The sequence below is a fragment of the Arvicola amphibius genome, chromosome 2 (genome assembly GCF_903992535.2).
Source record: "Arvicola amphibius chromosome 2, mArvAmp1.2, whole genome shotgun sequence".
In the NCBI taxonomy this organism is placed as follows: domain Eukaryota; kingdom Metazoa; phylum Chordata; class Mammalia; order Rodentia; family Cricetidae; genus Arvicola; species Arvicola amphibius.
The window spans coordinates 75,745,165-75,870,155 of record NC_052048.2 but is presented as its reverse complement, the minus strand read 5'-3'; the positions used below and the strand labels follow the sequence as shown (position 1 = coordinate 75,870,155).

General features: G+C 44.3%; 2 protein-coding genes and 1 non-coding gene across 3 annotated transcripts; 1 reads left to right on the top strand and 2 right to left on the bottom strand.

Annotated features, from left to right (window-relative positions):
- Positions 1 to 3,740: 3,740 nt before the first annotated feature.
- Ptcd3 (pentatricopeptide repeat domain 3) lies at positions 3,741 to 37,932 on the bottom strand. Its single transcript, XM_038319606.1, has 24 exons — positions 37,806 to 37,932; positions 34,291 to 34,343; positions 34,151 to 34,187; positions 30,597 to 30,642; positions 28,577 to 28,645; positions 27,961 to 28,065; positions 25,185 to 25,308; positions 22,436 to 22,551; positions 19,625 to 19,680; positions 18,292 to 18,379; positions 16,968 to 17,028; positions 16,475 to 16,560; positions 15,597 to 15,741; positions 14,643 to 14,693; positions 10,391 to 10,480; positions 10,141 to 10,169; positions 9,276 to 9,382; positions 8,022 to 8,100; positions 7,841 to 7,931; positions 7,075 to 7,160; positions 5,967 to 6,115; positions 5,052 to 5,093; positions 4,487 to 4,645; positions 3,741 to 4,297 (listed from the first exon to the last, which is right to left on the bottom strand). The coding sequence occupies exons 1-24, from the start codon at positions 37,907 to 37,909 to the stop codon at positions 4,210 to 4,212; spliced, it is 2,061 nt and encodes a 686-aa protein (XP_038175534.1). The 5' UTR covers positions 37,910 to 37,932; the 3' UTR covers positions 3,741 to 4,209.
- On the bottom strand, positions 5,405 to 5,541 carry LOC119808589. The gene has a single exon (XR_005284511.1). It is a non-coding gene; the product is annotated as a small nucleolar RNA SNORD94 (small nucleolar RNA).
- Positions 37,933 to 38,239: 307 nt separating the features above from the next.
- Positions 38,240 to 102,434, top strand: Polr1a (RNA polymerase I subunit A). Its single transcript, XM_038319962.1, has 34 exons — positions 38,240 to 38,408; positions 41,887 to 42,091; positions 43,204 to 43,353; positions 45,836 to 45,943; positions 46,783 to 46,868; positions 46,988 to 47,091; positions 50,918 to 51,025; positions 52,936 to 53,041; positions 53,273 to 53,435; positions 55,783 to 55,953; positions 56,266 to 56,388; positions 58,178 to 58,408; positions 62,904 to 63,158; positions 69,302 to 69,493; positions 76,413 to 76,562; positions 77,413 to 77,596; positions 78,754 to 78,836; positions 78,946 to 79,104; positions 80,905 to 81,003; positions 82,679 to 82,831; positions 84,491 to 84,573; positions 86,852 to 87,017; positions 87,864 to 88,085; positions 88,735 to 88,949; positions 89,488 to 89,655; positions 90,402 to 90,537; positions 90,933 to 91,090; positions 95,651 to 95,777; positions 97,332 to 97,442; positions 97,930 to 98,205; positions 99,081 to 99,281; positions 100,504 to 100,621; positions 101,100 to 101,264; positions 101,529 to 102,434. Exons 1-34 carry the CDS (start codon positions 38,332 to 38,334, stop codon positions 101,627 to 101,629), a joined length of 5,154 nt encoding a protein of 1,717 aa, XP_038175890.1. The 5' UTR covers positions 38,240 to 38,331; the 3' UTR covers positions 101,630 to 102,434.
- The last annotated feature ends 22,557 nt before the right edge of the window (positions 102,435 to 124,991 follow it).

Below are 124,991 nucleotides of genomic sequence, written 5' to 3'. Positions count from 1 at the left end.
ATACCTCATCCTGATTGCTGTAAGAGTGTTCAAACTGAGTGTGCTGGATGCCTGGGATCCCAGCAAGATGGAGGTGGCAGCAGGAAAATCAGAAATTCTCAAGGCCAGACCTGATCTTTTTTTAAAAAAGAAAAAGGCCAGTGGATGAAAACTAATGAGCTATGTTCATACAGTAGAATCTTAAGCAGTCTTTAAACACAGAACATTGGGTTAACGTTCATCCTCTGTTCTTTCAACAGGTTCTGGATAAAAGCAGTCTGCAAATCCCAAATGAGTAATCCCACCAGTTTCAAAGTAACTTGCTTGAACTCAGTGCAGAAGAACAGGCCATCTCCATTAACACAAAAGGCAAATAAAAAGGCTTGATTGGTAGGAAGCTTACATTTATCGGGTTCAGTGGTGTAGGCTTCTTTCACTTTCAGGCATGTAAGAGGCAGGGAGGTGATATGGTTTCTCTAAACTTGAGTTTTATGAGTTTTGAATGGTTATAAAGCACTATCTAGTAAAGGGGCCATTGCTGTGAGACTACATCCTACTGGTATACAAGGTTGAGGCTGTCTGTCCTTAAGAATAAGTGACCTTGCTGGGCGGTGGTGGCGCACACCTTTAATCCCAGCAGGTAGAGGCAGGCCGATCTCTGTGAGTTCGAGACCAGCCTGGTCTACAGAGCTAGTTCCAGGACAGGCTCTAAAGCTACAGAGAGAAACCCTATCACGAGCCTCTCCCCACCAAAAAAAAAAAAAAGAGTGACCTTTAGTCTTGACTACCATGGGTTGTCAAGAGTATTAATATTAAATCATGTTGAGTTCTGAATCCTTGGAAAAGTCCACAGCTGGACAGGTCAGGTGTGCTTTACTGAGACTTGTGGAAACAAGGTCTGTGTAGTCCTGGGTCCTAGGACTCACTGTAGACCAGTCCGGCCTCAAACTCAGATCCACCTCCTCTGCCTCCCAAGGAGTCAGCCTCCTGGTCAAGTCTGGCAGGTTTTAACTATGTCCTACACATGACTATACCAAATCATATACCCTTTTCTGTCGTAAAACTACACTTCAGGGCTGGAGAGATGGCTCAGGGGTTAAGAGCATTGCCTGCTCTTCCAAAGGTTCTGAGTTCAATTCCCGGCAACAACATGGTGGCTCACAACCATCTGTAATGAGGTCTGGTGCCCTCTTCTGGCTTGCAGACATACACCATACACACAGATAGAAAACTGTCTACATAATAAATATTAAGAAAAAACAAAAACTACACTTTATCCAAGTCAGCCATTGCAAAGTCAGTGCTGTATCTACAGATGATCAGCATTATCCTGTCCAGGGGCTCTAGTGGCAAGACGTACACACAGACATCCATGCATGTGATCAGACTTATAGGGGATAGGTTTGGATCTTAATCCATTAAGAAATTCTGGCCTTTGGCCCCCCAAAAAGATTTCTATCCCTGGGGCTTTAAGAGAAATACTTTCCAAAAGAAGTAACATGGAGGGAAGGAAGGTAACCGTTATAGAAGAGCACATACAGTGTTTCCTCTGAACCCGATGCCGACTATGTTTCTTACAGCGGCTATGGTTACCAGAAAAGTTTGTTTTCCCAAACAAAGGTTTTAGACCAGTGGGTCTTGGTCGATGAGGAGGCACTTAACCATTAAAGTCCATATTAAGGGACTAGAGAGGGCAAATTTCCAAAATAGGTCCCAACTGTGGTACCAGGTCCAGGGGATCAGGTGTCCTCTGGGTACCTGCATGTTTGCATACAGGTAAATCAATCTTTATCCTAAGGTCCCCCCTCCCCGCGAATCCTTCCTCCCATTTGTTTTATTGGAGCCCTAGTTTCTCTAGTTCCTGTTACAAGTCACTCAGATACATCCTGTCCTCACAGGCTTTGCACCACTGGGGAACTCAACATGTCTCAAGCATACACATATCATACCAACTAGCTCCATTTCTAGAGCCCTTAGTCTCAGAAAGTCTGCTGCTTTTCTTATGGCGGCTTGTGTCAGGGCTGGCATCTGTTTTAAGCAGCACACCCACTCTTGATGTTCCAAGTAGTTTGTGCCTCTAATCCCAAGCATGTGGCCTATTAGTTCAAGACCAACCCAGGGTGCATAAGGAAAAAAGAAAAACATACCCTTTGATTCTGTTGCTAATTGGATGTGAGTTGTAACTCCAAAATTTCTATCCCATATCATCTGTTTTAAAACTGCAAAATTGAATTACAAGGAAGTCTTGCCCATATAAACATATGAAAGCTAGGCATGGTGTCACAGCTACAATTCTGGCACTCAAGATGGCTTGCCCATCAAAGTCAGCACGGTGTACATAGTGGGAAAACGGGTTCCATAGCACCAAAAACCCATTTAATTAAGAGTCATTTAGGAACATGGTACTAGAGTAGTGTGGGCATGTAGACATGGCAAACAGACCACTCAGAGAGTCAAACACTCAGAAATGGCCAGCGGTAGAGTTCTGTAAGAATTTGTACAATCTCATTACCAAGGAATGAGAACCAGTGACCTAACCCCAACCCTAAGACTGAGACAGATGAAATTCAAGGCATGGCTAGGTCAGAAAGTAAAAACGGAGTGGTGGTCAACTTTGGCACAGAAAACTTAACCTTTTATTAGTAATGGAGATGAAGCCAGGCAGTGGTGGTGCACGCCTTTAATTCTAGTACTTGGGAGGCAGAGGCAGGCAAATCTCTAAATCCAAGGCCAACTGGTCTACAGAAGACAGGCTCCAAAGCTACACAGAGAAACCCTGTCTCAAAAACCATCACATGCTCATGTCAAGGGTTTTCTATGGCTGGCTTCAAACCAGAGCTCAAGGACTGGGTGGGAAGGGGCATACCACAAATGCCAGGGAGAGAACCACCACCCCCAGGAAGAGGAGTTGGAGCCAATGGGCAGAGTTAACATCCTTCCTGGCAGCCAGCTTCTCTGTTCTTTACCCAAATTGCTTTGTAGGTAAATCAAGTACCATCCCATCCCCCAAACCCACATGACTTAAGACTTTGTTTTCTAGGTAAGAGAACACCAAGATGTATGAAGACAAGACTGGGCCCTAGCTTGGGAATAGACGGTAAATGTAGATGGGAACACAGACAAGATAAAGCTGTTCCTCATCAGTGCAGAACTTGGTGTCTTAGTTATTATCTGAGGACTGTATGGTGGCGGACGCACTCGTGAACGTAGCCCTGAAAACCTCAAATTTCTATCTATTACTATCATTTAAAAGCAACATGATTAATATAAAGTTGATCAAGGTGATCAGTAGCAATACAGTGTCATGACATTTCATATCCTTTTGTCATCACTAGCCCCCTAGATCACTTTAAACATCTACTTATAAAGTGCCCATATGGGCCAAAATGTTTTGTGGGGGGAGGGGGGAGAAAAAAATGGAGGAACCCATGTGCTTAGGCAAGAGCTGTACCACTCCTACAACTCAGACTTTCTTGGGTATTGTAATTAGAAGACAAGGCTGGGGCTGGAAAGGAAACTCCCTTTGTAAAGTGCTTGTCATGTGCGTATGAGGGCCTCAGTTCAGATCCCCAAGTGTTTATGTAGAAAAGCCAGGCGGATCTCCAGGGCTGGCCAACTAACCGGTCTAATGACCAGCAATCTCTAGGCTCAGGAAGAGGTCCTGCCTGAAGAAATAAACCTAGATAAACAACTGGAGAAGACACTATTGACCTCTGGCCTCCATATGACCATATACATGCATACAAAAAATAAAGACTATATTCAGTTTTTAAATAAAAGCACACACTGGATCAGTTTATTTAATCATTTTGCCAGTTGTGTAACCTAAAACCAGTAACTTGCTTCTGATTTAATTGGTTCTAAGACAGTTATTCACATTAAGTACTCCCCAAACTGGGATATGATCAATACAACAGCAATTATGTACCTGCATGAGAACCAGTTCAAACTGGTATTTTTAGGCCAAAGGGCCAGCACACCACAGAGCAGGTGGGCAGCAAAGGTCAGTGAGCTCTAACATGATGATTAATGGGAATGAGTCTGCAGACACTGCATTGTATGGAATTTATTCTTCTGTAAGAGCTACAGACCTCATAGTGCTGGTCACTGTTTAGGCAAAAGCTGCCCAGATCTGCATCTCAGTGGTGGGGGAGAAGACTCCTTTGTGTCTGGCTAGTGCGGCACCACTGAGTTTACATCTCCACGTTCCAGCAGCTGTGGGGAGCCACCTCACTTTCTTTTGTCTTCACTGTCACTGTCACTGCTGCTGTCTCCATCGCTACTGCTCTCTGACGCAGTGAAGTTACCCAGGGCTTCCCTGTAAGGAAAAGAAATGGTGTTTGGTATCTCTGACATATACAACCCAGCAGCTTTAAGAACAAAGGAAAGCTCCAACAGTTCACACGACAGAAGAAACAACTATTACATCACCACCCCGGCTTTGTAAGGGAACAATATCGTACCTGAGAAAGTGAGACGCACCCAAAGAGGAGATACACAGACTTACTTTTGTTTTTCGTTGACTGTGAACTCTGTCATTACTCGTTGGGCAAGGCTCTCACAAACAGGCAAGCTGAAGGCACTTGCCAGCTTCACCAGCTCAATGGCCAAATCAGAGCTCGCAGATGCTTTTGCAGTGTCCATAAACTCCTCCAGCAATTCAGTTCTGTAAGAGAAAGAAACTGAATGCCCCCAACTCACTTTTTTTTCCCTATCAAAGACATAGGTAAAAGCAAGCAAAGTGCTCTTAATAAATTCTCCAGTGCCCCCAACTTAGACCCTTAACTTTTAGTCAAATATTCACAGGAAAAGTTGAGAATATGTTTATTAGTCAAATCCTCATTAACTCTGGAAGGAAGTTACAAAATGACCTTCTGTATATCCCCAAGATATTATCCCTGAATGGGGAACAAGCTTCCTCAGGATGCCCTGAATGGTAGGATATGAAATGCTTGCCTGTCTAGCCAAAAAGCCCTCCCTCAAATGCAGTGGCTTAGGTACGTGAAGAAATTTCAAAGCCCATGTGACTAATTCAAGCCTCTACCAGGTGAGGCCTCTTGATGTCAACTTACCTGGGAATCTTATTATGCTTTTTGAAAAGCGCCAACATTTTCCTGTCAAAGAAGAAAGAGATGACTGCCGACAGGAAAACAAGTGGCGGCCACACAAAGCTGGTCTGTCTCTTCGCAGGCTCAGAAACTAAGTGACCTAAAGAGTTACACAGACTCCCTCAATTCCTGTGGTCTCAACTAGTTCTGGCTGCACAGCTGAGATGTGGCCAGGGATGAGGACTGCTTGTAGTGTTGTCCTCCAGGGCAGGAGGGATCCAGCAACAATGTGCAGCTGAGAAGAGGCAGTGGGGTGCGCTTAACCTATTTCCCTCTTAAAGCCTGAGTCAGTCTGCCCTAAAACCCAGTATGAAGAACAGGCTCAGATTAAGGCAACAGTCTCATATATGTGAATGCCATCAGCCTGCCACATGCAAGACAAAGGCAAAACACATACATTCAGCTCCCATGACTCAGCTGAGGTCCGTACCCCTGCGCCAATCATCACAGCCTGCTTCAGTGTGTCAATCTACCTGACCATGCAAATGCTTTGTCTGTCTTTACTGACAACACAATGCTAAACAGGTCACATTTAAGTGAGCTACAACCCAAAAACAAGATTCTTCTTCAGAAAAAGATGTTTTAAACAATAGACTAGCAATAGATATCCAATACATTCATGAGATACACACAGAAAACCAAAAGATATAAAATGAAACATCAATTCTCAGCTTGCCTGAACAATACCCCCTTCTCAAATAAACCATACACACTGGCCTTACCAAAAGTTTGCTTTTTAACTGGTATTCACAAATGTCCACCAAAACCCCACTGTACATTCAGGTTTGTTCCTGTCACTAAGCTGAATTAGAGAACACTCATCTATCAACCTGAGTCCATGTTTTGGCTTTAAGAATAAATGTTGGTATTTACACTCACCATGCTTCCTGGGTTTTGCCACCTCTTAAAAAAAGGACAGCTATACACTGTAGAGAGTTGGCTGGCCAATCAAGAGCAGTCTGCTGGGCATCTTGGCTTTCATATGTGGATTTGATATCAGCAGCACAGTCAGCAAATGCCACCTGAAGCTAGAGGCTCTAAGAGTCAGCAGAACTGCCTAGCTGGTCTGACAAGAATTTAAAATCCAAGAAACTATCACATGCATGACTAACAAGAAATACAGTAAAAAGAAGCCCGAACCTGTTTTGCAATAATAGTTAACTACATGTTTGAAATAGATCATGAATTTCCTTTAAAAGGTTTTGTATTAATTTATTGACTGACTGTGTATAGATGTGCACAAAAGGGCGCCAGAGCCCATGTGCAGAGGTCAGAGGACAACCTGTGATGGCAGGTTCTCTCCTCCTTCCACGTAGGTCCCAGGGAAAGAACTTTGATCATCAGACTTGGTAGAAAGCTCCTTTATCCACTGAGCCACCTCACTTCTCTTCAGGTAGCAATTACAGAGAAAAACACAACCAACCTACTCTAATAATAAAAAAGTCATTTTTATTTTATGTGTATGGCTGTTCTAACTGCATGTGTCCCAGACAGTTGTGAGCCTCCAATTGGGTTCTGGGAATCGAACCAGGGCACGCTGAAAGAAGAGCACATTGCCCTTAATCACTGAGCCACCTCTCCAACTCTTTATTTTTTAATTATTGGGGTGAGGAGGGGAGGCAATGCACTTGAGTGCAGTTATTTGTGAACTGCCTGATGTGGGGACTGGGAACTGAGCCCTGGTCCTCTAGTGCTTTTCCACTGAGTCAGCTCTCTAGCCCCTGGAATACCTACAAAATAATCTGGCATTCATTGTCATAACTATTTTCCTGCTGCCTGCTTTAGACTAGAGAAATGAGGCTAACACTAAGATTGGTATTTTGCTACTGGTAATGCATATTTAACCTAAATCTAGATTTGCATATCTGAACCCAACAAAAGATGAGTAAATTCAGGGAAACAACCATGGAAAGGACATAATTTTAGCAAATGCACAGGTCAGCAGTATACATCTAATGATAGAACTTGAGCCTCAAGACAGTCTTACCTCTGGTGGGTGTTTATCCCTGGCCATGAGCATCAAGATTTCTTGTCTTAAGGCATCTCGGAAAGTATGGCCATGCTCTTTACTATCTTAAAGCATAAACAAACAAACAAACAAATAAATAAATAACAGTGATCATCAAAATGCAGAACATCTTTTTGGTGAACCTTTATCCACTACAGACTTTTAACTTTTGGTGGGTGAGGAAGTTGGCACTCTGGGATGCAGAGGATCTCTGAGAGCTCAAGGCCAGCCTAGTCTACAAAGTGAATACCAGGCCAGCCAGAGCTATACAATGAGATCTTTTGCCTTGAACTGTTTGCAGTCAATGTAAAACACAGCATGTGCACAATACTTAAGTAAGACAGAGCAGGACTTCAGTACCCATTCTCAAAGCACTGATATTTGAAGCACATGAAACTGACTGAGACACAACTCCGTTCATAACTATTAATTTAGCAACACCATCAGCACTGCCTCTGATCCTTACTGCACCAGATCAATCAGGCTTTATGGCAGGCTACGTTACATGATTAGCAATCCTTCCCAGATCCCATTATTTAAGAAATGCAAAAAAAAAAAAAAAAAAAAAAAAAAAAACCCGAGCATATTTTCCATGTATAATCATCCAATATAACAGGAGCAATAGTCCACAAGTTTGGCCTTAACAAATGTGTTAATTTAGTTAAGAATGAAAGTTTTCAGTCCTAAAAACACAAATGTGTTACTTAACAGAAGTTAAGATGGTGTTGCAAAAACTGACACTAACCTTTCCAAATCTGAGGAACCATTTCTAGCCTATTGGCCACATCCAATGCTTGGAGAAGCCCTATCAAAGTTTGGGAGTGGGGAAAGAAGACCTGAGAGAGAAGAACAAACATGACTTAAAAGTATCCATCAGGAAAGATACCCAGCCCTCTATAAACACAAAAGACAAGTAATCCTCTTACTGAAGGTATTAGGTCCTTATACCACTTCAAGGTGACGTCAATCTGTTCCATTGAACAAATCAAACTGAAAAACTTCGAACTGTGGAGAGAAAACACATGTTTAGATTAAAGCCTGTGTGCTTAACAATGAGGTAAAAAATGAGTCAAATCTCAGTATAGTTATTCATGTATTAAACATAGACTTTTAATGTTTCTAATTTCAGGTTACTGAGATGGTCCAGGGGGTAAAGGTATTTTTGACACATAAGCCTGGCAACCTGAGTCCCATCCCTGGAACACATGTAAAGGTAGGAGAGAACGGAAAGTTGTCCTTGAACCCCCACCCCGGACGCCCATGCTGTGGCACATACATGCAATAATAAAAACTATTTACAATTTCCAGTTACAAGGGTCAACGTTTCACCAAGGAAGTGCTAGCTATAATTAATTACCCAATTGAGATCTTTTGTTCCTCAGCTGGACTATTTGGGCTGTCTGCTCAGATCCTACAACTATTATTTGAAGTAAATATTACTTGTATTGAAAGTACTCAGAGGACACAACCATGACACATAAAGTTATAAAATGTTAACAAAGAAGATAAAATCTCTAAATACACACTAGACGGGTCATTTTATCACTGCTTTTCATATCTTTGTTAGTATGTATTATGCAGACGCGCTTGCCTGTCCCGTGAATACAGGACAGCTAGTAGGCTGTTTCAGGTGTCCTCAACTGCTGTCCGTCTCACTGGACGACAGCTCCGCTGCTCTGACCACCCTGAGGTCATCTAGCCTGGATCTGCGTATTTCTACTTCTTCCTTCATGCTGGGGTTACGGACACAATACCACCAGTGAGTGCTGGGGCCTGAACTCAGGACCTCATTCTTACCTACCTCAGCCCACTGCTTTAATCTCCCAGTGTTCAATAACTATGACTTAATGGGCAGACAACCTAAAACTAGAGCTGAGATAAACAGTCATTAACTTTCTCCCACTGCAGAATCCAGTGATTAAAGTCAAAGGAGAGATGGCTCAAGAGTTAAGAGCCCTTGGTCCAGAGTTTAGATCCCAGAAACCAAGCAACAAACCAAGCATTCCTAGCAAATGCATGTTACCAACTCCAAGGTAGAGCAGATAGGAGGCCTACCAGGTGTGTGCATACACTCACAGACAATCTCTCTCTCTCTCTCTCTCTCTCTCTCTCTCTCTCTCTCTCTCTCTCTCTCTCTCTCTCTCTCTCTCTCTCTCAAAAATACAAAGTAACATACTTACTAATAGAAATTGAGTTGAAGATCATTTCCAATCAATTTCCGGTTATTCCCCGTATTTAAAAGACGATGTACTTGGTAAGCAAGTTCTAAATCTCTGAGAGATGAACACTGAAAATTTGCAACTAATATTACCCAGACATTCTTGTAAGCCAAACAGACTCAACATATAATGAAAAAGTATGCATTTCTGGTAGAGGCTGGTGGACCTCTGTGAGTTTGAGATCAGCCTGGTCTACAGAGTTCCAGGACAGCCAGGGCTACACAGAAAAACCTTGTCTTAAAGCACATTTCTTTGCATAAATATTTAACTAACAATATTCAATTTATTAACTGACAGCAAAAAAAGTCACAAAAAATAAACCCTAGTTTTATGAAATTTAAAACAAAATTATTGAGTTAGCAATTCCAGTGCACCATTAAAATCACCATGAAACAGCTTGAAGAAGCAGCCTTGAAATACTTACTAGTTCTCCCCTCCTCTGACATATACTACCATAGGGCTGCATCTGAGTACCTATGAGCCCTAAACAGGATGTTTTCAACTCATCCAGAAAACATAGGAGAAAAATTTCTCCTATGGTGACGATAAAATGAAAACCAACATCATAATCTATTTCCATCAATCTACAAAGCTAATGGGCAAAAACCATTCTGAAAGCTATCAAAGCAGGCATAAAGGACAACACAATAAAGAATAGAGCTGGGGTATGATTTTTTTTAAAGTTTTGAAAGTATAGACTGTACAGAAAGAAGGAAAGTAGAAGCAAAGACATGACCAGAGAATTAAAACTGAAAGGACATGCAGAAGCACTCAGTTACAGGTAAAAATGAAGAAATAAGAGGGAAAATTAGGAAATGGCACTTACTACATTCATGGCCGACTGAAAAAATTTATCTGAAAAGTAAAGTTCACAAGTTTGGTTGCTATGGATGTAAGTTTATTTTCATATTAATTACATTACTATGCCACAGACATCTTGACTTTTTCAGAATATTCAATCCATATATTATTATTCAGATAAATAAACATTGCCGTCAACACAAGGCCTCTAATGGCACTCAGGCAAATCACCCATCATGAGCTAGAGGAATAGCACAAGTAATTTCTGCACATACCATCATCCAGGTCCCGTGGGGAAAATGTCCTTCCCTCTAACTCCTGCATGATATCATAGATGATGAGGGACGGTGTTTTTATAGTGTTAGCTGCAGAAAAGTAAGGCAAATGATTTTTTTTTTTAAAATCAGGAGTTCACTTCCATAAGTAGTACCAACTTCACAGCCCCCAGTTATAAAAGCCTATTTGATGCCTCCATCTTTAGCCTAAGACCTGGCAGGGCCGAAACCTGCTTAAAGAGACCAGTATAGCCCAGAGCCCAAGTACTGGTAAAATCTCTAAGAATCACTATGCTCTGTTCTTATGTTCTACTTAGATTTCTTCACTTTTATTCATTTTTTTCCTAAAAAGCTCAAATTTCTTGAGTGGGTGGTGTGGGAGGTCCTTCTGTCTATGTGTAGCTTTTATTGGTTAATAAATAAAGAACTAACTGACTTGGCCTAGAGCATGGGAGAAGGAAGGCAGAGTCAGAGAGACACCATGGAGCCGCCACTGGCAATAGATGTGCTGAAACTTTGCTGGTAGGCCACGACCTCGTGGTGATGTACAGATTAATAGAAATGGGTTAAATTCATAGGTAAGAGCTAGCCAATAAGACACTAGAGCTAATGGGCCACACAGTGATTTAATTAATACAGTTTCTGTGTGGTAATTTCGGGGCTGAGGAGCCAGGAACAACCAAGCAGCCCCTCTCCCTCCAACAAGTGGGACAAATACCAACAGCTCCCAATCTCAAATTAACACACTTAACCAAATTATTTGGTGGTATCTGTGTTCTTTTAAAGTAAAACCAGATAAGGTAGCCAAGAAAAAAATATCCAACTACAGAATGGATTAGTGGATGGGGCAATTGGTAAAGCCATATGAGCCAGTCATGGCCACACAGACTTTTAATTCCAACAGTGAAGTAGAAAGACCGTGAGTCAGGTTCACCTGAGCTACACATCAAGTTCAAGACATTCTATGCTACACAGCAAAATAACTGGGTTTTGGAAAAGGTAACAGAATAGGGTCAAAACTACACCTATTGGGATGGGTAGGGGGTGCCTTTGCAAAAACCATGGTCAGGAGAATGTCAATTCACAAGAAGCAAGAAGTCAGTCCAGTTCAACATAACTCAATAGTGGGTGCTAGTTCAAACTCTGAGGGTTTAATGAACCAGGTAGTTTATTTTAGGCATATTTAAGCACAGCCAAACGTGGACAAAGTTTCCTGTTGATGACGAACTCAATCCGATGTGTACAGTAAAGCATGGCTACATCAAAACTATGGAATATAAGTGATATTGGGCTCTTCCATAATGACAGGCTCAAGGTAAACAAAACACACAAGAAGGGACTGGAGGAGCAAGTGTGGTGAGGCTATACCAGTTACCAGGCTATTCCCGTCTTTCGGAAGGAAAACACGTTATCTCTCCACTTGAAGAGACAACCCGGTGTGTTTAACACCACTGTTTCCCCTAGTGCTTCTTCGTGAGCACTAAAACTTACATCCCTATCACTATCACAAACACACACGTAGCCAGAACTGGAGAGAGAGGACTCAGCAATTAATTCATATAGCAAAGACCAAGAAAAACACTGTAGAAACACACCCTTTTTGACAAAAGGTTTTTATTTTATTCATATATATCAGTGGTTTTCAACCTTTCTAATGCTGAGACCTTTTAATAGAGTTACTTATTTTGTGGTGATCCCCTAACCATAAAATTATTTTAGTTGTTTCTTCCCAACTGTGCAGGATCTCTGATATGTGACCCCAGAACTACTGACATACGTGAATGAGTACCATATGTGTATTGGTGTTCTAGGAATCCAAAAGAAAATGCCAGCTGCCCAGAAGGTGGAGTGACAGGTGGAAGTGAGTCTGTGGTGCTAGGAGTGGAGCATGAGTCCTCCGTAAGGTCAACCAGTTCTCATAACCAGTCAAGCCAGTAGTTCTCAACCTGTGGGTGTCAGATTATCCTTTCAACAGGGGTCACATATCAGAGATCCTGTATATCAGATATTTATAATCATTACAGTAGCAAAAGCACAGTTATGAAGTAGCAATGAAAATAATTTTATGGCTCAGGGTCATAACATGAGGAACTGTTATAAAGGGTCACAGCATCAGGAAGGTTGAGAACCACTGGCTTAAGCCATCTCTGTGGCCCTCAAAATTCTATATATAGAAAAAAATAATCATACTGTGTACAAAAATAATCAAAAATGGGTCAAAGACTAATGAAGGACATAATACTCAGAAATACTAAATAAAAACCAAAGAGACATCACTTTAAAACTATGGCATAGGCAAGAACTTTCTGAAAAGGAAATATGCTTACTAATCTCAACATTAAGGTACAGAGATTAGGACTCACAGGTTCACCCGTGAGGTGCTTCTAGGAATTCTATGGTCTTTTCATCTCGTCTCACCATGGATGGTGGGATTAGACACTTATTACATGGTTTGGCTTCAAACTGGTTCTGGAATCTAATTTAAATTCCCAAGGCTTGCAAAGACCTAACCCACTGAAGCATCTGCCTCTTTGTCACAGGGTCTGTCGTGGTGCTATGATAAAATGGAATGACAAGAGCAAGGTAAGGGTAAAATGGCTAGGCTGGATGGCCCTAAGGCAAAGAGTCTGCCCATACCTTCCGGGACTACGAGTGTGCTACCACACTTCTGGGATCAAACTCCATAGTTTTTCAATTGTGTAACAAACATTTTACTAAGTGACCTATCTTCCTAGGGCCTCTCACTCCCTTTTTCTGACACTCATATATCATAGGCTGGCCCAACATCAATCTGATCTCCCTGCTTTGATTTTTCAAATTATTACAGACAAGTGAGAGGAGGTTTGGAATATATGATGGAATTCCATTTAGGAGAAACAGATTCAATTTGCAGGAGAACAGAACTGGAGCTGACTCTATTAAACAAAATAAGCCAGACAACTCTTACATTCCCTTTTCACATAAAACCCAGATTATGCAGATGCTTCTGTTTATATGTGACATGTAAAAGTAGAAGGGAGCCACTGTGAGGAAGAATGACAGGAGTGTGGGTGGCAGAATAAGAGCGGGTAATTTGTGGGGGGTAAGATGGCTCGGTGTTACATAAGGATAATTGCTGCCAAGCCTGATGATGGAGTTTAATTCTTGGAACCCACAAAGAAAAAGAATGTAGTCACATTTTCTTTAATATACTGAAACTACCCATACATGACTTCTAAGTTATTATATTGAGCATAAGTGAAGCTGTGTTACTGTGCTTATCTAAAACACCGGAATAAGCCTCCATGTGTGATTCATCTGGGAGCTGGGTGCTGGACCCCACAACAGACAGAAGATCAAAGACCAAGGAACAAAGGAGAAAAAATACCAACTACAAGTACACTGTACAACCAACCAACTACAAGTACGCTGTACAGACAATCAACTACAAGTACACTGTACAAACAACCAACTACAAGTACACTGTACAGACAACCAACTACAAGTACACTGAACAGACAACCAACTACAAGTACACTGTACAAACAACCAACTACAAGTACACTGTACAAACAACCAACTACAAGTACACTGTACAGACAACCAACTACAAGTACACTGTATAGCCCCTCCAGTTTGCATTCATGTCACAATCAGGGTTCTACTCTGAAGAGCAACCTTTTGCTCAAACTAAATGCTAATTTGTGAATTTTCTTTTCTTTTTGGGAAATAATTGTCTTGAAGGCCTCCAACTTTGATTCTTCTGCTTCGGCCTTCTAAGTGCTGGCACTAGGACTGCAGGTATCCAACACCACTCAGGGCTAAATTCTCTATCTTTAATTTTTTTAAAAAAATTTATGTGTACGTTAGTTGTTTGTTTTTCAAGACAGGGTTTCTCCATGTAGACCAGGCTGGCATTGAACTCACAGAGATCCACCTGCCACTGACTCATAAGTGTTAGATTAAAGGCATGCGCCACCATGCCCAGCTGTGTATGGAGTTTTGTTTGTATGTATGCTTATGCTTCTGCCCTTGGAGGTAAAAAGCATCATCGATCCCCGAGGACTGGAATTAGAGATGATTGTGAGGCACCATGTGGATGGATGCTAGGAAGTGAACTGTTCTCTCAAAGAACAGTGTTCTCAGCCACTGAGCCATCTTTCCTTTCCAGCCTCTATTCTTAATTCATATAAGGAGCAAGTACTACAATAATTACATAAACTCAAAAGAAATGACTTTCATATAAATCAAAATAATGTAAAGTTATACATACCTCGCTGATAAAAGAGACGAATAATATGATGGTATGTTGCAAGTGAGGGTTCTCAAATTACCAAGTAGATAGAGAAAAAGAGAAATAAATAACAGTTATCTAAAATAAAGTTGAAGCATTGTGGTAACATTTAAGCAAAAGATATTTCTATTCCTTTGAAGACATTCTTAGCTCGTCCCACAAAAAGGTGAAGTCACGAAGACAACACTTTGTTACTATGCATACGAGCGATTTACTACTGACAACAGCAAAGCACCACGAAGTCAATCAATGCCCAACTGATCTCAAATTAATTACTGAAGCACCTACAATACAGTAGCACATAATTTGAGTTAGAATACCTAATTATGCTAGAAAAACATCCTGGAATTTAAAACTGGCTAACAAAGTTATCAATTCCCTTTAAAATCAAGAGAACTACAAAAAAAAGTCTTTCAAATGTTAAAGTAAAATTGTATTTACTGTAAAAAATATGAAATAGAAGGCATTGCCTACCAGACAGTTATCACTTGGTATGCATGGGACCCCTTGGTATCCAGGACCCCTGATGCCCGGCTATTCAGATGCTCATATAAAATGGTGACGTATTTGCGTATGACTCATATACAACCTGATGTGCATGTCAGAGCATTTCTAGATTCCCAGTAACATATGCTATGCCACAAATGTAATGCAAACAATTCTTATATTGTTTAGGAATGTTCAAAAACCAGTATATATGTATACACACACACACACACACACACACACACACACACACAATGATTTTATCAGACATTTTTATCTGAGTTGAATGCCAAGACAAAAAGGAGCAACTGCACATGAAATTACACCTGCCACAAGGAAATCCTAACAGGAAAGTAATGGTAAAGGTAAAGACACTTCCTGCTTTTGTGGTTGAGACCAGAGGCCAGCTCACCTCATCTTCAGTGAGGACCCAGGATGTACCCTTACCTATTCCAATGTATTTCATTTCACGTAATATCTGTAAGGCTGGCAGCCTTCCAAGCAAGTAAAACTTCCGGAGACCCTTCAGCATGGCATTGAAAGTCTGCAGGTTCGGTTTCACCTTCTGTGCAACCATATGTTTCAGCAGATCCTGGGCGAAGCCAAAACAGGAAAAATTTTTTACTCCAGCATAATCTGACAAAGCACTAAGAATTTAATTCTGTGGCCACATATGAAACAAATTATTAACTATACCCCTAACTTAATAATTATTTGCTTTAAAAAACAGACAGCCTGGTTTGATAGTCCAGCACTTGAGATTCAAAGGCAAAGGATCTCTGAGTTCAAAGCCACCCTGGCTTACACATCAAACTCCAGGCTAGTAAAGGCTAGATAGTGAGACCCTTTCTGAAAGAAAACCAGCCAAACCAAAAACTGACAAAGAACTGCCTGCCAGGGATCTCATCTTCTAGAAAGCCTCTGAACACTATCATACGTCAATATGTCTGTCTCTCAAAATCCCATCATGCACCACGGGGGATCTGCAGTCTTCCACCAAACTGAGACTAAAATGAAAAGCAACCATGGTATATTTCTATGTTTTGACAAAATCTCTCCAGTGATTCCAATTTAACTTCCCTGGTTAGAATTTTACAACAGGTAGGTATGTACCTTTGCACCTTACAATTAAATCAATTAGACATTAAGTGCCCCAACTCTTCCTGTATCCTATCTATGTAGTCAGAGAGGCCTATGGAGTCAGAGATCAATCAGTATCCTCGGAACCCACAAGAGAGGCTTCTTAAGCAAGGGAACGCCACAAAAATGCTAAATTAGTATTTCTCAGTCAAAGGTACAGGAAGACAATGAAGGCGTTTCCTTACCAGTATGTAATTCCATTTGTCCTCAAATTTCTCATCAGGAATAAACATCTTAGCTTCAATCAATGCATTGAAGGTGTATACATCAGCTGTAAAAGAAAGTACCTTAAGGTTGGAAATTTCAAAACAGCTGAAGTGAAGAGAAAATGGTCATAGAACCAGATCTCTAATCCCATCTTAATCACTAGTGTGGCAGCAAAAGTCAAACAACTCCCCAAACAACAATCATGGGTCAATGACCGAGACAAAACTCAAAGATTCCACCAATTCTTGTTCGAGTATTGTTTCTCAACCTGCAGGTGCATATCAGACATCCAATATTTACATTAGGACTCACACCAGTAGCAAAATTATAGTTATGAAGTAGCAAGAAAATAATTCCATGGTTGGGGGGTCACAACAACATAAGGAACTGTATTAAGGGGTCACAGCACTAGGAAGGTTGAGAACCACAGTCTTAGAGGAAGACACACCTAGGGGGAAGTCCCAAACTCACCACGAAGTCTGTTATTTAATAACTCAGTATACAAGTTCAATGCCTGTGCATAAGCTCGGTGCTGGAGAGAGAAAAACAACATCATCAAAATCTTCCCAGCAGGGAACGTAAATACACTAAACAGGAGCCTCGCTTGCATCCGAGTGCAGTAGGGATCTTCTGGGCACACTAGCAATGCTTTAGAGACATTTTCGGCTGTCACAAGAGTGACACTGAGGGGGAGGCAAGAGCATGTTAGACAACTCACAGCATAACACTAAGACATCTCAGAACACACGGAAACTTCCAACCATCTGATCTTCAAGAGGATGAGCTAACTCAGCCTTAGGGGGCTGGAGAGATGGCTCAGCGGTTAAGAGCACTGCCTGCTCTTCCAGAGGTCCTGAGTTCAATTCCCAGCAACCACATGGTGGCTCACAACCATCTGTAATGAGGTCTGGTGCCCTCTTCTGGCCTGCAGGCAGACACGCAGACAGAATATTGTATACATAATAAATAAATAAATAATTTAAAAAAAAGTGCTCATCACAAGAACCAGAGTTCTAAATCCCACACCCATGCCTGTAGTTAACTGGTTCCAAGGTATCCGCACTGTCTACTATCAACTGCAGGAATACAATGAAAGTGTGTGTACATGCATGTGTACAAGCATATACACCCCCACACACTCCTATATAACACTTAAGACATAGACAGAAGCATACACACATGAATAAAGAGAAAACAAACTCAAAAACGCTTGTTCAACACTAATCCAAACTCTGAAATGCTGAGAAGCTCAAAAATTTTGAGTCATAAATAGAACCTCATTTAACGAGCAACAAACAAACAGAGCATAGGCTCCCAAAGATATTACATAAAATGATTTTGCTAAGTCCTGTAGTATATGCCCATGATCCCAATTACTCTGGAGATAGGATGGAAAGAATTGTTGAGTCTGAGGCCAGCCTGGGCAATTTCAGAAAGCCTATCTGTCAAAAAAAAAAAAGAGAGAGAGAGAGAAGGAGGGTGGGAAAAGAAAAGAGCTCTTGTTTGGTACTGAAGCACCTTTTCTGACAAGGCAGAGACAGACATGTTGCTGTGAAGTTACGCCTTGTCTGCATAACAACCCAGCCAGTCAGGGTTATACACTGAGACCCTGTCTAAGCAAAACTGTTTTCAAGTTATGTGTGTAAAAGTTGTATGAAGCAAACAGATACCCTGTTTAGAACCGACTCCACCCCCATATACCCAGGATCCCAGGCATTTCTCATCCATGTTAGTTTAAGGGTGGAAAAGAATCACCAACTCAATAGACCTTCAAGATGAAAATAATGGAAGGTACCTTTACCATCCCTCGGATCACTGTGCAGTAGGAGTGTGCATTCTTCTCTGGCATTAGAGCAAAGACTCTCTCAGCATTGTTTTGTGTTCTAGAAACAACAGAATGAACATGAACCAGAGCATTGGGAAAACTAGTAGTAACTGCCACCATTTTCTTCATAACCATTCTACCACCCAGAAGAGTGTGACAGGATTATTTCAAAAATGTAGGGTCAAAGGTCTGCATTTGTCCCATAGCTCATGGTCCCCAGGTAAAGAAAAATTCTGCAGACAAGATACACAGTGCAGGATCTCCTCTGTTCCCCACCCCACTTCTTGTCTCCTGATAATAGAATTCCCAAGGCAAGCATGACTCGAATGTGAATGATTTTGGACCTCTACTAGAGGAAAAGAAAATGATACACTTTATATACATTTTCCTGTATACTCAACTTTATATTTCCTAATCTAAAGAAACCGGACAGAACTATAATATGAGCCAAGATCTTTCTACAAAGTCCATGTGCGTGTCATCTGTTTCAATGTGTGTCACGTGTGCTAGTGCCCACAGAAGTCAGACCGCCCAGAGCTGGAACTACAGGTGCTGGGAAGGGAACTCAAGCCATCTTAGAGAACAGGAAATGCTTTACGGAGCCATCTCTCCGGATATCAATTTCTGGTATTAACAGTAGCCGTTCTTCTCTGTACATCCACACAGAGTACTTATTTTTATTTTACGCACTCTCTAATTAAACATTCAACCATGAGTATTATTTACTTTTTTAAAAAACTATTTCTCATACACAAACTCTTTCAGAATTAGGGATCTACATCTCAAGGCTGCACTATTAATGAAACTAAAACAGAGGAAAAACAAAAAGGACAATCAGGTCAAACCCTAAATGGGTTTTGTATGGTGGCAGGAGTTAACACTCTTACAAGTCTAAGCCAGAAGTGATGCTGTATACTTGTTATACCAGGCCTTGGGAGTAGAAGCAGGGATGGTCTGTGTTTGAGGCTAACCTGGGCTATGTAGGTAGAATCCTGAATATAACAATAACTAATAAGCCAGGTGAGGCGGCACACATTTTTAATCCTAGCATTCAAGAGGCATAAGGCTCTCTGAGTTAAGGTTAGCCTGCTCTACACAGTGAGCTCCAGGACAGCCAAAAACTGCAGAGAAACCCTGACACACACAGATACACACAGAAAAGACAAAAGGTCTAAAATATAAAGACAGATTGTAGATACATCTGTAAAATGAAGAGGGAAAAATCTGTTTAGAACATTTCAGGATTGCAACTCTAGAGGACTGTAAAATCCCCAAAATATAAGATTCTCAAAGAGTAACATACTTCCAAGGAATAGTCTTCATCTTGGATGTCAGATTACTTTCCTCTGTAGCCTCTTCCTAGAATGGATGAAATAAAAGGTAAGACAATATTTGCTAGCGGACTATTTAAAAAAAAATCAGAAAAGCAAAGAAAATTCAGAACACTAAGGGAAATAAATCAGCAAAAGGCAACAAGAAATGCAAGAAAATGCTACCACCCACAGTGAATTCCTTCGTGAAAATCAGTGAACACTGAAGAAAGCAAAGTCAGCTCTTAAACAAGAGATCATCTAGAGATAGGAAAAAGAATGCCCTCTGTGGCCTGCCTACGGTTAAAAAGCAGAAAAGAAAACAAAGTGCAATCTGCTTCTACAGAGCCAAACACTGGTTTGACTCAGAAAAATACTGCACACATGGGGTGAAAACAAGAGATACTGACATTAGTGTCTAATACTAGACCTTTTACACCAGAAATTCTGCCCTTACTTATAAGGGATGAGGCAAACACAGAGGCCTGACTGGCATTTGCAGAAGCCAGGGTTAGTTCTGTAGGCAGCCAGCTATTTCAGGAGCAAGGATGGTAACAGGGGGCCAGTCTGGCAGGGCTCAGAAGACGCTTTTCAAGGTCACAGGTATGACTTACTCACTGCCTGAGCACTTTACAACACTAGTTACTATGTAGGGAAGTTACCCACAATTAGTGGACAAAGAACAGAAACAGTCCATAATATCATTACTGAGAAATGCTTTTAAAAAATTTTTATCGTCTGTAAATGAAAAAATGATTTTTTAGAAAAATAACAAAGATTGAACCCCTTATCCAAAAGAGTGTATAGACTAAACATGAAATTTATCCTTCAAATACATACAACATGAAGTTTTTTTTTTCTTTATGAAGAAGTTTTGAAAGAATGAAATCATATAAGGCCAGGCGTAGAAGTTTCCATTTAGTAGATAGTCAAAAAGTTCCTATTTTGGAGCGTTTCAGTTATAAAATCTGGTTTGGGGATTTTTAATTATGGATGCTCAGTAACCTCTTTCTTCCAGGATGAATCATTCCATACCATCAGGGCTATCCTGACCTCAACAGCTTCCCCATCATCACCTGCTATTGTTTTCAGGATCTTTGCACATACAGGCATAAATCCATACCAGTTTAGAAAAACATTTCATACACACCTCTATATACCAGATACAAAGGATCCCTTGAAATCTATTTCTAGAAATAAACCCTCAAGCTTTGACAGTTACTATTCCATCCACAGGCAACACTTGGCCTAAGCCCAGCATGCTCCCTCCTCTGCCCACATCTGTATAAATTTTAAAAATTCACTGCGTTCATCAGTATGGACCTGCAAATGCTATAGCACACACATGGAGATCACAGGACAACTCTGAGGAGTTGCTTCTTTCGTAGCATCTTTACATTGGCTCCAGATACCAAACTCGGGGTCTCAGGCTTGTGTACCTCACTGGCCCTATATGTACAACTTTTGAGCAAAGGGTAACCAGTGACAAAATACAGACTCTTTCCTTGATCATTACCCAACACAATGTCACCATAGTGACAGAGGACTGGATCAAATGTTTCTGACCAAAACTTTGCCTGAGTATATAGTACCTGAAGACAAACTATTGCTAAGTAGAATAAAATTAACGTAATTGTTTCATTAAGAAAACACAAATCAAAACTACACTGAGATTCTACCTCACCTTAGTCACAAATGTTGGTGAGGCTGCAGGATAAAAGGAATCCTTAAATACTCAAGGCTGGTGGGGACACAAAACTAGTGGAGCTGCTACAGAAATCAACATGAAGTTTCCTCAAAACAGCATCCAATCCAGCTATGCCATTCCACAATGCATGTATATGCCCGAAAAACTACATATTATAAAGATACCTGCACACTTATACTTACTATGACCCCATTTACAATGGCTGAACTGTAGCACTGGTTATTCTGGGCCTCATTCACCATGCAGAGATCTACCAGCCTGTGCCTCTGTGCTGGGATTAAAGGTGTGTGCACCACACCCAGCTATGTGTAGCTAGAGCTTACGGTGGTGCCTGCAACCCAGGTACTTAGGAGGCTGATGCATGCAGAGTATGAATTTAAGGGGCAGTCCAGTCGAGCAGTGGTGGTGCACACCTTTAATCCCAGCTCTCAGGAGGCAGAGACAGGTGAATCTCTGTGAGTTCGGGTCTATGGAGTGAGTTCCAGACAGGTTCCAAAAACCTACAGAGAAACCGTCTCAAAAAACAAACAAAAAAGAGAGCAGTCCAAGCACATTAGTAAGATCCTTATCTCAAAAACAAACAAACAAAAGGGGGAGGAGGTGCTGGAGAAAAAGTTCCACGATTCAGTACTCATCTGGTGAACCGTAGGTTCACCTCCCCCAAAAATGTGTGGCACATATTCAGCCATAAAGATCAAAATTCTGTCATTTATAGAAAAATGGGTAGAACCAGAGATTATATATAGTCAGAAAAGCAGATGTTGCTTGTTTTTTCTCATACGAACCAAGTAGAAGGGAAGCTATTTGGGAAAATGAAAGAGACCACTGGGAAAGGTAAGAGGGTAAGGGGGAGGGAGTATTATTAAAATACAGTGTATACATTGATGAAATGTCATAATAAAACACATCATTTTGTATAATATACACTGATTAAAAATAAAAACCAATGTTCATATGTGCCTTCCTTCATCAATCACTGCTTATTGAAGGCTATTTTGCCCTCTCAGTATAGACCCTTTACTACATGGCATAAAACCCTGGCCCATTTTAATAAAACATTATTTTAGAAACAAACAAAAAGCCATTTTTTTTTTACCAAGTTTTCTGTATGCTCAGTTTGTTGAAATGGATAGTCAGCTGGGGGCTCTTGGTCACCATAGTAGCACAATAAATCCAAGAGACTATTAGTTGTTTCAAGAGAGACGGTGGTTCCTGTTAGGAGAAAAAAAGAGAAAGAAACCTTCAAATATCCAAGAGCCAAAGAAAGCCTGTTAGATAAAATTCTTTATTTTTTCTATTAATGGTGGCTTATTTGGCTACATACTTAATCCCTACTACCACATTACCAATTAACCAATATAACCCATGATGGCTTTCTGGTGACTCTGTCCCATTGTCCCCCTGCAAACTGTATGTAAGATGCTGTTTCTTAATAAACGTGTTTGCCATAAGACACAGCTTCTGTGAGACCTTTTGACCCCAGTTTTGGTATCTTCTGCTTTCTGATGACCCCTTGGCCTTTTCTCTCTGGAACCTGTCACTGCAGGTCCAGGTCAATTTCCACTTAATATACACAAACAATTATCCCAACTGGATTCAGGCCCTCAGTAAAACTGTACTAAGAACAACTAGCATAAATGGACAATCACAATCATCTTAAAAACAAACAATTCATTTGATTCCTAGCACCTCAGAAATCCACAACAAAACCCACCAAAAATCTACTGCTCAAAATGACTCCCATGTCAGCACTCATTTTACAGAGAAAGTACAAAGCAAAGAAAAAAGGGGTCTGGAGAGATGGATCAGCAGCCTGGAGCATTTTTGCTCTTGCAGAGGACCTGAACTTTAACCCCCACATGATGGACCACAAGCATCCATGACTTCAGTTCCAAGGGAGTCAACAGTCTCTTCTGACCTTCACAAATAACAGGCAAGCACATGACAGCCATACTTACATATATGTAGGAAAAACACCCTTACACACAAAAAATATAATCTTTTTTAAAAGGTTAAAGGTCCAATTTATTAAGCTTGGTATAATTGCCCAGACCTACAACCCAGCATTTTAGACAGAGGCGGAAGGAATTCAAGGTCATCCTTGACTACAAAGTGTTTAAGGCCAGTTTAAGCCACATGACACCCTGCCTCAAAAACCCCAAAAGAATTTACTGAGGGGCTGTACACACCTATACCACTATCCCAGAGGAGTGCAATCCAGATTCCTACCAAGCACTGCTCACACTCAGAAAGCAGAAAAACCTCACCAACATACTATCTGCTGTCGTCCTTCAGGTGTGTGTGAGACACTATAGAAAGCCACCTAAATTCCTGAAGAAGGGTATGAGAAAATGCTTTGGGTTCAAATCATATTTTCAATGATTTCCAACGTTTTCATTTCTTCTATTCTAATTCATTAAACAGCATTCTAGACTCCTAAAATTTAATGATAATGGTTGCCTCTGAGGTGACCACATGTACAATCACTGTAGCTTACCAGCCACAATATCTAGAATTGTATTTCCTAAAAAGTTCTTCAGATCTAGCCAGGCAATAGTGGTGCATGCCCAACACTCATGGAAGCAGATGCAGGTAGATCTCTGTGAGTTTGAGGCCAGTCTGGTCTACAGAATGAGTTCCAGGACAGTCAGAGACACACAATGAAACCTTATCTCAAAAAACCAAGAGTTCTCCATATCTAACTCAAAGCACAACATGATGTTAGAAACTTGGAAACATTGCACGGCCTTTATCTAGGTTACTAAGTGAGGCAGAATCACATCAATGTCCAAGTCTCTGATCCCAGTTAACAGTCCTTCTTATTTTAAAAGAAAGACTACTCTGGGGCTGAAGACATGGCTCAGCAGTTAAGAGCACTCGCTGCTCTTCCACAGGACTTAGCTTGATTCCCAGGACCCAAAATGGTGGCAAAATAACCATTTGTAACTCCAGTTACTGAGGATCTGATGCCCTCTTCTGGTCTCCTCGGGCACCAGGCCCACATATGATGCACAGCTATACATATAAACATAACTCACAGAAAAATTAAAATATTTCTGGTTTTTGTTTTGTTTTTTCAAGACAGCGTTTCTCTGTGTAGCCCTGGCTGTCCTGACTCTGCCTCCCAAGTGCTGGGATTAATGACGTGCGCTACCAACACCCAGCATATTTCTGATTTATTTGGCCATGCCTTCTCACACCTAATTGATGGAGGAGGGTCATCTATCTCTTGTTTCATTGGTTAATTAATAAATAAACTGCTTGGCCTGATAGGCCAGAACATAGGTGGGTGGAGTAGACAGAACAGAATGCTGGGAAGAAGGGAAGTGAGGCAGTCGCCATGATCCTTCTACCTGAGACAGATGTAGGCTAGAATCTTTCCCAGTAAGCCACCACTTCGTGGTGCTACACAGATTATTAGAAATGGGTTAATCAACATGTGAGAGTTAGCCAATAAGAGGCTGAAACTAATGGGCCAGTTACAGTTACCGTGTAATTATTCTGGGGCAAAGCTAGCCATGCGGGAGCCGAGCAGGACGAAAAGCAGGCCTGCTAGCCTCATCACTACACCTAATGTTAAAAAAAAAGGAGGCCAAGGAATAATCATCAACATGTACTTTCTTTACCAGTGCATAGGACAAAAACAAAAGCATGAGACTTCAGTTCTGCTTCACTTACAGCTTCAGTATGAAGCTGGAGCAGAAAATGAATTATGTATATTACACCACTTAAAACAGAAACAACACCATCAAGCAAAGTAAACACTATTGGTCATTTTTACTTAATACTACTTGGATCCTATCAAATGGCCCTATGTTCCAAGAGGGGCTCTGACTGAGAGTCACCTGCTTGTAAGAGTTGATCAAAGAGGTCCACAGAAGCCTTGACTTTCCTGAGTCTGATCCGTTCCCTCAGGGCAGCTTCACTCACATCTTCAATCTGAGGCTCAAAGGATTCTGGCATTAAGCACTAGAAAATAAGAATAAATGATGACAAACAGGCAAACGAGATAGGTTGACAGCAGGATGGGGCTATTAGCACCAATACACCAAAAAAATTCATGGCTCCAGTTCCTGTTTTCCTTACTACATACCATTTATATCCGAACATTAAAATAAAATATACAGAGAAGAACAAGAAGCTGAATGGGTGGCGATGCATGCCTTTAATCTAACCCCAGTACTGCAAGGGCAGAAGCAGGCAGACCTTGATGCTCTGTGAATTTGAGGCCAGCCTGATCTATAGAGCAAGTTCCAGGACAGTCAAGGCTACACAGAGAAATCCTGTCTTGAAAAACCAAAATCAAAACAAATAAATAACAAGAAAGGCCAATAAATCTCAACCTGAATAGAGAAGACTACTTATTCATCTCCTGACTTTATGAAAAATTTAAAATATTCAATCATAAACATCCAATCCATACTTTGAAGACCCCATTTCCAACCAAGGTCTCAACCCCAGGTTGAAGCTGAATACTTTGGTTCCAGTAAAAAAAAAAAAATTGTTTCCAAAACAAAACAATGAAACATAAAGCCAGGCATGGTGGAACACATCTTTAAACCAAGCACCCTGCAAGGAGAGGCAGGTGGATTTCTTCTGAGTTCCAGGCCAACCAGGGTACTTGGTGAGCACCTGTCTTGAAAATAGAAAAATGACAAAGAACAACAATACCCCCCGCCCCGTCTAAGCTGGGGCTCCTATTGCTGTGACAAACACCATGAACATAAAGAGTTAGGGAAAGGATCCATTTGGGTTACACTTTTATGTTGCTGCTTACCACTGAAGGAAGTCAGGACAAGAACTCAAACAGGATAGGATCCTGGATGCAGGAGTTAATGCAGAGGCCATGGAGGAGTGCTGCTTACTGGCTTGCCTTACACGACTTGCTCACCCTGCTTTTTTTAAAGAACTCAGGACCACAGTCCAGGGATGACACCACCCACCCTGGGCTGAGCCCTACCCCACTGATTACTAATTGAGAAGCTACACATCTCATGGAGGCATTTCCTCAACTGAGGTTCCTTCCTCTCTCATCACTCTACCTTGTGTCAAGTTGACACACAAAGCCAGCTAGTACACCCCCAAACCCAAAACTTTTTGTTTCTCCTTCACTGCCCATCTTGGTTAAAGTCACCAGAGTATATGAGTTTCTAAAAGACAAAACTGTTGCCTGGAGTTTGGTTTTCCTCTGAACACTCAACACCACCAAGGTATCTTGATTGTAGCTAATTCACTAATTTTTCAAATATATTTGGTGTAGGTACCAGTTTACTCCAGATACTAGGCTAGGCATTAGGGATTCTGACATTTTATCAAAGTGTGGGGGATTCTCTTCCATCAAAGTACTTAAGACATCAGAGTCAGTAGTGGCAGTTAATGCTGTCAACTTGACAGAATCAATAATCTCTAAAAAGTCAAGTTTCTGGGGGAGGGATTTTTTAGGTCAGGTTCTTGAGGAGGGAAAACCCATCCTAAATGTGGGCAGCATCATTCCATGCAAGATCTGGATTGCATATAAAGAGAAAATGAGCTAACCACTGGAATACGAGGCTTCTGCTCCCTGCTTACAGTTCCAGTGTGACCACCTGCCTGCTGCTCCTGCTTCAACACTGACCCTACACAATGGGTTGTAATTTCCTTAAACGCTAAGCTAAACCAACCCTTTCCTTCATTAAGTTGCTTCTTGTCATGTATTTTGTCACAACAGGAAAAGCAACCTATACTGGGGTCTAAGTAGTGACAGGAAGCCTACACAAGGCCATGCATTCCGTCATTAACACCCACACCCACCAACAGCAAAATAAAACAAACTAAAAACCAGAGATAGAGACAATTCTTTCTAGTACAATGTGCTGTGGCACTATCTCCAAGGCAGAGAGAGACCCCTGCAAGGCTTCCAGGGAAGTGACCCCAAAGCCAAGCACAGGAACACTATCAGCTAAGAACTTAAAGGGAGAGAGGTGAGCCAACAGATGACCAGTCCACAACTGCCATCGATCTAATCAGGGTTTTGATCTTTACCACAGAACCATGTTGGCATGCTGGCCAGTCACCAGAAGTGACTGGAGGAGGGCCAGGTCTGGGTGTGAGTTTGGGGAACAAAAGGGAAAGTGAGTGGCTATAAGCAAGAAGCGAGGCTGGCGTTTTCACGACTCTGGGAAGAAAGGATGCACCTATTTTGCTCACTGTTGTACAGAAGGAACGGACTGCAGTGGCAGACACTGTAACACTGAACACTACAGAACAAGGGAGAGTCACAAGCAAAGCCTCAAGCCCCAAGAAGAGAAACCTGGTCAAGATACATGGCAATATTTACGGAGTGCAAGCAAGGATGACCAAAACAGCAAGTGCAGACTGTAAAAACAGAAAAAGGAACAGAGACATCATAAAGATAAACATTTCTAAGGAAATGTAGGAAGCCACTAGAGGACCCTGAAAAGGAACGGTCACAGAGGAGAAGATTCAGGAGTAGCATTAGGAATCACACAAGAAGAATTTTAAAAGGTTAGCAAATGTTCTCACTCCAGCATCCAGGGCACTAAAATGGCTAAATCAGCTATGGAAGCGTGATTTAATCTGCATTCATATAAGTATGTAAAACACACAATCACTTCTCCTTACCGGTATATGAGGCTCAGCTACATCCTTTTGGAAATATTTGGGATGTGAATTAATAATAAACTTTGCTGCATTCTCCCCAGACTTCTTTGCCAATAAAAATGAACGCTATATGGGGGGGGGGAGGGGGAGATTTAAATACAAATTAGCACTTACATAAAATTTAGACTTAAGCAAAGCTTCACCCTCAGCAAAAATTACTCCCTTTCTCCCTGGGGGGGAGGGGGGAGAAAGAATGCAATAATACAAGAAGTTCCAATTACAAGCCAAGTTATAGTACACCACATAGTTCCCTTCTGAGTATGAGAATTTCAGCTCACATTTTATATACAGCGCAACCTACACCACCCACCCACCTCCCACACACATACATACAAAGCACACAAATGGTTTGCTTATGTGTTAGTTAAGACCTAAATAAAAGAAAAATTACAACCAAAACTTTCTTCAGAGACAATACTTAAATACTTTTTTGATAAAAGATTCAGAGCCTAACATTTGTCAGCATGTATAAGCTTTTCAAGGTTTATTTTATTTTAATAATTCAACTATTTACATACTGTTACACAAATTAGTAAGGGTCTTAAAAGTATTTGAAAAGTTTCACAGCAGCACTCACCGACTCCACAGTAGAGGTTGGGATGAGGTAAGGGTCATCTTGATATACATAAGGTACAGCTGTGGGGTCCTGTGGAAATGCACAGTTTTTTAGATTTTCATTCAAACTCTCTAAGCTTTATTGGTGATCACAAATTCTGTAATATATGAAACATATATGCAGGAATATGTATGGTCATATGTCTGCATATACAGAAAGAAAACACACACCAAAAGATTTTCCCCAAATTATGTACAACTTAAAACAAGTAAGTACAAATCCCCATGGCTCCATCCTACGAGATTTTCTCTTCTCTTGGTACTAGGGACTGAACCCAGAGCTTCACAGAATTAATTAGTATTTAGGCACTGTGCTAATCCCTCCACGTTATTTCTTAGGAGTTCAGTCTGTTGTCAGTTAGGACTATCACAGTCTTAAATGCTAGTTAAGGACTCCCTGAATTAACTAGTCCCTTGACAGTTTCCTGTAATAAGATTTCCTTCACTGCACAACCACTATGCATCCATATGCATATTCCCTGAAGAGTTCCTTCTTACCAAGTAGTGGGGTACACTTTTAATCGCAGTACTGGTGGGAGACAGGAGACGGGGGAGGGGGGAGGAGAGTGCATCTTTTGAGTTTGAGGCTAGCCTGGTCTAAAGAGCAAGTTCCAGGACAGCCAAGGCTACAAAGAAACTGTCTTGAAAAAAACAAAACTAATAGAGAGTTCCTCTTCCAGGAGCTGGAAAATGGTCAAGTAGATACAACACCTGCCAAGCAAGTGTGAACCACAGAACTTTTAAGTACTGGATGGTTGAGCTAGTCCTCCTGTAATTCTAGTGTTCAGAACACAGAGACAAGGGATTCCCAGAATACTGGCTAGCTAAACCAACCTTTATAGGCAAGCTCTTGGTTCAGTTGAGACCCTGCCCCAATTAATCAGGTGGACAGTGATTGAACAGTTCATTTGTCTGTAAATAAGCATCTGAAATGCTATTTAGAACTGTGTGTGTGCCTTTTGAAGGCCTAAGGAGCTACGGAACTCCAGCCCCCTACCCAGCCTTTGTCTCCCAAGTTCTGGGATCAAAGGCATGTACTACCACACCTGATATAAGATCTGTATTTTGACCAGTGTATTATCACCAGCAGGAAGGACCCAAGTCCCAGAGTCAGAACTAAGACAACATCTCTGCTTGGTTACCAAATCCCTCAGAAATAAACATCTGTTTTTTAATTAATTAATTAAATTTTTATCTCATTCCTTTTTAGAAACAAACATGTCAAATAGCTTTTCCAGTAACTTAAAAATTACTCATAGCAATTTTGATAGGCATGACAGTACAAGCCCTTAAAAATCCCAACACTCTGGGGCTGAAGAGACGGCTCAGCGGTTAAGAGCAGACTGCTCCTGCAGAGGACCCAGGTTCAATATCCAACACCCACATGGTGGGTGGCTCACAAACAGCTCTAACTCCAGTTCCAGAGCAGTTGACACCCTCATACAGACATACATGCAGGCAAAAGACCAATGCTCATAAAATAAAAATAAATTAAATTTGGGGGCTAGAGAGATGGCTCAAAGGTTAAGAGCACTGACCAGAGTTCAATTCCCAGCAACCACATGGCGGCTCACAACTATCTATAATGAGAGCTGATGTCCTCTTCTGGCGTGCAGGCACATACGCAGACAGAACACTGTATACATAATAAGTAAAACACTTGGGAAGCAGAGGCAGGAGGAGGATCTCTGTGATCTTGAGTCCAGCCTGCTCTACATACCAAGTTCCAGTACAGCAAGGACTACAGAAAGACTGTCTCTGGAAACAAGACAAAACAAACAATTATCATATGCTGTAAAAACACTCCATGAGCATTACATCCTAGCCAGACCTAGGCTGGTCACTTCACAAACCTGCATTCCCATTTTCAAAAAGGAGGGATTGGGTTAGATTGTAAAAAAATTTTCTAGATACACTATAGTTTAATTCTGAATAAAGAGCTATAATGCTTAATGTGTTATTAATCAAAAAATCCTACTCACCCTGTTCACTGTGGTTGCAAGTGCCTGAAGAACAGCCACTTTATCCCTAGAATAAGAACCACAAGTCAGTCTTTACCAAGACTCACACTTACAAAGCGAGCAAGTCATTCTACTCTTAGAGGACTTGGCCACAAGACAAGGCCTCACCCAGAGCCAGGCTTACTTCTCAAAACTACCAGAAGAGAAACAGGTATGCAAATCCTTAATCTCAGGGACAGGGAGGCAGAGGCTGGAGGGTTGGAGACTCCTGGCTCCAGAGCTGAACTCAATAGTCAGTGCTAGAGGATGGGGCTTAGAGCCCTGTGAGGTCAGACCCTCAACACTGGTTCTTTTGATTGGCACACATGCTTCCTTCCCTTTGCTTCATATGCATTCTGACCTGTCCCTAATACCATTACCCTCTCCTGCCTCATAAATCTATTGTGACTTCCTCATGTATTCCTAGAGAAACTCTCTAGATTTTTGCCTTTAACTAGCCAAAGTACTGGCTCTGAATTGACCTGAAACTAAAGCAAAGCCTCTGCAATGACTCTCTTGTATCCTTACTGAATCCCACAGGATTGAGGCGCTTCTTTATCTAAATCTAATGGTAAGAGTGATAGGCAAGGCAAAAATGAGGATACCACACACCTCTGTCCTTCCCTGAGTACCCCAGAGAACTTCATGTTGGGAGAAGAAAAATGCTGAAGTCTGGGGCTAGCCAAAGAAGGAATTTTCTCTCATAAATACATCTCATGCAGTTCTAACTTGTCAGACTGAAGCCTAGGCAATGGTGGGCCAATGATGTGAGACCACGCCATAGCCTGGACCAGCTATTTATAACTCCAGCCCTTTCCTTACTGGTGACTGGGGTGGGAGGGGGAGGTTCCCACTCTCTTCCTAATTGGCCATACTGAATAACGTCTTACCTACTATTTATTCAGGGATGGCAGAAGACCCTTAGGCCAGCAGTACACTTTACCTCTGTTGTTCAACTACTGGAAAAGCGCCACCAGCATAAATGACAGATGACATCATCTAGTTTACTCTTAATTATGTATCTATGTGTCTGTGTGGTTATATGCTCATGAATGCAGGAGCCTGTGGAAGCCTGAGGCACTGGATCCTCCTGGAGCTAAAGTTACAAGAGGTTATGGGCCATCTGACTTTAGAAACTAAACTGTCAAGGCAGGGGCAGGCTGATCTCTGTGAGTTCGAAGCCAGTCTGGTATACAGAGAGAGTTCCAGGACAGGTTCCAAAGCTACAGAGAAATCGTCTCTCAAGAAAACAAAACAAAGAAACTGAACTGTCTTATCCTCTGAACCATCTCTCCAGCCCCTTAGGTTTACTCTATTGTTAGAGTTCAGGTGCTTCATTTCCAAAAGAATCACTGTGATTTAAAAAAAACTAAGGGTTATTCTAAATAAAGTTTAAAAGAACATTTTTAAGATTGTAAGTCATCTGATAAAGAGAAACATTAAGTTTTATGACATGAGAAGTTGAATAATTCTACTGTACAAAACAGCCACAGGATAGTTTGCTTTGGTTGTGTTGAGTCAGGGTCACTTTATGAAGTCCTTCAATGCAAGCTCCTCCCTTCCTCAGCTTCACTGGGTCACTAATTACGGGTGTGGGGCCTACTCAATACATCCTTTTCAAGACAAGTAAGTACACAGCTACTGAGCTTATTCTTCTTCTTTCTTTCTTTCTTTCTTTCTTTCTTTCTTTCTTTCTTTCTTTTTTTTTTTTAAAGTTCTTCTAGACAGGGTTTCTCTGTGTATCAGTCCTGGCTATACTGGAACTCGCTTTGTAGACCAGGCAGGCCTTGAACTCACTAAGATTCACCTGCCTCTGCCTTCCAAGAGCCTGAAAATTATACTTCTTAGGCTTCTTATAATCCATACTATCCTGCTGAACACTGCCTCCATAATGTCATATTCACATAAGAACATTCACAACAACTGTAATTTATTCAAGTTCTCTGTGGCATGGTGAGATCTGAAAATACATTGCCTTAAAGGACAAAAAAAATGTGTAGTCTGAAAATACTGATTCAACTTAGAAATCAGGGTTCAAAATACACCCCACACCATTTTTCTTTCCTTCCTTTTTTTTTCTTTTTCAGGGTGGGGGTAAGGGGATAGAGTAAATATTTTGGTTGTGAATCTAACCATTAATGGCCGAGTCATCTCTGCAGCCCCAGAAATATTTTAATATGGTAGGACTAAAAGTTTACTGTCCAAACTGTCAGCACGCAACAAAAGGAAATGTGAACAAACTAAGCTGTGTTCCAACACAAAATTTGACACAATTTTTCATATAATTTTCATGTTACTTTTTTTCTCCTTTTTGGGTTTTCAAGAAAGGGTTTCATTCTGTAGTCTTGGCTGTCTTGGAACTCACAGAGATCCACCCACCTCTGCCTCTAAAGTGCTGGGATTTAAAGGTGTGTGCCACCACTGCCCGGCTTTCTTTTTCTTTCTTTTTGCATGTTATTTTCTTTAGCCCCCCTCCCCTATATAAGAAACAAAAATTATTCTCATCTTATAAACTAAATTTTTAAAAAGGGGCCTTGATTTCCTGACTGCACTTTGTATCAACCAACTCCTATCCCGTTTCCTAACCTTTTCCACGGGCCTTCCTGGACTCCTACCACCACAGCTAACACCAATCAGGCTACTACATTCTGCCTTCCTGTACCCTTACCTGTCCATCTCACAAGAACTACCAATAGGAAGGTGCATCTGTAATAAAACCCTGGAGTGATCAGACCTAGTTTCAGTATAGCTAAACTATAAATATTCAATGAAAAGCAACTTGACTGGTATAAATAATACTTTTAATCTGTTTTTTTGAGTCAAGACCTTGTTAAATAGCCCTGGAACCTTTGATAATCCTTTAACTTCTGCCTCCAGAGTGTTGGGATTACAGGTGTATGCCACCACAAAACGACACTCAATTTACCTGGATTCCTGCCATGTATGTAAATTTACATACATAGAGGACTATAAGATACAATACAAGCAGGTAGCCATTACATTGTAGCACACTCCAAATATTCCTCCTGTTGTACTTCCTGTAGTTTTTTGGGTACAGATGTTGGCAAAGTGCTTTACACTGGCTGCTCTATTCACAGACAAGTTCCTACTTTTAGCTCTGATAGTCCTTTTTTCTAAAGACAGGGCCTCACTGTATGAACTCACCAGGTAGACCAGGTTGTCCTTGAACTCACAGAAATCCCCCTGCCTCTGCCTCCTGGGTGCTGGGATTAAAGGCAGGTGGCACCATGGCCAGCCACTGTTCGTGCTCTTGACCACTAAAACAAGAGTCTAGTCATATTTAGATAACGAAGTATTTTACAGCCACTAAAATTTAAAAGCAGTATACAAAAGTATATCTAATAGTTCAATTCTAAACTAACTGTGTAGTTTTACACAAAAAAGTGACATCACAAAACTTCAAAATAATAGCTAACATAAATATTTGCCTATGTGATAGGTACTGCTTAAAACTTATGTTTTATTTACAGTAAACACCCAACCACTGGTTAAATGGATAGCAAATTAATACTCACCATGTTTTCTTTTTTGGAATGACTATTTCTTCAATTCCTTACAAGATAAAAATAAAAATAATCAGCTTCCTAACTACAAAGAAATATTCTGTATTTTTTGTTTTTAAATAAAAAACTATTTCCATAATTTTAAAAAATACCTGTTACATTTGTTCCTTCAACCTTAGGGAGGGATGCACTTCCAGAATAAAATCTGCATTAAAATAAAAACAAAAAAAACGCTCTAATGTTAATTCTGCTCATTAAAGACGTTCTCAGTTCATTTCCACCTGCATGTATACATTTTGAGCTACATTTTCTAACTATCATGGATCAAACAGACTAGACTGTATACCACACATCATGACCAAAACAAGTTCAATGCAAGAAACAGGAGATCAAGACTGATGGACTCATTCGTGATGTTAGGTATCAAAGCTGAGCCTCATCCATGGTAAACCAAGTTCTGGAACACCACTAAGCTACAATTTCAGCCAAAATGTTTTGGGCATTTAATCTCATCACAAAATAAACAAGGTCAGAACTGAAAAATTGAATGGCACTGGAACAATCTGAACAACTGGTTTGAAATTAACCTGGAAAACATAGGACAGGGACCAATTCAGTGAGCTGTTCTTTTAACAGACAGAACCCAGACAGTAAATGCCTACTTCATTCAGAGCAATCAGAATGAAGCTACAATCACCCATGGCCTTACAGTCTATCACTTTTAACAACCAACCAAAACTGTATCAACAACACAAGGCTTTTAACTGCTACATTCTTGGAGGCCGCCAGTTTTTTTTTTTTTTTTTTTTTTTTTTGGCCTGGTATAGAAATATTAGCCTATTGCCAGCCTGGTCTACGGAACGAGTTCCAGGATAGTCAGTGCTTATTTTATTTACAGATAACAATACACTTATTGGTATCCTAAAATAAAATCAACAAAATAATGACGTTAATAATATCTTGTCTCTTCCATTCCTAAAGGGCATCAGAATTCCTCAGAAATTTTATATGTGATCACAGAGGAAACTATGTCATCCACTGATACCTGATCTAAGGTATCATTTTACTTAAGCATTCATTATTTTTGTGTGGTTGTATGTACCATGGCACACACGGCAGAGTACAACTCTGTGGAGTTGGTTCTCTCCTTCCAACTTAACATGGAACTATAATGGAGCTTGGAGATATATATGCATCTCTACCCACTGGGCCATCTCCCTGTACTTCAGGCAACACGTGAAAGCGACACTTCTCTGTGACAGGGGCGTTTTAGAAGTGGATCAACTCTTTCAAGTCATTTGTTAGCCAATGACAACATGAAGAGAGCATCATCTTATGTTGAACAAGTAGCCACCAGGCAAAGAGAACAAGCAGAAGGGGGAGGGGGTGTTGGGACCAGTCTGCAAAATGGTAAAGCTGGTGTTCTCAAATTGAGATGAAGTATGCACAAAATGTATACTGTAAGTTACATCTCATCTATTCCCTAGAGTTCTTTCAGACAATTAATACTAGTTAGAATTCACTTAGGGGAAAATTGCTTATTATCATCCAACCGAAGAAAAGGCAAACACTGAATATTGGCATAAGAACAGGCAGGAGGACCAATGGAACCAAATAGAAGACCCGGATATCAATCCACACATCTTTGAACACCTGATCTTTGATAAAGAAGCAAAAAAAAAAAAAAAAAAAAAAAAAATCAAATGGAAAAAAAGCATATTTAACAAGTGGTGCTGGCATAACTGGATACCAACATGTACAAAAATGAAAATAGACCCAAATCTATCACCATGCACAAAACTCAAGTCCAAATAGAACAAAGACCTCAACATAAAGCTAGCCACATTGAAATTTATAGCAGAGAAAGTGGGAAGTCCACTTGAACGCATTGGCACAGGGAACCACTTCCTAAATATAACCCCAGCAGCACAGACACTGAGAGAAACAATTAGTAAATGGGACCTCCTGAAACTGAAAAGCTTCTGTAAAGCAAAGGACACGGTCAACAAGACAAAACGACAGCCTACAGAATGGGAAAAGATCTTCACTAACCCCACATCAGACAGAGGTCTGATCTCCAAAATATACAAAGAACTCAAGAAATTGGACACCAAAAGATCATATGATCCAATTTAAAAAAATGGAGTACAGACCTAAACAGAGAGATCTCAACAGAGGAATCTAAAATGGCTGAAAGACACTTAAGGAAATGTTCAGCATCCTTAGTCATCAGAGAAATGCAAATCAAAACAACTCTGAGATTCCATCTTACACCTGTAAGAAGGGCCAAGATCAAAAACACTGATGACAACTTATGCTGGAGAGGTTGTGGGGAAAAGGGAACACTTCTGCATTGCTGGTGGGAATGCAAGCTGGTACAACCCCTTTGGATGTCAGTGTGGTGATTTCTCAGAAAATTAGAAAACAACCTTCCTCAAGACCCAGCAATACCACTTTTGGGTACATATCCAAAGGATTCTCGATTGTGCCCCAAGGACATGTGCTCAACTATGTTCATAGTAGCTTTGTTTTCCATAGCCAGAACCTGGAAACAACCTAAATGCCCCTCGACTGAAGAATGAATAGGAAAAATGTGGTACATTTACACAATGGAGTACTACACAGCAGAAAAAAAAATAACGACAGCTTGAATTTTGCAGGAAAATGGATGGAGCTAGAAAACATTATTTTGAGTGGGGTAACCTAGACACAGAAAGACAATTATCACATGTACTCACTCATAGGTGGGTTTTAAATATAAAGCAAAGAAAGCCAGCCTACAAACCACAATCCCAGAGAACTTAAACAATAATGTGGACACTAAGAGAGACTTACATAGATATAATCTATGTGGGAAGTAGAAAGTAGAAAAAGACAAGATCTCCTGAGTAAATTGGAAGCATGGGGACCTTGGGGGAGAATTGAAGGGGTGTGTGTGGAAAGACAGGGAGGGGAGCAGAGAAAAATGTAGAGCTCAATAAATACCAATAAAATTTTTAAAAGTTTTTCTTGGGTTGGTTGGTAGTTTGAATTCAGCAGTAGAGTGGGGTAATTAGCATGCATGAGGCCTTGGAATCCATATCCAGAAATAAATTAAATTGGGTTTCAAGTTTTTACTACACCTAAATGCCTCACACTTTCACCAGGCCACTGTTCGAAGGGTGTAAAATTAAATTACAGAGATGTAGCTAACACGAGATCAAAAGAGTGGGGTCTGGCGTTTTAAGACGTTTTTTTGCTTTTATTAAAGCCTAATTGTCTTGGCTCATAACATTCTCTAACATTCGATCCGCAGTGGCGATAATAGCCTGCCCTTTATTTGGGGAAAATCTATTACTTCGCCCTTTCTTTTTGGCACAGTTAAAATGAATATGGGAGGCGGTTTAAAGAAACTTGTGAAGGGGCTTGTAGAAGCACTCACAAAAACGGAAACTTCACGAAAACATGGCCCTGTTTTAAAGGGCAATTTCAACTTTATAGAGTATTACAACCCAACCACAGAAACCTCCCGGAAGAATACAAGCTGTTCGAAACTTATCTCAAACCACTGCTACCTCGTGCTACCCTTGGGGGCGCGCGGCCTCCAGCATACAAACACCGTTGCGAACCACCTAGTTCTACAACTCTCAGGGAAATGCAAGATGAAATTAACCCAGGGTCTTCTCACCTGCAGCCGAGCTTCGCTTCACACACACCTGGGCCCCGAGCGGTCTGCAGCAAGACAGGACCGCTGCGGAAACGGAGGCAGCGAGCGGACAGGGCCGCCGCCATCTTCGGACGGTGCGCAGAGCACGTTGGGAACGCCCTCCGCCTACAAGGTCGAGAGGGGCGGGGCGGCCGTGGAACGCCTCAACTCGGAATGGGTGATTACAAGGTCCTGTTTGGCAAGGATACCAAAGGAAGGCTCAATGCACATAGTTCACCTCAAATGTATTTACTTGAAACATTGCTTCTGAAGTCTCCGTTGTAATTTTGTTTTTAAACGGAAAGAGTGTCTTAGACTATTTTCTTCCACTCCTACCCACCCCGACAGCAAAAATGAGCTCGTCCAAGTCAAAACGCTAAGCAACGCTTCCCGCACGCAAGCGCAGTGGAGAACACATGGTGGCTCCGCGCAAGTGAACGTGAGAGGGTTTCGCCGGAGCTTGCGGGAAGTTCTCTCTGGCAGACGGATCTCAAAACTGGTTGGGAAGATGCTGTCCTCCAAGCACACGCCATGGAGGCGGCTTCAGGGCATTTCCTTCGGGATGTATTCGGCCGAGGAGCTCAAGTAAGGAGTTGGTAGGATGCTCGTAGCGCATGGTTGTGGCCGTCGGCGCCGGGAACTACGGTTCCCAGAAGGCCTCGCGCCGAGCCTGTCTCTGGGTCTGGCTGGCTGGCGCCTGTTTGCGGGTACTCGGAAGCAATGAGCTGGGACTGGGGTTGTCCTGCCTTGCTGCATTTTCATTCGTTCATCTTCCTCGTTAACGAACCAGTGTTACGTCATGTATGCTCTCACGTTCACCACGCGCTTATTAATTACCTAATTAGTCTCTTGTCCAAGCGATGATGAACCTTTACATCTCAGATTAAGGCCTTGTTCCACTTTATGAAGTTGTGAAACTGCAAGAACTCTTCTTTAATCCTCATTTTGATCACGATAACATACTCGCATCTGAAACCTGCACTAGAAACGCAGCGTGCACCCTCTCTTCCACAAACTGGAAGGACCTGCCTTTTCATAGTGGCGTGCCAGGTTTAATACAAAATTATATAATTCTAGACCCCACTCTGACATCTCATTTACTAGTCTTTCGCTGTCTGTTACCTACATGTCTAACTTGACTTTACCCTCCTTTTATCTCTATCGCCACTGCCTTAGGTCAGTTCTTGTGTCATGCTCTGCTTGTCTTTTTCTTCCATTTCCACCCTCAGTCTTCCACACAGCTGTCAGCATTATTCTAAAGTGCAAAATTGTCGGCATCCTATTACCCTAGGAGTTTACCCTCGGGGAAAGGATGCTTAGTGTAACCTACAACAGTGGTTCTCAACCTTCCTAATGCTGCAACCATTTACTACTGTTCCTCATGTTGTAGTGACCTCCAACCATTTTTACTCTGCTACTGTTATAAATGGTAATGTAATTATCTGATATGCAGGATATCTCAATGTGACACCCCCTCCAGGGGTTGAGTTGAGTCTCATGGGTCTATAAGGACTTCCTTGATGCTGACATTTTGGCTCTGGCATTAAATAATTAATGCTCCATTTTGTTATTAGGAGCTGGTAGCTTTTCATCTTCTTCAAAGTAATTGCCATGCCCTTAATAACATGGAAGGGTCGTCTGGTCTCCAAACTTAACTTTTACTGGTTACCTTGGCCTCCTTTTTTTTTTTTTATATTTATTTATTTGTTGTGTATACAATATTTATTCTGCCTACATGTATGCCTGCAGGCCAGAAGAGGGCACCAGACCTCATTACAGATGGTTGTGAGCTACCATGTGGTTGCTGGGATTGAACTCAGGACCTTTGGAAGAGCAGACAATGCTCTTAACCGCTGAGCCATCTCTCCAGCCCTACCTTGGCTTTCTTGCTGTTCCTGAACACCACAGGCAGTAAATTTCTTGAATATACATAGTGCTACAGAATATTCACAGATGGACAAAAAGAAGAAGAAAAACCACATGAGAAGATGCTCAGCATCCTAAAATTAGTACGGATCAGAAGCACAGTGAGGTGCCACCTCAGCACATCATTGTGTCCTCAAAAAAGCAAACACACACACACCTGGAAAATACAGGTGTTGATGAAGATGGTGCCGACATTGTGAAAATCAAATACTTGTGCCTCAAGTTAAAATGGGATTGTTGTCAGATCTAGGAATTCTCTTGGCTTTGTGCACACACCTTCAGAGCAGCTGTATTTGCTGTTGCCAGAAAGTAGAACTAGTCCATCCGTGAATGAGTTGATGAAATGAGATGCAGCATGCACTATTGACTCGTCCCCCAAAAGGAAAGAAGTTCTGATATATTTTTATCTATAACTGTGGAATGCTTAACAAAATAATCCAGTCATGAAAAGATAGGTACTGACTGGTTCCATTTATTTGAAAGGTGCTGGAACAGTCAGATTGATTGAGACAGAAAGTACAGAGATGGTTGCCAGGAGTTAGGACAGGGAAATAAGGCTCTAGAGGTGGGTAGTGCTGATGATGGCACAGCGTGGTGTGTCAATACCACTTAACTGCACCCTAAAGTTGGTTAACATGGTATGTTTTATTTATATTTTATTGCAGTTTCAAAAATTAGGATTGTAAAACAGAACAACTAAGTAATTTTTTCACTGTTACTGAGTTCAAGGTTGCCAGCTGCCTCCATGCTGGAGGAAGAGACCACCTATACAGCAGTGAGTTAGATAAAGTGCTAACACTGGTTTACCAGTAGAAAAGTAACCACAGAGAAGAGAGCCAAGCGGGAGAGCTGTCTCCATCTGTTTTTGGTTCTTACAGTGGCATGGACCATGAGAGTCTTTCCGGTCTGTGCAGCTTCATTCCTATAAACCACCATCAGTTTTCCTGACCATACAGCTCACTGACTTTTTTGTTGCTGTTGTTGTTCCCTCTAGAGTGCAAGATAGGGGTGGTATCATTCTTACATTTGTTGTCTGACCTGGACCGGCAGGTCGTTCTTCAGTGACAGGGTCCTGATAGGGAGATGCCAAGGGATGGAAACAGAGAAGAGAAAAGCTGATGTCAGGAGGTCTTGTACAAGCTATGTCTTATGCCAACCAAACCTATTAGGAAGTACAGCATCTCATATACTATTTATAGCATCTTATATACTATTTATAGGGAGGAAGTCCACCAAAGTCTGCAGAGAGCTAAGTCAGACAGTGTTGGCAAAAAGAACACAGGAAACTTCAGACACCACTGCCTTAGGACTGATAGCCACAGCCGAGGAGGAAGAGTTGGTTCCTCAGAAGCTGCAACCCTGACTCCTTTAGAGGCACTGGCTCCTCCTCTAGACTGGCCTTACCAAGTCCCCTTCTGGACAAGGACACAGAACTGAAGTTTTCTTTATCCTTTCATCAGGGCCTCTGAGAAAACTTTGGGTCAGTCTGGCTCCCCACAATTGTCTAAATTAGATAAAATTTAAAAGGCAAGGTAGGCCTTGTAAAGTACATTTACATGACATTTAAGAAGGATACTTTCCGGGGCTGGAGAGATGGCTCAGTGGTTAAGAGCACCGCCTGCTCTTCCAAAGGTCCTGAGTTCAATTCCCAGCAACCGCATGGTGGCTCACAACCATCTGTAATGAGATCTGGCGCCCTCTTCTGGCATGGAGGCAGAATGTTGTATACATAATAAATAAATAAATAAATCTTTTAAAAAAAAAAAAAAAAAGGATACTTTCCAACTGTGTCATTGTTGTGTGAACACCCAAAAACAATTGAGTAGAGCACACACAGGCTGTACACTTGCTGTCATATGTGGCACAGTAACATGCTGTTAGTGGGTACAAGACTAGTTATTTGACAGTTACAAGATTCCATTTAGCAAAGGGATGAAATTTTGCATAAAGGAAATTGTTTCTTATGATTTTATTTGTGTTGAATTTTCTTGAATTTGTTATTCTGTTATATGGCAATCCCTTCATTGAAGAATTTGAGCTTTCCAGTCAGGTCTGGTTTATAAGCTGCTTCTCTCACTTCAACATCAGAGAAGCTAATAACCTGAGCTTTCCTTGGTTATTTTTTTCATCTCCTCAGGAAATTAAGTGTTAAATCCATTACAAATCCTCGCTATGTGGACAGCCTGGGAAACCCTTCAGCAAATGGCCTGTATGATTTGGCTTTGGGTCCCGCAGATTCCAAAGAAGTGTGTTCCACCTGCGTGCAGGACTTCAACAACTGCTCAGGACACCTGGGCCACATTGAGCTCCCGCTCACGGTGTATAACCCTCTCCTCTTCGATGTACGTGCAGGGCTTGTTGGTCTTGGGGGTGCTGGGGTTGTGAGGACCGTCCTTTATTCCTCTTTCTTTAGAAAGAAAAAAACTTGAGGGACCAAGTACAAGTCACCTTGAGTATCTATTGTCCAAAATGCTTGAGACCAAAAATGGTTTGAATTTCAGGTTTTAGAATATTTGCAGTCTACATTATGGTGCTATTATAGGATGGAACCAAATATAAACATGAATTCACTCATAATTATATATCCCTCATATACACAGCCTGAAGGAGATTGTATTCCTGATATTCCTATATTTTTACTAAACCCTTAATCCATGAAGTCATATGTTGAATTTGTTTACTTGTATGTCAGGGCTCAAGAAGTTCAGGATTTTAGATTCTCAGATTAGGGATGCTTGCCCTGTAACTTCAGCTTACGCTACAGACTTACGTGAAGAACTTCAGTTTGATTCCAGTTGAGGAAAGCCATAGCAAGTTTCTGTTCATGCAAGAGGGAAATGTTTAGGGAGCCACACATCCACCTATCCAAGACTCAGGGTCTAATCTTGACTTAATGCACTGATGTATGCCCTTTCGTTTCAAGGGCTCTGTGTCCTTCAGAAAGCTGGGTGGCAGACACCTCCCTAGTAATAAAGGGATTTCTGGTGCTCCCAAGACCATTGGCTTTTCAGCTAGGTCTGCCAAGTGTGGTTTCTTGGCAGGAGAAGCAAAGCCCCCAAAGGAAGACGAGTAACATCACAATGAATCTCCTGTCTAGACTGTCACTTGTATCTGTTTAGGTTTTACTTCAAGGAACCTAGCCTCCGGGAGTTAAGCAGATTAAAGAAAGGCTATTGTCTTAGTTAAGTAGTTGGTATAAATCTAAAAGGATTCCTTTTCTCAGACCATGAATTCATTCTATGTGAATTTCAAATTTGAATGGTTTAAAATGAAATCAAAAGATATTTGGGAATGTTTGTCTAGTTTATTTATAGGTCTAAAAGACTATAGCAGAGGCAGAAGTAGAATTCTTCAGGAGACAGACTATGTGAAGAAAATCGCTTGTACAATGGAAATCACCATGAGTTCTCTGTCTCCTTATAATGTTTTGCTTCTTTTTGTCCCCACTCTTTAGAAACTCTACCTCCTGCTCCGAGGCTCCTGTTTAAATTGCCACATGCTGACTTGTCCTCGGGCTGCCATTCACCTGTTGGTCTGCCAGCTTCGAGTCCTAGAAGTTGGAGCTCTACAAGCGGTCTATGAGCTTGAACAAATTCTGAGCAGGGTAGGTTGGTATGGAAACCAGGGCATCAAGGGATGCTTGTATGTTGTCCTTAATTGCCACCCCAATAGTCTTCAGAATGTTTGAACCTTGCATTTTTTTTAATCATTTGAGACAGGGTTTCTCTGTATGTAGCCCCATCTGTCCTAGAACTTGCTATGTAGACCAGACTGGTCTCAAACTCACAGAGATCTCCTTCCTCTGCCTCCTGGGTACTGGACTTAAAGACCTATGTCACCATGCCCCATGATATAAATTGTTTTGTAATATGTTATAGATTTGGCTTCCTAATATTTAGCTTAGGGTTTTTACATCTAATCTTGAGTTGGATTGACCTCTAAATTTCCTTTCTCATGTTGTCCTATAGAGTTTGGGTACCTGCGTTGTTTCAATCTTTAAAAAAAAATGAGTTAAGGAACTTCTCTCTTTAAATTTTTTTGGATATTTTTATTTTATATGTATGAATGTTTTGTTTGCATGTATGTGTGTTCTACATAACATGCCTGATGCCTTGGAGGAAACTGCTGGATCTTCTGAAGCTGCAGCTAGAGAGGCTAACTATCTACATGGTGTTAGCCGCCATGTACATTCTGGGAACCTAACTCAGGTCCTCTGGGAGAGAAGCTAATGCTCTTAATTGCTAATCCATCTTTTCAGTCTCAAGAAGTTCTCTATAAAATGCCTTGAAAGAAAGCGTTTGTAGAGGATGAGAGATGCCAAGGCATCAAGACAGTGCCTGACATCTCGTGTTTTGTAGTAGCCTCGAGGACCTTCTTTGGTAAAGCAGAGAGCTGAGGTTTGCACTAGGTACTCACAACCCTCAGTACAGACGTAGTCTCAAAGCCTGGGCCTGTTTCTGCCAACAGCAGGAATTCTCATCCTATTTGCCTCCAAGAAAACAAAGCTAAACCATTAACCCACAGTCAGATTTGCCTACAAGAGAGTGAAGGGAGATAAAAGATTTTCCTAAGCCTTTAATTAAAGAAGTTATGTGTTTCTAGGGATTTCTCTTATCCAAATTTAGTTTTATCTTCATAAAAGTACTCATGGCTCCTATGTATTTTCTTTGTTTTGTTATGAAATATGCAAACAGAAATATAATCCTGTATACATTTGGCACTCTTTGATGTCAAAATTTAGAAACTCTCCTCTTCCCTAGTCATTATATACTTACTTTAGATTGCTAGGGTGCTGTCACCTTCTTCAGAGAGGAGTCAGGCTGTTTCTGCCACTTGGGTGGTATTTCCAGTCTGAAACCCTCATAGTCCACGCTTAAGGCCCTGGTCTACCTGTGCAGTTGTACTTGGCTTGTTTCCTGAGAGTGGGACCCTTCAGGTCCTTACCTTATTAGGCCTGTGTGTTGGGTTTGGGAAGTGGCCAATGTCCCATTCGATACTACCTTTGTACTCATTCTTGGTGTTGATTTCTGTTTCTTCATGATTTTATGTTTCAGTCTTCAAAATGAAAACATAAAATCTGTTGGGGTCCAGTGCTAGCCCGGACCCTCAATAATTTCTCTACCAGACCCCAACATAAACTCTCTCTGGACCGGTGTGGAAGAGACGGGAATAAAGACATGACTCACATGGTTTCATTGGAAGGGAGATTCTCTGAGATCCCTCATGATATTCTGAGTTCCCATCCTGAAGAAATTTTCTGTTTATTCCCCAGTCTTTATACCAAAACTTAACTTAGGGGAAATATATTAGCATTCTGTCTCCTAGGTAACCAAGTGAATGGCTTTTTGTCACCTCCACAACTACCTGTCTGCTCTCTATGCTAGCTGTCATGTAGGCTTGAATCAGCATGTCTATCAGGCATCCTCCAAATTACAAAAAAAGGAGCAACAACATCCTGACCCTTTGTTAGGGCAGTGACAGCCTGTCTGCAGCGCTACGTGACCACCTCAGGTGGGGCTTATGGCTTGAGAGCCTGGCTGCCACACCATATAGAAATATGGGCCTACAAAAATTGATGAGTTAGAAAATGAATTTGAGGCCAGGGCTATCTCTACACAGACCTCCAGGGCCTCTCAGAGACATCTATGCCAGTATCTTCCACAGAGATGTGTGAGTTTCTGGTTGATTCCCAGCTCATACATCCTGACCTCTTCTCACATCAGTTTGGCCTGCTGCTTCCCCACTGACCTGTCAGCTCTTCAGAGAATTGAGATGTTAGAAACACTTTCGTCTCACGTCTTTGCAGTCTTTAATTTGACCCAAATAGTCCAGGCCACAGTCACTAGAAAAGGATTTGTTGTTGTGTTTCGGGCTAAAACCTGGGACCTTGTTTGTGCTAGGCAAGCAAAAGCTCCGCCCACCACTGACCACATCCTAGCCCACTTCACTGTGTGTAACCGTAGCTCGGTAACTCAGGCTTCCCTTCCTCCCTTAGACTGATCTTAGTCCTTGAAGAGGCTGGCCCCAGCCCTACTGTTCATCAGACTGTTACTGTAAGGTATTACAATAGTCTTCCTCTGTTTCAGTTTCTGGAAGAAACTGCTGATCCTTCTGCCTTTGAAATTCAAGAAGAGTTAGAAGAATACACAAGCAAAATTCTACAGAACAACCTCTTGGGGTCCCAAGGTGCACATGTGAGTTACCACCATCTCCCTTTCTGTAACATTCTGCTTTTAGCCTGGTAACCACAGTTTCTCTGTGCCATCATCTGCATAAGTTTCTGGCTTCCCAGGGTAGACTTAGGTTTCAGTCCCATGGTGGCTCACAACCATCCATAGGATCTGATGCTCTCTTCTGGCATGTAGGAATACATAAAAAATATAAATAAATTGAACTCAGGACCTCTGGAAGAGCTGTCAGTGTTCTTAACTGCTGAGCCATCTCTTCAGCCCCCAGATAGCTGTGTTAAAGAGTGTTTCATGGGACATGTTTAAGTAAGGGTGTACTTTAGTAACTTTTCATTGCTGTGATAAAACACCATGACAAAGACAGCTTAGGGATGAAGAGTTTATGTGCTCTTATGCTTCCAGAAGCGGAGTTGTGATGGCGGGAGGCCCCAGACTAAGAAATCAGTTTTCAGCTGCAAATACGAAGCAGAGAGCAAAGTGGAAGTGGAGCAAGTCTATGAACTCTTAGACAGTGCCCACTGATATACTTCCTCTAGCCAGACCAAATCCCCAAAGGTTCCATAACCTACCCAAACAGTGCCTCCAACTAGGGACCAAGTATTCAATGCCTGAACTTTACATGGGGTTTTTCTCATTCAAGCTACCAGGATGATTTCCTCCAGTTACAATAAAAGTGGAGAACTGCTAAATACATAGAGATTGTAATCTCCTCAAATGACACTGCAGTGCAGGCATGGAGTACACATCTGTACTACAGTAAAGATCTCACACATTTTAGGCTAATCTGGGCTACAAAGTGAGACTACCTAAAATAAGGCACCATAACATTCTCTGACTTTAAACAGGTGAAAAATGTCTGCGAAAGCAGGAGCAAACTCGTTGCTAACTTCTGGAGGACGCATATGACCGCTAAGCGATGTCCCCACTGCAAGTGAGTATTGTCCACCAGCCTTTCCCATTCCTGGTTGAGCTGCTTTGCTCAGTTGCCCAGCACCATTGCTAAATGTCTCATTGGGGTTTGTTTCTCCCCACACATATTCTCATGTGTAGGACTGGACGGTCAGTGGTTCGAAAGGAACACAACAGTAAGCTAACAATTACATACCCAGCCACGGTGCACAAAAAAACTGGCCAGAAGGATGCAGAGCCCCCAGGTAAGCAGGCTGGGTCTCTAGGGAGCTCTAGCCATGTTTCTCATGTGTCGCCTCAGGTGAGTCCTGGCTTCTTGGGTCTGGAGAATGAGTGTTCTTTTGTTCTTTTTTGGTTTTTTGATACAGGGTTTCTCTGTAGCTTTGGAGCCTGTCCTAGAACTAGTTCTTGTAGACCAGGCTGGCCTTGAACTCAAAGAGATCTGCCTGCCTCTGCCTCCCAAGTGCTGGGATTAAAGGCGTAAACCACTACTGCCTGGCTTTATCTTTTTTTTATTTTGAGACTCTGACAATGGTTGCTGCTTTGTTTTTGTTTTCTTCTTTTTTTTGGTTTTTTTTTTTCTTTTTTTTTGAGACAGGGTTTCTCTGTGTAGACCTGGAATTCACTCTGTAGAACAGGCTAGAAACTCAGAGATTCACCTACCTCTTTCTCCCAAGTGCTGGGATTAAAGGTGTGTGCCAACACTGCCTGGCTCTGTGTACTCATTCTTAATAACCTTTGCAGATTCACCTTAGACTTACAGGGTGCACAGTGAGATCCTGTAAAACCTCTGTTCCGCCTGTCCAGCTGCAACACTTTAGAGTTCCCTGAGCACTCACCAGCACTAGCGTAGGTGTGGCTCTATTAACTAACTTACATACTCATTTGAAGCGTGCCAGGTTTTCTGGTCATGGCCTTTCTGTTTTCTAGTACCCAGAGTGAGATCCCACACCCTGAAAGACTGCTAAGTGCTGTTTGATGGTGAACAGCTAACAGCACAAGAGTGGATTTTCCTTCTCTTAGCTGCAAATGGCTATGGAAATGTTTCCTCATACTGACGCTTGACAGTTGCTTCCGCGACCCCCAGTCTATTGTAGAAAACGCTGAGACATTGAAAACAGATGTTCCGAATTGTAGAGACTAACCTCAGTTAGGGGGCAGTGCCAGGGAACGTAGCCTGTTTTAGTCAAGCCTGTAGGACCCTCTTCCCTTATTTTTAAAGGGATGGAAAGGAACTTTTTTAGCAGAATCTTTTAAAAATAGAAACCCAGACTTGCTTGTTTTTAGGAAGATAGTGGCCTTTTTTCTCCCACCCTAGAAATTATGTGTGGCCACCTGGTACAGGCTGATAAAGATGGCCTTGTTCTCAGAACAAGGAGAAAGCTTACTTAGCAGGATGGGAGGGAGCAAAAGTCCTTACACCCGTCCAAAGCAGCTTCAAAAAGCCTACGCCCTTTAAAAGCTTACCCCACAGAGGAGATACAACTCCTCTCTCTACCTCGCTGTAACGGGGTCATTTAGAGACAGGGGTTCCAAACATTTTTGTATTATGCTGATTAAACCTTGCTTATTACAGTCTGGACCTCTCTGGGGGTCATAATCTGGGCACAACGAAGCCCATTCATGTGAGTCAATCTTTTGCTGTAACTGCAAGAATAAGGTGCAACCAAAAGGCTGGGCATTAGAAACCTGTAGAAAATAGCAGTCTTTGTTTTGGCTTTAGGATTGATTTTTTTGTTGTTTTTGTTTTTGTTTTTTATTTAATAACTCTTTGGTTAGAAGGAGTTTGAGACAGAGTCTCTCTACATGGTCCTGGCTGTCCTGGAACTCTCGGGGTAGACCAGGCTGTCCTTGAACTCACAGAGGTCATCCTGCCTCTATCTTCCAGGTACTGGCTTAAAGGTGTGTGCCATCACACCCGGCATAAATAACATTTAAATATTTTTTACTCACATTGGGCTGGCGAGATGGTTCGGCTAAGCCAGACAACCTGAGTTCAATCTCCAGGTCCTACATGGTGGGAAGACAGCACTGACTCCTGAAAGTGGCCCTCTGCCCTTCACCATGCCATGCACTGTTACATCCACCCACTCCACGATAGAGTAATCAGTTTTATTTTTTATTAGTTAAGGGAAAGATTAGCTAAAAGTACAAAACGGTAAAACAGCGATGTTGTTTATGAATAGTTTAGAATATGCAGAATGTTTGTTCCCTGCTGGCAGCTATCACCTGTGTACTAGCCACTCCCTGGTGCTGGGAGCACAAGCACAGCATAGCTCCTGCCTGATAGATCCAGAAAAGGGGAAATTGAGCAGTGCTTCATTTTAGTATAGCATCCAGGAAATGCTGACAATTTTGAGCCTACAGGATACTTAAATTGCTTTTGTTCTTCATCTGAGTGTTAGAAGTTGGCCTCTTAAATGGCAACCCTAAATAAAATTTTCTACTTAATCTGTGCATAGCTAGTAATCAGCCTCTCAAAGATCTTGCCTAGTCCGAGAAGCCAACTCCACCTACTAAGGTGATATTTCTAAAGTCGGTATATTTGAATCTGTAGAAATCTTCACACAGGGACTAGCAAGAATACTCAGTGAATGAAAGTGCTTAGGGTCCAAATCTATGTTCTGTCCCCAGAACCCATACTGGAAGAAAGAACCAGCTCCCCAAAGTTTCATAATGTGACTTCCATGTATGCATGGTGGTACGTGTTCTCACATTCACACAGTAAAGAAAAAAATCTCCACAAGTATTACTTCTGCTTCTGTAACCCTTTCTGATGAATACCATATGTATAAAGATAATGTTGCTTGTTTTCATACAGTACTGAACATTGAACCCAGGGCCTCATTTGTGTGAGGTATAGTCTACCAGTAATTAGTACCCCAGCCCATTATTTTATTTAGAAAAGCAAAACACTAGAATCGAGCTGGATGTCCAAATAGAAGAGTATGGTTAAAGCCTGGTGATGGTGGCGCATGTCTTTAATCCCAGCACTTGGGAAGCAGAAGCAGGCAGATCGCTGTGAGTTCGAGACCATTCTGGTCTACAAGAGCTATAGAGAAACCCTGCCTCGAAAAACAAAACAAAACAAACAAACAAAAAAAGCATGGTTAAGTACATTAGGAAACTTCATGCAACCAGAAATGTGATTGGAGCCAGGCATGGTGACGTACTCAGAAGGCAGAGGCAGGCAGATCTCTGAGTTTGAGACTAGCCTGGTCTACAGAGCAAGTTCTAGGACAGCCAGGGTTATACAGAGAAACCCTGTCTCAAAAAAACAGGGGAAAAGAATTGGTGATTGAAACTGGGCTTGGTAGTATAGACTATCTAAACCCAGCTCTCAGGAGGTGGAGGAAGGAGGCTCAGGATTCTAAGGCTAGCCTGGGCTGTATAAGGTAGTCTCAGTAACAAATAGAATAGTGGTCAGTTAGATGAAAACTTGGTAGCAATTGTTCATGTGTTCCTCTGATATCACCAAATGAACAGAGTTCTGGTGAAAATAAATCCATGCAGAAAATAAATCCCAGCACTTGGGAGGCACAGGTAAACAAATCTCTGTGAGTTCAAGGCCAGCCTGGTCTACAGAGTTTCAGTACAGCCAGGGCTACACACAGAGAACCCTGTCTCAAAAAACAAAAGCAAACAATAACAACAACCAAAAAGAAAGAAAAAGAGAGAAGAGAAATCCATAGAAGATTTTTGTAGTCTTGGGATAATACTTCATTGTGTAGCCCACACTGTCCTGCAGCTCATGATCCTTCTGCATCATCCTCCTGATGATAGGCCTGCACCGTTGTTCCTGGCAAAGTTCCAGTGTCGTGTAAAGTACTTACGTGAACCAAAGTACTGGAGAAGAGTATTTAAAACGGAAAATAGTTCCATTAATACTATGAGCTAGTGGCGATCATCCTTGCTCTGCCTCTATGGTTTTATATGATGTGTTGTTTTGCTTTCACTATTCTGGAAATTAGAGTACAGGTGGAAATCTGGGTTGAAAAGTTTGACGTTTGTGGACAAGTTTCAAATTTTTTGGGATGGGGACAAAAAAAAAATGGATCTATCTCATTACAGAAGGAGTACCTGCAGCTCCGGGAATTGAGGAAGCTCTGTTGGGGAAGCGAGGGTACCTGACGCCTAGCAGCGCCCAAGAGCATCTCTTTGCCATTTGGAAGAATGAAGGTGCTAGAGAAACAGCCTCTGTCTGTGGCCTTTGATTTCCTGATTCATTTCATTAGCCCACCCTCTTACTTCCTTAACCAAAGTTCTAATTAATGTAACTCTCACCTGAATCCATCCGTACGTCTGGGGCAGGCTTCAGGGCACATTGACTTAGAGCCGTAAAGGAGCAGGGCAGTCACACCCAGCACCAAGAAACTGATATACCCGAGTCCAGTCACTCCTACGCTGATACATTTCTGGAAGTTTCATTGTCATCTATTTTTAAATGCCAGTTTAAAAAAATGTTTTGAGGGGCTGGAGAGATGGCTTAGTGGTTAAGAGCACTGGTTGCTCTTCCAGAGGACCCGAGTTCAGTTCCCAGCACCTACATGGCACCTACAACTGTCTATAACTCTTAAGATCTGATACCCTCACACAGACATACATGCAGGCAAAACACCAATGCACATAAATAAAACTAAATAATGTTTTTTTTTAAAAAAAAGATGTTTTAGTTAGGCATGGTGATGCATACCTTTAGTCCTAGCCCTCAGGAGGCAGAGGCGGGTGGATCTCTGAGTTCCAGGCCAGCCTGGTCTACAGAGTGAGTTCTAAGACAGCTGAGGCTTCATACTGAGACCCTGTCTTGAACTCCATCTCAGCCCCAGAAAAAAATCTTTTAAATGTTCTATGGTAATTCATTTTGTGAATCAAGGAATGAACTCTTGTACATTTCAGTTCCCTGCAGAAAGGGAAATCTCTGTTCTCTTTTAAATCTGTATCAGTCTATGCAGGATACTCAAGCCCTTGCGTCCCTCTTCCGAGAGGGTGTTCTAGGACACTGCCTCTGGTCTGCTGAGTGCTCACAGACAAGCGTGGCGTTAACAGGTTATCAGAAATGAAAGAGTAGGCAAGTTAGCAAGATGCTGTCTGTGGCAGGTTTTATTTATTTTCTCCAAGCTGTTGGAGGTCCCCTGAAACTTAAAAATATGTCTTTGATCCAGTTTGCAGAAGACCCGCCTTGGCATACCCATGGAAAGGATGTTACATTTTTTTCCCTTGAGATTTTGAGACAGGGTTTCTCTATATGGCCCTGGTTGTCCTTGAACTTACTATGTAGACCAGGCTGGCCTCGAACTCAGGATTAAAGGCTACACTGCCCAGTTTATCTTTTGTTCTTAAAAGGCTAAACTTTATTTTGACCTGATTTGTTTTTTTTAATTTTGACTAATTTTGTCTAGAGTCCAAAGTAGCAAATATTTAATTATGTGTTACACATTCAAGAGAGTTATAACAATTTCATGTTCCTGCACAGCTCATTTCTTACTTACTTGTTGTCCCTGAGTGTCTTTTTGTCATCTAACTTGCACACAAGCTGTCATATACCCAGGTTGGGTTTGGTTAGTTTTTATGAAAAACTATTTTCTAACTACATATGATCCCTTACTATAGGTAGAGGCTGCTTGTTTGTTCCCAGTTGCCCATACCTGAAATAATCACTCAGAAACCAAATTATTTGCAACACTGTTTGGCCAATAGCTTAAGCGTATTTCTGGTTAATTCTTATATCTTACGTTAACCCATTTTTATTAATTTGTATATTACCACATGGCTGTGGCTTACTGGCAAGGTTCTGGCACATCTATCTCCAGCTATGGCTACATGGCTTCACTCTGACTCCACCTACTCTTTCTCTATATATATCTTTCAGCCTGGTTATATTCTGTTAAGCCATTGGCCAAAAGCAATTTCTTTATTCATTAACCAATAAAAGCAACACATATACAGAAGGACCTCCCACATCGCCATACCTTGAGGGGTTTTTTTTTTGTTAGTTTTGTTTTATTTATTTTATTTTATTTTCTCAGTGATATTTTTATATCTTTATACGTAGGCTTAAATAGTCTTGTTGGTTTCTATCTCAAATGCAGGATTCTTCCTGAATTACCTTTTTTCGGGATTGGATGATATTGGCATGGAGTCCAGTTTCAACCCTAGTATGTTCTTTCTAGATTTCATAGTTGTGCCGCCTTCCAGGTAATATGTTTGAACTTAACTTTGCATGAGAAGGGTGGGCAGAGGTATTGAGCAAGGACTGGAAAGGTTAGAGCACTGAGAAATCAAACTGTCAGCCCAAGGCTGCAGGTAGTGGCCTGAGCATTCTTTGTTATTTGGTTGTCCTAGACACGGATGGTTGGTTGAATTGGTTGTGTTGTGTTAATTCAGTAAATAGGTTAAGAGGCTGAAGAGTCTTATGTCACTCTGCAGGTATCGCCCCGTCAACCGCCTGGGGGACCAGATGTTTACTAACGGCCAGACGGTGAACTTGCAAGCTGTCATGAAGGATGCAGTTTTGATTCGGAAACTTCTGGCATTGATGGCCCAAGAACAGAAGCTGCCCTGTGAGGTGACAGAGCTCACCACAGACAAGGTCAGGGCTGCCTCAGTGCTGATATGATAGGCTTGGTTACTGATTGGTGTGATAAGAACTACACACTTGGTTCTAACCCTTTGCAGGCACAGAACCTATGGCTGTGCAAGATGTTAATTCAGTGGACAGCACCCATGGTGGGCAGTATGATTGTTGGGACAAACACAGGCCTGATTCTAGATAAATCTAGGTGTAGTTTAGGTTCTGTATCCAATGACAGTGCCATGATTTCGTCCGTCGCTTTGATTTCTTGGGACTCATCTCCACTATAAAGTGTATGTAGTTTATGGTGAGGTTTCACACCTAGGATGCTCTAAGGCAAGCAGTCTTCCCTTGGGCTTTAAGAATATGTGTTTTAGGCTCAATAAGGACTTCAGCAATGCAACCAGGACAATATAGAATGGGTTTTCTAGAATAAGACTGTTCCTATTGACATTTCCTTACCCCTTTCATTATTCTGGATCTTATACTAACTCTATAGTGAACATAAAGCTGAATTGGGTACTTAGAATACTTACTAAAGTCACTCTCAGCCCCGAAATGCAGTCAGGATGCAAATAGAAATGGCCTTCTCCAGCTTTGGAGAGACAGCCTCTCAGACTCCCTGCCAGCTACTCAGACAGTTCTGCTATTAGACAGTGACATCACAAATTGACACCACTGCCCCATGGGCACTTAGCTTTGCATGGCTCCTTGAAACTTTCTCTGGTTCTGCTGAAGTTTACTTCAGTCAGTATAGGCGTGCTTTTAACAGGTTTTAGTGTAAGAGAGTTTCCATCTACAGACCCTGGTCCAGTACGGGAAACAAAAGACCATAACATAACCAAATCCAGTGACTAGAACTAGGAATTTTATTTTAATGTCCCTTCAGAGTAGAGATAAACTTTTTTGTAATAACAGGGCTTGATCTCTGTAGAAGAACCAGTGCCATCTTGATTCTTAAACCAATTTCCCTTTGATTAATTAGACATATTCTTGTCCTTTTCCCAGTTTGTATTCCCATAGCAGTGCTCTCCCGGGAGCAGTTCCTAGGGACTAGAAGCCAGTGGACAAGATCTTGTTCATTTCAACAGTAATCATGTGGCTTCGAATCAGCAAATGCTATATAGGCCATGGGTTCAGCTCTACATGCCTCTGCCATCATGCACATGATGAAAGAGACCATAATGTTGCCTGCAGAACTACATGTACCCTCCTAGATGATTCCTTTATTCCTTGGTTGTGGGGGCAAACCCAAATTATCACCATGACATTATAATCATGGATCATCACCTGCCCTTAACCTTGATACACTGATAGGTTTTTTTCTCTCATTTAAAGTACAGTGGAGGACATGTAACACCTAGGCCAGTTGTAGCCAAATTTGACCAGTAGGTGGTGCTCTAAGACACCCTAGGATCTCTATACTTTTCTTTCCTGAGCAGATAACAGAAGCAGAAGAGACAGGACTAGGGATAGAAATATTTTTAAGTGATTAGATAAGTATGTAAGCTTGAGGATCAGCCCACAACTTAATCTAACCCACTTTAGGACTTATAGACATACAGTACTATATGGGAAGCCTTTTTTTCTTTTTAAGAAATTATTTGACCTACATTAAAATAATAGTAATGCTATTATTGTTATTATTTATTATTATTTGGAGATAGCATCTCATGTACCCCATGCTACCTTTAAGTCACTGTATAGCCAAGACTGACCTTAGACTTCACTCCTCCTGCTGCCACGTGCTGGAATTACAAGTGTGTCCCATCACACAGTTTCTGTGGTGCTGGGCTGGAGCTCCTGCATGTCAGCATCCCACCTGCATTTGTATAAATTCACCGAATCACGCTTTCCTAAACCTTTAACTAAAGAGGCAACTCCACATGAAACTCGCTTGTCTGGTAGATGCCTCAGAAGTGGAGTGCCCAAGGGAAGGGCTGCTAAGGCTCTCTTTATTTTGGTGCACAGGGCATTAGGAAGCTTAAGATAGGAGCCTACACACACATTTTTTTAAAAAAATCTTAGTTTAGTTTTGGTTTTTGAGACAGGATTTCCTATGTAGTCCAGGAGGGTCTCAATACACTCCTGCCTCAGCTTCTCGGGTGCGTAGCGCAGTGTTGCTCTGCTTATGAATTCTGAGTTCACTTTACTACTAAAAGAGACAGGCTGATAGGTATATAATGGGGCTGATGTGTACTGATACATATGACAAGTTTAGTTCATCATCTGTCAGCTTCAAAGGCTAAACTCCAGTTTTAGCATTGCCGAAAATGCTAAAAAGGCCAATCTCTTTTTTTTTTTAATCAGAACTAGGTTGAGTAAAAACAAGTTTTTCTCTAATTCCTTGGATTTGTCTTCCCAGGAAAATGACTCTTCAGTTGCTATCGACCGATCCTTTTTAAGTACGCTTCCAGGCCAGTCTCTCACAGATAAGCTTTACAACATTTGGATTCGCCTTCAGAGCCACGTCAATATTGTATTTGACAGTGAGATGGACAAATTAATGCTGGAGAAGTACCCTGGCATAAGACAGGTGAGCAGGGAACTGGAAAAGTACCCTGGCATAAGACAGGTGAGCAGGGAACTGGAGAAATACCCTGGCATAAGACAGGTGAGCAGGGAACTGGAAAAGTACCCTGGCATAAGACAGGTGAGTAGGGAATTAGATTCGCATCACAAGTTGGTGAGGGTCCATAATACATAGCTTACAACTGGTCTACGTCCCTAGCTCCCATCCACACGTTTATAAATGCACATTATACACACTGCCACAGAAGCAAGAAAATAGTAAACATAGTGGAATTATCTAGTGTTCTGTCACTGTCACTTCTTTTGCTCCTAACAGATCCTTGAGAAGAAGGAAGGCCTGTTCCGGAAGCACATGATGGGAAAGCGAGTCGACTATGCTGCCCGTTCGGTCATTTGCCCAGATATGTACATCAACACCAATGAGATTGGGATTCCCTTGGTGTGTTGTTGGGGAGAGGCTCATATTGCTGGTGGTAGCTGGGAGGTAGTTGGTGTGCCATAGAGGTCTGGGGGCAGAGTTTGCTGGTCGATCATAGCTGCAGTGGGGAGAGCGTCTAGTGCTTCACATGTGGGGAGGAACCTGTAGGGAAGGAACTTGAGGTGCATAACAGTGTTGCTATCCTTTTAGAAGACTTTTACCCGAGGTTATTCCACATCTGTATCTGTATCTTATTCTTGTCAGTCTTAACCTAGTTTCTAAACCTTCCATGTCCAGCTGAGTCCATGGTGGGAAAAGGAGAGGGCAATGGGCTTTCAATCCCATGTGGGTGTCTGACCGTGGACAGTAGACAAGCCCTCAGAAGGGCAACATGTGTGTGTCACCTGTCCCTCCCAGTTCCGGGGTGAGTGGCTCGCCTGTCCACCCATTTGCTCCCTTGGCCAGCTTCCTTTTCTCACTTCCCCACCAGTTAAAGCCTTGGTGCTCATTAGCAGCAACTCTCCGGCAGACTTCCTCCGTAATGGGCCTCGAGGTCAATAATTTGAAGATGGTTTAATTCCCTCTGTGCAGAGTTTCATTTCCTTACACGCCACCCTGCATCTCTTGGGGAAGTTGCTAATGAGCAGAGCTAAAGTGTTGTGATTCTCCAGCACATTTTGGCTTCCTGGGCAAGAGCCTGCTGTGTCAAGAAGAGGTAGAGAAGGCTCTACCCTGTTCATTGGCTCCCAGGAACTACAGGTCCTTGCAGCAGAAAGCTGGACTCTATACCAAAGAAAGGCATTGTGAAAGCTAACTGTATTCTTAGGTGTGAAGCCCTAGGAGGAAAGGCCTAGGCATGTTCGTTTTCTTCTCAGACAGAATGTAGAGGCCACCCTAGCTTTGACCTCAGTGCCTAATGTGTCTGGTTTATTTGCTAATGGCTTGTATCCTGAGGAAAGATTCTAATGCTGTTCACCCTACTAGCCCCTTCTCTTCCGGTTCTCAGAGTAGTGGAGGCCAGGGGTTGTTACAGGATAACTAGGAAGAACAGAGTGGGTAAAACTGCAGCTCTCCTCCCCTCCCCCACAGGGAGATAAGGAGCTAAAGCCTGGCAGGAAACCACACACCAGATTAGTGTCTCCTAAAGCTCTGGGCCAAGTGGTGACCAAACAGTAGACAAGTCCATTAGCACAAAGTTAAAGAGGTGGGAGCATGGCAGGGCTCCTACACTGCTCTTGCACAAGACCTGGGGTGTTAACTTCCTGAACTCCAAAGTCTTTGATGCACTTGTGTATATGTTGAAGTATCAGATAAATAAAAAATCAGTGGTTCAGAAACTCACTTAACTGTAGAGAACTCACCTGTTTTAGAGCAGGATTCAGTCTAGTGTTGACAGAAGAACTCTTTAATGTTCTCGGGTCTCAGAATTGCAAATCCATTTCTCTCAAATGCCACTGACTGATGCTACGCCTGGGCTCAGCACAAGTACCCTTAGCAGTTAGTGATGCCTGCTGAGATGTGGAGGGGTACGGTGGCTCTCAAGCAAGTGCCCCATACCACTCCTTTGTTGACCCTGATTTTATTGGCAAATCAGGAAGTTTCAGCGTGCGTTTAAGAAACTAATGCATCATTTACTCAGTCTGTTCCCTTAAGGGAACAAGCAAAGCACAATGGTTCCACAAAGGAGACAGGCGCCATTCTGCCTACCAAAAGCCTTGGCTAAGCGGATGGTCCCTACAGTTCGTTAGTTCTGTATTCCTGGAACCTTTGTCTGCCCATCTTGAATTTTAACATGCAATCCTGTTTCTAGGTATTTGCCACAAAACTGACCTACCCTCAGCCAGTTACCCCCTGGAACGTGCAGGAACTGAGACAAGCAGTCATTAATGGACCCAACGTGCACCCAGGAGCCTCCATGGTCATCAATGAGGATGGCAGTCGCACAGCCCTGAGCGCAGTGGATGCTACACAGCGAGAAGCTGTGGCCAAACAGCTCTTGACACCAGCCACAGGGGCTCCTAAGCCCCACGGGACAAAAATTGTGAGTGAATGAAGGTTTAGTCAGGACTGATTAGTTCCTTCTGGTTCCTGCATGCTACCTTTGCAAAGGGCTACTTGAAAGGTGGTACTCATCAGGAGCAGCTTCACTGGAGCTAGGGAGAAATACAATTTGAACTCAGACCTCATACAGAATTAGCATTTCTGAGATTGGCTGTTTGTAATAATGGGTACAAACTTGACAAAGTTCTCACCTGCCTAGAAGGAACTTTGGAAGAGCAGAAACACTCTGGGCTTGGCATGGTGACCATTGGTCCCTATTGCTGTTCGGTGCTGGCAGCAGCACTATAGGCCGGTCCTCTTGCTTTCCTTGTTTTTGTAGTTCCACTCCATCAGAAAAGCAACACTGCTTGAATTAAATTCTACTCTATGCCATTTTGCTTTGGTGATAGGGACACCATTCAGACCGATAGATAGGTCAAGATACCAATTTTGTTCTTTGTTACGTTGGTACATTGTCAGGTTTTTTGCTCGGAACTATGTGAGGGATTTGAGAAGCAGCGAGGTTTGTTTCACTTAACTTTGATGAATCCAGGCAAATGTAGAATAATCTCCCTGTTCTCTTAAACAGTTGCAGTGAGGAGAAAGGTTTCAAGAGTGCATGATGAGGGGTCATTAGAACTGAGGTCCCACTGTGCGCTCAGGTTTTGCAGGGATTGCCAATAAATATCTGCTGTAAGCCAGAAGTGAGCCCTCGGGGCTGCCAGGGAATCAAGGCCTAGTACCACGACAATGCCCTGGGGGCTGCTGAGAGGAGAGGAATGTGAAGCTATAGTTTCCATCAGGAGAGAAGAGGGTGGGCCTCAAGGAAAGAGACCATTTTTAGCCCTTCTAGATTTGAGATGACTGTGGAGAAAATAAGGGTCCATCTGTCAACAGTAGAAGTGTGAGGCTTAGATGGGAGAGACCATGGAATTAAGAAAAAGCTGTCAGAACATTAAACCCATTGAGCAGAGTACATTGACGAGAGAAGAGGAGGTCCCCTGGGAATGTGAGCTGGGGAGCAGCAGGGAAGTTAGGGAGCGATGAGACTGGACTTGATGGGTTTGTGTCTGCTCTTGTTTCTTGTATGTAGTTATGAAGTTCTTTAGGGTGAAGCCAAAGTCACCTGTAAGCATAGAGGGAGACAGATTTCAGAGCCCTCGGGCTGAGGAAATAGGCAGTAAGTAGCTAGGGACATTGGAAAAGCCAGTCAGAAACAGTCTGACAATATGGGGGTGTAAGGGTAATGCGGAGGCACTAGGGTGCTTTCTTCAGGTGACCTGGTTACTTCTGTGGGCTCAGGTGGGGCTGGGCAAACAGTAGGACAGGAGCTCCACTGAGGGAGGATGCTCAGCTGCAGTGTGCTAGGGATCGCATGGTGCCAGTGAGAGATTCCTTGAATAGCAGTGACGGTGAATTAGGGTGGCTCAGTTGATTATCTTCCTACTTGGGCTCAAACCCTTACCAAGGTCATGAGGCCTCCTGTGGTCTTTGCTTTCTCCACTGGTCCCACCTTTCAACCCAAACTGTTTGATGCTCTCTGCAGCTGGCTCCATCTCCTTTCAGGCTTTGCATATGCTTGGGGCTCTGCCCTCCGTATGACTCCATGGCTGATTTCTGCTGTTCCTTCAAGTCTCAGCCCAACCAAGATCATAGTAAATATCTCAACTTTAATTGGTCTTACAGACTATTGTGACTACTCAGCTCTAACTACGTAGTGTAAAAAGCAAGTGTAGACAAATGAATGTGTTTGCGAAAATATTTATTTATAAACCAGGAAGCCATGCTGCAGATGGTATTCTTTAGGTACCTACCTGATGTGTTCCCCAGCACACAGTCTGTACCCTTATCCCTTTCCCTGCTTCTTGCTCTCACCACGTTTTATTATCCCTGTGTGTGTGTGCCCATCTCTCTTGTGTTTTGAGTTCCCCATTCCTGTGCAAAGACAGGAAAAGACTTTGAAAGAAAAGTGGTCCTCCCATCAGGTCCTGCAACTTGGGATGGCAAGTTTCATGTCAAAATGTCAATAATGCTATGTAAATATAGGATACTTCGACTTCTGTATTCATGCACTTCTAATTTGTCATTTGAAAGAGTTTGGGCATTTACTACACAGAGCTCAGGACAGAAGGCCTGGGAGAGGTGACGAGAGGCGACTCAGAAGGAGACTAAGGATTAATTTACAGGTTAGATGAGGGGGGAAGGGTTGCGGAAAGGTCATTTTCCATGTGACAGAGGTAACCCTGTCCTTTCCCCTGGGCCTCATCAAGAAGGAAGTGGTCAGGATAACGTAGGCTTGTTTTTCTGCCTGGCAGCTACCCTAAGCAGCCTCTGGCCCCATGCCTGCTTTTGCAAACTCTGACCCAAGCTCTAGGGCACACTAATTTTCACCATCGTGTTTATTTAGTGACAAGAGAAAGGAAAGGCCTTGGTTTGGGTTGGCAAGGGGAGTGCCCTGTGCTCCAGGTTTTTGTTTGGCTTGGCCACTGTCTGCAGACTGGCCTACATCTCTTCCCAGCTGCAGTGAAGTTGCTTGTGCTGGATTCGCTAGACTCAGATCCTAGGCGCAGCCTGTGTTTTTGAGAGTGAACCACAGATCTGGCCAACTTTTCCCTTGAGACGCTAAGGAAAGAAAACCTCAGGCTGTGACGCACTGAGCCAGCCAGTGCCTTGAGCAGAGATGCTCATGGGAATCCCCAGAGGTCAGGTCTCCTTGGAAACACAGGCAGGACACAGTGGTGTGGGCACAGAAAGGTTGGATTCCTTGGGAAGTGAAAACACGGGCCCTGTGCTCCTCTGACGGAACTTGAGCAGAACTGACAAGGTCTATGGGAAGGAGGGAAGAAGTAAATCTCTTCACAGCCCGAAGACCAGCTTACAGGCCAGCTTCTCAGTGTGCCCTCAGACACACGGCAACAGCAGGATACTAGAGCTGTTTCCTCCCACCTCCCAACTGCTGTGGCCCAGAGGGGACCTGAGGAAGAGAGACGGTTACCAAGGGTCCATGTCCTCTGGGGCACTTGATGTAGTTGTTTTCAAAAGTGTCATTTGGGTTTTAAATCAGCTTTGAGAGAACGGTGTTCTGTCAAAGGAGCACAGCGGAGTGGGTTTGAAGGGGGAAGTCTGATCAGTGTTTGTCTAGATGGGGAAAATTACTTGTGCTTTTTATTCTTTAAAGTTTGTATCTTCTATTTTTTCCCTTCAGTGAGCATATCACTTGTGCAGTTTTTCCTGCTTTCTTATTAAATTTATTTACTGGAGAGGAAGTAAGGGGACACGCATGCCATGGTTTGTGTGTAGAATCAGAAGACAGCTCTCAGGAGCTGGTGCTCTCTCCACCATGTGAATCCCAGGGATTGAAGTCAGGCCACCAGGCTCGGTGGGAAGTGTCTTTATCTAACACTGAGTCATCTCTGGCAGGCAGAGCAGGAGGACCATAATTTTGAAGCCAACTTTGGCAGCACAGCAAGTCCCTATTTACAAAAAAAAATCCATTTGCAGAAGTAGTATGTATTCTGATATGAACAATACTACGACCTGTCACTGTGATGGTTCAGACATTACTGTGTGCCTTACTCCCCTTCCTTTTGAGTCCATGCCCCAGGGGCCTAGCAGTGAGGCACTGATCACCTTTTCCCATATGCAGCTGCCCTAGACACAGTCGGGCTGATTTCCTGTCTCCTTACATGCTGCAGTTTATTTTATTTTTTTTTTCTTTGCGTTAATGCGTCTTTCATCATCACACTCAGACTAGTATTGATTTAACTTAGCATCTGTTATCACTGTGTAGCATTCTGTGATGAGCATACCCTGGGATTTACTGCTGCTTCTGTGGGACGGTTGGGGTATTTCTACTTCTTTCCTACTGTACACAGGGTGGCACAAACATACCTTCTTTTTGCTTACCTTGATGCTTTCTCCCTCCTGAAAGGCTAAAAGGAAATGGTTTGAATGTTGTAAGGGGTATTTTCAGATCGTTTTCCCCAAAGATTATGACAGTTTTTAGTTTTTATATTTGTTTTGAATTTTTGAAGTACAAAATGTTTTTGGGGTCACTGAACTCACCAAGCCATGTCTTCCGAGTCTTGGATATTCTGTGAGAAGCTGGACTAATGACTGCTAAACTATGGGATTCTTGTGTGACCTTGAGAGGATTTGGGAAACCTGTCGAGCTCTTTGAAATCCATGGAGGCATGCAGTCTTGGGGACTTTTTATCTGTTTCTCTGTTAACTCTGAGAAAGGAGCTTAGGGCTCTGCTCAGCTGTGCATTTTGGATAAGGTGATGTCTGATCCTTACACCTCTGAGCAGAGGGGCCCACTGAGAATTTCTCAGAGTTTCTAGAGCTTTTCTGCAGATCAAAAACTCCCCTTTCATCTAGTTGACTAGAGCACGAGGCCTACAGAGCTGACCCAAGTGAGTGTGGTAAGCCGTTGGAGGGACGGTGATACTGCAGACGTTCCCTCTGTCACTCGTCTACTCGTCCTGTGTACCCAGGTGTGCCGGCACGTGAAGAATGGGGACATTCTCCTACTGAACCGACAGCCTACCTTGCACAGACCCTCCATCCAGGCCCACCGTGCCCACATTCTGCCCGAAGAAAAGGTCCTACGCCTTCACTATGCCAACTGCAAAGCCTACAATGCTGACTTTGATGGAGACGAGATGAACGCCCACTTCCCACAGAGTGAGTTAGGCCGAGCTGAAGCCTATGTCCTGGCCTGCACTGATCAGCAGTATCTTGTTCCCAAGGTAAGTCTGACCTTGAGACCACGTCATGGTCGTCACCAGCATGACTTGGCGTGCTGAGTCTGGATCTTGGCTGGTGGATAGCTCCAGGACAGGAGTGTGTGGTACAGGAGGTTCTAGGTTCTTCACAGTGTGTTTTTCAGCTCTTAGTGCCTAACATCAGTGAAACATTTTTGTTTTGTTGTGACTTAAAATGTTAGGATAAAACCTGGGACAGTCTCACAGCAGACTTCTGGTCCTCTGACTCTCAGCCGTCCCAGGGAGCCAGATTCAGTAGCTGAATTAATAGCATTTAGTTCCAGACTTGTCTGCATTCTCTGACTTACTAGTTTAGCAAGCATTTAGCATGCAAAATATGAAGACCCACAGAAGATTGATCCTGTAGTTATGAGGAGCCTAAGGTTGCATATTTTTCTTGTTTGGTTAGTCTTGTTTATTTTTATAATTTTTTTTTGTTGAAATATAATTACATCACTTCCTCCCTCCAGCCTCTTCCATACTCCTTTCTCAAATTTATGGCTTCTTTCTATTTAGTTATTATTGTGTGTGTGTATTTAAGTGCATAAATATTAACTGTATGCAAAACAAAATGAACTGAACAGGTTATATTCAATATGATTTCAGGGTGTTGCACTTGGTATTGGATAACTAATTAAGGGACTTATTCCTAGGCAAGACTATTTCTCCCACTCTCAGCATTCTTTAGTTCACTGTCTTTGTCTTGGGTTTGGGCCCTACAAGATTTTCCCCTTCCGTGATCGTATGTGTGGTGGTTATTATTGTTCGGGTCTTGTTTAGGCAGCCGTATTGTTGAGGTATCCTGGGTAAAGCGTATCATTTTTAGGAGACACAGTCTCACAGCAGGCTTTTGGTGCTCTGGCTTTCACAGTCTCTCGATCCTCTCTTTTTTTTTTGGTTTTTCGAGACAGGGTTTCTCTGTGGCTTTGGAGCCTGTCCTGGAGCTAGCTCTTGTAGACCAGGCTGGTCTCGAACTCACAGAGATCCGCCTGCCTCTGCCTTCCGAGTGCTGGGATTAAAGGCGCCACCACCACCCGGCTCGATCCTCTCTTTTGTCATGTTTCCTGTGTCTTAGATGCAATAATTGTGTTATAGGTTATACACCCACCACACATAGACACACACACACACACACACAGAGAGAGTTATATCTCAGTTGGGCGAGGTACTAGGTTAGCTGTTCTCTTCATTTTGAGCAGTTGTAGTTTTCTGTGATGAGGGGTGAGAGGGTGTATGTATAAGTATTTGGAATACAGTTAGAAATTAGCTAATTTAGTAAAATGTCAATGATACTCGCTTCTATAACCTTCCTAGGCTCAGGTAGTTATCTTGGTTTCTAGTACCAGGCATGATTTTCTTTCTCTTAAGCAGGCTGTAAGTCCAGTGAGACAGCTGTGAGTTACTGCTAAGACTTGAGTGCTGTTATTGCACAGATACCTACTGTGCTGGTCCTTGTTGTGGTTCATGGGCATCAAAGCTGAGGAGGGCTAGAGGTTGCTTCCTTCCCTTGGCAGCTCGCATAGTACCTTCTATGAAAACTAGTCCTCAGGAAGGAGGCTTTTGGGTCAAATCTAGTTTGGATCCTCTAAATTCTGTGGCTGAAGGACATGATGTCTCAGCAATAGGGACTTGACTTCTGGGAGGTAGTCAGGGGCATTAACAGTAGCTTGTATTTGAGAGCACATCTCTTGGATTCCCCTGACCAACAGCTCAAAAGGGAGTTATTCATTCATTACTGGTTTTTGCTTAATAGTCCATGGCTCAAGGGGAACATTATGTGTGTGTATACATACACATTTACTTAAATGTATCATATGTAATTTTAGATAAATAAAAATAGTATGATTCCCAATGGCTTTTTCATATATCTTTAGTGTTTTCTTTCCTCCTTCCTCCCTCTCTTTCCTGCTATATTGACCTCATTTTCCCATCTCTGAGCCTGTTTTAAGAGGCAGCTTAATCCCAGGAGTCCAGATGAGATTCCCCAACAATTCATGAAGGCATCTCTTTGAATTCCTTCTGTTTCCTGCCATGGTTATTCCTCCTGGGCAGCATGATGTGGTCAGAGTTGTCCAAGTGAACGTATGGGAAGGATATAATGTTCTCCTATTGCTCCTTATCCCCGATGTGTTCACTTCATGCCAGGGGTCTGAAGTTAGTGAGTGCTTAAGGGAGGAGCAGAGCAAAGAAAGCCAGACTGAGGAGAAAGGCTGAGTATTTTCCAGGCTCGATTTTGTCTTTTCCACCTATTCAAAGGACTGAGGCCTTTTCAGAATGTACAGTTTCTTGGCACTGATATATAGCATTCATTTGGAGTGTGGTGGGATCTGAAGAGACTAGAAATAGCAAAGGAAACCACAGGTACCATTTACAAGTGTGCATTCCATGCCAGACACTGCAGAGTGCTGTGCACGCTTCTTTCCCACTGTTGACAGTCCTCAGAGGTAAGTACTACTAACGTCTACACTTTACATGTGAGGAAGGTCACTGACGTCAGAGGAGGACAAGGAGCTCCCAGGTCCCTGTGTTGGCTCTGCTACAGAGAGGGAAACATGAACGCAGGGAATGCTAGAAGCTGCCCAGCATTGTCTGCCCCTTATCTCTTCTCCCCCATCAGCATTCTGTTACCCTAATATATCACTGTAGCTTACCTGGTACCAGTTGGTGCTTACCTTTGCTTTTTCTGCCCACATTTATAGGCCATTGATTAGCAGAAAGCCTAAATACAGGAACGAGTTCTGAGCCCACTAGACCACTCAGAAATTAGAAAAGATAATTTGCTAATGTGAAAATTGGCTCTTTACTTTTTCATGTAATAACAGTAGTGAAAGAATAAATACAGCAGTAGTAGCTGTCAGAGTGTAGTAGCATGACGCGATCATGTACCAGGCCCTGGACACTGGTCAGTACATGATGTCTCTCTCAGCAATTTACAAACATTTTCCTATGCAGGCTTCACAGCAGTCTTAGAAATAGGTGCCATTTTCAGGTGAAGAAACAGGAGAAATAGTTGCCATCAGTGTCGAGGTCAAGACTCAGATCTCTAAGTCCTTAGCCTCACTTGATGGCTGGGGCTGGGCTTGGGCCTAGGTATGGACACCAGGGACTGTTTGAGCCCATTCACCAAAGGTGGACACTATCAGCAAGTGGCAAGTGAGGTGGTGACCGTGACCTGAGTTTTGTGTCCATGGGGAGTTGGGGCACCCTGAGGTCTTGAGACTAGTGAGCTTGCATGGGCTAGTCCACAGAGCAGTCGGAGGCTTCCTTTTTGTGATGTGCCCTGCAAAGGACCGGCTTGTTTGCCTGCATATGAACCTCTGCGTGTGCCCCGTGTCTTGGGTTTTAGGTTCAGCTTATGCTTAAGGGCGATAAGCAGAATCCAAATACATTTTTTTAAAAAAATTGTTTTTAACACCAAAAACCAAACCTAGGACCCTGCTTATGCTACTCATGCATTCTTCTGCTGAGCTGTGTCCCCAGCCCCACTGAGCTGTGTCCCCAGCTCTTGAATTAAAGGAACCTTGGGGGTGGCCTACAAGTGCTCTTCACTTTCAAACAGCTTGTTTTGTCAGTATAGTTAAGATTTTGATCAATTTTATTTAGTCTTTAGTATAAATATCGAGAGGGAAATCCTTATTTTACTTACGGTTGTAAAAGTACAGCATCATTAATGGTAAAGTAATAATAATCAGGGTTGCTTTAGCTAAACAGAAAGCCCACTGCTTTAGGACTCTTTCTTTTTTAGGACTTTTCTTTTTTTCTTTGATCATTTTCCTTCCTTTCATTTACATTTCACAGTGTGCATTGCTTCATTTTTTCCTGTGTCTTCTTTGCCTAACTGTGGGACCAAGTTAAAGTCCCTTCACTGTTGGCTGTTCTCTGTACTAAGTAGAGTTTGTGTTGTCCTCTTAATTAAAAGTTCAGATGAATAGAACTTTAATTTTAAAAAAAAAGAAAGAAAAGAACCTAATTTTTCATTTATCTGTTTGAATAATATTCCCCTTCTGTTTCCTTTGTTTTCCAAGGGCCAAAGCTTTGTGGAAATTTCTTGACAAAACTTAAGATGCAGTTTCCTGACTTCTACTTAACTATAAAATTCAAGATATAAAACACACTATTTTCTTAGCATACTGACCAAAGATATTAATATTAGTGTCATCTTGCTGGAATGTTAGATAGTAGCAGCACTGACAGTTTTCTGGGGCTTTAATTCAGAATTGTGTTTTCCAACCCTAAAAAGTTTTTTAGGAAATTCAAAATTATAAGTAGGTCCTTAATAATCAAATTAATTAGCATTTTTCCCTAGAGTCCATGATTAATGCATTGAAAACAATTTAGCTCTTTAAGGAATTTTCTAGTCCTGGAAAAATCTAGATAGAAAAAAAGGCACCAGGTATGTCATATAAGTAATTATTGCTTTTCCTAAAGAGTGAAAATTCTATAATATCTTCTCCAAGAGACTGGGATAGATCAATACATAATCCTGGCTTGGATTTTTCCTCTAAGAAAAACAAGATCATTTTTGGATTAAGATGTTCTTTAAAAAAACAGGAACAAAAATTAAAACTAAAAAAAATCAATAATACAAAATATAACAAAACAAAAGCACACACAAAAATTCATGCAGTCTGTTTTGTATTGGCCAACTACTTCTGGACAAGGGTTGGCCCTGGAGTGCAGTGGATTTACCCAGTGTCACTAGGGAAGATTGTTTTTATTTATGTCAGTAACTCAAAGCCTTCATTAGAAGGGCTGCACGGTCCATCTGTCCTGCCGTGTGTTTATGGCACCTCTTGTTAGCCCATCTCTAATGACTGAGTTTTCATAGACCCGTCGTTACAGTGTTTAGACCATTTGACAGGAATCCTCGTAGTCTTTGAATTAGTACGTGTGTTCGCATTCCAGCTCTTCCAACAACTGTGTTGTGAGGTCCCAAGCCAAGCCCTTGGTTATGAAACATGGCCATAATATGACAGTCAGCTGATAATGTTCTTTGAGCTCTAGTATCAGTTTTTCCTCAGATTCCTGTAAACATTGAAAAGTTTTCAGAAACTACTTACAGAATATCAGTCAGTGTGCTATTTTTACTTCCGTTTGCCTATGTTGCCATGAACACAGACCTGGCAGATAAGGTCCAGGAGACTGGGGATTGCAACAACAGAAAATGTCAAATGAATTTAATGTGCCCTCTGAACCTGGGGTTTTAATAAAATCCCGTGTTTTGGCCTTAGGTAGGTAGTACCTTCGTGAGAACTTACCTAAAGCACATGCTGTATTCTGAAGACACACTAGTCAAGGACATTCTTTCTCAGTGTAGTCGAATACATCAAGACCCTCTCAGGAATCCTGAGCCCAGGCTGTGGTGGCACGCACCTTTAGTCACAGCACCCAGGAGACAGAGTCAGGCAGATCTCTGCATTCAAGACCAGCCTTGTCTACTTAATGAGTTCCAGACAGCCAGAGGCACATATGAGACCCTGTCTCAAAAAGACCAAATCATTCCTAGGACTTCAGCTGCAGCGCTTCTCCAGAGAGATGGGGTCTGGCCACCCCTCCCCAGTCTTTAAATGGCCCATTCTGTGCTGCTCTTCTGTGACATTTAAAACACTTTGTGGTCATGCACTCGTCTCAGCATTTGTTTACTCTCTGGCTTTTCCTGAAATAGTCTGATGATCTGCCTAATGCCTAGGCATACAGTAGGCTCTCAATATTTGTTAAATGGATGACTGATTTACAGAAGAACAAGGCCAGAAATGTGTGAAAATGCAAAAGCATAAAACCAAACTACAAAAAACAAGAACACGACTGAGAGCAGCCAGACCAAACTTCTGCATAAAGGCCAGAAATCTACTGAGTAACCAGAACCAGATGGTCATAGGAAAAGGACGGCTTGTGGAACTAAATGAGCTTGAAATACTTTTGCCATAAGACAGTAGGCGGCTGGCAAAAGTTGAGGCGAGTGTAACTCCTGGCCATGTGATTGTGAGGCCTGTTTCTAAGGGAGAGCATGGGGTGGATAGTCTAACCTTTATACGAAAGCTCTTGATCAAAGTGGCTTCCAAGAACATGGTTACAAATTGAAGACTTTGACTTGAAGTTTGGCTTTGTTTTTTCTCTTTGATTTGCAGGATGGCCAGCCATTGGCAGGACTGATTCAAGATCACATGGTTTCAGGTGCAAACATGACCATTCGGGGATGCTTTTTCACCCGGGAGCAGTACATGGAGCTGGTGTACCGGGGACTCACAGACAAAGTGGGACGTGTGAAGCTCTTTCCTCCTGCCATCATGAAGCCCTACCCACTGTGGACAGGGAAGCAGGTAATTGGGAGAAAGCAGCCAGTGTATATTTTAAAAGGAAATAAGCCACTCATATAACAGTTTCAGTTCGAAGAGATCCTAGAGCAGAGACAACAAAGTCTCTAATCGTTGAACAGTCTGACCTTCCCTTTGCGTGGGGCTCCACGGTTTAGGAAAACTCAAAGGTGATTCTACTAAGAACAGGTTGCATGGTTCCTGTATTGGTTTTAACATGAAGTTGGTGTCCCCTAATTCAGATGCAATGCAAATGCCAATGGTGTTACAGTTCTAGTATTAAGGTTCATTGAGAAATAACCAAAGGCTTTGCTGAGTTCATTGACACCTGATTTTTTTAGTGTTTAAATCCATCTTTCTCTCTTTAACAGATGATAATGCTGAGACTAATGTTAAATTACATGTTCAGGGTTATTAGAGGAAGAATTGGAATTCAAACTCGGGATTTTTAATGCCCAAAACAAACATATAATAGTATACATGGAAATCAAATGATGAAATACACTACGGTATATTCTTCTACTGTTGCCTGGGCCTCCAAGTTCAGCTTCAAGGATCAACTTCTAGAGTCTTAACTCTTTACCCATAAAAAGTGGATTTAAAAAAAAAATCTCTGTGGCCTCTTCCAGGTCTATAATTCTTTAAGTCTGTGAACGTGTCTTGGTTTTTGTTTTTTTGTTTTTCTTTTCAAGACAGGGTTTCTCTGTGTAACCCTGGCTGTCCTAGAACTCACTTTGTAGACCAGGCTAGCCTCAAGCTTAGAGATCCACCTACCTCAGCCTCCCCAGTGCTGGGATTTAAGATGTGCGCCACCACTGCCAGCTTAGTCTATAAAAGTCTTAAACACCATGATTATTTTATGAATGATTATGTATCCATTTTGTTGCTGTAACAAAGCCCTTTATATGAGGAACAGTTTATTGTAGCTCAGTTTCAGAGCTTTCAGTTTTGGTCACTTGACTCTGTTGCTTCCAGACCTTTGTTTGGTGAATCAGAATGTTAAGGTAGGAAACACGTGGTATAGCAGAGGGGCAAGAGACAGAAAAAGAACCAAGATTCAGAAGCATGGAAGAGAAGGCCCTTTGGGGCCGTGCTCCATGCCTTCTACTCTATACCTTCTACTTTAGCCCAGATTCAGTAAACTCCTCAGTGGATTAGCCCATTTGATGGAGTTAGCTCTTTCAAGGTGCAGCCATCTCTCAGTAGTCCCTCCAGCTGGGGTCAGAGCCTTCACCACAAGGGGAGTTTTGAAAGAATAGTTCATATCTAAATCATTGCAGCTGTTGAATTTGGCTTGCCAATATTTTGTTTAGAATGGCTATTACTTTTCTCATTGCTGTAACTGAATACCTGACATGGCAGGAAAGGTTGGTGCCTGGGACTTGAGTCAACTGTCACATTGCTTGCACAGTCAAGAAGCATGGAGACATGAACACTGGTGCTCAGCTCACCCATGGGTGGTGCCTCCCACATTCAGGAGTGGGTCTCTTCAATTAAACTTTCCTAGAAATACACAGACACACCCAGAGTTGTGTTCCTATGGTGATTCTAAATCCTGCCAAGTTGAGAATTAAGATTCACCATTGCAAATCACAAATTTGTTTTACTCTATTGTTTGTGTGTGTGTGTCACTCATGTGGAAGTTGGAGGACAACTTTTTTTTCTTTTTTTAATTGATTTTGTTAAGCTATACATTTTTCTCTGCTCCCGTTCCTTCCTCTCCCCTCCCCTTACACCCTCTCCCATGGTCTCCATGCTCCCAATTTACTCAGGATATCTTGTCTTAGAAAAAGACACGGAAAGTAGAAAACTTTCCATGTATATTAGATCCATGTATGTCTCTCTTAGGGTCCTCTTTGTTGTCTAGGTTCTCTGGGATTGTGATTTGTAGGCTGGTTTTTCTTTGCTTTATGTCTAAAAGCCACTTATGAGGGAATACATATGATGCTTGTCTTTCTGGGTCTGAGTTACCTCACTCAGTATGATGTTTTCTAGACCCATCCATTTGCCTGCAAATCTCAAGATGTCATTGTTTTCTTTTTCTGCTGTGTAGTACTCCATTGTGTAAATGTACCACATTTTCCTTATCCAGTCTTTGGTCGAAGAGCATTTAGGTTATTTCCAGGTTCTGGCTATGATAAACAATGCTGCTATTAACATAGTTGAGCACATGTCCTTGTGGTAATATTAAGCATCTTTTGGGTATATACCCAAAAGTGGTATTGTTGGGTCTTGAGGAAGGTTGTTTTCTAGTTTTCTGAGAAATCACCATACTGATATCCAAAGGGGCTGTACCAGTTTGCACCCCCACCAGCAATGCAGAAGTGTTCCCTTTACCCCACATCCTCTCCAGCATAAGTTGTCATTAGTGTTTTTGATCTTGGCCATTCTTACCAGTGTAAGATGGAATCTCCGACTTGTTTTGATTTGCATTTCTTTTATGGCTAAGGATGTTGAACATTTCCTTAAGTGCAGAGGACAACTTTTAAGAATTAATTCTAGAATATTGCTCTCACCCTACAAAGAAATTCTGTTATCTATTAGTGAACATTAGTGATCAGCCCCACTTCCTCCCCCAACTCCTAGTCTCTATGACTTTGCCTAATTTGTGCATTTCATCTAAATCTACAGTAAGGCTTTGTGACATGCTTCTTTGATTTAATATAATGTTCTGAAGGCTAACATGTATTACTCTCTGTTTTCGTGGCTGAAGAACATTCTGTCCTGTAGACATACTACATTTTGTTTATTCATTTTCAGTTGAGAATGGATATTTAGGGTTGTTTCCACTTGGATATTACAAGTAAAGCTGCCATGAACTCTTCTACCTGCCCCCCTTGTAAGCATGTGTTTTCAGTTTTTTGCAGAACTAGAATTTGAATCATACTATAATTCTGTATGTATGCTATAGTAATAGAGTTATATTGTAATTCTGTAATTTTTTGAGAAACATAGTTTATATTTGTCCCAGCAATGTCGATAGATTAGACAAATGTCTTTTAGACAAATGTCTGTTCAAGTTATTTGCCCATTTACTATGGTATTTGTCTTTTTATTGAGTCATAAGAATTTTTATATTTTCTGGCCATTAGCGTTACATCATATATGTAGTTTATAAAAATTTTTTCTAATTGTATGAAATATTTTTCTATTTTCTTGTCATTCGACTGACAAAAGTTTTAAATTTAGATATAGTCCAATTACCAACTGTGTTGTCACTTGTGCTCTTATTGTCACAGCTAATCGTTTTATTGGTTTAGCTATACATTTAGGTCTTGGGTCCATTTTGTGTTAACTTTTGTGGTATAAGATGGGGTTCAAAATTTGTTCTTGGATATATGTGTATTTGTGTGTGTGCATTTTTCTCAGAACAGTTGCTGATAGTATTGATCTTTTCCATTGAATGTCCTCAACACTAGATCTAAAAGCAATTACTTGCAGATATTTCTTTCTGACTCATTTATATTCTTTTTGTTAGTGTGTGCATCATAATGCCAGTGCCATTCTGCCTTGGTTTCTATAGCTTCTTAGTGAGGTTTAAAATCAGAATGAAAGTCTTCCAGCTCTGTTCATCTGTTTTGAGATTGCTTTGACCGAGAGATTCTTTGCGTTCCCATGAATTTTAGGGTCAGCTGGCACTTTCCACTTCTCTCAGCTGTGCTGTCATTTTTATTGTGGAAGTGTTTTGTTTTGTGCTTGTTTGTCTGTCTGTTTTGTCTGTCTGTGCAGCACATACATTCATTCACCCGTGGAGACAAGACGAAGATATCAGATCCCCTGGAACTAGACTCATAGGCAGTCGAGAGCTACCTGATTGGGGTGCTAGGAACTAACTAACTTGGGGCCCCTGCAAGAACAGCCAGTGCTCTTATCTCCTAAGCCATTTGCCCTTGTGTGGTTTAAAGTTTTCTTTTATTCTTTCTTTTTGTTTCTTCCTTTTTTCTTTTTTTTTGTTTTGTTTTTACTGTTTTTAGGGTTTTTGTGTGTATGTGTGTCATGGTCAAAGGACAGCTTGCAAGAGTCCGTTCTCTTCTACCATGTGAGTCCTTGAGATCAAGCTCAGATCTTCAAGTTTAGCACAAGCATCCTTAGCTGCTGAGGCATCTTGCTGGCCCTTCTTTGCTTAAATTTATTCCTGAAGTACTTGATTCGTTTTAGTGTTTATATGTGGATTTTGTTGTTAGTTTTTAGACTGTTGGTTGCCAACAGATGGTGGCATTATTTCTCCTGTAAATTGATCCCCTTCAGCTTCACTGGAGTCATTCATATACTAACTCTGATGATAATTTTTGTGGAATGCTTAAGAACATCCTCTGTATACCATGATTTTCCTCTTTCCTCTCCAGTCTGAGTGCATGTTGTCTTTTTTCTTACCTGACCGTCTCAGCAAGAACCTCTAGGACACTGTTTAGCAAAAACGACAAGAGTATGCCGGGCGGTGGTGGCGCACGCCTTTAATCCCAGCACTCGGGAGGCAGAGGCAGGCGGATCTCTATGAGTTCGAGGCCAACCTGGGCTACAAGAGCTAGTTCCGGGACAGTCTCCAAAAGCTACAGAAGAAACCCTGTTTTGAAAAACGTAAAAAAAAAAAAAAAAAAAAAAAAAAAACCCGACAAGAGTAGGCATCCTTGTCCTGCCCCTGATTTTCTGCAAGAATATGCAGACTTTTACTGAGTATGTTAGCAGTGCTTTTGCATAAATGTTGCTTCTTTACCAGGCTGTTGGTATTTATTCCTAGTCTTTAGTCTGTGGCATTTTCTTCACCGTCAGATATTCTCTTGGGTGAGATAGCAGGCCTTATTTCTCGATGCAAATGGTTAGCTATGTATGTTACCTTACACCAAATTCTGGTGTTGACGGTGTCCAGCCTGGCAGCCCCCACTAGCCATATGTTGTTCTGCTAAAGGTGCAGCTTGTGGTAAGCAATCCAAGGAAGCCTCTCTTCTTACCCCGACTCTTAACCCACGCCCTCATCATCCCAGCCTGTAGAGCTGAGGTGTGGGGGAGAGTGAGCCTTCTGCTCCAGAAACAGAGTTATCTGCTTTCTTTATTTTTCTTTCTTTTACGTGCACAGGTATTTTACTTGCATGTGTATCTGTGCACCATGTATATGCAATGCCTGCAGAAGCCAGAAGAGGCCATCAAATCCCTGGAACTTAAGTTTTAGGCAGTTAGCTGCCATGTGGGTCCTAGAAATTGAACCTAGGTCCCCTTTAAGAGCAGTCAGTGCTCTCAACCACTGAGCCACCTCTCCAACCCCTTGCCTACAATACCTGACTATTTTTCCCCAGCCTGCTCCCTCTGTAGGAATGTGCTTGGCAACCCTCCTAAGCTAGTCCATTGTTTGTCCCTAGAGACACCTGCCTTCCTCTGTATAACACCCGCTTGAGAAAGTGCCTCTCCTGGCCTTCTATCAGCAACTGTTTACCGAGTGATAATCTTTTTGGTTGACTCTGGGAAGACACCCTGGCCTTTCTGTAGTAAAATTAATTCTTGATGTAGCATTTAGCGTTATAAAAGCTGATTGGCATTAGGTTATGGGCTTAGTAGTCTTCCTTATCAGTGTTACACCTGTTCGCTAAGGCATCTACTTTGTTCAGAGTATAGACCTGGAATGTATTTACAGTAAATGGTCCTGTCGGGAGTTAAATAAGAGCATGCTCTCGTCTGAATATTTATTTCCCAAGATTCCTGTTCACAAGCCTCTCTACTCCCCACCCCTGGGATAGTATTGCAGAATGAGGCCTTTGGGAGATGTTTAGGTCACGGGAGCAGAATTAATGGGATTAGCACCCTTGTAAGTCTTCTAAACATTCTTTCCACCAAGCCAAGACAGCGTAAGAAATCTCCGTTTATGAACTAGAAAGCATGACTCTCCTCAGACTCTGAGTCTGCCTCATTTATCCTTCTGCTCTCATAACCATAAGAAATAAATTCTTATTCCCGCTCTGTGCAGGTTCGGGTATTGGGGATAGTATCCCTAATTGGCCAAGGCAGAACACGTCAATACCTACCAGATACTCTCCTTCTCACTCAGGCTAAGCCTTTCCACCTACTCTTCTTGCCCCTTGCCCTGAAACACATGATCTGTCCCTGACTGCTCTGGATTTCACCACCCCTGGCTGAAGCCCTCCCTGGCCACCTTACTTAAAGTCCTGGCACCCTCTCGCTCTTGCTCTGAGTTACCTTTCCTTGTCCTACCTTCCTCTAGAGCATGGATCCCTAGGGAGTCAAGGCTCTGAGGAGCTTCCCTCTCTCCTCAGTGCCTGGCTCATAGCATTTGATGGGTAATTGCCAAATGAATGGATTTAGCTTGTCTGAAGACTATGAAAATAAACAATGTTCAATCAGTGTGTCCTCATTACGTGACCAATACCAGGGCACCCCAATCCCTGGTGTGCCCCACTCTGCACCTGTTTCTCAGTTAGACTTTTCAGGCCTCCCGAGGGATGCTCCTTAGTCAGTTCTTCGCCGTTATGTCCCTGCTTTAAGAGGCCAAGTCTTGTGCAGGGAGGAAGTTACTAAACACAGGAGTAATTGTCTCTGTTGGAGGACAGCTGAGGAGCGTGTCTTTTCTGGCAGGTAATGAGTGTTAGGAGCCTCCCCATCTCTCTCAACGTCATGAAAGCTTCGTCTTTGTTATTTTACCACATTACCAAATACTTATTTTGACCCCAAAACAATTATCCTTCCTTTGGCCTGTTCAGAAATTTAATGCAATTCTCAGAGATGCTTACTTTAGGTTGAAGTATTTTAGGGAATAAAAATCCTAATGAGGTTTTCGTGTATTTTTGATGGGCTTGTCTTTCAGAGGACCTGATTGCCTTACTGAGCCTTGAAAGCCTGAGAGGTGGCATCATGAGGCAGATGGTCCTAAAAGGGCAATTAACTCTTCCCTTCCATCATATTGTCCCCTTCCCTCCAGGTTGTGTCAACCCTGCTCATAAACATAATCCCAGAGGACTACACCCCCCTGAACTTATCTGGAAAGGCAAAAATCGGCAGTAAAGCCTGGGTGAAGGAAACTCCACGGCCTGTTCCTGACTTTGACCCTGACTCCATGTGTGAGTCTCAGGTATGGCTGCCCTTTATAAAGTTGATTTCTGTTTCTGGTGGTAGGCAGGTTGATTTAAAAATGAATCCAGAAACTGATGCCGTGCCTCAGAAGAAGAGTTTTTTCCAAGGTGGTATCCACTTTTTGTTTAGGAGTGAGTGGAGAGGGTTGCTCTCTGCCCTCTGGCTCTCATATTAAACTGCTGTTGTTTTGGGAGGGCTTCCCAGACGCTAGTGCTTATTCTGCAATGCTTACAATGTAGAGCCCATGTTTTCTTCAAGGCCTCTGGTGCCTTGATAGCACCAAATTGCTATGAGGTCCCCAAATCCCTGCTCTAAACATTGAACCAGGCTTGGGGAAGGCCAGTGCTTTGCTGCTGTGAGAATACTCCCACCCCAAAGATTTCCAAGGCCTCTGTGTTCTTCATGAGCAAGCATCTCAAGTGTGCAGCTGGCTGTGTATTTTTAACAGGGCCTGCTTTCCTCCGTCCCTCCTTCTTCCCTCCTCCTTTCTTTTTTCTGTGGTTTTGAGTATTGAACCTAGGGTCCCTGAATGCTTAGCATGAACTGTACCAATGAAGCTCATCCCCTGTCCTGTACCAGGACTGACAGACCTGGAGCAGCTACTACTTTTCCCTGGATAGATCAACAACTTAATGTGTGCAATTAAAAACTTAGCCAGTGTGTGTTCATCCCCCTTATTTAAAGTATGTGTTAGTTTCACATAATCCCTCCTTTTCTTCCCTGAAGGATTTGAGGCAGGCCACAGTAGAGGGACATGCACTATAAAGCTAATAATGCTTGACTTGTGTGGGTGGCTCCTCCAAGAGATGTTCCCTGTAACCTGACACTAGCAACCCCTCCCTGCACAGGTGATCATCAGGGAAGGGGAGCTGCTCTGTGGAGTGCTGGACAAGGCACACTACGGGAGCTCTGCCTATGGCCTGGTCCACTGCTGCTATGAGATCTATGGGGGAGAGACCAGCGGCAGGGTTCTCACCTGCCTAGCCCGTCTCTTCACTGCCTACCTGCAGCTCTATAGAGGTTTCACCTTGGGTGAGTACTAGGCTCGTGACCCTGGCTCTGCAGACCCTGCGGATGGCATCTAGATCATTTTCTTGGTGGATGTTTAGGCTCTTCCCTTCAGTGCTATCTATCTGACTTTCTGCAGCTACTGTCCCTTTCCCACCACGGCACATAGCAACTCTTCCAATCTCCTCCCATCCTGCTCCTTTCTTCACCTCATCCTTTATGATGGAAAACGCTTCTACACCCAGCTCACAAGCAAAGACCAGACCTAAGCAACCGTCATACTTATAGCTTTCTGAGCACATGGCACAAACCTGAATGGCTCAAGTGTACTGATGATCCATATGCCATAAAGCTGACAGCGGAAACAAGGCCAAGCTAGGAGCGAGTGGAGCTTTGGGAGAAGCCTGGCCAACCTCATTCCAGCTCTGTTTAGACAGAGGTCATCATTACAAGGATGGCCTGGATGTGTCCTTGTAGCAGGGCCTGCATTTGTGGTTTTGACTTCCACGCAGAGGAATCTTCCTCTTTGTGCTCACATGTAGTCTCCAGTTTCCATGCTGTTGTACTGGGATTCCAGATGTTTGCTCTAGTTTTTAAATAGTCAGTTGTTGCCTTCTCAATCAGACCTTGCATAAGGTATTCTTAAGTCTATGCCATTCACAGGTAGAAACAAAATATTGTTGGGTTGAAAGGAAATTACTGTTTAGGGTGAGCTGTTCTTCAATCTTTTGGACCAAAGGATGGGCTTTACTTAATGGATGCAGGTCTTCTACCCTTCTGAGGCAGTGTTGAGGACCACTGTTGCCCACACTTGACATGGTATGACCTGCATGTGTACATATTCACAGCTGCACATAGGGCTCACTGCCTCTCTTCTACCACTGAACAGCTTTTTAACCAAAATCTCTAGCCTTTTCACCCCAAACAGATTTATTGGATGTAGCCAGCAGAGTGTAGCTCAAGCCTAGGCTTACTTCCTACCTATATACCTCAATTTTAAGCCTTAATTTTATCTCTTATGAAATGTTTAGACTTTCTTACGCATGCACCAATGTCAACATCACTCTTCCAGATATTCCTGTATCTGTGACTCTCAGCTTTGGCTCTGAGCATCACCAAGTTCACAAGCCTGTGAGACATTAGGCCTGGGCCCTGTCGAATTTATCTGTTTGACTTTGCAGGTGTAGAAGACATTTTGGTTAAGCCAGATGCAGACATGAAGAGACAGCGCATCATTGAAGAATCCACCCAGTGTGGGCCCCGGGTAAAGAGGAGGATTGGGAGGCTGACCTGCTGTCCAGAGGCCACTCATCTCACAGATAAAAACCACACCCTCCTTTAGCTACCATCTTCTGTTCCTTTCTTCATTCTAGGCCGTCAGAGCTGCATTGAACCTGCCAGAAGCTGCATCATGTGATGAGATCCAAGGGAAATGGCAGGATGCCCATTTGGGGAAAGACCAGAGGGATTTTAATATGATTGACATGAAGTTCAAGGAGGAAGTGAACCATTACAGCAATGAAATCAACAAGGTTAGCCTAGCCATACATTGTACAAATCCCCATCTTTTTGAATACTGATTTTTGTTGATTTGTTTTTAGTTACATTTTGATTCTTACCCTGGCCCTCAAGAGTAGGTGAGGTTGGAAGTTGGGTGAGTAGACTGCATCTTTGTGAAGAGCTCAGGGTCTCGTTCTCTCCATGAGAGTCTGGGGAGGCCTTAGGTTCATGTTAAACACTTTGTACCGCATTTCTAAATGTGTTTACTTTGGAGTTGCTGCATTAAATGGGACTGAAGAAAGAAGCGGGACAGTAGAACCCCTGCACTGTAGATGGGTAAACAGAATGAAGGGGCAGAAGCCACTGCTGCTTATGCCGCAGAGCCAGGGGTGAATGCCTGGCTTCAAGTTCATGCTGTGCTTTCTACTTGCTGTGTGACCTTCCATAAGTGATGTGCCTGGGCTCCAAGTTGTTCCTGCCTAGAAGCAGGCGTGTGGGGAGCACTGCTTCACAGCGCTTGCAGAGAGAGTGTAGCATGGGAAAGTGGGGACCTTGTCCACCAGCGCTGACAGAGCGCAGCTCCCACTTCCTGCCCTCTTCCAACCCAGGCTCTGCCCCTTCTTTGTTGACTAGGGTGTCTGGATCTCTAGGCAGAACCCATGTTGTTGTCCCTCAGGATCTTCCGGTGGGACTTTCCTACTTCTCCTGAGCTTACTGGCAAGTGTGAACCTTGTGATGCACTAGCTCTGGGCATCCAGGCTGAGCTTTTCCAGCCTGTTTCATCAGGACCTCATCTTAGATTTTAGTTATTGTTTTGCTTCTTTTCTTTCTTTCTCTCTTTCTTTCTTTCCCCAAAAAAGGGTTTTTCTATGTAGTCCTGGCTGTCCAGAACTTACTCTGTAGACCAGGCTTCTGCCTCCTGAGTGCTGGGATTAAAGGCGTACGCCACCAGGGCAGGGTTAGACTTTGTTCTTATCTATTGTCTTAGTCACTGTTCTCTTGCTGTGAAGAGACATCATGACCAAGGCAACTCTTTTTAAAAGATTTATTTATTATGTAGACAGTATTCTCAGTATTCTGTCTGCATGTGTGCCTGCAGGCCAGAAGAAGGCGCCAGATCTCATTACAGATGGTTGTGAGCCACCATGTGGTTGCTGGGAATTGAACTCAGGACCTTTGGAAGAGCAGGCGGCGCTCTTAACCTCTGAGCCATCTCTCCAGCCCCCAAGGCAACTCTTATAAAGGAAAACATTTAATTGTAGACTTGCTTACAATTTCAGTGGTTAGTTATTATTATCACAGTGGGGAACATCACGGCACACAGACATGTTGCTAGAGAAATAGCTGAGAAGTAACTCTCAGAAGTAGCTAAGTGAGTTCTACTTCATGATGGGGTGGGGGAGGAGGGCAGTGACACACTTCCTCCAGCAAGGCCACACTTCCTAATCCTTCTAATCCTCTCAAATAGTGCCACTTCCTGATGACTAAGCATTCAAATGAATGGGTCTCTGGGGCCATCCTTATTCAAACCACCACATCCAGCTCCTTGTCAGAATCACAGATTGGATTTGCCAGCCCCACCCTGCTTCTCAGCTTTTTATGTTTCCCTTTTTGCTGTCATTTAGCCAGTAAATGAAACTTGGCTCATTTGAGCATAGCAGAGGGCAGGCACCCATTTGATGTTTTAGTGGAAGAAAAGTGCCAGATTAGGCTTTCCTTTGTCTTTAATGCAATTCAGCCCTTGGCCATAGATAAATTCTCTCTCTGGCTTTATTGTTTCTGTGTCATAACTTTGCCTTCTGAACTGACCTGTGTGTTGATTTAACCCACAGGCATGTATGCCTTTTGGCTTGCACAGACAGTTCCCTGAGAACAACCTGCAGATGATGGTACAGTCGGGAGCCAAAGGGTCAACCGTGAATACGATGCAAGTATGAACAAAAGTACCTTATTCGGTGTGCCAGAGGGGTGGGCTGCTCTCAGGAGTCAGCTTTCTTGTTCATTTCTGATTTTAAAACATCTTCAATCCACATAAAATAGAATTGAGAAGACTGAAAAACACTAAAGCATATAGAAACCAGTGCAGATGTTATCCAGTATCAGTGCTTTAGGCAGAGCTGATAGAAATAGCAAGTTATATACCACATGGAAATGTATTATAACAGCAGGTATTGTGCTGTGTATGTGCATGTTGTATCTACACACCGTGTCTCTGTAAAATTTCAGTATAGATCTTGATGTTGAAATAAGAAGATGGCTCAGTCAATAAAGTGTCCGCTTCATAAGCCCAAAGACCTGAGTTCAGATCTGCAGAACTCACATAGAAAGCTGGGTATAGCAAAAGATGCCTGTAATCCCCTTCTTGGGGGGTGGGGGCAGATCCCTGAGGTTCACTGGCCAGCCAGCCTAACCAAATTGATTAGTTTGAAGTTCAGTGAAAGACCCTGTTTTAAAACATAAAGGTGACAGAGATTAAGGAAACAGCCAGTGCCAACCTCTAGCCTTCACAAGTACATACATGATTTCACACCTTCACTCAGCACACACACAGAATCTTATGATGTTGCGTGCTCCACTTTTTTCATTTACTATTGCATTGTAAGCGTTAGTCTAAGGATCATTGACCTCTTGAGTCTCATTGTCTTCCCAGAGTTCCCTGGTGCTATGGAGTCATTTTCAGAATTCTTAGTACCTGTTGTGATATGGATTTTTTGTTTTTCAATCCTGATGACTTTGAGAGGCTTTTAAGGGGCATGCTCCATTGTAGGTAGCGCCACGACACAGAGTGGGCTTAAAGACTGAACATCCTGCCAAAAACCCACTAACTAATAGGAAATAGAAATGCATCGCCTCCCTGCCCAGGAGTGTTCCCATGCCGTCTCCTCAGTATCCAGATGAGTGGATTGACTGGCTGTAGGATTAGTTTTTCCTGTGGGTTTCCATTTCTCCATTGGAACTTTTCTTAAGGTTTATATTGCTGTGATAAAACACAGTGGCAAAAGCAATGTGGGGAGGGGTTATTTCATCTTACAACTTCCAGGACATACTCCATAGCTAAGGGAAATCAGAGTAGAAACTCAAGGCAGGACCTGGACCAGAAACCACGGAGGAATACTGCTTACCAACTTGTCCCCCATGTCTTGCTCAGTCTGCTGTCTTTTACAGCTCAGGATAACTTGCCCCTACTGTGCTGGGCCCACCCACATTCATCATTAACAAAGAAAATACACTATAGGCTTGTTTCCAGACAACCTGATGGAGGCATTCTCTAAACTGAGGTTTCTTTACCCAGGTAATTCTAGCTTAAGTAAAGTTATTTAAAAACCAGCCAGGACAAAACTTCAAGGTCCTTCCAGGTATAATATGATGATTCTAAGTCATGGCTTCTTTTCTAAGCATCACTTGTTCTCAACTCTCCCCAAAAGGTAAAACGTAAGCCAGAGCTAACTTTTTCCTGAAGTGTGCTTCCATGACTTGTTATGACAACTAGGTTGGCCTTCTGGACCTATTCCTGAATGCTCTCATAAAAGAAAGCTGGAAGTGTGTTCAGACAGAGCGTTGCTCAGCACTCACAGAAACCTTGTCTTTTGTGTTTCCTTCCCCCAGATCTCTTGCCTGCTGGGCCAGATTGAGTTGGAAGGTCGGAGACCCCCGTTGATGGCATCTGGCAAGTCACTACCCTGCTTTGAGCCTTACGAGTTCACCCCCAGGGCTGGGGGCTTCATCACTGGAAGGTTCCTTACTGGTATCAGGCCTCCTGTATGTGTATTTTTAGTATTTTCTCTCAGTTTTAGACCTAGTAGTGGTGTCCCATGGCCTCACCACTAACACCACAAGAACAATCAAGTGGAAAGTGTTAAAGGCTAGACCACAGGTTCCAAGGCCACAGCCACCTCATGGTGGTTCCCACTGTGATACTGAGCTAGCAGGGTGCTTGCTACCTCATAGTAGGCATGTGATAAATGTTTAGTGGAAAAACAGTGAAAAGAAAGAGCCAGATGTGGTGGCTCTTGCTGTAATCCCAGTATTTGCCCAAGGAGGAGGATTGTCATGTTTGAGTCCAGCCAAAGCCATAGCAAGTCCTGTCTCAAGAGAGAACGAAAAGCAAGAGTGACCTGGCCTCGCCCTTGTCTGTGATGTAGCCTCGTAAAGCCAGTTCTTAGCTGCTTCAGAAGCAACCAGAAAAAAGGGAGTGTCAGTCACCGTGGTGCTCATGTCACTAAAAGGAGCATGGTGGAGATTAATTTTATAAAGTCCTCATTTCCCATTCCCTCCCCTCACTTCATAATAGTGGGACATTGTAGCAGGTACCTAATTTTGCTTCAGCAAACACATTCTTTAAGGGAATGGTCTTTGGATGTTAGTCCCTTGTTTTCATGGTGTTGTGCATGTCTGAAAGGATGCCAGATCTAGAGTAAACTATTCCAAGGCTGCTGAGTACTCCACAGGCCCTTCCATTGGTCCCACACAAGCATTCCCAGGGTCATCTGTAACCTATAGGCAAGATATTATAGTGGGTTGATGTAGTCTAGAATATTTCAGATTCTGAGAGTTTGAGGCCAGGCTGTTCTACGTAGTGGTTCCAGGATAGCCAGAGTTACACAATAAAGAGACCCTGTCTCCCCTGCCCCCTCAAAAAAGAAGAAGAAATTGTAGTAGATAGGGTTTGCAGTCCCTTTATGTGATAAAGCAAAATAGACTGGTAAAGAAAATAGTTTGTCCTGTGTAATAAGGGATGAGATAGTGCCATAAAGTTTACCTTGAGTTCCCTCTCTCTCTCTCTCTCTCTCTCTCTCTCTCTCTCTCTCTCTCTCTCTCTCTCTCTCTCTGTGTGTGTTTCCATATTTGCTGATGGATGCTGATGCTGTAAATGTATTTTTGTGATGGAAGTCAAAATTTGGAAAAGCTAGATAGACAAAAGTACTTCAAATTCTGACTTCCACCCTTTAGTGTATCAAGAAATCACTGAGCTGGGATAGCTGACATGTGTATTCCCAACTATAGCTCACAACAGTAATCTCAGTTAGTCAGGAGCCTGAAGCAGGAGGATCACAAATTGAAGGTCCGTTTGGACTATAAATGAAGTCCTTATCTTAAAACCAAACAAAAAGAAGTTTGGAAAACACCTTAACTGCAGAATCCAAGCACGGGACTTTAGGATGTTGTTTGAAACTGATACTGCTTCTCACTGGAAATCTGGCATGGAGTGTCTTGAGGATGGCAAACACCATGTAGGGCTTCTGGCTCCTGGTGCTTTTGATCCACATGTCCAAGGACCACAGAAGTCTTTAGGAGCCATTGGGGTTGTGAAAACCAGGGTTCTAGGCTCTAGGAAAGGAACAGTCTGCATAGCTAGGAGAGGGTGCATAGGGTGGTGTTCACTGCTGCCTTTGAGACCTGGCTTCCACATTTCCGTAGGAGTTCTTCTTTCACTGCATGGCCGGACGAGAAGGCCTGGTGGACACTGCTGTCAAAACCAGCCGCTCTGGCTATCTCCAAAGGTAAAAGCACCTGTAGCCTCTGGTGGGTGGGGTTGGTATCCCAGGACCTTGCACCTGTCGTGTGTCGCTGAGGGGTCTTTGGATGATAAAATCTCTTTTAAATGTCTCCATGTGTGGCCTGAGATAGAAAATAGCACAGAGTATTTCTACATTGCTGGTAGAGCATGCCCTCAGAGGTTTACACAGTAAGTCCTGTGTTTTGCAGGTCTTCTACGTGTGCCCAACCTGTGTGCTACATGTGTCTCAAAATATCTGTGGAAACAGCCAACATAAACTTGTAGCCTTACATCAAACATTATGAGATTCTCTGTGCATATATAAAGCTTGGTTACACAGTTCTCGGGGCTGAACTTTGTAGATGGCAATATGATGAGCAGGGTCAAAAGGTTGGACATGTCTGAGTGGTAATGGTAGCTTGTCCTTTGTTTGAGAATCTCAGCAATCTGGGATAGGTACAGAGTGCTCTAGTAACAGGTGTTCTCGGGAGGTTCCCAGCCAAGACCTTTTCTTTCCTCTCTGGTGGAAAAGGAAACAGTCATGTACCTTGTTATGGAGATGGATTATAGAGCTTAAACCTGGACAAGCCCAACTCCAGGGACCAGTCATACAGGCAAGCAGATCCTGCATTCTCATGCCCCATCCTGTGCCCACCCCGCACACTGCAGAGTGGGACGGTCAGCCTATAGGGCTTTTGTCATGTTTCTTCCTGAGCTTGAAGAATGTATGCTTCTGAGAATGATGATGGGAAGGGAGAGGGTGGAGACTCCATGCTTCTCCAGCTGCTCTGCTCAGCCCCATTGGGCAGGGTAACGGCAGCACAGTTCCTTCGTGGCTTCCTCTCTACGCCTTTGACATTTCTTCTGTTTCTGAACTCAAGCCTGCACACCCTGTTCTGGTCTCTTCCTCCTTGACTCAATGGCATTAGAGTAGGGAGGACAAGAATAATCTATTATTCTATTGAGTGTTCTATTGGTAAGAAGCCCATCTGCAGAGCTGGCAGTGCCCAAGCAGGGTCAGGGAAATAAAGTCAGTCCCCTTCCTTCCCAGGGGCTTGGATCGCCTAACCAGTTCCTTTTTATGAGCAGAGGCTAGACCTCCCTCCCTCCTAAGAATACTTGTGTAGTTTAAGAAAAACCGGGAAGTACATGATCAGTGTGTGTGAAGTACAGATCTGGGTGTGATAGAATCTCAGCATGGAACCCATAGAAAGAAGAGGGAACAGCAGGAGGGTGTTGGAGTTTCTCACTGAACAGAAAAGCAGCAGCTGGTGGGGCAGAGGTCATACTGGGGCAAACCTCACAGGATTCACTTGCCAGTGAGAACTCATGAAGGCTCAGGAATGAGGAGGCACAGGGCAGGCTTCAGGTCGGGGATAGTAGGGAAGACACAGAACTGCTTGCTGAAGTTTTTAGGCCTGAGAGGCAGCACAGATCTGAGTTAATAGGAAGTAGAAAGAGCGTTGTTGCAGAGAGGGGAATATGGCTGCCTGTGGTGTGGCAGCAGGAGATCCCAAGCAGGCATGTCAGTAGGCCTGGAGCTCAGGAAAGAAGTCTAGAGATGTGGCATGAGGGGCAGCTGCTGAGACCTGTGAGACCAGCATAGCAGAGGGCCAAAGACCAACACCACCGCCATGGGTAGTAAAAGGAAAGCTGGTGTTTGATACCACCTTGCCAGGCTCTGAGTCAAGCATGAAGACTGGTGGCCAAAACTGAGCTCTACCCTTCCAGCTTGGGTTGGATGCCGGAGGAGAGCAAACAGGGTCTTGGGAAACTGCAGTAGACATTGAGTTGTGACCAGGACAGAAAGCAAAAGCAGGTAAAAGAGCCAGTCGCTACTAGAGGACTGAAGATGAAGGCTTCGGACTAAGGACGTCGTGTCAGCATTTAGTTCCTATGGTGCCCCTTGTTTTCTTGGTCAGCTCTACACTGATCTCTCTTTCCTTTGGCTGCCTGTGATCCCAAGGATGCCCTTAGAGCTCTGAGACACAGAAGAGTGAAAGGGTGAAGAGCAGCCCTAGCAGCTGGGCTCAATGGGAGCCTCGCTCTGGGAGTGTGGCAGCCAGACCGCTGAGGTGGTCTCTTGCTGGAAAACTGGTGGGAAATGTAGCTTCTCGCTGAGGGATGTTAGATCCCAGGGCATTGGAAGTGGTCCATCCTAGAGTTGTGTTTATCTGGTACAACAGTCCCCTTTCTTCCCATTTACTGTCTGTCACCAGTTCCTCTTGGAGCCCCCTGGGGGTCTTTGCTCCGTGGGCACTGAGCAGGGTGTTTCTTCACAGGTGTATCATCAAGCACCTGGAGGGGCTGGTCATCCAGTATGATCTGACCGTCCGTGATAGCGACGGCAGCGTGGTACAGTTCCTATATGGGGAGGATGGCCTGGACATCCCCAAGACACAGTTCCTGCAGCCCAAGCAGTTCCCCTTCCTGGTCAGCAACTATGAGGTAAGGTCTCACCTTGTGCCTGTGAGTGATGACTAGTCTCGCCACTCCATCTGTGTGACCACTGAGAAAAGCTCCCACCAGTGTCCTGAAGCATCTGATATCTTCAAAGCTCCTGCTTAGGCCATGACCACATGAGGTCATGGCAACACATGTATATCAGTGGAATAGTAGCTGCTTTTGGGGTCAGTGGGTGCTGGACCTTATAGTGAAACACATGGCAGGTACCTTCTTAGTTCTTGGTTCTAGGACTTTAGTAGCACCCTGTCCAGTTAGCTGAGGCAACTAAAAGAGTAGCTAACTGGTGAGAGGTGGGGCAAGGCTTTGAACTCAGGCCTACTTTACACACATCTGTAACTTATATATTCCTTACTGCCAAGTAATGCAGATTGGGGAACTGAAACCATCATGAGCTGTCCAGGACTTAGTGTTGTTTTGGGAGGTGGGTAGGGAGGGGGTGTTTCAAGGTTTCACTGTGTATCCCTGGCTGTCCTGGAACTCACTCTATAGACCATGCTGGCCTTGAACTCAGAGATCTGCCTGCCTGTGCCTCCTAGGATTAAAGGCATGTGCCACCAGGCACGTTTGCCAGGCAGGATTAAGATCTCACTCTTGGCTGGACCCTGCCTTTCTGGCACCTGTCTTGCTACCCAGGCTGTCTTTTCCTCTCCCTAGTCCTGCTCTGAATGAGCTGCTCTCTCTTCTGATAGTGAGGACTTTTCTCCCCCAATGAGTGCTTGATCCCTCCAAGAGACAGTTAGGACTCTTGTGCACCTTGGGCCCCTTGAAGTCATGCAGTGTGACCAACCTTTCATGCTGTCGTCTCGTCTGTGTGGTTTGTCTTTTTAGGTGATAATGAAGTCCAAGCATCTTCATGAAGTTTTATCCAGAGCAGATCCCCAAAAAGTGCTCCGCCACTTCAAAGCCATTAAGAAATGGCATAGCAAGCATTCCAGTGCCCTGCTGCGAAAAGGCGCCTTCCTGAGTTTTTCCCAGAAGATTCAGGCAGCTGTGAAAGCCTTGAACCTAAAGGGCAAGAACGAGAATGGCCGCAGCCCAGAAACCCAGCAGGTAACATGGGGAGGTTGTGTCCATAGTGCCTGGTGTGCTCAGGCCCCAACTAGAGAAGGATAAGTGATTGTAATAAAGAATGATATTAGTCAAGATGCCAGTAGCAGCCATGTGAAACTCTAACTAGGAGACTCATTAGAGGCTATGAATAGCAGAGCTTGAGGGAATTACTCTGGCTGGCGGTTGGGATTCTTCACCACACCAGGCATGAGGGTCAAGGAGACCAGTCTAGAAGTGGAGAGGGAAGGCAGCTGTGGGCAGAGATCTGTTAGAGAGAGGTCAGCCTGGGTGGGGGAGAGAGGTGCTAACTGGCATTTGGTAGTTGCCTCACTCCTAGTGTCTTAGTTGCCTGGGACAGTTCTTTGCCTCTTATCATACCACAATCATGAGCACTGCCCATAAATAATGATGTCATGCCCCTACTGGGCTTCAGACCGGCCAGGATGAATTGCCAAAAGCATCCTGGTCAACAGCATGCCGTGGGACAGAGTCTGTGCCCCTGGTTTAAAGTGTTGAGGTTCTTTAGATTTCTGCCTTGCCCTGCTCTCTACTTCCATCCAAAGCCAATCCTTCTTCTCGTGCCACTGGCTATGCCAGGAATTGGTGATGCCTTCCCATCTAGCTAAGACATGTCTTGCTGTCTGTTCAGATGTTGCAGATGTGGTATGAACTAGATGAGCAGAGCCGATGGAAATACCAGAAGAGGGCTGCTCCTTGTCCCGACCCTAGCCTGTCTGTGTGGCGCCCAGACATCTACTTTGCATCTGTGTCTGAAACATTTGAAAAAAAAATTGCTGACTACACTAAGGAGTGGGCAGCTCAAGCAGAGAGGAGTTACAAGAAACCAGAGCTTTCGCTCGACAGGTGAGGACATTGATCAGTGTCATGGTGGGTGGGCCTCCTGACCCTCTCCAGAAGAGGAAGGCAGTCTCTACCTGCCTCCCAGAAGGTGACAGTTGCCTTCAAAAGCACCTGGAAGAACATGTATGGACATGTAGCTCTATGGCTTCCTGCACTCCCTCCACACAGAGTTGTTCATACGCATCAAAGTTTGTGAGACTGGTTGTTGCTAACAGGCAGTGCAGATACATGTGATGTGATCTCCACATGCAGGTAGACACCCCTACCTCTGGCTGCTTGGTAAGCCTGAACCTGTTTCCAGTTTGCACAGCAGGAAGTGTAGGCTTCTCCAAACCTCTCTTGCTAGTGGGGGAGGGGATGTGAATGGTCCATAAAGTAACCACTGCTCAGAGACCTGTGTCCGGCCTGGCAAGCACACATGATATTCTTGTAGCAAACCTGAATAATTCAAACAAGAAACCAGTTAGGGCTCTGGTTTCTGGTGGTGTGGTGGGCAGTCTAATACTTGTTCTTGATTTCTTCTGTCCCCTTCTGTCTCCAGCCTGAGAACCTTACTGCAGTTAAAGTGGCAGCGCTCCCTGTGTGACCCAGGCGAGGCTGTTGGCCTACTGGCTGCCCAGAGCATCGGGGAGCCCTCCACACAGATGACACTGAACACCTTCCACTTTGCAGGTCGAGGCGAGATGAATGTCACTCTGGGCATTCCGAGGTATGGGGGAACAAGGGTGCACACTGCACAGTTGTGAGGTCTGTAGTGCTCCTGGGAAAGGGAGCTGGTGAGTGAGAGATTAGGTCTTCTCTAAGTCTGGATCCTCAGTTGAAATTTTGGAGTGTATTCAGAGCCAGAGTGGTTTCTGTGGCTAGATGTTTAGGATCTCTGTTTATCACTCTGCCACTTCCTTCATCAGGTTAGCAGAGATGCTAATGAGACCATACACACAAGAACATAGTTAACACTCCAGCCCAGTGCCCCTGCTCTCCCAACTCCAGGAGTGCCATTTCTGTAGCCGTGGCCCTTTAGGTACATGTTTGCACATGCAGTGTGATGATTTCTGAGGAAGCAGATCCTGGCATTCAGGTCAATGCATTGCAGACAGATTGGCTCTGGGTGGCTTCCCCAACCTCCCAAAACAAGGGTCCTTGCCCATGACTGCGGGAGGCTGAGCCCACAGACTGTGGGGTTGGTGAGGCTGGACTAGTTTAGTCTTTCCTCTCTCTCATCTGTTTGGTTAGCTCCAGCTGCCAAGTGCTGAGGACAGTGAAGGAAGCAGGCCCTAGATCTAACTCTGCATGCGGAGCCAGTACTGCAGGGAGAAGTCTGACAAGACGTACTCCCCTGTAATGAATATCCCGGGCTTCTCATACCACAGACAAACTCTGCCATCTTTAAAAGAGGCTTCAGGTAAACAAGGAGATTTGGTATGTCTCATGAGATGTGTCCTTATTCTTTGACAGACTGAGGGAGATTCTCATGGTGGCCAGTGCCAACATCAAGACACCCATGATGAGCGTGCCTGTGTTCAACACCAAGAAAGCATTGAAGCGAGTGAAGAGCCTAAAGAAGCAGCTCACCAGGGTGTGCCTGGGGGAGGTAACTGTTTCTCGTACGGGATTACACACTGGGTGGAGGTCTAATCCTGCATCTTCCTGCTGCAACAGAGCAGCCTGCTGGCAGCTGGGCCCCAGGCTTCTTCTGCCAGAGAGATAGACACTGTCTCTGCCAGGCACTGAGCAGGAAGAAACTTTGAAGGTCATTGTCAGTTCCATAGCACCTGCCTGACGGATGCAGTAAGAATGAACCCTGGGTTAACTTAGCAGACCCCAGGAGTCCACCGCAGGAGGCTCTGCTCCCCGACACACCCCAAGGATTTGTACAGAGTTTGGGGCTATGGCCGCAGCTGCCTCAGACGTGGTATCTTGTGACCCACGTGCAGCACAGTCATCTGGGGCCTGAATGGGACAGACTCTGTGTTCATCTGGTTCTAGGTATTACAGAAAGTCGATGTCCAAGAGTCCTTCCATATGGGAGAAAGACAGAACAAATTCCGGATGTATGAGCTCCGGTTTCAGTTCCTGCCGCATGCATATTACCAGCAGGAGAAGTGCCTGAGACCTGAGGACATCTTGCACTTCATGGAAACCAGGTCAGGACTCCACTGTGTTCATCTTTGACCTTGACCCATGAAGCACTCCTGGCATGATCCCGCAAAGGAAGTGTTTTAGAAAACAGTAGGCCCTGTCACCTAATATTGAGCCCTCACCCCAATCTGGCCTGTTAGTGTGACCCTTCTGAGTCATTTGTCATTCCCTCTGCTTGTCTTGGATTGATGAGTCCTCTCCAGCTTATGGTATAACATATGGAAGGAGCCCCTTCCCTGTGGTGCTTCTGTGGTTCAGACCAGCACATGGTATATTGGATGCCGTGTGATTCCAGGCTGTAATGTGGTTCCTCGTGTATTTCTAGTCTGCTGATAGGGAACCAGTGGCATGTTGTTTTTAAAGGTCTTCTGTAGTGGATCCTCAGCTTAAAAATTCTGGTTTCTATCAGGTAGGGAGAATGAACTTCTGTTTTCTCTCAAATTCAGGTTACTGCTGTGTAATTGAAAGCATAGGCCATAATGCTGAGTGTACAAGGTCAGAAGGGTGGGAAGGTTCACCAGAGCACTTGGCTTGCCCCTGACCCTGATGGTGGTGAAGCAGGTTGGGAGGCCACTGGCAGAGTATGGAACTTATTTCAGGAGGTTTGCTCTCATGTGCAAAAATGTGGGCCAGGGTGTCCATATCTTCTGATTTAAACATGAAAAGCTTGCCTCCTCTTATCTTGTTATGTTACGTGCTTTGGGGGGGGGGGGAACCAGTCTCCTAACGTTTAAGTCTTAGCAACTAGTAAATACACTTTTAGGCAAAAGAGATGCTATTATTAACAGGATTCAGTCATAGGCCCCTGACCACTGCCTTTAATGTAGACAGGATCCAAGAGCTGCTAACTTATAGAGAACCAGGCCAGCAAGATGGCTCAGTGGGTAAAGAGACATGCTACCAAGCTTGATGTTTGATCCCTGGGATCTCATAGAGTGGAAGGAAAGAACTGAGTCTCAAAAGTTGTCTGTCCTCTGACCTCTATTTGCACACAAGCATGCATGTATACACACACACACACACACACACACACACACACACACACACACACAAAACTATATGGAAAACCAGAGGCAGGGCAGAGAAGAAAGTTCTCCTTCAGCTACCCCACTCCTGTGCTGAGTTAGTCTAGGCAGTTACTGAGGCCGCCGAGTCCAAAAGAGAGGGACTATTTTGCCTTTTGCCCTTTATTTTCCATTCCTAAAGATAAGACCACATTGTTTTTAAAGTTCTTCTGTAGTGGATCCTCAGTGGCCTTCTAAGCAGATGGCCTTTAGATTGATTGTCAGGACAGTTGAGCTTGGATCAAAATGATGACTTTTGGACAGGAATCACTGACTAGCTGATCGATCCTGCTCAGGTGACATGAGCCCTTGGTGAGGTTGCTAGCTGGGCTTCTATCAGTACCTCCTGTATTTGTTCCGTCAAGCAGTCCTTCATGTGCTCTGGGACACTGGGCAAAGTAACAGGAGCATAGTATAGGTTCCAGCCTGCCAACTTGTTTGTTAACAGAGAAGAGCATCCCAGGTACAGTGGATGTTGTGGATGTTTGTATTTTCATGGAAGCTCTCTTCTGAGAAGTGGGAATCAGAACCATGGGGCATCTTGAGGATGATTGAGAGAGGGCAGAGTTGACAGTTTGCCCCAATTCTTTTCACCCAGAAGCTTTAGCTGCCAAGCAGGTAAGACACCATGAGGCACATGCCAGCTGAGCTTAGAGTTCTGTCTACCTTGTGGGAGTAAAAATAGTAAGTCATTTTTTAAAGAAAGATTTATTTGTATTTTAATTATGTCAGTATGTGTGTGTCTGTTTGTGGGTATGGGCATGATCCAAAGAGTCCAGAGATGTCAAATCTCCCTGGTGCTGGAGTTAACAGGTAACATAGGTTCTCGGGCCCTTTGGAAGAGCAGTAAGTGCTCCTAACCCTTGAGCATCACATCAGTTCCTACACCACGATTTTGTTTCTTCCCAGCAAGTGACAGCTATGGCTTGTTCTCAGCAGTGAAGTACTTTCAGCTCTTAGGCATGTTTTTTGTACACTTGAAAAGCTGTGATAAACAAGGCCTTGTGTAGTCCGACACTTTGGACAGAAGTACTCTTCATGACTCTGGAGCAGGCCTCTGAGGTCTCAGGCCAATAAAAGTAAGAGCAGCCTGTAATCTGGGCTGCGCTTTTAGAGTTCTTTGTCAGCCCAGGCAGTGAGTGACTGAACCACTTAAGGCCTGAGAGCTCACAGGAAATGGAAGAGGGCATGAGAGCCCTCCCCCTGTGCTGTTTTTCCTTTCTTCCCTTCTCCTCCTGCCTCTGCCACCCCTTTTCCTTTCCTCCTCCTCATCCTTGAGATGAGGAGTTTGTTTGTTTTAATGCATAATGGAAAGAAAGGGAACAGAAACAGGTGTTCTTGGATTGGGACACGGAAGCCCAGGTGGTCTTAGGTATACCATCACTTTTACTATTTGCGTGACTAACCCACAAGAGTGGGCCAGAGTGCTAAAAAGGACTGTTAAGTTCTGGCTCCTGCCCCACTAAGGACTTAACCTGACAGCCCCTCCTGTAGTCCGAGCCACTGAGCAGAAACCGACTCTTGAAGCAGCAGGTGGGGAGGATTTTGACAGGCACTTTTGGAAGCATCAAAGGGTCATGTTCTCAGTTCATAACTGTTTCTATGGGGTGGGTGGGTCCTCTGCCATATGCCCCTCCGGTTCCTTTCATTTGCCACACTGACAAATAGCACGACCTACAAGGAGCATTCACTGAGGGTCGCCACTCCCCTTGCTCTTGGACCATCACTGAAGAGCACGTGACAGCACCTCAGGAAAACACTGTACACTGCTGCGCCCCATTCAGAAGCAGCTAGGTCGTCCACCTTTACCCATGTTCTCAATAGTTCTGGACACCAAAAGGTGTTTTAGAGGAGTTACATCCTCGCTTCATCCTAGCCTTGGAGGATGGTAGCAAGATTGGGAATGTTGCTGAGAATACAGATACCCAAAGGATGCCTGAGAGTGGAACAGAGGGACAAGAAACCTCAGAGCTGGGTGTCCACATGAGACAGGCAGAGACGCTGGCGACAGTGATAGCCTAGCCTCAGGGAGAAGCACCTGTCTGCCTTGTTCCGCTCTAAGTGGTCCCTCATAACATATGAGATCCAGGCTCTCACATCAGTGTCCACTCTTTCCCCTTAGATTGTGTCTTTCCAAAGTCATCCCTGCCTCCTCTTTTCTGACTCTCCCGCCCCCCTTCCTCAGCATCTGGTGAGCAAGCTTGTCACTGGCTTAGTGAATCTCAACAAAACCATATACTCTTTAAAAAGGCAAACAGGAGCGGGTGGCTGGAGAGATGGAACGGAGGTTAAGAGACCCCAGTAGAGGTCCAGGTTTGCTTCCCAGCATCCGCATGGTGGTTTACAAGTATCTGGAACTCCAGGTCCAGGGAATTTGATGCCCTCTTCTGGACTCCATGGGTACCAGGCACACACGTGGTGCCCATACATACATGCAGGCAAACACTGAACACATAAAATAAGAACATCTTTAAAAATGGGAGGGGAGTGGGAGGTGGGAGCGAACTGGGATTGCTATTTAAAAAATATAAAATGTGGGTAGGGAAATGACATTCTTCAAAACATTTGACCTCCTGATTCTCAAAGTAAGACTCCATGCTTCTTGGGGGCTGGGAACCTATCTTTTCATCATTCTCTTACCTACAGGACTCGTGTGGGTTTAGGTGCAGGGTAGGACTCAATATAGAATGGATGAATGCAAGGGTCGGGGTAAGAACTAATATTTTGTAAAATTAAAAGCAGTTCAATTTGGGATGGTCTGAGTGCCTGATTAGGGAATGGAGGTTATGAAAATGGCAAGGTAGAGATGGGGCAAAGCTGAAAGACTGAGGCACCCTTAAAATGGGGAGCTTGGGAGGAATGGAGGTGATGAGTTTTTGCAGGTAGGTTTGCTTCTGATCTGTGTATGATTCTGCACCACAAAGCCTGCTGCACTACCTTTTGAAGTACTTTAAAGTACTAGTGCACTTTAAAGCCTTCTTTCATTCGGTTGATGGGGATCGCATATGAGGCTGGGGCTTCCTTTGACCCAGCCAGACCTACTTTCTTAAGATACTGCAGGTGTCTGGGATGGGACAGGCTGTCCCAGGCAGGGTGGGTTCCCATCTCCTACAGTTGGTTCTGCTGTCCTGACTAGAATGTAGTGCAGTGGCACCAACAACTATCAGTTACCAAATATAAGCTCTACCAAGCCTTAGGGAAAGTGTCTGATGCTTCTTAGAACAAGTGTACACCATACATATTAAAACCCGCATTGTCCAGATAAGCAAATCAAAAAGTGCAGGAATCACTCTAGTCTAGGAGTTGCTGAGTATGTATCCAGAGGAAGCAGGCTAGAGTGTAGGACTGATGTTCTTTCTGACAGACCAAGTGGGAGAAGGTAGAGGAGGGTAGGAGAAACTGGCCTCAGTCCTTTGTGCTAGCTCCCATGCCAATCACTCAGCATCGAGAGGGTAGGGTACACTTATCCTGACAGGGCTGGATGACTTTCTTCTCATACAGATTCTTTAAACTACTAATGGAAGCCATCAAAAAGAAGAATAGCAAAGCATTGGCCTTCAGAAGTGTGAATACTAGAAGGGCTACACAGAAGGACCTTGATGACGCGGAGGACTCAGGGAAGAATCGGGTAAGCAAGTGCTAGAGACCCCTTACAAAGTGCATAGGACTGATCCTAAGTCCGAGAGGCATGAAGGGCCCGTAGTCTCCAGGGGCCATGTCATGACAGTTGTCAGCACTCTACAAGATTCTTCTTGACACTAGCCCATCTTTCCACATACCTCAGCATTAATCTGCTGCTCTCGACCTGCGAGCTGCACTTACGCCAAGGCGTGATGGGCCATGCCAGGGAGGCTGCCCGCAATATGGTTTGCCCAGCTCTGGATCGGACCTACAGACATCCATCTCTGATCTCAGGGGCTGTCTGTAAGAAGTTTCCATCCTAAAGATGGTGTGCACTGAGCCTTTGAACGTCCTTGTTCTGGTCTCATTTTTCTCGGCATTTAACTTCACCCAAGCCATCAAGGCCTGGAGATGTGATTTGAAGCAGAGTTGAACCTCAGTGACAAAAGAGAAGGAGCAGAAAAAACTGTTGGTAGCAAAGCAGGGGAGGTAGAAGTGGACTAGGTCAGGAGCAGTGGAGGAGGCCCCTAAGGCCAGGGACTAGCACTACCTAGCGCTGCAAGCAGAGGCCAGTGCTGATGCAGTGAGCCTACCTGGGTGAGGTGTCACATGTACTGGGAATTCCCTGCCTGGCTCTGTGCCACCCGTCTTTGGGCATATCTAGAATGAGGGGTGGCCTAGATCAGAGAAAGTGCTAGGTTCCTCCTGTCCTGTGGCTTTGCCATTTTACTAACTCAAGCACAGATTGACATGGGTTGTATTTAACCATCTGCCCAGTCTTGACTTAGCCAGAAAGAGGCTAAGAAACTTGAAACTAAGTCCAGGAAGAGAAAGATGGCTCTTCTTCTTGCCTCCACTAGCATTGTTGGAGCTATGTTTTTATCATCTTGTAATGATTTAAGGTGGCCCTCTACCACTAAACTGCATCCCTAATCCCTTTTTTAAAAGTTAAGGGATAAGTAGGAAAGAGTACTGAAGTATATATGACGTGAAAGTGGAAGGAGGAACTGTGTGGTAAGCCATAGAATCTAAGGAACGAGCAAGGAGGAAAGATGGAGAGGGCAACTAAGGGGAAGTGTACCGAGAGTACTCAGGCGCTAAACAAAGCCCACCGCTGTGCATGTTACCTAAAGGTGTGATTTCTAAAAACTCTTGACTGGGTGGTGGTGACCCACATCTTTAATCCCTGAACTGAGGAGGCAGAGGCAGGGGATCTCTGCGTTCAAGTCTAGGATGGTCTACAGAGTGAATTCCAGAACATCCAGGGCTATGCAGAGAAACCTTATCTTGAAAAAACAAAAACAAAACAAACGCCTTAAACCTGAAAGACTTCCCAGGTGCTTGTTAAAGTGAAAGGGAAAAAAGCTAAAGGGGAAAAAAGGTTTGCAAACCCAAGGCTAGATGAGTAGACACTGGGTAGATGGACTGGGTTAGGTAGTAGGTGGGCAGTGGACTCATGGACAGGTGGGAAGGTGGCTTGGATAGCATTAAGTAAAAGGGTCCTTGGATTCTCTGACTACTGATTATTGGAACTATTTTCCTCCTTACGCTCAAACTACAGAGAGAGGAAGAAGGGGATGAAGAAGAGGAGGGGAACATTGTGGATGCTGAAGCTGAGGAGGGTGATGCAGATGCTTCGGACACCAAACGCAAGGAGAAGCAAGAGGAAGAGGTGAGGGCTGCTGTCTTAGTGCAGGGGCTGTGCTCACACCTCAGGAATTCTCCCTGACCTAGAGGCCATACTTCTCTGTCGTGATTGGACCCCACTAGAAGACTGAAGTAAGACCTGTCTGTCCAGCATACCTCTTGATTGAGCAGACAGGGCTTTCCTTGAATCTGGTTAACCCTGGATACGAGTCAGACTCAAGGGCCTGGAGGAGACTGACAATAAATCAGAGTGTCTCCTGTTTGTCCAGACCAATCCCTAGTGTCAGTCTCTCTAAGGACAAAAAGAAGGTTACAGAGGCGGTGTGTGGGGGGGGGGGGGGGGGATAGTAGAGAAAGCTCAGAAATTCTGTGGGCTAGGGAAGCTGTGTGGCAAACAGGCCACTTCGGAGGGGGCACATCAGGACTGAAAAGTCTCAGCAATGGCCAAGGAAGGTCAATGGAGGAAGGTGAGCAGACCCCCACTGACTGCCTGCATTTCACTTCCTGGCCAGGTTGACTATGAGAGCGAGGAAGAAGGGGAGGAGGAAGTGGAGGAGGAAGATGCCCAAGAGGAAGGGAACATCAACAGCGAAGGTGCCCACCAGGCTCATGAGCCAGGCGAGGAAGAGGGTTCGGGCCTGGAGGAGGAATCATCCCAGAAGCCTCCCCGCCGGCACTCCAGGCCTCAGGGAGCAGAGGCTGTGGAACGCAGGATCCAGACTGTGCTGGAGGCCCACTCATTCATTGAGGACTACCAGTATGACACAGAGGAGAGCCTATGGTGCCAGGTCAGTCTGTTCAGCTGGGCCATCTCCTGAAGAACCTCTCTTCTTTTTCTAATATTTTATGCATAAGGGTGTTTGTCTTCAAGGATGGCTGCACATGTGTACAGTGTCCTTGGAGGCCAGAAGAGAGCATCAGATCCCCAGAAAATGGAGTTACAGATGGTTGTAAGACACCATGTGGGTGCTGGAAATTAAACCTAGGTCCTTTGGGAGGGCAGCCAGTGTTATTAACTGCTGAGCCATTTCTCCAGCACCCCCAGAAGACTCTCTTAATGACTGGAAACGCTGTCCTCTAAAGCACAGCCTTACACACCCCTCTTTGCAACCAGTGCTCAAAAAAGTGTGCTTGTGAGTCTCAACTACAGGCCTCATAAATGAGTCATGTCCTTTAATCTCTGCACACAAACATGTCACTATACACCGCAGATATGGCAGCTTCCTTCCTGCCAGGAGACAGTAGCCCATTAGTTCTTCCTGCCCCAGAATGTCCCTTGGCCCCTTCTAAGGATTTCATGGGTAGTTCATTGTTTTGATATCAGCATCGACGTACTCCTTGTCCTCTCTTTAGTCCAACTCCATGGTTCCCAAATGTTAGCTTGTATAACAGAACCTGCTGGTGGACTCCAAGCCCAAAGCAGCAGGCGCTGCATTGTGGCCATTGAAAGGACCGGCTTGAGTCTCAGTGTCCTCACTGACTTCTGTTGCCTGTTTCTACCTTGAATTTGGGTCAGTTAAACCACCCAGATTCAGCCCTGCCAGCCTCTGTAGCAGGACCGCTCTCCCCAACCAGGAGACCACTGAGTGGACCTGCAGGCTCCTGCCCTGTTGACGGGGCTAGGAAAAGTGTCTTCCCTGACCCAGCTCTCTTTCTCTTGTAGGTGACTCTGAAGCTCCCACTGATGAAGACTAATTTTGACATGAGCTCCTTGGTTGTGGACTTGACCCACAATGCCATTGTCTATACAACCAAGGGAATCACTCGGTGCCTCCTGAAGGAAACAACCAACAGTAAGAATGAGAAGGAGCTTGTGCTGAACACAGAGGGAATCAACCTCCCCGAGCTGTTCAAGTACTCTGAGGTATGTGAGCCTACAGCCTGAGTGCTGCTCTGTGACAGATCCTCAGCCCTGGCCTCATGTTCTTTTGGGAACCAGGCCCTGGGAATTGAGCTCCAGTCAACCGACTGAACCCTGCTGAAATATATGTGCTACGCTGTGGTCCCCAAATCAAGTGTGCACCCTCATCCATGACCCAGGAACTCACGGTGCCTGTTAGGTTGGCAGTATAGAAACATGCTCAACATTAGCCCAGACTTTCTCAGAGTCATTTGAGAACCCTCTTTGTGTTGTTTTATTTTTTCTTGAAATGAAGTTTTTCCTAAAGCAGAGTATAAGGAGCACTATGCTGCATTGCTGGCCTGAGTGCTGCTGCTCGCTTTATCTGGTAAAGGTAGCTGCAGCCCAACCCAGAGCGCCCTGCCAGGAGCTGAAGGAGGCCCTGTGCTCCCATCCCATCTCCTCACCAGTCCTTTCTCCTTTCCCTAGAACGCTTCAGGGCATAAGAGTTTCCTCCAGGCTACTTAGGAGCTTGGGGCTGCTCTGGCCCCTTATCTCCTCGCCCACATTGTACTGTCCAAAGTCCTGTGATCCTGTACTTCTGCCTCCACCAATGGTGCTCTAGAGCTTTTTACCAAGAGCTTGCCCAGGGGGTGAGCAGGAAAAGATCTGTATCTCCTGAGTGTGCAGGATGTGGCTATATTCACTTGGGGTTTGTTTCAAGTGCTCAGGCAGGCAGCTTGTCTCCGTTTCCTGTGCAGTGTGCCTAGTACTGGGGCAGAGCCCGCTCCATCCATAGTGCAGAGCCACTGAGAGTCCCTCTGGCTCAGTTGGAGCCTCAGGCCTCTAATGAGGCCCAGTAACTTGTGGGGTCCAACTTGTTCCTGCCCTGGGCACCCTAGAGAGGTGTTTGAGGGACTTCTCCTTACCTCCCAAGCATCCATCCCAGTAAACAGATCTTTGTTAAAAGTATAATACTGAACAACAAAAAAAATGTTTCTCACTGAGTCTAAAGTGCGTCTAGTCTGGTCACACTTGTCACAACAGCGAGACAGTCTAGGCCCTGACTGGTATGCAGAGGCAGTTCTGCCAGCAGCATCCCTTTCCCTTATCCCTGTTGCCTCTGCACACTTGGCACCAGCTGGAGCAGCCATGGGCACAAGGCAAGCGAGAATGGTAGAGGACATACACACAGAAGAGAGCTGCCAGTGGGGCACTTAGGTCAGTCTCTCCTTCCCTTGCCCAGGTGCTGGACCTGCGCCGCCTCTACTCCAATGACATCCATGCCATGGCCAACACTTACGGCATCGAGGCTGCACTGAGGGTCATTGAGAAGGAGATTAAGGATGTGTTTGCTGTGTATGGTAAGCAGAACATGACAGCATACCTGGCCTAGTGGGAGCGCCCGATGGCGTGGCAGAGAACCGAGTCAGCCCTGCATGTTGGTGGGAACAGAAGCATGGCTGTAGAGTATACAGGGGCTATAGTTGCTTGAGAGTCCACAGGAGAGAGTGTGGGGGATGGTGGCTTTGACTCTTGAAGCCACTCAATGATGTCCCAGTTGCTGGTGCGTTTTGTGAAGTTCACGGTTCATGGCTTGACCCATCAAGGTTCTAGATCCCAGGTAGAAACAGCACAGTCCAACAGATTCTTGTTTCCTGTGCTACTGGATGAACTTATGTGCAAGATGGAGTCCGCGCAGTACCTGGGCCAGGTGTAGGGTGAGGGGGTAGAGGAGCTGAGAGGGACCTTGGGGTGTGGTCATAGCTGCCTTGTGTCAGGTGTTACTCCCCGACTCTTCTCCTGTCATTGCTTACCCCTCCTAATTCTGCCCCGTGACAGGCATTGCAGTTGACCCTCGCCATCTCTCCCTGGTCGCTGACTATATGTGTTTTGAGGGTGTTTATAAGCCACTCAATCGCTTTGGGATCCAGTCAAGTTCCTCCCCTTTGCAGCAGATGACATTTGAAACCAGCTTCCAGTTTCTCAAACAGGCCACCATGATGGGTGAGTGTGAGCGGTGACTTGGGCCTTCCCTAGTCAAATAGGCTCATCCCGCAGTGCGTCTTTGCATGGGGTAAACTTGGAATCAGAAGTGGAGAAGCAGCAGACAGTAAAGGTCTGCGTTCTGATGGAATAAGGAGAGGTGTCTCCTCTTCCAAACTAGGTACAGGGCCATGGTGTGAGTGTGCAGGGCCTCTGAGGCACCCGCCACACAACCTCGGCATTGAGTCCTCAGACCCCTGACACACGCTCTTCTGTCTTTCACAGGATCCCATGATGAACTGAAATCACCTTCAGCCTGTCTCGTGGTGGGGAAAGTCGTCAAAGGCGGGACAGGCCTGTTCGAGCTCAAGCAGCCCCTAAGATAGCAGCATTGTCTGCCTAGCCTGGAGGACCTGAGGGTGGGCACAGCTGGCCATTCAGAGTGACATAGCAGAGCAGTTGCCTTGGGCTCCAGAAAGCAGCTTGGGCCAGCTTCACCTTTCTGCTCCCATCTTGGGATCGGTAACAAGGCTTCCCAAGCCCTCAAGTTGACCATGGCTTCACCTGTGCTCCAGGAGACCTTGGCCAAATCCCTGACAGATGCCCAGGACTTCACAGTGGAAATGCCGCTGTGAGCCACTGCTGTTGGCAGTCCCAGGTGCCGCTGGTGAGATCCATTGCCAGCGGCTGAGAAAGCATCCCTGGGGCCTCCTGAAGAGCCTGGAAGGACACGAAACCTGCTTCCCCCTCCCTGCCCTCCTTGCTGCAGCCTCTGGAGGAGAGTACTCAAAGAGTCTCCACCCAGGCCAAAGACAAAGTGACGCAAGGCCCTGCCTGGCCCTGCTGGCATTGCTGTATGACTGCATGCACCAGAGCAGACTGGCCCCACAGCCGGGACATCTCTCCGGGACCCCAGCAGTTCTCTGCCTCACAGAAAGCCCCAGATGTCCCTCTGGGCTATTCAGCAAGTAGCCTGGCCTTCCTGCCTCTGCTCCCAGCTTGATGTCAAAGCCTGCAGTCACCCACAGGCCCTGCACCGTGAGGTCTTTGAGGCATGCAGTAAGGTGTCCTGACTAGGACGAAAGGGCAGAGGCTTTGTCCGACCATGGCCATTTCTATTTTTGTCCACTGTTATTCCAGCATGGTCTGAGTAATAAACGTAGCCAGGACTGGCTGTTGGGAGAGAATCAAGACATGGGTTTTTAATCTGTTCCTTTCATTTATAGTTTTTACATCTGATAATTGGGATTTTCTTGGCACAGTCAAAGTTCAGGTACGTCTTCCTGCTCTTATCTGGCAATGTATGGGCAGGTCTCAGCCCTGACCCCCATTCTTCACCTCTGACTCTCAGGCCCCATGGCCAGAAGCACAGAACAGAAGCCTGTGGGAAGAATTTGTGTCAGCCTTTGTGGAGTAAGAGGGCTGCAGTAGTCTCCCGGGTGAGCTGGGTTAAAGGTAGGCCTTGCCAAGAGAGAGACTCTGTAGCCTTTTCCAGGCTCATGGGATCCATCTTGTGCCTCCTGTGTGCACCCAAGAAAGCCAGCACCTGTGACAGACTATAGGACATGGCATAGAAGAATGTCACAGCTTCAAAGGCAGACAGAGAGGAAGGGTCCCTGGAAAACCCTGCCCTGAGGACGCAGCCTGCAGGATAAGGCACTCATTCTTAGGGTCAAAGGTAAACTCCCTACTGTTCCTACGCGGAGTGGAGTGGTGAGAAGGGGTCCCGTAGGAAAGGTAAGCTGGGGCTGGGTCATCTAGAGAACGGATGGTTTCATGGCCCCAGCCTGCCCGGAACTGAGGTGCATGGAGCTGAAGGAGCTCCCTGAGTGGAAGAGCATGGCTAGGGACTGACCACACCTAGGCCTGACCTGCGGCCTGTACTGGAGCCTGAGGTGGTGGCGTCTACCCGTCCTCGCAGTATTTGATCCCTCTGTCTCCATCTTCTCTATCACATTTAACTTGGGCCACTGTGACTCTTAAACTCAAACTTTCTTCAGAAAAAGAACATTTGCAGTCCTGAGAATACTCCCGAGACTGTTGCCATAACCCGCCAGGGAGACCAGCCTTAAAGGGTTCTGAACAGAGACGCCCCAAAACAAACAAGTGATTCTGTAAAACCACCCGTGAGAGGGAGGTGAGCAGGCTCTAGATACGAACAGCCCAATGTGCTCTTGCTACTCCTCTGCTCGGGAGTGGAGTCATATCCCCCTTCAGTGCTGAAGACTGAGCCCAGGGCGCTCACGCCAGGCTCTACCTCTAAACTCTGTCCCCAGCACCTAGCGACTATTTTAGAAGGCTGATAATAAAACCACGCTCCAAGATTAGGATAGAATGGCCTGGGATGCAACCTGGGTGTGGGAAGAGTCCAGAAAAGAGTATACAGCAAGAACCACGGGCTTGGTTAACACAGTCCAAAGTACTATAACTTAAAACTAACTTCACATAACTGGGAGATGACTTCTCAGAAGTGAGTCGCTAGCCCCTGGTCCTAGTGCGAGCTCTAAATAGCCAGTGGCTCCACATGTTGTCTGCAGGGTTTTAAAGGGGCTTTAAAGGCAGCTGTAATGACCTAACACGAAGCCTGGCAGAAGACAGGTGCTGTTCTCTCAGCAGAAAGCTTCCGAGTCCAGCACGTTAGGGAAACGGCATGTCCACCTTCCAGAGTTCCTGCCAGGACACCACAGGGCCAAAAGGAGGGGATGTTTGACAGCCATTGTTTCCTCTAGAACAGTTCTGTGAGAAATTTCCATCCAAACATTACAGTTTGGCTTGATGACAAACACATGTAAGTCCAGCACTTGGACTCACAAATTTGAAGTCTACATGTGAATTCAAGACCAACTTGACCTACAGAGTAAGATCCTGTCCGAAAGAACAAGGGCTGGAGTGCAGCTGTGTGGGAGAATCCTCTTGCAAGGGTCTGGGCCAGCCCAGCTCAGCTAATTAAAAATTTAAACCCTCAATGTCCAAGGAGAACCACCCCTCTGGTTCGGCAAGTGCCTCTGCCCTTCTATGCTAAGGAGTTGGGGTGCAGGTCCCAGGTGTCACTGAAGGCTCTGTAGTGGTTACACTGAAGCAGGTGTGTCAACAGGGTGGTCGTGTGCTCGGTGGCACCTACTGTTTGCCTGCTCCCAAAGATCGCACCCAGTGCCCATTCTCCCAGTTTCCTCCTGTGCTGCATCTATCCCACCACAGCCTCCACTTGTGTGAGCCGTGGGCCCACTCTCACAGGACCAGTAACACAGCATGCCAGATGCTTATTGCTGTCAAAGGCTAAGGTATCCAGAAGGCACCATGTGAGTTTGCACCGCACAGTCCTCTGTGTAGGACCAAACTGCTGGCTCTGGGAAGGAAAGAGAAGTCACCTGGGTGCTCAGAGGTCCAGAGAGAGGAAACTCGGAAAAATTAGTTCAGTCATTGCTTCCCACTGCAGTTTCCATTCCCACACCAGCCTCTCTCCCATCGTGGTCCAGCCATGTGTGCCTCATGAGAGGACAGGTTCCTTCCCTCCCGTGCAAGGGAGGTGCCCGGCCTTCCTGCACTTTCTCGTGTGTGCACAGTGGTGGTTAACACGTGTTCATGGAGCCCTCCACGCCCTAGGTGTTTACCTGCACACCGAGTGCTTTTCAACTGGGGCACGTTTGCACTCCCTCCCGCACGTCTGCACATTGGTGTCACAGCTGTAGAGATGATACTGGCATCTAGGGGGTACAAGTTCGAATGCTGCTGTAGTTCAATGTAGTCTTCACAACAGAGTCATCCAGCTACAGACATCACTAGTGCAAGACTGAAAGCCCTCACCACACACCCGCCTATGGGCTGGGTGTGCTTTCCATGAGGTGGAATCCTTTCCGCTTTAGTCTCCCCAGAGATAAAACGGGCATTTCTCCATTACTTCTTACAGTAGTATATTATTTGTGTTTTAATAAATAAAGCTTGCCTGAAGATCAGAGGGCAAAGCAGCCATACTAATCAGCCATACAGGCCAGGCAGTGGTGACACATACCTTTAATCCCAGCACTTGGGAGGCAGAGGCAGGCAAATCTCTGAGTTCGAGGCCAGCCTGGTCTACAAGAGCTAGTTCCAGGACAGGCTTCAAAGCTATAGTGAAGCCCTGTCTCGGGGAAAAAAAAAAAAAAAAAAAAAAAAAAGAATGTTTCTTTAACCGTTGCTCATTCCTTTTCATTTGTGAAAATTGCGTGTTGGTTGCATGTGTCTCTTTATATCTTGTGTGTGTGTGTGTGTGAGAGAGAGAGAGACAGAGACAGAGACGTGTATGTAGACCAAAGGTCAACCTGAAGTCTCGTTCCTCAGGTGTTGTTCACTTTATTTATTTATTTTTGGTTTCTCTGTGTAACAGCTCTGACTATCCTGGAACTCACTTTGTAGACCAGAATGGCCTTGAACTCAGAGATCCACCTGTCTCTGCTTCCCTAGTGCTGGGATTAAAGGCCTGTGCCACCACTGCCTGACCATTTTATCTTTTTGAGATAGGGTTTCTCAGCCGGGCGGTGGTGGCACACGCCTTTAATCCCAGCACTCAGGAGGCAGAGGTAGGTGGATCTCTGTGAGTCAGAGGCCAGCCTGGTCTATAAGAGCTAGTTCCAGGACAGGACAGGCTCCAAAGCTATAGAGAAACCCTGTCTTGAAAAAACAAAGGAAGGAAGGAGGGAGGGAGGGAGGGAGGAAGAGAAGAGAAGAGAAGAGAAGAGAAGAGAAGAGAAGAGAAGAGAAGAGAAGAGAAGAGAAGAGAAGAGAAGAGAGATAGGGTCTCTCACTAGCCTGGAACTTGCCAAGTAGACTAAGCTGGCAAGGGAGCGCCTGGGGTTCACCTGTCTGCTTCCCTGGTGCTGGGTTTATCGGAGCACTCCATTACACTGGGCCTTTTGACCTGGTTCCTGGGGGTCCTCAGACTTGCACAGCAGGCACCTTACTTACTGAGCCAACTCCCCAGCCCCCCTTTCACTCCTTTTTGTTTTTACTTAGTATGTTTCTGCTTGTCTATTTTAAAGAATTATTTGTTGTATGTAAAAATAGCCTTTTACAACCTGCCTTAAATACTCTCTCAAATCATTACATGAAGAGATAAAATAAGTCAAGAATTCGGTACAAAGTTCAAGCTTGCAAAACCTTCCATACGGTCGGCTCTGAGCTGGATAGAGTAGCATATGCCATGGCCCGCTCACCCAGTCCCAGCATCAGCTGGTAAGGGGGTGTGACTCCTTCCCTCTGTTAACAACAGCTTGCTCAAGGACTCCTCGGCAAGCATGTGGTAGACTGAGGACCTGAAGCCAGGCTGCTGGCCCAGAAACAGCTTTTCAACTTCCTGTCTCCAGCCCCTTTGTTCAGAAGAAGCTCACTATCAGTAGGGAACTTCCCTCCAGAATACAGATCAGGGGCATCTCTGTTGTATCTGTGGTACAGGGAAAACTCCCCAAAAGAAATTTTATGGATTCCCAGATTGCAGAAAAGGCAGACTTGGAAGTTGGAGGAAAGTACCAAGACCTGAATTCTGGGCTCCTCAAAGGAGTCAGCAACTCCGTGACTAAACTGCAAAGGGAACCTAGTGTGGGCTGCTGCAGCCATACAGGCTATCTGTGGTTCCGTGTGATCAAATCCTTGGCTTGCTTCCTACTAGCTGTTTCACAGAGAACTGAATCTACTTAGAGAAAGTGAAAATGTCACCCTAGAGTTGGCACGCATCTCAAGGAAGACTCTGCTGATGTCCTTGCTCAGCTACCTCCTGACACAATCCCTCAATAATGTCTGGGGCAAAGTGACACTCCTCTGATCAGTGAGCAGATGGCGAGATGTGAGGCCAAGATTAGTGGAGGGAAATGGAGTGGCATTCCATTTGTATTTTAATAAATAAAGCTTGTCTGAAGATCAGAAAAGTACAACAGCCACACCACTGGCCAGCCTTGCAGACCAGGCAGTGAGGACACACACCTTTAATCCCAGTAGTCATAATGATACACACATTTAATCCTAGTAGCCACACTAACTTGTCATAGCAACAGGTGGTAGTGGTGCACACCCTTAATCCCAAAAGTAGAGAAGATAATAAAACAGGAGGAGACAGATCTCAGTCTCATGAGATTCTTGGAGGCAGGATCATGATTTTCAGACTGAGGTCGAGGTAAGATCCAGTGGCTGACTGCTTTGCTTTTTGGTTCTTTAGGTTGAACCCGTTTCTGTGTCTGTGTTTTTATTAATCGTGCTTCTGGGAAAAGGGCAATTCTACAGACGTTTGTGGACTGTGGGCTCATCACATTGAAGATCAGTGACCAGCTGATGCCAGAAGCCACAGTGCTCCAGGCTTCTGCCTGCTTCTGCTTCCTAGCCTGTTAGCCAGACCATCTCACACAGCATCCTGCCACCTGAGGTCCTTGGCACGTCCTGCTCCACATTTGCGGACTGGCCCCACCAGGCATGGATTCTGCCCTAATTTGCTTTCTATTGCTAAATAAAACATTTAGACCAAAAGCAACTTGGAGAAGAAAGGGTTTTTATTTGGTTCTAACCACAGTCCATCATTAAGGAAAGTCAAGACAGGAATTTGAGGCAAGAACTGAAGCAGAGCATGGAGGAATGCTACTTCTGGCTTGATATCCAGGCTCAGCTTGCGTTCTTAGACCTCCCAGGACCACCTGCTCAGGGATGGTACTACCCACAGCGGGCTGGACCCTCCCACATCAATTATTAATCAAGAAAATATTTCATGGGCATGCCTTCAGGTCAATCTGATGGAGCCCTATTCTCATTGAGGTTCCCTCTTCCCAATGACCCTCGTTTGTGTCAAGCTGAAAACAAGCATCAGCACAGGTTTTTAGGCAGCACTTTGCCCTGTGTGATACATTCTTCATAGCAGTAGGACTATCCTAGGGTAGCTGTGTGCTGTCAGATAGCCACAGGTAGGTAAGTCCATTTAACTAGCGCATACAAGACCAGCTTTCCCAGTGAGGGGGACACGTAAGTAGCCATGTGGGTTAGTTCAGGACCGTCTGCCCTCTTGAGTGGTGGATGAGCAGGGGTAGCAGAGCAACCAGATCAGAAGGAGGCTGTTGGGTAGACTGAACAGGAAACAATTCTGGAAGCTGCTCTCTGGAGCCCATGGTCCCAAGGAAGGAGTAGGGACTTCTGCGACTGGCTTTCACATGCTTGCCTCCTTACTCATGGGAAGTGTCCATACAGCTACTGATGGGAGAAAGGGCAAAGTCAAGTTCTGCTCAGGGCCTGACCTCCAGTGAGTTTCCCAAGGCTGAAGAAAAGCCTGTGGTAATTTTCCAGGCCCCTCACAGGCCTTGCCAGGAGATACACTTACAGGACAATGGCCTCTCTTCATTTCCCCAGCATTTTCCTGGGCATCTTTATAACGTAGCCAAGAATTCTTGTTTCTGGGAGCTTAGTAATGGAAAGATGAGGACTTCCTTAGCCAGGCCCAAAGCCTGTGCTGGGGAAATGGGCAGGGTGAGTGTCACCCATCAGGGGACTTCTTAGGCTCATGGTCTTGGACAGCATCCCTCCTATGAGAAGGTCCCTGACAACTCTGATGTGGCTTCCTTATTCTATAATGTTTATTGCTTTATAAAAATTGAATATTTTCCACATCTCTTCCATCATCTGCCATCTGTATGGAATCTTAGAAGAGGGGTTGGGTCCACAGTCCCACAAGGAAGGTAGACAGCAAAGGCAGCTTTGTTTTTTATAATTTAAATATTTTTATGTGTATATGGTGTATATGAGTGTACCTGAGTGTAGGTATGCACATTGCATACGTACAGGAGCCCACAGAGGTCAGAGAAAGCACTGGATCCCCTGACACTGGAATTACAGATGTTTGCAAGCCACCATGTGGGTACTGGGGCCTAGTCCTTTGGAAGAGCATCCAGTATCTTACCCTTAAGTCACCATTCCAGTCCCATAAAGATTGCTTGTGTGTCCAGCTGCTCACCTGCCTCTTATACACACGGAAGTTTCAACCAGGCTGCAGTATGCTCAGTCATGATTGGCTGAACCCTGGCCAATGGTGTATAAGTAGATTCTGGAAAATGTTTGTCTAGAATTCTCCAAGTCTTTGGCAGGAAGGCCGCCCTCCACTTTACTTCCTGTTTTGCACATATCCTAAAAGGGTTATGTAGCTGGGAAGTCATCTTCCGGAGAAGAGCCTGGAAGGCAGAGGGCCACCCATCTTAGTTCTTTTTCTATTGCTGTGATAAAACACCATGGGAACTTGTAAATGACAAAGGTTACTTGGGGTTTACAGTGTCAGAGGGTTAGAGTGTGACCTTCATAATGGGGAGCATGACAACAAGCAGGAAGGTATGGCACTGGGGCAGTAGCTGAGAGCTCACATCTTGAGACACAACCACAAGACAAAGAGACACATTGAGAATGGTGCATGTCTTTGAAGTTTCAAAGCCCCAGTGACACAGCTCCTCCAGCAGGGCTACACCCCCCTACTCCTCTCCCAAGCAGCTCCACCAACTGCAGACCAAGTTTTTAAATAGATGAGGCTATGGAGCCATTCCCATCCAAACCATCACCCCAACCCAGCCCTGGCAGGGTCTGTGGTAGCACATCTTGATTCTGCATTGCTTTGCTTTGTGACGTTAATACTCTGTTGTCATTTAAACATTGTACAGGGAAGACAATTCATCTCATCATGTCACTAAAGTTAAGAAAACTTAGCCAGGCGTAGTGGCACACACCTTTAATCCCAGCACTCAGGGAGCAGAGGCAGGTGGATCTCTGTGAGTACCAGGCCAGCCTGGTCTACAAAGTGAGTTTCAGGACAACCAGAACTACGTTGCAAGACTCTTTCTCACAAACGGAAAAAAGAAAAGAAAAGAAAAGAAAGCCTACTAAAGAGGAGGACAGAGGACATGCGCATGGGGACAGTGAAGACCACAGAAGTAGATTATCAGCTCTAGTGGAGATATCAAATGCTGGTGTCCATTTAACTTTAGCTTTACATGAATGAAATTTTCTCTGCCATTCATCCCAGCAGTTGTTACCACAGCAATAGACATGCTGATCCCCCTGTTGAAATACAATGATTCCTAGAATATTATTATTAGAGCCTTTAGTATTTTAGGAAAACTCTTTGTACATAGATTTAGAAACTTAATTTTTGTAAGAACAGGAGTAAGCATGGCTTTAATATACACTGCAACTTAACAAGTTTGTATATATTTGCTAATTTCTCTTTATCCCCAAATGGCTGGCTCAGGGATTGTCTTCCTAAGTTTGGAAGACACCATTTTTGGCTTCGTTTTCACTTTCCTCTACCCTTGGGCTCCACCATCATTTTCCCAGTGTGTTTGGAACCAATTTTCTCTCTGTTCTTTGTCCTCAGTAGATCCCTGCATCTCTCTCTCCTCCTGCCTCTTCTACTCTAGAAATTTCCCAACCAGCTTTCCTGTGTCCATGCTCATACTTCTGGAAGCAGCCATCAGCAGACTTTGTATGGTAAAAATATAATCACCGCCCCACCATCCTTAAACCATTCAGTGGATTCTCCTTGAACTTAGGAAACGATCTTAAGTGTCATGTGGAATAGTTGTCTCCTATTGCTTCCTAACAAATTATCACAAACTCCAATGAACATGCATGTATAATTTTATAGCTTCCATGGATCCAAATTAGGCAAAGCTAAATTGGTTGTGAACTTACATCCCACAAGAATTTCATCAAGTAGTTGACAAGAGCCATTACCTCATCTGAGATCTGCAGTTTGGGGCAGGTCCTCAACCCTTAACAGCTCCGGTTGTAATTTCTTCAATATTAAAAAAGTTTTTGTTTTGAGACATAACATCACCATGTGTCCTTGACTAGCCTGTAAAGTCCTATGTTATTTGCCCAAAACCTACAGAGATCACCCTGCCTCTACATCCTGAATGCTGGGATTAAATCATGAGCCACCACACCCAGCATTTTGAAGACATGCTTGTTTCCCTCAGTCTATCAGACTATAAAACAATGAACCCAAAGAAACTTGAAAAGTTTCTGCACCCTGGTCAGCCTCTCCCTGTCAGACCAAATCAAACCAAATTAGAAAAAGCCCGGTTGAATGGATACAATACTCCGAGATGATTTTCCAGACCCACAGAGAGGAGACTGGAAAGGAAGACCGGAAAACCACGCATCTGTTTTCTGGGGGAAGTTTAAATACCCTGTGGAAGTGGTCTTGAGCATCTCTGGGAGAGGGGTCATTATTTGGTGGGTTTTCTGAGATGCAGCAAGGTTTGGAGAGAGATTGGGGAAGGGGCTTAGGAAGGAGCTTCAACTGAACAAAACTGACATTGTCCCAGAAACCTCATGGTAAGAGAAGGAAAAGACTGAAGCTTGGCACTAGTCAGAGGGGGAGCTCATTTCCAGAAAGGATTTCACAGGGTTCTAAGTTGTCAGACCATCAGGCAGGATAAGCCTGAAGCTCAGGCAATGATGAGTCAGTGGAGAACAGGACCACATCCTAACTTCTGCTGCTTAGACTGTACATCCTGTCCTTCTATTTAAACTTTATTTTTATTTCACATGTATTGGTGTTTTGCAGGCATATATGTCTGTGCAAGGATGCCAGATTCCCTGGAGCTGGAGCAATAGACAGCTACAAGGTGCCATGTGCTTGCTGGGAATCAAATCCCGGTCCTCTGGAAGTACTCTTAAGTGCTGAGTCATCACTCCAGCCCTCTGTTTAAACTTTAATGTCACTTCAGGATGCTGAATATGAACTAGAGTGAGGGCTGTCGTCCCTTTTCTCAAAATGGCACATTGTATAAATCTTTTTCTGCCTTTTGCTATTAATTTGATCATTTTAATTGACTTGCTTAGGACCAGTAGCCAAACTTAGACTTCACAGATTATGACCCTGAGTTTGGTAACAGAAGGTCCTGGTCACATTGACATTCACAAGGGAAGAAGCAGTTGGAGCCTGTCCCTGCTTTCCCAGGCCCCTCCTGACCCCAGTTAGCCATCTCCACGTACAGAGGGTTCCGGGTGCCACAGACTTCTGGCTGCTAAAGGTCCTGCTATTGTTTTTGCTCAATTCTCAGTGATCACTGAGGTTCAGAGGAGAAGATGAGCAAACTGTCTCCAAGGGAGACTTCCAGTGTCCACAGATGTAGAAAAATCATTGGCAACTTTCCCTCTTAGTGTACTTATATCTGTCTCCATTTCCCTTCCTCAAGCTCCGAGTTGTGTGGGGGACAGGGAGGCCCAGAAGTTCAGAGCTGGCTGTCAGCCAACAAGATCTCCTGTTCTCCCTCAGCTCACCAGGGGCTCTCGTAGCTCTGCAGGTAGAGCCCAGGTCTCAGAACTGTGGAAACCTAGCTCCCTGGGGCCCCAAGTCTCACCTGGTTACTAGCTTATCTCCGAAGTCACTGCCATCTTTGACTTCAGAGAGTTCTTTATCTTGAACCTGCCCTCAGGAGTGGATAGTAACACTGTCTAGACATGGTTTGGCTAAATCTGTGAGTTCATCCAAGAGCCATGGTCTCTGCACCAGCTCCTGCCTCTAGGTTCCTGCCCTGTTGGGGTTCCTACCCTGACTGCCTCCTATGCTGAAGTCAGGTGGAAGGAAGAGTAAATGGAACAAACCCTCTCCTCCCCACCTTGCTTTTGGGCATGGCATTTCATCACAGCAACTGAAAACCTAAGACACCAACTTAAAACTTTTTCATTTCTGGTTTATGGTATAAATATTTAATATTTAATGTTTAACTATGCTCAATTTTGCCAGGGGCAGAATGAAAAGCACCAAAATCTTTGGTTCCTAAGGGGCTGTGCTAGTTTTATTGTTATGACAAAATTCCTGCCATAAAAAACAAACAAAGGATGTTGGGATGATTGATCTTAACTGCCGATTTAACTGGATTAGAATCCCCCAGAATAGGGCTCTTCTCACTTACACCCTTTCACCTGAGAAATTATAGATGACCCCAAGTACACAGGTTTAGAAAAAAGGTATACAAATCAAACATTTGTTGATAACAATTCAGAAGGAAATTTATTTTAAAAAAATTATCTTTGGGTGGGGAGATGTCCTAGTAGGTAAAGTGGTTGCTGGTAAAAATATGAGGACCTGAGCTGGATCCCCAGAACCCACATGAAAGTCAGAGGTGCCAGCATGAATCTGTGCCCCTACTTATGTGGGGGAAAGAGACAGGTAGATCCAGGGGCTTGCTGGCCAGTCAGTCCAGCCAGCCATCTGAAACAGCGAGCTGAATGTTCAATGAGAACTTCTATCTTTAAAAAAATGTTAATGGTTTTATTTTATTATGTATATGGATGTGTTTGCCTGTGTGCATGTATGTGCACCATGTACATGCCTGGTGCCCAAAGAAGTCACAAGAGGGCACTTGATTTTTAAGTTATTTTTATTTATGTCTCTGTGTATGTGCGTGCGCTATGCATGTACAGTTGTCTGCAGAAGCCAGGGGGTGCAAGATCCCCTTGAACTGAAGTCACAGGCAATGTGGGTGCTGGATATGAACTCAAGTCCTCTGGAAGAGCAGCAAGTGCTTTTAACCTCTGAGCCATCTCTCCAGACCCAACATTTTGATTGTTAAGTTGTCAGTGTTGATTCTGATTTTGCTTCTTTCTGTAAACACCACAAAAAACAGAAAGAGTATGTTTAGGGCCATTTCAGAAATTATTGAAAAGTGTGTCTTAATCCCAAACCAAAATTCACTTCATAAAAACTTTTTGTAGCTGGGCGGTGGTGGCGCACGCCTTTAATCCCAGCACTCGGGAGGCAGAGGCAGGCGGATCTCTGAGTTCGAGGCCAGCCTGGTCTACAAGAGCTAGTTCCAGGACAGGCTCTAGAAACTACAGGGAAACCCTGTCTCGAAAAACCAAAAAAAAAAAAAAAAAAAAAAGAAAAGAAAAACTTTTTGTAAATCTCAAATCAGCATCTCAAAAGTTGAGGATTTGATGTGCTTGCCTAGCCTTGGTTTTGGTCCCCAGCACTCAAAATAACAAAATCACGTCAGTAATGTTCGGCTGGAACATCCAGCTCACTCCTGCTTGATCCAGAAAGCCCCATTCCTCTTTCCCGAACCCCGCCCTCTCAGAGAATCTCCAACAAAGAAAAGGCACCAAAAAGCCCAGTTCTGCATCCTCTGGCGGCTGCAGCAGCTTCCACCCTGAAACTGCCAACAGCCCAAGTCCCTGCTTAAAGTGCTAAGCTTTTGACTATACTGGGCTACAAACCCAGCCTGTGGCAGACACATCATCACCCCTCACCTATATAAGCTCCCTGCTTTAGCTCGGGCATGTGACTTCTCCCGCTTTGATCTCTGGGGCTGCCTTGATCATCTAGAAGTTGCTTTGCTCAAATAAACCTGTTCTTTTACTTTTTTCAATTCAACTTGATTTAGCTAACTTTGTTGGTGGAGAAACCTATTATTGTGTTACAGAAAACCTATTAAGTAACTCAGTTTTGCTTATCAATTTTTCAAAATTAAACATTCTAACTCAGTACAATGCCAAGGTACACTAACCTCGTAATTCCATGTGAAGAATGACGGACAATGCTGAGAACCTTCGTTTTTCTGTAATTGAGCTATTACATGTCTATAAAAGCAGAAAACTTTGTATTTAGTAGTAAAAATGCCACAGTTTGGTAGAATGCTTGCATAGTATGCATGAAGCCTGGGTTCCATCCTCTGGCACTCTATGAAGTAGGCGTGAATGTACACGCCTATAATCTCAGCCTTGGGTGGGGGAGGCAGAAGACTAGGAGTTCAAAGTCATTCTCGTGCACACATTAAGATCATCATGGGATACATAATATCTCAAACCTATATGTACACACATGTTCAGTGTGTAACATGAGGAGTACTCTCTCAAACACCTCAGATTCCTCATGTTGCCTTTCAAATTATTTTTTTGTGTTCACAAATTTTTACCATTGACTAACTCATGACCTCATTACAGACTTGCAAGCATCTATTTCAAAAGCTGTAGCCTTTGGGACATGGCTCCAGGCATGTGTGTCATAGTGTTTCCAGAGAGTTTTAATGCAGAAAGGAAGATCTGCTGTAAATGTTTGTGGCGCTATCCCATGGACTGGGGGTGGGGGTGATGGGTCAGATTGAATAAAAGAGAGAAAAGGAGAAAAAGAGGATTCCTGGCTCTCTGTTTCCTCATGCTATGAGCTGTGAAGAAGGCGGCCCTGGCCCCCAGCATCACACCCTGGCCTTCCTCAACTTGATAGATCTTCTTATAGAGCCCAGGACCACCAGCCCAGGAGTGGTCCCGCCCACAATGGGCTGGGCCCTTTCCCATGAATCACTAATTAGGAAAATGCCTTACAGGCTTGTCTACCGCCCAGTCTCATGGAGGCATTTTCTCAATGCCTTCCCCTTGATGGGCTATACTCTTCATACTATGAGCCAAAATAACTCCTAGCCTAAGATGCTGTTGGCCATAGCTGTTCTAAAAATAACAAACATATTCTTTTTTCTTGTTCATAAACTTTTTAATTCTTTGGGAATTTCACATCATGCATCCAGATCCAACACCTCCCAGTCCTTCCATGTCTACCCTCTACCCTTGTAATCTCCACAAAGGAAATTTTTTAAAAAATTAAAATTTAAAAAAGAAAAAAAATTCCTGCCGAAACCCCCCCCACCTTGGGCAATGACTTACTTTTCCATCAACTGCAGATGCACAGTTCTCTCTAACACCCATCACAGCTGTCTTATCTTCATTTCAGCTGTGTGGATGTGTGTGTGTGTGCATGCGTGCATGCGTGTGTGTGTGTGTGTATGCATGCGTGCATGCGTGTGTGTGTGCATGCGTGCGTGTGTGTGTGTGTGTGTGTGTGCTACATTGTTCCTCCTCCTTTCCTGCTCTCCATCATACATCTGTTCACTATGGAACCTTGGTTTGTCATGCAGTAGATCCTTTTGCCCAAACAAACTTGCCCATAAACATTTACTGCAATGAACCAAGGCTTCACTACAGCATCAACACTGGATCCTCACTGAGACTCCTCTCTATCATCCTGCTATTGCCCAGAGTCATGGAGATCCTGCACTTACGGTTCCTCCAGCTCTTCTATGCCAGTGCCATCACTGCCCTGTGACCAGTGAGGGCCAGGACCTGCTCAGGGTGTGAGGGGAGATGGGGAGTAGAGGGAGATTGGCAGAGTCAGCTCCCCCTAGCCCACACCATGGGGCCAGCTTTCCTGTGACCATGCCATACCAGTATACCATATCATACCACAGCCATACTAACTGTGTGGCAGTTGGCGAGGGATGGGGTAACTCTCCCACTACTGATGAGGGGCAGGGCTTGCTCAGTACTGCCCTCAGACATCAACATTGCCTTAGGCAGCAACCCAGGCCACACGACTTCAGGTGATAATATGGACCACAATCATGGCTGTTCTTCTGCCCAACCAGTGCTGTGTGGCAGAGGGCCAGGACTCTAAACATAGAATTCCTTTGGCTTACTACTCCAGAAATTTCAGCTGGGTGCTTGCCTCCATTGATTCTAGATCTACAGTAAGGCAGAATACCATGGTGCTAGTGATATGAGGATGAAGTTTCTCATCTGTAATGGACAGGAAACAGGAAAGGACCCAGAACCAGCTCTAACTTTCTAAAGCACACGCCTAAGGACCTCCTTCCTCAAGCCCCACCTCTGGAAATAGCATCACTAGGTAGAGTCCAGGTACTGAACATTTGAGCCCCTGGGGAACATGACCTGTTCAAACTGTAAAAATAGGCATGTATAATCAATTGTCAAAAAAAATTATTGTACCAATCAATTGCACAGTATTCAGATTTGCTGTATTGGAGCACAAGGCCCTTATTATATAAGATTTTGGTTGCTATAGTCAAAGTAATTGCAACTGAGGATTGAATAATTAAAAGTATTGTGTGAGAAGGGATTCAATGTCTGTCCAGTGAGGATCTGATTCATCAGGAAAGGTAGTTTCTGGAAAGTTGAGCTGGGAACTGACTGCAGATGTAATAGTTTGTCCCTGTAAGAGACAAGCCAACCACACTCCCTTCCCCATCCACTGAGGCAAACTGATCCTCAGGTTCCAGCCTGAGTCCCTTCCTTTTCTGTCTCCCTCTTGAAGAGGCAGCTTCTGTCTCTCCCTTCTCCCCCACTTCTCCCCTTTCCCATTCTGTTTCTCTCTCTTTGCTCTTCTCCCCTTCTCCCTTTCCCCTCCATAACCCACTAAATAAACATCCAACCTCACTCTGCATGGTATGCCTATTTGTCTGTCTCTTGCCCGCTGTGGTGGTGTCCATGCCCAGAACAAGCCACCTTTGGAGACCTGCGGCATGGTATCATGGCATGCCCATCTATTTATCTCTCTTGGTGGGATTGGCTGCCCCATCGAGGTCTCTCACCCACCATACGGCTCCCTGCCTAGGACTTGTGGCCTGCTGCAGCCACTTGGGGAACTGCACCATCCCTGCCTGGAACTGGCTGCTCTTGGGACCCACTCCCCACTGCCTGCTGCAACTTCAGGGACCTGCAGCGTGGTATCATGGCCTGCTGCCTGCTGCAGCCACTCGGGGATCCACAGCATTTTACTTTTACCATTGAGTCATTGGTGCCATGACTCAGCCAGGCTCTTCACATTCCCTCCGGCCCGCAGGTGGGCCGGCTGAGGACACATGGAACCCTGGGCTCAGGAACCAGGTTTCCTTACAACAACTCTCCATTTCATCTGCCTGAGCTAAATTTCTATCCACACCACCGGCTTCAGTTGGTGAGTTTTCCCCATTCTGGTCAGCTTAACCATTTCTCTGAACCCAAGGAATTGACTGTTGAGATCCCAGAAATCTTCTGGTGTTCCTAGAAACTAGGGGACAGATCCCAACCATGGTCTTTAAGGCTACAGTTGAGCCCTTCACTGACATTCATCCCTGAAGTACTGTCCTTGCTAAAATCATGTTTGGACAACCTGGGGTCAGTCCTCCCACAACTAGGGGCCCAGGGCCCCTTAGATTTTTCTTTCTCTTTTTTTATTTTTCTTTTCTTTTTTCTCCACCATTAAAGGCCGCTCAGAGCAGCCTCTGGCCTCTCTGGTTTCTGAGTTGTACTGACCAGATCCAGTCAGGCTTTAGCACCCCACCTGTAGGCAGAGGACACTCTCCTACAAGTCCTGTGTTTGCTGCCAACCCCTCTTGGGCAATGACTTATTTTTCCACCAAATGCAGTTGCAGAGTTCTCTCTAACACCTGTCACAGCTGTCTTATCTTCAGTTCTGCTGTGTGTGTGTGCATGTATGCACGTGTGTAGCATGTGTGTGCATATGTGTGTGTGTGTGTGTGTTTGTATGTGTGTTTGCTGCTAATTTACACCCTGTCTATAGAGGGGAGATATCTCCCTATAGGCCTTGGGGTGTTGCCATTTTCACGGGTTTTCACAGTTTCAGCTATGGGTAGCAAGCCATCCATGTCTGTCAGTTCAGCCCCCCCCCCCTGGGATGGATGCCTTTTAGAGTCCCTAAAACCCCAGGCCTTAATGCCTTACTTCTTCAGCTCCCACCCTCACTCTACCAGTGTCCTGCCAGCTCCACTTTTTGGGAACTTTCTAACTACTATCAGCACACAGGCAAATGGAAGGAATTTCCTCAGACTGTCCCTGCCACTGCTACTGCTGTTAACAAGATTGGTTGAATCAATGAAGCAGCTGTTTTCAATTCCAGCCTGTTGCTCCCCACCACAGCTTGTGCCATGGCAGCTCGGCAACAGGGCAAATCACACCTCTAGGTCTCTCTTCCATACATGTGACCACTGCCATTTTGACTGAGGTCAGGTGACCTTACCACCATCTTAACTAAAGTCAGGTGACTTCACCACCATCCTAACTGAGAACCAGGTCAGGTGACCAAGTTCTGCCATCTTTGCGAGGTATACCCTGCCTGGTCCCCTGGTTTACTTATGTTTTTGTCTCTAAATTCCTCTTGCTGACTCTGTTGCATGTGTGTTCTGCACAGTGGCATGCTTTTGGTAGGGCCCACCTAGAGCATCCATTCACCCAATTCCTGTTCACTCTGTGTGTGTTCATATATGTAACTTAAATGTACCTGTGTTTACTGTTAAATGTTATAATTGTCTGTTCATTTTATCTCATTCCAGACTACAAAGCAATAAGTCTCGCGTTTTAAACTTGTATGTGTAATGGTCTACTCTGTCCCTTTAAGAGAAAAGCCACACTCACTCCCTCCCCCATACGCCAAGGCAAGCTGATCTTCAGCTTCCAACCCGAGTCCCTCCTTTTCCATCTCCCTCTCAAAGAGATAGATAGCTTCTGTTTCTCCCTTCTCCCCACTTCTTCCCTTACCCCTCTCTGTTTCTCTGTCTCTGTCTCTGTCTCTGTCTCTCTCTCTCTCTGCTCTTCCCCCTTCTCTCCTTTCCCCTCCATAGCCCACTAAATAAATATCCAACCTTACTCTGTATGGTGTGCCTATCCATGTCTCTGTCTCTCACCTACCACATGGCTCCCTGCCTGGGACCAGCCACCTTCAGAGACCTGTGGCATGGTCTCATGGCATGTCCATCTGTCTGTCTCTCCTTGTGGGACTGGCTGCCCCATCGAGGTCTCTCACCCACCATGCTGCTTCCTGCCTGGGACTCGCTGCCCCTTGTGGCCCACTGCAGCCACTTGGGGAACTGTGCAGTCTCTGTCTGGGACAGGCTGCTCCTGGGGCCCACTGCCCACTGCAGCCACTCGGGGATCCGCAGCATTTTACTTAACCTATAACAGTATGTACTTTTAAGTATCTTACAAAAATACTTTATATTTAATCGAACCCTGCTTTACCTGTTAAGTTGAAAGCCAGTACAGTCAAGCTTGGACCCAGCTCTCCAGGAAGATTCTATACTGTAGTTATACCTGATAAACAGCCCTCAACTGCTCAAAGATCTGGGGAATATGGCATTTAAATATTTAATTATTAAAAGAGTTTTTTATAACAAAAAGAGACAGGTTGGGTCCTAGCAGCAGCACTTCACTTCCTCCAAAAAAGACAGAAGACTAATGGGCACAGAACAACATCCTTCTGCAATTTGCTTCAACTGCCAAGTGCTGACCACTGGGAAAAACTGCCTTTCATCTAAACTGAAGATCTCCAGACATGGACAGAATCACTGGAATCAACAGTCTAACTGCTCAGGTCAAGGTAGACTTGTCTTCCTACAGATTTCTTAGCCCACAGGATCTTCTGGAGCCTGGAAGGCCCCATGCTAAACAGCAAAAGGTAAATACGAACTTCAGCGACCATGGAGGACCCCGAGGAGTAGCTCTAGGTGCCAACCAAGTAAGTTCTCTGTAGTTTTTTAATCAATAACTCAAGTAAAATTTTATACTTCTCAAAGATCTCTAATGTAGTTTGACAGCTGAAGAGGTTTTGTCAGTAAAATACAAATACAAGACCTGCAACTTATAAAGGTGTGAGAACAAATACAAGTTGCCATATTTCTCTCTTACCCTGCCTTCCATAGTCTTAAAAATACTTTTCATTGTGCAAAAATATCTGTCAGAGTCATTCTGACATAAATAGGCTACTGTTTATACAATGAATATATCTAAAACTTCTGTTTTCACAAACCCAAAGAATTCTTGTGAGTTCCAGGGAACCGAGTTGAAGAATCCACCTTAAACAGGTCAGATACATCCCATTCAATTCCCTGACCCAAATTTTTTTTCCTAAACTTAACTTTGTCCTCTGTACTGACAATAATTTAAACAGGTGTAAGAGACACCAGGCATTTCCATACCACAAACACCAGACAGGAACAAACAGACCAGATATGCCAGGATGTGACCAGCACTCAGCTTTCTCAGGTTCCCCCCAAATAAGCAGGAAGCAGTCTGAGAATCTGCTGCCCCAATTCCTTTAACCTGTTGTGCCTAACCTTCCACCTTTTTATTATAAAAAAGAGATGGGAATGTAATGGTCTGCTCTGTCCCTTTAAGAGACAAGCCACCCCACTCCCTCTCCTGTCCACTGAGGCAAGCTGATCTTCAGCTTCCAGCCTGAGTCCCTTCCTTTTCCATCTCCCTCTCGAAGAGGCAGCTTCTGTCTATCCCTTCTCCCCACTTCTGCTCTTCCCCCTATCTCTTTCTCTCTCTGCTTCTCTCTCTCCTCTTCTCCCCTTCTTCCCTTTCCCCTCCAAAACCCACTAAATAAATATCCAACCTCACTCTGCCTGTGACCAGCTACCTTCAGAGACCTGCAGTGTGGTATCGTGGCATGCCCATCTGTCTATCTCTCCTCATGGGATTGGCTACCCCATTGAGGTCTCTTACCCACCACGTGGCTCCCTGCCTGTGACTCATGGCCCGTTGCAGCTACTCAGGGAACTGTGCCATCTCTGCCTGGGACTGGCTGCTCTCGGGACCTGCTGCCCACTGCCTGCTGCCACTTTGGGGACTTGCAGCGTGGTCTCATGGCCTGCTGCCTGCTGCAGCCACTTGGGGATTCACAGCATTTTACTTTTACCATTACAACAGACCTTGAATGTAAGTTTGAATTGTTGAGTTGCCTGTGTGTGGAGCTGCAGAATGCTTCCATAAAAGGCCTGACTCACTCAGGCTTAGGCCAAGCCTTGATGAATTTGATAGAAATCTGTGAAACAGACAGAGCAAGAGCCAGAGTCATACCCCTAGGTTAAATACATCAGAACCGAAAGCGAAACACACAGGAACCAAACTAGAAAAAAAGAAAAGAAAAAGACAGGAATTTTGGTGGCTAATCCTATGAATAGGGTGGAGGTGGGGTAGGGGATTCAGTTGTATCCTTTAACTGGGCATGGTGGTTCATGCCTGTAATCCCAGCACTAGTAAAGCCGAGATAGGAGGACAGCCATGAGTTTGAGGCCAGCTTGGACTATGGAGTGAGGCCCTGTCTCCAAAACAACCAAACAAAATCCAGTAACAGCAACAACAAAATACAAATAAATCGTATAGACACTGTGTACCAACAAGGAGAATTTGGGAGTGTATTTCTACATATCGTCATATCCCAGGAAAATGGAACATTTCTTGTTCAGAAAGTAATTGGAAGGGTTGGAGAAAAGGTTTAGCAGTTAAGTGTGCTTTCTGCTCTTCCCAAAGACCAAGTTCCATTACCAGTACCCAAGGTATAGCAGCTCACCACTGCCTTTAACTCTCTAGCTTCACAATCTCCAACACTGTTCTGGTCTCCATGGGCACCTGTACACACATGTGGTGTGTACACACACACACACACACACCACCACACACACTACATAAAAATAATTTTTTTCCTTTTTGGTTTTTCAAGACAGGTTTTCACTTTTTTTAAATTGTTGTTGTCTTTGAGACAGGGTTTGTGTACCCTTGGCTGTCCTGGAATAGCTTTGTAAACCAGGCTGGCCTCGAACTCACAAAGATCCACCTCCCTCTGCCTTGTGAGTGTTGGGATTTAAGGCATGTGCCACCACTGCAAGCCATAAAAATGAAAATTTTAAAAAGTAGTTGTACCCAGAAATAATGTATTATTTCTCATTTCTAGCAAAATTCTGGGTACCTTCCCAGTTCTGGTTTTCTTATTTCTCATACTTCACTTCAGAATTCTTAACTTTCATCCATACCCTCAGATGCCGAGTGGGGATGGGACAGGAGCTGTCGTCACCCTTGGTGATCTCCTTGGAGTAGAAGGCCAGAAGAAGAAAGAGCCAAGTCAGAGGTGGGAACAAAGTGAATGAGCTCTTTCTAAGGTGTGGGCAGGATAAGCAGCAGTTCCAGGGCAGTGACAGTGGGACGCGGTGACAGCGTGGTGACAGACAGGCACCAGAGACAGCTGCAGCTGGAGGAGGGAATGGCTTGAGTGCTGCAGCTGTCTTTAGTTGAGGAGTGTGACAGTCTGCTGTCAGCTCACCTGCCACAGGCTAAAGTTACTGGATCTTTGCTTCCTGCTGGGGCTCACAGTGGGAGGAACCCGTGTGAACCCCCGAATGTGAAGGGGCTTAGTGGGCATGGCTCCTACAAGTTAGTCTCCAGGGACAGAGCAAAGCTATGTGGAGAGAAGAGGGGGCCTTCGGAGACAAAGAGAACATTCAGCTGGCGCTACCGATCACAGGAGCACAGGTACCAAGAACCTGGCCTGGCTTCCTAGGCTCTGCCGCTGACCGGACTCTAGGTCTGAGATCAAACTCGGGGTAGAACCCCTGACACAGAGCAAAAAGAAGAGCAACTAAGTTCTCTGCCTCCCGGCTTCAGGTCTCCAGAAGCCATAGCATAGCTTGCCTTCATAAAATCCAGAAACCATAGAGAAAAGGAAAGAAAAATCCCTCTTTGGGAAGACAGCCTAGGAAGTTCCTGTTTCTTATAACTACGGGACTTTGGGAGGCACCATTCTGCCTTTTCAGGACAAGGCTCAGACAGTGTAGCCTGTAATCCAGCACTTGGGAGGCCGAGGCAGGGACGCCTCCCACACCTCCACGTCATAAACAAACAGCTGAAAATAAAAACAAAGGGCCGACAAGACTCTCAGCAGGTAGAGGCCAAACCTAGGATGCCAGTTCCCTCAGGTCCTACTTGGTAGAAGGAAAGAACTGACTCTTGTAAGTTGTCCTCTGACCTCCACCTACACAGCAAATTTAATAAAAATTATAAATAAATTAATAAACAAAGGATTCAGGATCTAAGCAAGACACAGCTGTCTCTTCCCTGAGGGAGCCAGCATTCCCAGGAGGGCCGCTTAACTCCCACACTGTGGAATTTTCTAGGACTCCCTAAGCCTGATAAAAGCAATTTCAAAAACCAGAAGGAACTCCACCCTAAACCTAAGTGCCCAGCAGGGAAAGGAGCCTCTCTGCCAACCGAGGAACTGGCATGTATGGCTAGCTCAAGCCTAAATATTACACCGTGGCCAAGAGGGAGACCAACCTTAGGCTTATAAAACCGCAGTCGGGTCCTTCCAAGCACTCCTAGGAGAGATGTGTGCTTTGAAAATGTTACAATCCTTTGCTAAATATCAAGGTCAGGGCTCAGTGCACTCTGCTCCTGGCACAGTCTGTCCTTCCAGCCTCCGTGGGAGGCTGAGCAGGGAGCGAGATTGGCTTTGAGTACATCAGCCCTAGCAAGGGGTGGGCTCTCCAGCTTCCCCTCCCAGGCTCCCCAGGCCCACACCCTGTCAGTTTCCCTTCCTTAGAGCAGGAAGGTGAGGTGAGGTAATGTCTCTGGAACCCCACAGTGGCAAGAAGATGAGAAGAATCCGAGAAATGCTGTGTTTAATTTAAAGCAGACCCAGCCTGCCGCCAGGCTGCAATTTCACTCAGAATAACCAGTTTGTTTTTCTTGGACATTCCAGGAACCCAGTGGCCACCCCATGTCAAAGCTGAGCAGGAATGCTCACAGGACCCCTTGCTGTGGGGCCACTCAGCTGCCCAGGCCCTAACGATTGCTCTCTCCTCCCTCAGGCCGGGCACTACTTTGGGATAGAGTCATGGTCACTCTGGGTGTCATTTGTGGGGCATTCTTAGCCTGAGACCCCCTTACCTGTGCACCTGGCTTTGTGCCCTAAGCTGACAATAACACAGGCATGGTCTGTTTATCCCTGTATTCTGTATAGCTTGGAGTCTGCTAACCTCTCGAGTCCCTGCCTGTTAGATCCTTCCAGCATCCTAGGAAAGCAGGAAGATTTTTATTACTCTCTTTCTACAGTGGGTGAGATCAAGGCAAAGAGTGGTTACATAACCCATCCCTGGTCACCCATCTAGGGTTTGCGCTCCCGGAGCTCCA

Bases quoted from the DNA above. Each gene is read 5' to 3' on its own strand.
- Ptcd3 (XM_038319606.1), bottom strand. From the start codon at position 37,909: ATGGCGGCGGCCCTGTCCGCTCGCTGCCTCCGTTTCCGCAGCGGTCCT. The intron at 15,742-16,474 runs GTAAGGAAACGC...GGCTTCGCCCAG, and splicing joins ACAAATGGAATTACATACTG to GATCTGCTGAAACATATGGT. The intron at 7,161-7,840 runs GTTAGTGTCAGT...TTATGCTTTAAG, and splicing joins GGTTCCTCAGATTTGGAAAG to ATAGTAAAGAGCATGGCCAT.
- Polr1a (XM_038319962.1), top strand. From the start codon at position 38,332: ATGCTGTCCTCCAAGCACACGCCATGGAGGCGGCTTCAGGGCATTTCC. The intron at 79,105-80,904 runs GTTAGCCTAGCC...TTTAACCCACAG, and splicing joins ACAGCAATGAAATCAACAAG to GCATGTATGCCTTTTGGCTT. The intron at 99,282-100,503 runs GTATGTGAGCCT...TCCCTTGCCCAG, and splicing joins AGCTGTTCAAGTACTCTGAG to GTGCTGGACCTGCGCCGCCT.